The sequence below is a fragment of the Abrus precatorius genome, unplaced genomic scaffold, assembly GCF_003935025.1.
Source record: "Abrus precatorius isolate BTA unplaced genomic scaffold, Abrus_2018 Scaffold2, whole genome shotgun sequence".
Classification (NCBI taxonomy): domain Eukaryota; kingdom Viridiplantae; phylum Streptophyta; class Magnoliopsida; order Fabales; family Fabaceae; genus Abrus; species Abrus precatorius.
The window spans coordinates 17,688,422-17,832,600 of NW_020874362.1; the positions used below are offsets into that span (position 1 = coordinate 17,688,422).

General features: G+C 30.6%; 8 protein-coding genes and 1 non-coding gene across 15 annotated transcripts; 4 read left to right on the plus strand and 5 right to left on the minus strand.

The window, feature by feature from the left end:
- The first annotated feature begins 10,799 nt into the window (after positions 1-10,799).
- LOC113860166 lies at positions 10,800-11,294 on the plus strand. Its single transcript, XM_027492833.1, has one exon. It carries the CDS (start codon positions 10,809-10,811, stop codon positions 11,292-11,294), a length of 486 nt encoding a protein of 161 aa, XP_027348634.1. The 5' UTR covers positions 10,800-10,808.
- Positions 11,295-27,357: 16,063 nt separating this feature from the next.
- Positions 27,358-34,142, plus strand: LOC113858407 (histidinol-phosphate aminotransferase, chloroplastic). Of its 3 annotated transcripts, none has more exons than XM_027491060.1 (10): positions 27,358-27,418; positions 27,586-27,846; positions 28,331-28,414; positions 28,644-28,798; positions 28,898-28,995; positions 29,476-29,584; positions 29,988-30,145; positions 32,522-32,664; positions 32,931-33,071; positions 33,731-34,142. In XM_027491060.1, the coding sequence occupies exons 2-10, from the start codon at positions 27,595-27,597 to the stop codon at positions 33,860-33,862; spliced, it is 1,272 nt and encodes a 423-aa protein (XP_027346861.1). In that variant the 5' UTR covers positions 27,358-27,418; positions 27,586-27,594; the 3' UTR covers positions 33,863-34,142. The 3 variants fall into 3 exon arrangements, with proteins under 3 accessions (XP_027346861.1, XP_027346863.1, XP_027346862.1); XM_027491062.1 differs by having other exon boundaries at positions 32,528-32,664; positions 33,731-33,937; XM_027491061.1 differs by lacking the exon at positions 27,358-27,418 and adding an exon at positions 27,431-27,494.
- A 9,232-nt stretch (positions 34,143-43,374) lies between these two features.
- LOC113857401 (glutathione reductase, cytosolic) lies at positions 43,375-60,003 on the plus strand. 4 transcript variants are annotated; one of them, XM_027489239.1, is made up of 17 exons: positions 43,375-43,508; positions 43,783-43,954; positions 44,322-44,386; positions 46,879-46,948; positions 48,514-48,585; positions 48,861-49,064; positions 49,670-49,743; positions 49,822-49,905; positions 52,356-52,443; positions 52,558-52,639; positions 53,447-53,520; positions 55,735-55,842; positions 55,969-56,033; positions 56,181-56,294; positions 56,947-57,046; positions 58,136-58,189; positions 59,667-60,003. In XM_027489239.1, exons 2-17 carry the CDS (start codon positions 43,808-43,810, stop codon positions 59,760-59,762), a joined length of 1,497 nt encoding a protein of 498 aa, XP_027345040.1. In that variant the 5' UTR covers positions 43,375-43,508; positions 43,783-43,807; the 3' UTR covers positions 59,763-60,003. The 4 variants fall into 4 exon arrangements, with proteins under 4 accessions (XP_027345040.1, XP_027345039.1, XP_027345041.1 ...); XM_027489240.1 differs by having other exon boundaries at positions 43,465-43,508; positions 43,725-43,954; XM_027489241.1 differs by having other exon boundaries at positions 43,472-43,508; positions 48,522-48,585.
- Positions 60,004-64,524: 4,521 nt separating this feature from the next.
- Positions 64,525-64,631, minus strand: LOC113860488. Its single transcript, XR_003503940.1, has one exon. It is a non-coding gene; the product is annotated as a small nucleolar RNA R71 (small nucleolar RNA).
- A 4,296-nt stretch (positions 64,632-68,927) lies between these two features.
- Positions 68,928-70,397, minus strand: LOC113859547. Its single transcript, XM_027492291.1, has 3 exons — positions 70,183-70,397; positions 69,417-69,780; positions 68,928-69,260 (listed from the first exon to the last, which is right to left on the minus strand). Exons 1-3 carry the CDS (start codon positions 70,395-70,397, stop codon positions 68,928-68,930), a joined length of 912 nt encoding a protein of 303 aa, XP_027348092.1.
- A 4,247-nt stretch (positions 70,398-74,644) lies between these two features.
- On the minus strand, positions 74,645-91,964 carry LOC113857984 (mRNA-decapping enzyme subunit 2). 2 transcript variants are annotated; one of them, XM_027490352.1, is made up of 9 exons: positions 91,889-91,964; positions 91,684-91,799; positions 90,934-91,085; positions 90,119-90,246; positions 83,244-83,339; positions 82,878-83,030; positions 75,773-75,876; positions 75,618-75,685; positions 74,646-75,275 (listed from the first exon to the last, which is right to left on the minus strand). In XM_027490352.1, exons 2-9 carry the CDS (start codon positions 91,761-91,763, stop codon positions 75,094-75,096), a joined length of 963 nt encoding a protein of 320 aa, XP_027346153.1. In that variant the 5' UTR covers positions 91,764-91,799; positions 91,889-91,964; the 3' UTR covers positions 74,646-75,093. The 2 variants fall into 2 exon arrangements, with proteins under 2 accessions (XP_027346151.1, XP_027346153.1); XM_027490350.1 differs by having other exon boundaries at positions 74,645-75,275; positions 91,684-91,908.
- Positions 91,965-98,925: 6,961 nt separating this feature from the next.
- Positions 98,926-101,620, minus strand: LOC113858572 (CASP-like protein 5A2). Its single transcript, XM_027491268.1, has 3 exons — positions 101,269-101,620; positions 100,431-100,563; positions 98,926-99,826 (listed from the first exon to the last, which is right to left on the minus strand). Exons 1-3 carry the CDS (start codon positions 101,490-101,492, stop codon positions 99,635-99,637), a joined length of 549 nt encoding a protein of 182 aa, XP_027347069.1. The 5' UTR covers positions 101,493-101,620; the 3' UTR covers positions 98,926-99,634.
- Positions 101,621-104,924: 3,304 nt separating this feature from the next.
- Positions 104,925-107,916, plus strand: LOC113858046. Its single transcript, XM_027490462.1, has 3 exons — positions 104,925-105,090; positions 105,462-105,825; positions 107,482-107,916. The coding sequence occupies exons 1-3, from the start codon at positions 104,958-104,960 to the stop codon at positions 107,756-107,758; spliced, it is 774 nt and encodes a 257-aa protein (XP_027346263.1). The 5' UTR covers positions 104,925-104,957; the 3' UTR covers positions 107,759-107,916.
- Positions 107,917-123,531: 15,615 nt separating this feature from the next.
- On the minus strand, positions 123,532-126,678 carry LOC113858713 (GATA transcription factor 8-like). Its single transcript, XM_027491449.1, has 2 exons — positions 126,383-126,678; positions 123,532-124,867 (listed from the first exon to the last, which is right to left on the minus strand). Exons 1-2 carry the CDS (start codon positions 126,587-126,589, stop codon positions 124,079-124,081), a joined length of 996 nt encoding a protein of 331 aa, XP_027347250.1. The 5' UTR covers positions 126,590-126,678; the 3' UTR covers positions 123,532-124,078.
- Positions 126,679-144,179: the final 17,501 nt, after the last annotated feature.

Genomic DNA, 144,179 nt, shown 5'->3' on the forward strand with positions numbered 1-144,179 from the left:
TAGGTGAACATTGTCCATTATAGAGGTATTATGAATTAGGCATAAAAGAGAAAACGTTCAATAAGAAATGTTTCTAAAAAGACAAAATCAGCAAAGATATTAATTGAAAAATGACCATATGATAAACTCATTTGTTCTTGAAGTTGATCAAGAAGAGCATAAAGGCCGTTAAGGTAAAGGGGAGCTAGAGCTCACACCTTTTGACAGAAGAGATGCAAAAATGAAAATAGAAGGACTGACAAACTCCCAACGAAAACTTAAGGAAATATACCGACTTAACCAAAAAATAACAAAAGATGCACCTTTGAGGCAAAGAGAATAGGAAGACCAAATTTAAATTCACCACCGGCATTGTAATCTCCATAAAACTAGCTCATGCAAAAGTGTATTTATGAAAGTTCGTTTCTTTGGCTGAGGAAGGAGATTACCAATCCCTCTAACCTTTTTAGAACCCTTAGAATGAGTGCAACATTGGTGAAGAAAACTCTAGAATAATGGGCACTCTTACTTGTAGGACCTTTCAACTCTAAAGCCAAATTGGTGATATGACTGAGTACCAGGGTATCAAAAAGTCCATGATACCAAAGTTAGGAAGGTTCAATAGAATAAGAATATCCTTAAATGTAGGACTAAACTCAACCCATGCAATAATAAATGTATGAGTTGAGGCATTCCACTGTTGAATTAATAGCTCAAAGTCATTGGAATGGTGCACAACTAAGACCAAGAAACTCTTGAATAGTTGTTGCAATCCTTGCCTTCTCCAAAATAGCAATAAAGGGAGGGATCATTCAAGAATACATGTTCAGCCCAACCCCTATGAGAAAAGCACGAGAAACAAAACATAAAGAAGCCCAAGGAAATTCTTGACAAAGTGTGAACGAAGTAAAGAGAGACCTATGGTAGAAGAAAATATTTAGGCTAAACCACAACAAAGGAAAACCTAAGAATTTGATGCAAGTGTACCTAATAGACCTGCAAAGAAGAAGCCACCACCTAGAGATAGAGGAGGATCAAAATCATGTTCTAGGAAAGGTATGTCCAGCACCCTAAAGCATTCAGTGGATCAAACCGAGCGAATGGAAGTTGAGGAGTAATGCTTAAAGTAACTGTTGTTTACAATCTAACACTAGCAAGTGCACTAGGATTGCAGTAAGTAATGAGTAATTTTTAAGAACAGAATATCGTCTCCACAGGGAATTTAGATTTCAAGTATCAATTCACAGAATTACAACTATATGAGCCATACAAATTTTGAATGAGATTTGTAATTTGTAATAGCAATAAACCGGAACAATACGAAGAATTAACTTGCAGTAAAAATAGAGTATAAAAGTTGTAATGGATTGAGATAGGAATGAAGAATAGTTAGGAATTTACTTCACAAGAATGTCAATATTAATTCAATTATGCCTCTGAACATTCAAGAACTTGGTTAATTGACAATCAGTTTTGCATATTAATAGCTAAAGGTTAATCCCTTAACTCATTGACTCTAACAAGTAACTAAACCACCATAATCCCTTAGGTGAAGTTCAATTTCATGTTGCATTAAGACTTAGAACATTACGATTGCAGAATTAAGTGTACTTATCCCTAAGAAACCCCTAATTCTGGTTGTTAATTCAGATCAGAGAATCAAATCCAATTCCTATTGGCAAATGTTCCTCTAAGGTTAATCAAATGAATTCCCATTCAAAGATTAGATAAAGTGCAGAATTAACAACTCAATTAATCCAAATACTTGAATTTCAAAAGCAAGAATCCAATCAATAGAGTTCCATAAACTCCTAACTACAAAGAATTACACAAACATGAAAGCAGAGAAAGAGAAAGAAGAAGAAGCAGAGAAGAAGAAACTCAGAATCGCCATGGCAGCAAGCTCCACTCCAGTGTCTCTTCGTGAAGCTCCGAGATTTGACTCCCCAATCCTCTCTCTCTCACTCTCTCCAACGAGAATCTAACTAACAAAACTGAAAATGAACAGAATCCCTGAAAATCTGAGCATTTCTGGTATTTATAGAATTTTCCAAATTTGAGTGTTATCACTTTCCTCAAAAATAGTAGCTACGCAGAAGGTTGATTGGTTGCGCGTTAACACTTTTATGAGAAAAAGTGGCCACGCGCAACTTTGCTGAATTGAGAGCTCTCTGGAACTATCACTCTTGCTGATAAAAGTGTTGACGCAGAGGTCAAGTGGTTGCGCGTGATCACTTTTATGAATAAAAATGACTATGCGCAACTCGCCAAGTTGAAGGCTCTTTGGAACGATCACTTTTGATGATAAGAGTGGTAACGCAGAGCATCATGATATTTTGCCTCTCTGGAACGCTCACTTTTAATTATAAAACTGATAACGCAGAGCATGCTGAGTCTGAGGCTTCTCTGGAACTCTCACTTTTCCTGGCAAAAGTGGTAATGCCCAGGCTTTACTTCTTCTTTGAGCTCTGGAGTAATCACTTTCACTGACAATAGTGATCACGCCTAGCCTGCATTTCCTTGTTCTTATGTTTTGGAGTCCATACTTGCTACTTTCCTCTTCCTTTTCATCAAGTCTCTATTTCCATGAACCTTGCTCGAATTATTCCTTCAAAAACAAGATCATAAACTTAATTTCTAAGCTGAAATTTCACAATTTCTAAAATAACTATAAATTGAAAGAAAACTTCAAATTATTCTCTTTTTCTGAGTTTTTCTTCTTTCTTCATATATTTTTTTTTATCAAATGAGTTAGAATTATGCTAAAATATCAGTAAAAATATGGGTTCATCAGTAACCGAATTAGGATTGGAGGACAACTCATAAGAACCCGTTTCTGAGGACAGCTCAAAAATTTGAAAGGAAAATAAGTTATGAAAAATAAAGAAGAAGAAAGAAGCCTAAAAGAAAATGCTTAAACAAAGTAAAGGGAATTTAATGGAGCCAAAAAATGTTCCATCCTATGCCTAACAAGAGCAATGCGCAAAAGAAATTACGCGTGAAATAAGAAAAAATCAAAAACTCTTGAGTGAAATTTTATCTCAGCATTCAATGAGAAGATCAAGGCATTAAATAAAAGGACTATGTGCCCAAGAATTTTTTTTCTTTTTTTAAAAGCAAGAAGCATGCTCAAGTAAGTAGAATGTCCGTAAAAATAATTCGTGAGCACATGGCGGCAATTGGTTGGAATGACAACCCAAGATTTTATCTAGATCAAAACTGAGACCCAGCCTATTCAATTAACAATTGTTGAAGTCTAACTACAAAACTAAAGCATAGAAATGTCCAAATAAAAAGGACAAAGTGCACAGATCCTGAGTAAACATGCAATTGAAGCCATACAAACTAAAACATTGTAGGCAATAGCGCAAATCCACAAAGAAGAGAAAAGTAAAACATAATCGAAGGTGTTTATCAAGAGAGAAATGACTTAAGGCTCTTAAAGGGTTAAGAGCATGAAGCCTTGTGCAAGAATTAGAGCATTAGCTCTAACAATATGAAGCAAAATGGATGTTCAGTCACTTGAGGAGGAATGTCCACTTCACCTGTAGAATAACATGTTTTCGTAAAACCTTAAAAAGGCATCACACTTACCCTTGACCAAAAGTACCTCTCTCTTGTATTTACATAATAAATGTGAAGTTTGTCTATATTCATGAATTATAACTATAAATAGGATCACCCATGTATAAAGAAACCAAGCAAATACATGCCTCCAAGTAATAGCATTACTTATTGGTTTGTGTTTCTCGTTCTTTCTTCCCTTTATACTTCTTAAGCTTATGAATCCTTTTCTTTAAATTTTATTTTGAAACAATATAAAAATTTGAAAATGAACAAAAAAGGAAAGAAAAGAAGTATTTTTTCCAAAATCAACATGACTTCTCACTAGATACTCCAAAACACAAACCAAAGCTTCTTCAAATTTAAAGAGATAGAAGTAAATGAACTTATGAACTAGATGAGACAACATAAGGCACAAATTTGAAATTAAGCATGCAATGATAAGAGAAGAATCAAAGACCCCATTTTCTCAAAGCTCAAGTGGAAGCAATCAAAGTAGCAATCCCTCGTTGAAAGAGTCACAAGTGACAAAAATAAGATGGAGTTAATGAAGTAGAGACATAAAAAAACGTGATGTAACATTTCTAAAAGGGAAGCCAAAAGAGAAAAAGAGAAAAGGAAAGATAGATAGTAAAAAACATAAAAAGTAAAAGGTGATTATTAAACCACATATCTCTTAACAAGCTTCACATAGGAAACGATAGCCTTAAAGAGTTGTTGAGAGAGAAACAACATAGATCTTAACTTATCAAGAAGAGAGAGAAGAGGCTAAAAACGAGTCTGACAAATTGTAATTAGGTGCCTTGATACTGAAATATTCAAGATATGCAATCCCAAGCTTCCTTCATTGGTAGCACCTGTAGCCACAGTTTGTTTGGTGAAAAGCATGAAACTTCTTTCTTTTCAACCTTGTTCATGACGAAGAGAATGCAAACCTCATGTCATCCACCAAAATGACACATTTGAGTTTAGAGTGGTGACACTTGCTGTTATCCTTGGCTTTTTTTACTTAAATAATATAATTTTAAAAATAATTTCTCAATTTAGTATATTTTTAAAACTCATTTCTTTTCTAGCATTTTTTTATGTCATATTGTATCTTACACATGCATGGACGATAACAACAAAAATGAATAGATAGTTAAAGATTGATATGTAATTGCTGATAAATCAACAAAATATAAGTGAAAATTAATTAAATAATAAATTAAAATTAGTATTACATATAGTTGTCATGTCTTTCTATTGCAGCAATGTCAACACAAAAGGGAAGATACTAATTTGAAATGAACGACTGGGGAGAAACGAAGTCACAGGTGTAAATTTAGGTAGTTGTTGATTTTGAGAAGTGACAACTCTACAACTCTATCGTAGCAGATGTGGTGATTTGAGAAAATTTGCTCCAAAAATTTGTGTTTATTGTGTAATATTGTGAGAGTAATAATAATTTTATGAAATATTTAAGTTTTCTTGTATGAAAGATAAATTAAAACAACAATTTTATATATTTTTTTAAGGGTGTTTAGGTGGTGGTGGTAAATTGGAAGTGTATTTTTGTGACTATTAGAGATCAATGAAGATTGTAAATAAATTATGTTGTATTTTTTTTTAAATTCTTTTTTAAATATATAACATTTATTGAGTAATTTTAAATAAAAATGAGCTGAAATTGTAATTTATTATTTATTTTAATTGTTAAATATATGATTTTGGTATATGTTAATTGTTAGTATATAAAATTTGAATCGCTAGACTCAAATTTAATAATTAGTTATTTATGAAAAAAAAAAGGTAATTACAGTAAATTTGAAAGATTCGTTATTTATTCAAAATTTTCAATAATTTCATTTTTGTTAATGATTAATTAATAGTGAAATTAAATTATTAAAAATAAAATAAATAAAATAGATTTAAATGTAGGTGAATTAAATTTAGTAGGTTCTAATTCATAATATTTCTAAGTGACATAATATAAAATAAACATACGTTAGTTATTAGGAAATTATAATTTACAAATAATAAAGATTATAGTTGACATAAATATAGTATAGAAATAATTTATAAATAGGAAGATTATATTAGGAATTAATATAAAGAATATATATTTTAAGATAAAAATGTACAGGAAAGATAGTTCACAATAATTTGAGTTGACATAATTTTAAGTAAATAATTAATATTGGACTTTAATTTTTGAGTTATTAGAATTAGGATTTTATAAATATAAAATTAAATAAAAATAATTAAAACAATTAATTGAGTTAATAGTTGATATAAAGTGCATAAAAATTGAAATTAAAATTAAAATTATTTGACTTATTAAAATTAGGAATTAAAAAAATAATAGTGATATAATTAAAATTAAAATCTTAATTTTAGTATTACAAGTTTCTAAAAATAATTTAGAATAATTTTTTTTATTAAAGTTTCTTATAAATTTAATGCAATTATATAATAGAGTTGAATTGTTAGACAGAATTTTAGTAGACGAAATTAGGAAGGTAGAAATTAAATTTTAAATATGATAATTGTTTATGAAAATAAGAATTTTAATTTTAGTTGACTTAATTATGCATAAATAATAAAATTTGATTGTAGTTTTGGTTTTTAATAAACAAATTTGTTATAATAAGTATAATTGATATAACGTTGATATATTTTGGAATTATATGACATTAGAATAAATAGGAATTATAAAAATAATAATAATTCTTAATGAATTTAGATTTCAAGTTTAGTATTAGTAGTTACTAAAAATAATTTATAAAAATATTTGTTTATAAAAGTTCCATATAAATTTAATATAATTATATAAAAAAATGAAGAATTGTACGTATTTTATTTAAACTATCATGTTAAATGTTAGAATATAATATTTAATAATTGCAGTTATTGATAATTTTATATTAATTTAACATCTTAATATTAATTATAGTTTATATTTATTTTACAAAATCTTTTTTAGATGACTTCATCTTTGTCACAAGTTATGGTTATTAATATGGGGTCAAAGGATTCATCTTTATTATGTTTTTAAAATATACATGTATCAAAACATATTTGGAATGCTTGAGATCATCTAATTTTAAAGGTGAAGAAGAGTTAGTTCATACCAACCATCCTAGAGAGTGTTCTAGCAAAGATTCTTCTTCATTTGGAGCTTACTAGCTTTGCTAGAGTTGCCCAACTGACCAACTTTCTACTAAATAGACATTTGACCATTGCATTGGTTGAAAGATGGAAGCTTAAAACACACATTCCACATGCCACTATAGATAATTGGTCATAGATATTTTACAAACTTCACACGCAACTTTGTTAGTTTTGACTCTATTATGAAATAACTTTGATTTATTTTCATTGTAAAATATTTAATAGTCATATTAATATCGTCTTAGATTCAAACACTTGCCCAACATCAACATGAAAATCAAAATTTTTCATTTTTTGATCATGTTCCTAATTTATATAAGGATAGTATGACCTTGCATTCCAAAAAGGAGTTTCAACCATACTTGCATTATAACCATACAATAAAGTTATTTTCTTTTATTTATCAATTAGCAAAAATTAATCTTCTCATCTTTATAAATATCTCTTTCTTGAAGATTGTCCACTATATTAAACATTGAATCAAAATCTTCTTCCAAATCAGTATTAAGTGAACTATCAATGGAATTTTTCATTCATTTTTGTCATCATTAACGTCTTCATCCTCATATTCACTTTTTACATTCCCATTAAATTTGTTGTTAGGTAAACATATATTTTATGAAATTAAATAAAATTTTTAATAAAAGTAACCATAAATATATACCCGCTTCCAATTGAGGTTGATCATCATCACTAATATTATCATGTCCAAATGATAAATTTAAGTTGACTCTTTGTAATCGAATAGAAGGACTTTTACCAAATGCAATATCTGAATATAACTCAATTGTATTTCTTTGATTTTAATGTAAATAAGCACTTAACATGCAATCAACATTTTCATCATCATATACATCCATTGTATTGTTTAGTAATTAAATCTACTAAAAATTGTGAAATCAACCTAGATATAACCTGATTGGTATGACAATTTTAGTCTTGTATGAATCTTTCCTTTCAACATGTCAACTTATCTCACGTTCAATCTTAATCATCTTTTCATTTCCTTTAAAGGTAATACCTTCATTACTTGAAAAAATCCAACCACTCCAATGTACAATATCACAAATTTAGTCATTCTACACCAACAAATTTATCCTAAATTATTTATCTATTATCATAAACCATTCATTTCACATCCAACATATGTATAATATAGAAAAATTTAATTATCTGATTCATGTCATCAATAATTAATCTCTAACTATTATTAATAAAATACTAAACTCTTACTTTAGTCCCTGAGAGAATTTGAGTTTAACATTTTAGTCCCTGAGACATTTAAAATATTATATTAGTCCCCAACTTTCTTCTCTGTCGTTCATTTTAGTCTCTGACATCAGATCCCGTTAAGAAAATGTGACGGAAGGCCGAGTTGTTACGTTAAATGTTACGTCAGAATCTCACCTGATAAAAATGACATTGTTTTAGGAAGTTGTTATGGCACCTCTGATAGTGAAACGATCTAACTATGATCCAAGCTCTTTTTGCCACAATTCCTCATTTGTGTTGAAGAAGAACCCTACCCTAAGTACACACAGAACCTTGCCCAAATTCTTATTCATAGTTATATTTGGGGTGTAAAATACTTATAGATTAAAGTTCGTTGTAGTGGAAGGAGGGACAACAGATGGAGAATTTAGTAAAAATATTTTTTCTTAATTCATTGAGTCATTTTCTTATTTTGGAGATGACAAACCATTTTTCTGCTATTGAAACTTAGGTTCAGAAATTAGTGAAAAAGTTAAAGAATAATTCTCTTAATACTTAGTAAAATTTTACCTTCTTACTAAACACAATATAGATAACAGAATAATAATTTTAAATTTTAGTGTCATTAATTTATTAGTTAATTTAGTTCAATCAATTTAAACATTTTTTATTACAACATTTCTTAATTTATCAATTAATGATAATAATAAAATTATAATTATAAATATTAAAATCATCAACCTTTGATTCATGCACTTAAAATAAAAATTTCAGAAACTAAAAAGAATTCAGCTGACACACCTTTTTAGCTTATTGGGTATTGAGGCCAGAAGACAAAAATATCGTACTTTGACTAATGATTGAAGTATCAGCTCTTTTACTGATGATACTTTGCTGTGAATGCCACGTGACCAGATCCTAGTCGTTCAAGTTGTTGCGTACATGCAGGAGTGAACGATATAGTGACCACGTGTTAAGCTCTGACCACATATCAGATTGAACAAGGCGATACTACGTTAAAAAAATAAAATAAAAATTGTCATCGCTCATAACAATAACGAGACACTGTATGATGTGGGGATAAAAAACCCTAAACAAGAAATTAGTTTTTAAAATATGGCAAATTGAATATTTTTTTAAAATTATATTATTTAATTAAAAAATCCTCACCTTTGCAATTGTGCTACCGTCATAGAAAAAAAATCAAAAAAGTAAAAGAGGTTGAACAAACTGTTAGGAGATCAATTATTAATTTTAAAAATAATTAAATATTTTTAATGATTTTTTTATAAATATTAATTTATAAATATTAAAATATTTTTAAAATAATGACGTGATAACGGTGAAATGTACTCTTATGTTATATAATTATCACTTTGACAATTAACGGTAGAAATTAATTTTGAATATTTTTTAATAATATTTTTTTAAAAAAAATCACTCTAAATGACGCTATTTTAATAAGGATAAAAACAATATTATATAAATAACTTAACTAGTGGGAATTGTAGCTTTCTTGATGAACACATAAATGGTTCTCTCATATTTGTTCGTTTCTCCTCTAAAAAAAATCTTCAGTATTGGCACTGAATGATTAAGGAGCAGAAGCCGTTCACTTTAATAGATGAGGCAAAGCATGCAGACAAAATGTTGAACTGGTTGGTGAGAACTAGTTATATTTTGGTTGGTCATGTGCACAGTGCGTTTTGTCATCCCTCATTAACTGTGGGAGGCTAAATCAGGAGCCATGTTCCGATAGCAAAATCCAATGGCCACAATTGTTGAGCGTAGAAAAGAAGCCTAAAACCCATTTCGTTTCTAAACAAATTGGTTGGCACATTAGACAAACACCGTTTACTTGGTTTATACTCTTAAACTTACAATGCCTCATTTGAACTGTTTGTTTCTTGCGCATCCCAATTTGTGCACTCTGCGTAACGTGTCACTGAAGATCACCATCAAACTGAAAAAGTGGTGACAACTGGCCCTGTGGAGCCCCCATCACACAAGTGATGTAACACAGCCTATAGAGATTGAACGAGTTGTCTAAGACTCCTAGTGGCGCCATATCCCTTTCATGCCTTAAATAGTCAACACCACTACTTGGAAATTAACTAGCATAGAAATCACTTCCTCCTATCAATCCGGCGATAATAAGCATCCCTTAGCTGCCCTTAAAGGTGTAGGCTACTTATCTACGTTATAGAAATCATCACATCACATCTTGAGACCTTTAGTTACATTTATTTGATCAACCTTTAATCATTAAGGAAGGACAAATATGGTACCCTCTTACATAATTATGGAAAAATAATTTTCTGGGTTTGTCATTTTCTCACTTTCACTTCACTTTCTTTAATAGATATTGTGTCAATTATTGTTTTCATAACAAATTAAGCAGTGGAATGAGTGGGTTGTATTGGCTTTGGTCATGTTTAGGCACGCATGACCCTGCCCTACCTACTAGTGGCCAAGATCTTCCTTGAAAATGCAAATTGAGCATAGAGAGAGAGTGTGCGCTTTACAAGTTTCAACAAATTATTGAATTTCAATAGATTTTAATTTAAAAATTGTACTAAAAGTAGCATGGACAGTTTAATTTTATCTTAATAATCTGTACCAATCTTAAATATAAATCTTTATTATAGGACCTATCAAGATAAAGTTTTAATTATAATTGAAAATACACCTAAATTCTCTGGTTTAAATAATGTATTAATAACTTTCTTCTAGACATCATTCTTAGTTTGTAGGGAATAAGAAAGTGTATGATTTTTTAGCAGTTGAACTAAAACCCTCTTAAAAACAACTTCTAGGCCCACCCTCCCAAACCTAACCCAAAGACACGCAATTTTTTGCATCTCTCTAATATTGTATACAAAGTGGTGATTAGCCAAACCATGGATACAGAGGAGTTCAGCTTCCCAAGAATCACTGATACTTGTGCACACAACATTGATTCTCCACCTCTTTGGAATCTGTCACCAGCAGCCTCTCCTAATCCCTACCAAGAAAAGAAAGGAGAAGAAAGTGAGTGCATGGGTGCAAAACTAGCAGCTGAGGCCCGGAGAAAGAGCTTTTCATATGTTGAAAATTGTAGGAAAAGAATTGGACTATGCAATGATTATGAGGAGGAGTTGGACAGAATGGACTTGTTGTGGGAGGATTTCAATGAGGAGTTGTCTACAACAACAGGATCTGCTACCTCTTCTTCAAGGGAAGTGGTTGAATTTAGATGTGCTCCCCCATTAACTGTTGCCAAGACCAATAATAGTGCATTAATTCCTACCAAGAACAAGCCTGGTATGGTGGTCATTGTCAAGGTCATGAAGAAGCTCTTCTCCATCAACAATTCCCAAGGGAAATCTAGAAAAAGAGGGAGGTAATTGTGTAATTATTTGTCAATCAGGCAATTGAGATTCTGGTTAAGATTGATTTATGAAGATTGATTTTTCTTAGTTAGAAAGGGTTTTAACTTTTAATCCATCATGAGGAGCCAAGTGGGCTAATTGTGCCTCTTCACATCCTAATGTCTGTGTAAATAGTGAATATAAATTATAAAGAATATTTCTTCGATTCAGTGTTACAAGTCGCATGTGTTCCTCTATACACATTACACTTTTTGTTCTGACTAGTTTGGCTTCCCATCTTTAAGAATTGCCTGAAAACCAAGCTAAGTTCAGGTTATTGACCATATTTAGAAACCCTTTAGACAAAGCTCACCCTTTTTTATTGTTTGGGTACATAAAGGTCACCGTTAAATTGCAGATTGTAATTTCTATCATTCCTTGTACTACCTTCAAAACTGAATAAATTACTGTCAATAGCATCCCACAATTTTGGATTGATAATAAATGCTTTTATAAAGTTTATCTTCATATAATCTGAAATTGGAAAGATGTTTCTTCCGTTTGAGCTGCACTTTAGGATAGGAAAGGCTATTTTCAAAGAGAAAGATGAGATAGGCAAATTAAAAATAATTTTGTATGTAGAACACAACAATGAGGTACTATTTCTAGCATTGATAAAGGAGTAAAGCACTAAATTCTTTAATTGTAAAGGTAAACGCTTCTAAAGCTTGCAGCAAGTTAGAGCCTGAAAAGCCACTCTCTTTCAAATCTTAAAGTTAAGATTCAAATAACTCATTTACCTTGGCACATAGTTCAAATGGCTCTTTTTGGTTTGACACCATGATCACGTCTTCTTCGCCACGTGAGCTTCCCGTCTTGCGGTGTGCTTTGAGTAACTTTTTTGAAAAATATTTAAGGGCGTTTGGTTTTATAAAAATTAATAAATTTAAGATATTTTTAGTCTCAATTTTTAGAACTAAGTTTCAGCATAAAAAAATTAAAAAAAATATATTAAAAAACAAGTTTATTATATTGAAGTTATAAAAAATATATATATATATATATATATATATATTAAATTTTACTATTTTTAGATACTTAAATTAACTACTATAAAAATTGAAGTTAATATTTTTTAATATAAAAAATTTTATTTTTAACATTTTATAATTAAAATAGCAAAGCTAATAAAAATGTTTTCGCTGTTTTCTATACAAGTATTAAAATAAAAACAATGTATCAGTGAAAATAGAAAGTATTTTTTAAACAAATGGTCCGTTATTTTTCTATAATTTCTTAACAAAACATTATTTTTTTTATTGTTTTGTTATTAATTAATTACGGAACACAATCTTTGTGTTTTTGGATGTTACTTTTTTTGTTTTTCATTTGTAATAAAAACTCAACTAATGAGTTAGGTATAAGAATGGCGCTTATACGCATTTAGGTAGATATATTATAATTCATATTCTTGAGTTACTTCTGCAATGCTACTTGATAAAATAAGTGCTTCCATGCTCCATATTATATTAACTATTGATAAAGTAATAAAATAATTCATTGATCAAGATTATTTACCTATAACATAATGCAACACAGGTAACTTCGTAAGTTTTTAAAATGTAAATGAGTTCTTGAAAAGTTTTAAATTTATGTTAAAATAAATTTAATATTTATGTTTAATATCATAATTATCCTTTATCATTTTGTTTTAGTCGTTCTTCATATTTTTAAATGATAAACATTACATAAAATTATGAGTTATTCAAATTTAGGTATTATTATTTAAATGGTAAAGTAAAATTAATTTAAAATTATGAATGTAAATATACTAAAAAAATTTTTACCTGAACAAAAAGATATCATGTGTTTCAATTTTTTAAAATAAATTATATTCGACAATATTCTCTAATAAAACTTGTGTGTAACCTTTAACAAACACTTCATATAGATACATTGGTCAACAGTGTTTCTTATGAAATTATATGACATTATAGTATTATAGAATTTAAGATACTATTGTCTGGAAGCTTGCTTCAACTTATATATTGATTTTTTTAACTTATACACTAAATTTTCTTTTTCTGTGGTTAAGAAACCATTTGATTGGTACATATAAATTTTTTCTTCTAAGTTACTTAATAAGTTCATATTTTGATATATTTTATGACTTATATTTATACACTTAAACCCTATTTCATATATATTTACACTAATTATATTTTTAATTGTTACAGTTTAGCTGAAAGTTATCATTAGTGTATTATGGAGATATTTTAGATAAAAATTAGATACTTTTAGTCCTTGACAGTGTTATGTGAAGTTGAGTTTGAATTTTGAATTTAAAATTTAAACATAGATTTGAAGCGATTCTGATTGTGGATAAAACCGATTTGAAAAGATAGAGTTCAACTGACTGGAAACTCATGACACAGCCTATATAAAGAGACCTTATGCTCCACACTAGAGACACTTCCACTTCTCTACACACCTTTTTCCCCTTCTTAGTTCTATCCAAACTCATCTTTGAGAGTCATTAGAGACCATTGGCAGGACAACGAGCTTCCCCTTGGGGTCCAAGCAAGTGATTGAACGCCCTTCTGAGAACGATAACTTTCTTCATTTTTTACCTTTCTTGGTTTCTTTTGTTTGAGTTTTTCTTTGTGGTTATGAGTTTATTTATCATGTTCTTCGTGGTTTATTTTGTTATGAGTAACTAAACCCACAGCTAGGGTTATGATGGATCCTACTGCAAACTTTGTATGATTTTTACTTTAATGTTTGGTATTAGTTTTCCTTTAATGTTTGGTTCTTATTCTATTGGATTATATTGTGTATGTTAAAATTTGGTCACCCTTAACATTCCATAATTAGTTGCATTATAGGTGATCGTACCACATATAATTAACAGAACTATAGGATAAAACGAGACAAGGAGATTATGTTAATCACACTTAATTCATTTCTTTCAATCGTTATTAAATTAACAAACTCATAGGGTCTTCATACTTTCTCGACCAACTATCTTGCATGATCATTGAAGGTGTTTGTTCAGGGAAAAGAATATTGACATTACATAATCATTGTGTGTTAATAGAACTAATTATGAGTGGTTGGCAAGTATTTGAATATCAATATCAGGATTAAATTAATTAGAACATAAAGAAGTATAGTAGGTGAACCCATAAGTCCTAGGCTCATCTCATCTGATCTCTCTCATACATTGTATTACTGTTCTTTTAATTTATTGTTAACATTAAGCTCTGATTTTGGTATTTTACAATCTCGTTACGTTTAAACAATCGAATCAAGCTATTCTTGGTACTTGAAAATAATCTCTGTGGGACGATAACTTGGGAACCCTTTTCAAAAACCCTTTATTACTTTTTCATGGGTACACTTGCCCATGAACATCACCATTTAGAAAGACAGTTTTTGCATCTATTTGGTGAAGCTTTAGGTCATAATGAGTCACAAAAGCCATAACAATTTTTAAAGAGTCATTCTTTGAAATTAGAAAGAATGTCTCTTTATAGTCAATGTCATCCTTTTTAGTGTAACTTTTAGTAACAAGTCTAGCCTTACACCTTTCAATGTTGCCTTTTGAGTCTCATTTTGTCTTAAAGACTCATTTACAATTGACTTATTTTGAACCTTCAAGCAATTTGACTAGTTCCCACACCTTGTTATCATCTATTGATTTTAACTCTTCTTTCATGACATTCAATCACTATTTCAGAATTGTTACATTCTATGGCTTGCTAAAATGAGACTAGATCCTCTCATCATTACTTAAGTCGCATTCATATTCAAGTGAGTAAACTATGTAATAATCTAAAATAATGTGTATTTTCTGTCTTGCAAACCTCTTTAATGTTATCTCTTATGGTTCATCTACCATTTGCTCATTTGTGACTTGTACATCATTAGTTGGCTCATTATTTATATGTTGTTCTTGTGGTTTGGAATATTGTTGTCTTGGTATGTTATGTAACTATGATACAACAAGATGAACAACAAATTGAGAACAGATACAAGGTATAGAAGTTTTCATGTGTGTCTCTTTAATTTTCACCTTTCATGATTCATTACTCCCACTAAATTGACCATTTTCAATGAACCGAACATTACCAGACTCAACATTCTCACATTGAGGTTAAGACAATAGAATCTGTACCCCTTTGATTTCTCAGGATAGCTGAGACGTCCCTACTTTTAATAGGTATTTCTCAATGTCATCCCATTTCTCATGGTGAGAAAGGGATACAAAATATTTTTCAACTACTTTATCCCAAATAAAGTACACACCAACATACTTAATATATATAAATCGATAAAGTTATGCCATAAGGCATAAGGTTCAAAGTGCATAACATAATATTACATACCATCTAAATTGTTCCCAAATTATTAAACTATTAAACATTACAGGGTAACATAATAGTTAGGGAAGCATACAAAACAAAATACATAAATAAGATAGACTTCTTCTCTCCTCTTGACTCCTTCCTCAATCATCCAATCCATTCAGAGGAGGATCAAGATCAATGCCAAGGTATGCAGCTAGAGCCGGCAAAATGGGCTGGCCCGATAGATTGGGCCAAAAAAACTAATTAAATGGGCGAGTTTAAGCTATAAAAAATAAGATCCAAAATTACCTTAGGCTATTTTAGCCCGGTCCAAATAAGCCCGATACTCGATAGGGCTTTAACTGGGTTAGCTCATGCAGGTTCGGGCAGCCCATATATATATATATATATATATATATATGATTAAATTCTGAGTTTTAAGGAGTTTGGAAGGGAATATATTTTAGTTTTAAAACCCTAAAATATATGTTAATGGAAAGAAGATTATTACTCTTGATGATTCTAAGCTTTCTCAAGAAGTTTCATGTTCTTAAATTTTGATATTTAAATCTTTGATGGACTTTTTTAATCTTTGTGAACTTGTTTTATATTTTTGTGGACTTTTTATGTGTATGAACTTTTTGTTGTAAGAAATTTGTTTAATTATGAACTTATTTATATTTTTGTGGACTTACTGTGTGTATAAAATAAAAAATTGGCTGTTACAAAAGCAATAGAAAAAAAGAAATAGTGGCTTTTTACATTTTAAAAAAAATCAAATAAATGGTCTAATATAAAAATTAGACAAAAAAAAGAGTGATTTATTAAGTTCTTGCAAAAATAGCTTAAAATGGCCTGCTACAAACACTAAAAACAACAATAAAAACAATGATTTATTGTTATAAAACAGTAAAAAAAATGGCATGTTACAAAAATAAGAAAAAAAAAATTTATTCGAGTTGTCAGGCCGGCCCATAAAAGCCCGTAGCCCGTATAAAGGCTTAGGCAATAAAAATATATGCCCATTTTTACCTTGGCTAATTAAGTTCGACCCGTTTGAGCCCGTTACCCATATCGGGCCCAGCTAGGCCGCCCGTTTTGACATCTTTATATGCAACTGCATAGTAGAGAGGATAAGGTACCTCCACTCTAACTTCTCTATGTATAATAGTAGGATTAACATAAGGGTTATTAACAATAATCATAGTTGATATAATAAAACCATAGGAAATGATAGTTTGATTAGAGTCATTGGAACTTCATTCCCCAGCTCCTGTACTAAAGGTCAAGGTGCGCGTAGGGGTGATTGGTGCACTTCCACTCATTCTGTAGCCATATATATATATATATATACTAGACATCACAGAAAAAGATAAGGGTGAGTACAAACATTCATAAACAATCTAATGATAGGCAATACTCATGTTTAAATGAATAAAACATCATTCAGGCATCAACAATACCAAGCATCAACAATATTTATGCTTAAATGAATGAAACAACATTCAAGCATCAATCAGTACCAAGCTTCAACAATACACATATTTAAATGAACAAAATAACATTCAAGCATCAAACAATACTTAAGCTTAAATGAACAAAACAACATTCAAGTATCGAGAAACAATCATTCAATGTCTTTTGTTTGTGAGTTGTCAATAGAGTAATTAATTAATTATCCAATATTTTATTTTCATGTTAAGATTGAGAGTTTTGTGTCGCAATCCAGCTAGTGTCATAAGTACATCTTTTCCTTTTACCGGAGACAGAACATAAGTGCATAATTTTCATTTTATGATCACTACTAGTAGCCTGCACTCAAACTAATCTTAGTATGCTCTAATATCTGTCAGGATAGGCTAGACTTGGCCCCTTGTAAGTCTTGGGCATTCTCCTATCTCCTGTGGTCAGACCAACACTATTTGCTTCTCGCCTAAATTGTGGCATATTCAACCTTTTTCACAATCACAAAAATAAACACAGCAATTTCATAGCCATTAATTGTCCAACAAGTACATTATAACATCTCTATTTTAAGAAAACAATCAATCACATGGACATGACTAACAATAAGAAATTTCCAGATTTCATGAAGCAAATAACACAACACACATCTTGATTGAACTTATAAGGGAGGAACTTAGGGTCTATTGATTTTCTCATTCAATCCTTTATGTTATTTTTCTGTTTAACTCTAAGTTTGATTTCCTTATGATCATCAATCATTCATACAAATACTATTAATACCCAATGATCATGCAATACTAATATTCTTTTCTCTAAATTAATATCCTCAATAATCATGTAAGACATCAATTAAAGAAAGTATAAAGCACCTATGAACTTGTTAATTTAATAATAATTAAAAGAGAAAGATTGGTTTGATCCTTTGTCTCATTTTATTCTATAAATCTATTAACTAATCGAGGTACGGTCGCCTGACGATATAATTAATTAGGATTATAATTATGTGTAATAGGATAAAAGCTAAATAGAAACCAAACATAGATTCAAACTTCAAAATCTCATAAATTCATGAACAATAGTTTCTATAATCCTAGCTATAGACTTAGTTACTCACACTAAAGAGAAGAACTAAAATAATCGTAAACAGAGTTATAGAGAAAAGCAAACTAGAAAGAGATGATTTCTTGGTCTTCAAGTACGGTCACTCAAAGCTCCAAGTCCCATCAAGGTATGTTAATGATCCTGTGCAAGAGAGACAAGATGAAAGGTGTATCGAAAAGAAAAAAAAAGATGTCTAACTTGGTGCTTGAAGTCTCTCTTTAATAGAGTTTGAAAACCCTAAAAGTTCTTCATTAATTGGACTCGAAACACTCACGTGCTTGCTGACTGCTACGAAGTCCTAATTTTTCATCAATTTGGGCCTAAAATGCACCCCAAAATGCACTTGTGGCCTCTTTATACTAAACTGCATAATTAATATAGAAATCAATGTAAAATCCAAATAAAATAAAGGCCAAACATAAATACATGGATTGTAAAAAAGGGTTTAATTACAAACTTATCAACAAGTCTAAACATCATGAAATCACCAAGGTTTACTTCCTTTAAATGTCTACTATAATATAAAATTACAATCAAAATTCAAACACTTTCAGAGAATTCATTAAACTTCAATTTATCTCTGTTGTTCTCAGATTAATTCACTAAACAGCCAACACATTAGAAAATTCATAATAAATTCATTTCTCATCCAAAACATATTAAATGAGTGAGGTTATTCTCCTTAACATGTCTAATTTCATGTAAAAAAACTTTCAAAATCAAACTATTCATAAACATCAATTTATGCTTTAATTTCTCAGTACATGTCATAGAATAGCATAATTTAACAATAACATATTAGAAAAATCATAAACTATTCAATTCATCACCAAAACTCATGAAATCAATGACATTCTTTCACCTTAGTTATCTAGTTTCACAGAAAAATATAAGTAAAAATTTATAACTTTCATATTCCAGAATAAGTCCTAAACATTATTTGTCACTCACAATAACATCTCAGAATCAGTTAAATAAAAAAATTATAACTATTTTATTTTAAGTCAAATTTATCAAACTAGTGAGAATATTTCCCTTATAGTGTCTATTTTCATACAAAAATACTAATAAAATAACACCACTTATAAATTTTAAAATGAAAATAGGTTTCTCAGTAACATGCACAAAATATTACTGTCATACAACACCTTGAGAAAATCATAAGTAATTTATTTTAACTCCAAATTGATCAAACTTTATAATCATAGTTTCCTTATGAATTTTAATTTCATACAAAAATATAAATAAAATACAATCATACTTGAATTCTAAGACGAAAATGATTTAAAGTATGTTGTTATTAGGAAAACATTTACACATAACAGAATATTCAAAAATTCATAGCTATTTTATTTCAATTCCAAATCAAGTGAGACCAGTGAGCCTAGATCCATTAGAAGTCTATTTTCATACAAAAATATCAATAAAATAACGCTACAAAGATATAGTAAGCTGAAAATAAAACAAATTATACTGCTCTCATAATACCAATTTCATGCAACAAAAATTTAGAAAACCCATAACTAATTAAATATAAATCCAAATAAAGTAAACCAGGGGGAAAATTCTCAAAATTTAACTATATTCATGAATAAAATACTAAAAAAATATTTTCAAAGATTTTCTCATATTTTACATTATTTATACTTTAATCTTTATATTTTACATTAATTGTAAAAAGGTTCTTGTATCCAATTTTGGTAAGTTTCAAATTGTCTAGTATGTCTCCCATGTGTTCAAGGTCATTAACTTATATTCAAATATGGGCCAAATCATTTTCATGGCCCTACCACACATGTGGTTAAGTGTCTTGCATTTTCAAGGTATTTTTGGTCCAAGTCCATGACATTTTTTCATTTTTAGGTTCAATCTTTCAAATTTATTTTTCAAAGTTTGTTCTCATCATTTGTCCATGTAGTCCATAGGTCCAAATATGTCCAAAAGTTCAAGGGTTTTCATCATGGTCACTTTCTATTTTTAATCCATTTCTTTTTAGAAGTTTCTTTCATACATCTTCAAAAATACTTTAGAAATTCATTTTGACTCCAAAATAATTTCAATCAAAAAGAAGATCATGAATCCAACTTAGATACCATAGAAATAAGTCACCAAATCATAGATTCACATGAAACATTCAAGATTTTCATGCAACCAACCACATAACAAGCAAAGTCATCATCAAATATGACACACTTTGTGGTCATAGTGATTTTCATGCATTTACTTGTTTCAATCAAACTTTTAATCATGGATTCATCAACACATTCATATTCAACACAACCAAAAAGGATCAAGGTTCCCCTTTGACTCAAAATCATTTAAACAAAGTATTCCCTTTGATTATGAAAATTACCTTCTGTTCAGATGGCAAGTGTATCCATCGAGAAGTAATAAAGGGTTATTAAATTAAGTTCCCAAAATATCGTTCCACAAGGATTGATTTACAGTTACTAAGAATTTCCTAATTTAATTGCTTGACCTTCAAAGATACGAGATTAATTAAAACAAGAATTTATTAAATCAATTATAAAACTAAGAGCAAGGGATATAATGCACGTCTTGGTTAAACTTATCGGAGAGGAACCTACGACATATGGGTTTTCTCATTCAATCCTTTATGTTATTCTTCTGTTTAACTCTAAATTTGATTTCCTTGTGATTACCAATCATTCATACGAATACTATTAATACCCAATAGTCATACAATATTAATATTCTTTTCTCTAAATCAACATCCCCAATGGTCATGCAAGACATTAATTTAAGAAAGCTTAAGAAGTCTACGGACTTGTTAATTTAATAACGATTAAGAGAGAAAGATTGGTTTGGTCCACCTAATCCTTTGTCTCGTTTTATCCTATAGATCTATTAATTAACCGAGGTACGGTCGCCTGACAATATAATTAATTAGGATTAAGAAAGAAGCGCAATAGGATAAAATAATCACAAAACAGAAATCAAATTTAGATTCAAACATCAAAATTTCATAAATTCATAAACAATAGTTTCCATAGCCCTTGCTATGGACTTAGTTACTCATGCTAAAGAAAAGAACTAAAACAATCATAAACAAAGCCATAATCCAAAGAAATAACAAACTAGAGTATGAGATGTGTTCCCGGTCTTCAAGTAGGATCGCTTGAAGCTCCAAATCTCGCCAAGCATGTGCCAAGGATCTCGTGCAAGAGAGACGAGATGAGAAGTGTATCTGAAAGCCAAAGACTAGATGTGAAAACTGTTGTCCCCAATGGTGCCTCAGGTCTTCCCTTTAATAGGGTTTGAAAACCCTAAAAACTCTTCATAATTGGGCTTCCCGCAAATGAGCACGATCGTGCAAGGCCTTGAACATGATCGTGCATGGGCTCGCAGCACCCTCGTGCTTGTTGAAAGGGTCTGGGCATGCTAACTGCTGCGAAACTCTAATCTTTCATCAATTTGGGCCCAATATCTACTTGCGACCTCTTTATACCAAACTGCACAATTAATATATAAATTAGTGTAAAATCCAAATAAAATAAAGGTCAAATATGAATATATGGGCTGTAAAATAAGGCCTAATTACAGACTTATCACCTTCCCTCTTACTTGGTGTTTTTGGGTTGATCTTGCCTTGATCTTTAGGTGTTCCTTCTCCTCTTCCCTTTTTGCTTCCTTTCTCCTCTTGGAAATGAGTTTCCTTCTCCCTTGGTCTCCTCCTTACTCACTTAACAATGATCTCTAAGAAGAAAAATTGGAAACTTTATGGATTTGTGGGGTATCTTGGTGTTTTTGGTGGAGTTTAAAGGCTTGATTCAAGACTTTAATGGTGGGATATTGGATTATCTAACCTTATGAGATTCAAGTGAAGTGTTTGGGATGGACTTGGATGTGTTAAGAGAGAATTAAGATTAAGAAGAATGGAGAATTACTTAGGCTTGCATGAAAAATGAGTGAAAGTTCTTCCTTTTTGCATGCATGTCTTTAAATAGAAATTTTGGATTCATGTTGGCCTTCCCCCAAGACATCACACAGCTGCACACTTCTCTCATGAGTGTTGAGATTCAATTTTGGTATCTTTTTGGCTTATTTCACAAGCCTACACATGTGCATATTTACAAAAGTCTAAATTACCTTTTCATGATAGTTTTTGTACTTCTAGTTGGGTTTTAACTGTCCTAGTTCCATTCCAACCATTTCAATTACTTTTGAAACCTATTTAGTTCAAATCTAATTGTCATGATCATGGTTCAATTAGACCCATTGAATGGGATTTAATTCAATCATTCACTCAAATTACTCATCATTAGCCTTATCTCCTTAATGATTATTTTGTTGACTTGGCTTGACTTCATTGGCTCTTGTGGAATATACTCATCCAGCTGGGATTAAATCATAATTAACCTTATCCCTTAATCATGATTAGTCTCACATGGGCTCTAATGGGTCACATAACTCGTTACTACTATTCCTAGCCTACTTTCCTTCATTTACACTTGATTTTTGGAAATCTTTTTAGGTGATTTTGGGTAATTTCTATACTTTCTCTTTAATCCCCATACTTGTGCATCCAAAACCTCTACATATAGGCTATCCACCATTAAAATTTTAGAATTTATCCCTTTCATTTGCTTGTCTAAAATGGCCTCCATTCTAGACGTTTCTAGGGGTATTTTAGTCAAATTTTACAATTTTATTTATTCTCTATTCTTAGATCTTTCTATACCTTTTATAATTCATATAAAACTATTCTATATAGTCTAAAATTGTTAAATAAAATTGTTGAATTTTTATTTTCTTTTTATATTACCTGATTATTTACCGATCAAACTCCTTTGGTAAAATTTGCTAAAAGAAATCATAGTTCTCAAGTCTCTATGTATTGCGTACTTCTCCTATCACCCTTTTAGATTTTACGTACACTGTCTTAATGGGGCAACAGTTACTCTGAAGTGGTTAGGAGCAGGGGCCTCTTTGGTTAATAACAAAATGGGTCAAGCCTACCTTCTATGGCTCAACCCAATAACAATAACTATAAAATCATATCCAAAAATAACTATAAAGTTATTATAAATAAGTCCAATAACAATAATTATTTATAATATGAATTAAACAACATAGTTCAATATTTTGACATCAAATTAATCTGAAATTAAATTAATATTATAACAAAAATTGATTTATGTTAGTCCAACATAAAATATCCAACAATATATTCATATAAAATTAATAGTAATAATCGTTTCATGTGTTAAAAAAATAGAATAGTCTTTTGATTTACAAGGCACTGTAGAAATTACTTATAAAAATAACAAGTCATTGAAATTATCAATTACTGTGTTTCATCTAAAAAGTAGGAACAAAATTAACATTCGACTCATTTTCTTTTAAATGAAAAGGGTAACATAATTTACAGTAGGTGGCGTCCGAGGAGAATTTGAGGGCCCAAACACCATTGACAATGAAATTGACGTGGCATTGACCACCAAATATCTTTGATTGCATTTTGGCAGAAACTCTAGCACAAACCTTGTAACACCCTTAATTTATTTGACTTGCTTTTGGAAAATAGAAATTTTGGTGTAAGATTTCTTGTTGTAGCAAGAAATGTCTCGCTATAGAGAGAAAGAGCATTCTGGACTAGACCCTCTAAAGCTCTCTTGCTGTAGCGAAGGAGTCTTGCTATAGTGAAAAGTGGTTAAAGATGACCCAACAACATTCTTACTGTAGCTAGGATTCTCGCTGTAGCTAGAATGACAGACAATAAAGGAAAAATAGTATGATTTTTTTACTATAGCGAGAAAATCACGAGTTTGAGGGGTATTTAAAGAACTTTTGTCCTAGAAACTTCATTTTTGAAGCCAAATACCTTCTCTCTCGTTTCTCTTTGTTCTCTCACCTTCCCTTCCCAAAGAAAACTCTCCCAAACTCTGAATTTCTTCCAGATTTGAGTTTGAACACTTATTCCTTCCGAGCCCAAGAAAAATCGTTATCCTTGGTGGTATCCTTGATTATAACATTACGTTTCCTCTAAATCTCACAAAAAACGTAGTCTCAGAGACTTATTTTTAAATAAAGAGAGTTGATCTCGAACTCTAAGTTTTATTTATGTAATTTAACTTAGAAAACTCAAACTACTTGTTTCGAAATAGAAAAGTTATAAGCTTTTCTTGAAATTATAGTGTTAAAAAGGGATTTTAGAGAGAGAATCCCATTTTGAATCCTAACTCCAGTACTCTTATTTTGAGTAATAGAACCCTAATGATTCTCAAGATTATAGCATTAAGAATGGAATTTGGACATGAGAAATCGATAACTTATTTCAGAAATTATATAAATAGTAAAAATTATGAGTAACTAAGTTTTTGAGGAGTTTTAAGATTTTACTATTATTTAGGTATGTGCAAATAATATTGAATTATTATTCTGCATGATATATGTATTAGAAGATACTAAACTTTAGGATAGACAATTTTAGTAATATCGAGAAAGTGCGTATATTAAATTGTATGCCTGGGATAAGTCCAAAGGTGTTCGACTTTCGACACATTGTATTAATTTGTGTGGTGTAAAATTATTTGATGATTTTCTATGTTAGATTGATATAGTACAATAAATATGAATGCTTGTTTGATGACTGATGTATGTTGAAATTAGTAGATTTATGTTATTAATAAAAGTGTTTGACCGTTCTTGAATGAAGAACAAGTGAATAATACGACATGATTGTGAAATTGTGAGATGTGTGATTATAATACATAAGTCACAACAAATTGATAGATGTGATTATGATACAAGTATTGTGATACATCGAATGGTGTACTTATAATACATGTATTATAACGCATTGATTTATATTATTATAACTCACTTATTATGACATGTTAATATGTGAAAAGTATATGAAAATAAAAGAGAATTATATGAGAAATGTTGAAAATATGTATAGATAGTCACAAAAATACACTGAGAGTGTGGAAGACAGAGACAGTTCTGGAAATCTGAGAGAAATGAGAGTGGTGGATGTTTTTTTATAAATTGCATAATTAATGAAAATAGAGTGAAAAGATACCACAGACCTTACACTCATTTTCTGACCTAAACTCATAACCACACTTTTGCTAAAAGTGGTTGGGTTAGCACACGTTGTATTCGTGTGCAGCGGCTAACTAACAACTATCTATGCTATGAAGTCTTCAAGTGATCCTAAAGGCAATGATTATGAAAGTATGATGAATGTGAAGTAGCATAGAAATTGTGTGATTATAATATATAAATTATAACATATTGATTGGTGTTGTTATGATATATGTGTTGTGATACATCAACTAGTGTGATTAAGATACATGTATTGTGATATATTGATTGTGTGATATAATACATGTATTATGACACATAGATCAGTGTAGAAATGTATGTTATAAATTTTATAAATGTAATTGACTTGGTATATGTACTCTGCCACGACAATCGTTGTATGTTATGTGTGTTATTATTAACCAATATACACACACATACACACACACACACACACACACATATATATATATATATATATTGAAATATGTTAGATAATATTTTCAATTTCATGTAAATTATTTTGTCAAATAAGAGATTTAGTAGAGTGAAAAATATTCACTCTTACTAATTATTTCAGGAGACAAAATTGAAGATGATAAAAGGAAGATTAGTCCATTCTAAGTATCATAGCCCAATGATATTGGGAAGAAAGACTACTCTGTAGAATTTAAATTATTTAAAATTGTAATATTTTAATAAGCTTTTAGTTTAAATTGATAGAGTTATGTAATTTTTATGTCTATTTTTTATAATTATAATACTTTGATATTTTATTGTAAAAGGTAATTTAGAGTATATTTGTACTATTAATAGTTTGCTATTTTAATTGTAACTTACATTCATTTAGATAGAAAATGTACTCTACTGAAAGGAAAGGCATTGTCAAATATTTCCAAACTTATATATATATATATATATATATATATATATATATATTATGGATTAAATAAATTTTTAAGATTAAAATTTTAATTTTACTCTATTTATAAATTTATAATTTTAAAAATATTTACTTTGAAACTTTAATATCTACGAGTTTTCATAAAATGAATAATAGTATTCAATCATAAGGCTATAAATAACAAGAAAAAATCTCAATTCATTTTCAATTTTATTGCAAACTATTATTTACTCTAAATAAAGAAGAATAAGGTTGTCACAAACCTTAAAACCAACCTTAAGAGTCCAATTGCCCTCACTATTATTGTTTTCATCTTCTTCATTATCATTTTATTTGAAGAATTTTGTCAAACATATGTCTATTAGACAAGACCTATTTAGTGTTGGGAGTGTGGATGTGGAGGTAAAGCTTGACACATTTTGAGGTATAGTAAAAAAAGGAAGTGATTCTTTCAAAGCTTGAGGACTTTGAGTTTGGTGTGACATTATTAAACTTGTGGATTGGAAATAAAAGGGAGTTTATGCTTCTTGGTAATATAGGACAATTATGTTAATATACTTATTTGTAAATATTTAAAATATATTTAAAGACTGGTATATAAATATTTTTTAAATAATAAAATAACTTGATAGTGATACATTAAATTTTCATTATTTTAGCTCATCATTTAATAAAAAAAAAGTTTAATAGTTTTAAATTAGACTTGACCCAATAAATTAACTTACTTAACCTATTAAACATAGTAATTCGAACCGAATACTTTTAATTCCCAAGTTTACCGTATTTTTTCACCAAAATGCTAACTAATGACAAGTCAAGGTAGATTGACTTACAAGTTTATTTTTAATTTTTAAAAATTAAAAAATAATTATTTAATATTAATTTTTATTAATATAAAAATATTTTTTAAATAATTTTTTATTAATTTTTGTAATATTTTTATTAAAATGAACTTACCATTAATTTATTAATTTTTTTTATTTTTTATTTTTGGTTTTTGGCAGCTTACTCGTTATTCCACCAATTCACCTTAAACGGTATGTAGTCCATTGTTTACCTGGACAAATATTAAATAAAAAGCTTCTTTTTTTTTTTTTTTCCTTTCCCTCGCTTTCTCTCTATTTTATTTGTGTGTATTATATATTATTTTTATTTGTCTTTCTTTCTGCACTGTTTATCTGTAGGGTTATGGCTTCATGATTTTATTTTATTTTTAAATAAAATTTCAGTTTTGATTCCAAATTGTTGCGGCTCCAACAACCTTTCCCATTTCCTTTCAGTGCAGGGTACACACAACCTCGCATTCCTTTAACCTCGTACCTCGCTATTCTTCTTCCCTTTGTTCTGGGACATTCACGTTCTGTTGTTTCTTCTTTGTCTGAAATGCTATTCTAATTGGGTCACTTTGAATACATTCATTTTAATTTTCTCTCTAAATTTTAATTTTATGCAGGTCTTCTTAATGGGTGTCATTGATTTTTACAATTCTGCTGGTTTGTGTTTGGTTAAGTCCAACTTCAATCTGAGGCAGCAATTGGGGTTGACACAAAGATCCTTTTGTTCATTTGAGGGGAATCAGACGGGGTGTGTGGCAATGGCTTCTACAATTCCTGTAGAGCAAGTCAACAATGGTCCTCTGCATGTCACAGGTGACTCCTTCATCAGAGACCATCTAAGGAAGTTGTCACCTTATCAGCCCATTTTGCCTTTTGAGGTTTGTGTCATCAAAGTCAACTCTTATTGATTTTGTTCGGTTCTTGGGACTGTTCCAACTATGCTTACTTTTCCTGAAGTATTAGTGTTATGAATTTTGTCTTGTGTTCCACATCTACTGTTGCCTCTTTAAAGGATGCTTCTGCAATTGTTACTTTAAAGTTGAAAACTGATATTTGTTTCTTCAGTTAACCTCTTGGCTTTGTTGGATCTTGGTTTATTCTTATTCTTTTTAAAATTGTGTTTATTTTCTGTGTGATTGGTTGGTCACTTGCATGCACACTGCAAACATATTACAAGCTTTTAAACTTAGTTTTGTCTCTCTGCATATCATCATGAGGCAGGGACTTTGGCATTAGACATTAACTTTTATAACATTTTCCGTAGAGCCTGGCCCCTGAACTTTCTGTGGTTATTGTTGTGGGGGGGAAATTGTGCCACTGGAATGCAATTTTAGTTACAAAAGAAGAGGCTTTCTGCTGCAGGTTTTATCAGCTCGTCTTGGACGTAAGCCTGAGGATATTGTCAAGTTGGATGCGAATGAAAATCCTTATGGTCCCCCTCCAGAGGCAAGTTCTGATTCTTTTTATTGCTGTTCATATTTTTACATCCTCTTGAGTGAAAACAAAAAAATATTATCTGGTAATATATTGTGAAACATTGATGTGGAGATTGTAGTATTATCTTTCAGTTTTTAATTTTTCAAATCTTATAAAGCTATGTTCAAGTGTGTGCCAAGATCATACTGAGTGTTTAGACCTTTTACTACTCATGAGTTGACAATCGTTGGTATTACAGGTCATGGAAGCCCTAGGATCAATACAATTCCCATATGTCTATCCTGATCCAGAGAGCCGCAGATTGCGTGCAGCTCTTGCCCAAGATTCAGGCCTTGAAGCTGAATATATTCTTGCTGGATGTGGTGCAGATGAGCTTATTGATTTGATCATGCGGTTAGAATCAACACCTTTTCTGTTTTAGATAAGGCTCATTCTTTTTATGTTAGTTTTGCATCATAGCTATGACAATCACCCATTCTTTATATTCTGCAGTTGTGTGCTTGATCCTGGAGACAAGATTGTGGACTGCCCTCCAACCTTCACAATGTATGAATTTGATGCTGCAGTTAATGGAGCACTTGTCATCAAAGGTGAGAATAACGTTAGCTAAAGATAGCTTTTAAATTTATTGTTTTTAAAATATTTTGATCTTTTTTATATTTGTCAGATGAGAAACAGGCATTGTTAAACTGATCTAACCTTGATAGTAAAGTCGTTTCTTGTGATTGTCATTATAGACTTTAGCTCTCCTGACTTTTCAGATCAGATGAAAATTGTTATCATGATGATGTGAATCCCTTTTATACTTGTCAAATGGAAAACAAAAGGCTCTAAACGAAATAACTTTTACCACTGTGTATTGTGGCTCATATCTCATGATTATAGATACGTTGTTGTTTTGTTAGACTTGTCTACTAAAATGATCATGGGTTTTTTGACTGGTTCATCCTTTTAATTTTTTATGGTTCTTTTTGTCATCTCTGCAGTCTTTGGGTTTCTTACTGTGTTTTGGGATTTTCTTACTATGCCTTGTCAGATGTGCATAACTATCTGCATTATGTAAACTGTAGTTCCAAGGAGGCCAGACTTCAGCTTGAATGTGGAACAAATTGCAGAGGTTGTTAAACAAGAGAAGCCTAAATGCATATTTTTGACATCTCCAAATAATCCAGATGGGAGGTAACTGTCAAGTGTCCTTTCTTACTCTGGAGTGAATAGTTAGAACATTAGGGGCCTGAATTTAGTACTAGTGTTTTCTTTCCACTAATATGTTCCTCATATCTTTCCCTTTAAAACGGGAGTTCCTTGTGAACTCTTCCATTTCCAATTTTAATTGTGCTTTTGTGCAGTTAGAATATTGTTACAGATTTATGTGACTTGTGCATGAAGCTAATGGTTCCCTAGTATTATAGAATGCAAAGTTAGTTTCCTCTCTGAAATTGTACTGCAATGAAGGCAGTATTCCTGTATATTGTATTAACATGTCAGGATTAATATGACTGGTGGCTGTTGTTATATCATAAATTTGGTAGAAATTTGAGTTTCCCTTCTGTTAACTTTTGATCAAATGATTTTATGGCAGCGTAATTGATGATGAAGTTCTCTTAAAGATACTTGAGCTTCCCATACTGGTGGTGCTGGATGAAGCATACATTGAGTTTTCAGCAATTGAATCAAGGATGAGCTGGGTGAAGAAACACGAGAATTTGATTGTTCTTCGAACATTTAGCAAAAGAGCTGGTATGCTTATACTTTTCTTTTTCCCTGTTACTCTAGTAAACCTTGAAGATTAACTGAGAGCTTGTCTTGTTCCCTTGTCATAATAGTATTTGTTTTTTGTTTCCTTTTTGTGAGAATTTCCTTATAATATTTGACCAAACTCTAGTGAAATTATTTTTTTCAAAAATCTCTATTTCAGCCATATACAGGCATTTTAGTTGAGCATTTGAGATTATTGTATTGAATTTTATTTTATGGTATGCACTATATAATCCCTTCTCAATCTATTTAGTTTAGATTAATCTTGACTTAAATTGAATGCTTGAGTGAAGGTTTTATTTACTAGGATTACTAGGGATGGTGAGGGACTACTAGTGAACTGAAAAATGATTGGCATGTAACCCCATTTTGATTCAATTGCTGATTTAAATAAAACTTTCAAATTATAAAATTAATTCAAAATTTTGATCACAATTTTATCCTCATTCTCATACTTCTCTCTCTTCAACTATTCTATATATACATACATGTGCCGGTAATCAAAATACAATACAATAATATTATAAGATATGTATTTAAAATATTATAATTTATGATAAAATTTATATTTTGTGTGAAAAAAGTAAATTAAATTATATTATAATTAATTTATTTATGAACAAAATATCTATCTCTTAATGCTTTTTTTTTATTCAATAATTTAATTTTATTTTTTTATGCAAGAGAGAAGATAGTCCGTTAATCGCTTTAAATCTATTTCATTTCATTTATAATTAATGTATAATTTGTGAGTTTTTTAATGTATTATCAATATGAATTTTTTATACTATCAACCAATTAAAATACAAGATAGATACGACTTTTAAAATAAGTACAAAAATTAATAATTTTTTCTGATATAGTAATATGTGATTAAATGACAATATAAAAATATTTACATATTAATAAAACAATAACAACAACAATAACCAAATCTTATCTTACTAGGTGAGATTTGTTACATGGAGCACACAACGCCATTGAACTCGGTCAAAAACTAATAAATTGTATTAATAGTAAAAGATATTTACATTATTAATACAATTTAATTAAATTAACAATATATTAGTTTAAGATATTTTAAAATAATTATGATTAAATTTTTTTTCATAACAATTCTATTATGAACTATTATTAAAAAAATTAATTTTATCAATTTGCACACAGCACGAGACTTAAATCTTGAATCATACTATTTGAGAATATTGGGTCAATGAACCTACATGGTGAGATTGATAAGGAGTAGCTACTTGATCAAGCATCTCCCAAAGTTTAGTGTAATGGGATTGAATAATTCAATTCTAAGCTGAACACTAGCATTTATGAATGTATAATAATAATAAACTAAACCTTGTGTTTGATGACTAATAAGTTCAGATGCTGTTGTAAGTTTTATTTACTAGGGATTAGATCAGAATGTAGGTTAATCACAATATTTCCCTATTTACTTATGTTATTTAATTACAAGATTCTCAACACTCCCTCAAACTAAAGTATATAAAGTATGTGCAACAAGCTTATTATTTATATAACTAATTTAAGGTATCATCATAGTTGAAGTCATCCAATTTGTCAAAAGACAATGGAGCATTGATATAGTTGAAAAAAAATTGTATGCTTGGCCTTAAGGCGGCCATTGAAGCTAGAACTAGGCATGGATCAGCTTGCAGGAGAGAGAAACAAGTCTAGAAACCAATGAACCAAGGACAGAATGGGATGGACAGATCTGCCAAAGACTTGCCAGGAGACACAATGTATAGTACTGCAATGAATGCCATGAACAGTGCTGCAATGAACAATGCACTTGCATAGTGACAAAACTTGGGAAAGAGTAGGAAAATAGGGTCCAAAAATAGGAATACAACCAAGAATAGTGAGAGACTGGAAAGAAGAGATGAAACACGGTTTTTAGAATAATTTGCACCAATGGGCAGTGGACTCGCAAGGTATTCATGGATTATGTTTGCCTCTCATTAGGCCTATTTAGATAAAAAAGAACGAGAGAACATGTAAATGAATCTGTGTGTGTTGACTATATAGCGGAGGCTCTTATTTGTAATTTAGTTAAATACAGTTGATATCAGTTACCTAATCATACTATCCGTAATTGCATTCTTTTGCTATTTACACAAGTTACATAATAACAAGATTCTCTCTACAAAATTGAATTATCTATTTAAAAAAATTTCAATTTGTGGATTAGATCATGCTGTTTCATATATTTGTTGAATTATTATGTATGAAATCCTATTACTGATTCATCATATCATGTGGTTAGCTGCTTATAACTTGGGTTGGAGTTCCTTGACCTAATGTGAACCGTTAAATTCTTAATTTTCAAATGGACTACTGTCTCAGGTTTAGCTGGACTTCGTGTGGGATATGGAGCTTTTCCTTCGAGTATAATTGAATATCTTTGGAGAGCGAAGCAACCATATAATGTATCTGTTGCTGCTGAAGTTTCTGCATGTGCAGCATTGCAAAATCCTATCTACCTAGAGGTTTTACTTTTGTATTTTTACATATATGATATAACATATGTATGTTAATTGGTTATCCACTAATACATTATGATTATTGAAAGTTGTTATATGAAAGAGATCAATAGTTCATAACACAATTGTGTCTAGCACTGTGACATACATACATGTACAGGGAATAATTATAGGAAACACAAAATACTGAAGTACCATTACATGTTTTATACATTCGTCACATGCCATTATTCTCAACACTAGCGAGATCTAATGTCAGTCTTAACATACAGAATGTTAAAAATGCTCTGCTGAAAGAAAGAGGGAGGCTTTATGACCTTTTGAAGGAATTTCCATTCCTCCGGCCATTTCCAAGCCATTCTAATTTCATTCTTTGTGAGGTTACCTCTGGAGTGGATGCAAAGAAGCTAAAGGTTCCTTTCCATATCTTATTCACATCAGCTTTTTCTTTATTTCTTTACTCTTTATTTTCTTATTAATGTTTGGGATAGTTATTGTTTTTTGCCAATTTGACACTCTTCCAGTTTGGTATTTGAGTTGACAGACATCTTTCCTGTCCCCCTAAATTTTCATTTGAGTAGCTGGTATCCTAATGATAATTAAGCACATTAGAAAAAGTGGTCATCGTGTTGAGGAAAATAGTTATTTACTTGCGCTATGTTATTACCATACTTGTGTTCGTTTAATTCTGTCGTGAGAAGCGGCTATAGAAAAGTTGGTTTTAGAAATATGCTTGGATACAGTGCATCAGATTATCAGTTAGCACTAGCACTGCCATAGAAACTAAAAATATTCTTGGGCATTTTATCTTTTTGCTCTCCATTTCATACATTGAGAGTGTAGTTCGAGGAAAGGGTTTGCTTGACCCAATTTTTCATGTGATCATGAGTCATGATAACACTTTGTCACATCGCATGCATAGAGAATGAAAGAGTGTGTCAGAATGTGTTGCTTGTAAAAAATTCTATAGAACCTTGTATTTCAACTTTCTATCAAAGCAGTGAACCAAAGTTGTGTCTGTGATTTCCTAGTTCTTTGTTGCCAACTTGATACATTGGTTTTATGTATACAGGAGGACTTAGCACAAATGGGTGTGATGATTCGTCATTACAACAATAAAGAGCTGAAAGGGTACGTTCGTGTATCTGTTGGGAAGCCTGAACACACAGATGCACTTATCAAGTGTCTCAAGAGATTGTCGTAGGTGGAAAATTTGAATCCAATATATTAAAACACGTAATGAGGAAATGTAACTGCTGAACTTCTATTACCTAATCTTACCTAAGGAGGGAAGGTGAACGTAGCTGAAGTGATATATATATTGTTGGCTTGAAATGGACCATCATCAATATCATGTTTCCTCAATTCCTCAATTTCATTTATGCCAAGAGATGATTAGTTATTGAGAATAGACATTAGTGTTAGAGAGGGCTTATATGTAGAGTAAAAGAATAATCTCAAATCATACAAGTTTTTTTCATCATGTAAAAAGAAAATGTTATTAGAATCAAGGCAATTATTCACAAGTCGAGTTGAGGTATATGATAATAATTAAATTATTTATGATGCAAGAACAAGGAGGAGGTGGAGAAGGAGGAGCTAACAAGCTCATACTTAACGTGAAGTAATTGGTTTAGTGTTTTTAAAATTATTTTTATTTGAAAACATGAATAAGTTGGTTGGATTCATCGAGTTTATCCAATATATAAACGTCCATAGACAACAAAGCATTTTAGATAAATTGAAAAAAATTCAACTGTCAATTTAAAAATTTATCTACAAATGTCCAAATTATCTAAATTTTCAGAAAACATACAAGATGATAAAAGATAATTCAATAGTTTGACTGATAAATCTAACATTTTAAGAAAATTTATTAATAATTTTCAATGAAAATTTGTTTAAATAAAAGCTCAATCTTTTATAATTCTTTTTGTACATTTTTAGTTTGCCTTTTTAAATTTAATTTTTAAAAATATTATCCATGCATATTTTATGAGGGAATTTTTTTTACTTTTTTCTTCACTAGAGTTCTCAATTATTTGATAATTAGGGATAATTCATCTAAGGAATCTTCTAAATTAAACTTAAATGATTTGTTTGATTTATTTACTTTGAGTATTCTATAACTATTTTTTTATGGACTTTTTCTTTACTTGCTTTGAAAAAAAAATTGTTTATCCCCTCTTTTTCTCACTTATTTGAGTTTTGTTGAGTTTATGAATTCTTAACAACTAAGTGTTAGAAATTTTATACTTTTAATAATATAAGGTGGACTACATATTATTTATAACATTTAGATGAGTTATTTACATTTATATGGACTTAGTCTAAGTTATCTAATTTTAGTAAGTCCTTTAGAATACTAATAAAAGGTAATATGGATTTAATAAGTGAAAACCGAATTTAGGCCCATTAAAAGATAATTGATGAATCCATATTTTTACTGATATTTTAGCATAATTCTAACTCATTTAATAAGGAAAATATATGAAGAGAGCAGAAAAACTCAGAAAAAGAGAATGATTGAAAGTTTTATTTTAATTTGTAGTTATTTTCGCATTTGTAGAATTTATGCTTAGTTCTTAAGGAATTTATCTTGTTTTGAAGGAATAAGCTGAGCAAAAGTCATGGAAATGGAGAATCAATGGGAAGGAAGAGGAAGAATGGCAATGTTGGACTCCAAAATACAAGAATTATGGGTTGCAGTCTGGGCGTGATCACTATTGTTAGTGAAAGTGATCATTCCAGAGCCTAAAGGAGAAGAAGAGCCTTGCGTAATCACTTTTATTTACAAGAGTGAGCGTTGCCAGTGTGCGTTATCACTTTCGCCAGCGAAAGTGAACGTTCCAGAGAAGACTCTATTCCTGAGGAGCTGCGCGTTGTCACTTTCGCCAGCGAAAGTGAGCGTTCCAGAGGCACTTGTATCAGGACAGCTTGCGCGTGGTTACTATTACTCACGAAAGTGATCACGCGCAGCCCTTGACCTCCTGCGTTGCCACTATTCTGAATAAAAGTGAATGTTCCAGAGAAGCCTTCAACTCTGCAAGTTGCGCGTGGTTACTCTTGCTCTTGAAAGTGAACACGCGCACTACATAAAGCTTCTGCGTGGTTACTCTTGTGAAGAAAAGTGACAACACGCATAACTGGGGTTTCTATATATACATGATTGAAGCGCGAAAACAGGGATTCGGTTCATTTTTCAGTTTTTTTAGTTAGTTCCTGGTTAGAGGAAGTGAGAGAGAGGTGTGGGGATTCAGATCTTGGAGCTTCACAAAGAGGAATTGGAGTGGAGCAAGCTTCCATGGCGTTTCTGAGTTTCTTCTTTTCTTCTTCTCTTTCTTTTTCTTCTTCTGCTACCATGGCTGTGTAATTCGTTCATAGTTAGGGATTGTAGATCTGAAATGAACATGTTGAATTGATTTGGATCTGAATTTCAAGCTTTGGAATAGATTGAGTGATTGATTCTGAACTTCACGTGTGAATTGAATGAAAATTTGATTAACTAAATCCAGAAGAACCTTTGTCAATGGAAATTGAATTTGTTCTTCAGATCTGAACCAATCACCGAGATTTTAGTTTTCTTAGGAATAAGGAACTTTGATCTTGCAATCTTTTGGTTTCTTACACTTAAAGCAACATTGAGATCTAAGGAATTAGAATGGTTTAATTGAATGTTAGGTTCACTGAGTTAAGGAATTAACCTCTGAATAGTATAAAGTGAAACTGATTGTCATTCTTTCCAATTGCTTGTTAATTCAGAACTTTATTGATTAAACATTGGAGTTTTGGTGAAGCAATTCCCTAGCTATGGTTTCTCCCTCTGTTATCACATAACTGTGTGTTCATTGTCTTGTTTTCTGCAAGTTCATTTTACTTTTAATTGTTCCAGTTTGCTGCTGTTATATGTTACAAATCTCATTCCAAAATTCGTATGGCTCAAATGGTTATAATTCTGTGAAGTGGTACTTGAAACCTAAATTCCCTGTGGAGACGATATTTGGATCTTAAATTTACTCATCACTTGCTGCAATCCTAGTGCACTTGCTAGTATAGATTGCCAACAATAATAATAAGAACCCTAATAGATTTAAAATAGAAAGTGTGATCATGGTCCCCAACCCATTAAGTAAGAACAATTTGCTCTCTTCCCATCCAAAGAGAAAACATCATGCCTCAATAGAGGAATATATTGATTTAGTTGATGAAGTCTATTGCACCAAAGGTTCTTGCTCATCATTGTGCTAAAGGTTTATATCCATGGCATCTATCTCGTAGATCTTTATGGATCCAAGTATTCCTAAAACCTTTTCTTCTCTCAGTTATCTAGCATAATATAGTATTTGATTTGTGTGGAACTCTATTAGGATTAATAGAAATGCCCAATACGTGGCATCAGAGCCATAAGAACTCTACTAGGTTAATAAAAATTATATTGTTAGTGACAATGCATGACTATGTTTTACTGTATGCAAGATTGTGCTTGATTGTAAGGATGCAAGGTCGTGCTTAATGGAAGCAAGGTCATGCTTATTAGATGCAAGGTTGTGCTTTGCTTCTGATGATTGTGATTTTGACATATAATAGACCTTTTTGTTTGCATTTGTCTCGTAATTTTCATTAATGTAGTTGACACAATATGTTGCCAAAGTGATCTTTGTTATATAAATTGATTTGATTAAAATTACGTGGATGTTAGTAAGAGATTATCTATGCAAATTGTGCTCAGCCCAAAGCAGGACGCAATTTGACCAAAGAATAACATGTCTATGATGATAAATATGTGACAATTATAAGCTTATTTTCATGTGAGTAATAATTGGTCCAAAGAAAGGCTATTATATGAAAGAACTTACTGTCAATATTTGATCATTGCATTGAGAGTACCACTTACAAATTGATTTCTATAAGGCTATTATATGAAAGAACTTATTGTCAATATTTGATCATTGTATTAAGAGTACCACTTACAAATTGATTTCTATGTGCAAAGGCTAAGAGTCAATGCTTGTGTTCGACATCTTGTAATGGATCTATTATATCAATTGTTTGCTTGAATTGTATTAATTTGTATTGTCATGTAATTAATTTATTTTTCTCTCTTCAAGTGTCTATTACTAATCCTATAAATGTTTCTGCTCAATTAAACATTATTCCAATGTTGAATGAGATGAGTGTTAAGGTTTGGAATGAAATTGTATAAATAATTCTAGGTTGTACATATTTAGATCTTACACTTCGAAGTGAGAAACCCACATCTACTCCAGAAAATGCTAATGTAGCAAAAATAAAGAAATGAGAATGCTTTCACCGAATGTGTTTAATGATCATGAAGCGATCCATTCTAGAAGCATTTCAAAGTTCTATTTCTGAGAGTGAAAGTATATTTCGTCAAGAATGAGAAAGTTGAAGCAAATAGTTTGTTGTCTAAACTTGTCTCTGTAAGTTACAAAGGCAAAGGAACCATAAGGGAATACATCATAGAAATGTCTAATGTTGCTTCAAAAGGCACTAAAGTTAGAGTTGTTTAATGACTTATCTGTGTATTTGATTTTAATTTCTTTTTTTACACAATTTGGACAATTTAAGGTGAGCTATAACAGTTAAAAGGACAAATGGCCCTTAAATGAGTTGATATCTTATTGTGTATGAGAAGAGAAATATGACAAAGAGAGAGAAAATATAATACTCATTTGGCTTCTAGCTCTCAAAATAAGAAAAGGAAAGTAACTAAAGATATTGCATAAAGGTTTTCTCAGCAATAAAATAAAATAAAAGGAACAGTAGAGAAACTACCTACTTCTATGAGATAAGAAGCCAAGACACATGAAGAAAGAGTGTCATGTCACAAAGCTGAGAGAACACTAACTAGCAAGTGTGTTAGGTAGTTGTAGCAAGTACTAAAATTTAGAATTTAGTTTGAGTCCTAAGTATCGTCCTCAGGAATTAGTTCTATCAATTACCACTTTACAAAACAATAACTAGTTGAGCCAAACGAATATTGAAGATGCTTTGAATCATTTGAGAACAAAAGCAATAAAGTGTAAAAATCAGAAAATTACAGTAAAACAGAGCTACAAATTTAGAAATGAAATTATGTGTGAATGAAGTTATGAATAATTTCACCTCTTTATCAATTGCAAAACTAAATGAGATCTAAACTATAAGTTCTTTAATTGATTGATGATCAATTTCACTAGATTAATCAAAGTTCAATTCATTGACTCAATGATCCTAATATTCAAGTAACTACCCTAAGTCCTTAGGTGTAAATCAATCAAATATTGCATTAGGCATGAGAAATCAAGAGATTACAAAATCACAAATTCTTATCCCTGAGATATCCATAACCTTGACTTTCAATTCAGATATGAGAAATTAACTTAATTTTCATTGATGAAAATCCTCTAGGTTCAATTCAATTTACAATATCAAAATCGGATCCATCAATCCTTAATAAAAAGAAATCAGAACATGTTCCTAAAAAAAAGAGAGAAAGAAAAAGTAGAAGAGGAGTTGCAAAATTTCTTCATAAATTCAATTCTCAGCTTGATTCCTCAAGGTTTAGAACTTGGAAGTCACCCCTAATCTCTCTCTCTAACTCTCATAAGGTGTAGAAATGAAAAAAATGAGAAAAGATTTTAAAAGATCTGAGTTTCTAGCTTTTTATAATTTTCTCGCCCCTTCCAACCCGTTTACACTTTGAATGGTTAAAGTATACACGTAGAAGGTCTTCTGAAACTTTCCTGGGTTGAGGTGAGCACTTTGAACGCTTAAGGTAAACACTTGAAGTGATTTTGCAAAACTTTGTCTTACGCGTTAACACTTTGAATATTTAAAGTGTTAACGTGCAAGCTTCCTTCAGTCAGAACTCTTTGAAGTGAATACTTTGAATGCTGAAAGTGGTAAAGCTTAGTTGTTTATGGTGCACGTGTTAACTTTGAGTGTTTAAAGTGTTAACGCGCATGCCTTTATGGGGAATTAAGTTTGCCCATGATAACTCTAAGCACTTAAAGTGTTAACGCGCAACCTTCCTTGTATTTTTTCTGCAGAGTGTTCACTTTGAACACTCAAAGTGTTAACGTGCAATGTCTTCTTAAATTTTCACCTCTAAAGTGTTCACCTTAAACACTTAAAGTGTATACTTGCACTCCATTCTTGCTAAAAACACTCCAGAGTTTTCACTTTATGCGCCTAAAGTGATAATGTAACACCCCAAATTTTGTAATAATATTTTAATTATTAATATAAGCATGTGTATTATTATTTGAATGTGCATTTTGATTTATGATTAATGGTGTGAATAAGTACAGGTATATATGTATGTTGTAATTTAAATGCGAATGTTGACTTGTGGTTAGGCTGGATTGGTTGGAAATATAGGCTAAGGTTGGACTGCAGGGGCATTCTTATTGTAGCGAGAGGATTCTTGCTGTAACTATAAGGGTGCAGGTGATGAAGGGGCCACTGTTGTGTTCTCGATGTAGCGAGAAGGCAACAGAGAGGGGTAATTTTTTGGGCTAGTGAGACTAAGCAGAAATAAGGTGCGGTTTTATTTGATATTTTTACTGTAGCGAGAAATGTCTTGCTGTAGTGAGAATATCTCGACTCTTAAGCTATTTGAGGGGTTCAGGATTTGGAAAATGCATTTTTTCCACTCTTCTTTCACCTCTTCTTCGATCCTCTCAATCCTTAATCCTATTTCACCAATTAAATTACCTCCAAGGCCGTTTGCACCCTATATTGAAGATTATGTTCGTGTTTTGGACATTTGAAGGTAAGTTTTATGAGTTAGGTTTTCATTTTCACCCTCTCTTAGTTCTCCTTTGTTTCTCACAGAGTCTTCCATATATTTAGGAAGAAAATCCGTATAGGGGTAGTTTTACCATTGATTTCGTAGTGGGTCATCATTCTGAGGTAAGGGGAACTCTACCCTATCTTTTTGTGTTGGAATTTGTTTATATTGTTATGTAATGGAATGCGATTGAGATAGAACATAGGAAAAATGTGTGTTTTTAATGGAAATGATTTATATGATGCAACTAAAAAATTGTGTCAAGTGACTCAAAGTCTATGGTATGCAAACTAAAGAAATTCATATGTGGCCTCAAACAAGCTTCTTGTCAATAGTATCACAAGTTTTATCAAGTTATTACCTTGTATGGTTTTGAGGAAAATATATTTAATGATTATGTTTAGCATAAGTTTATATGTCGATGATATAATGCTTGCTAGCAACAATATAGACTTATTGCATGAAATTAAGAAATTTTTGACAAAGAGTTTTGAAATGAAAGATCTTGGTTAAGCCTTTTTTGTATTAGGTATCAAGATGCTAAGAGACTATTCTCATGGTTTCCTAAGGTTATCACAAGAGAACTATATCGATAATGTTTTAGATAGATTCGACATGAAAGATAGTAAGTTAGGAGATACCCTTACAATTATAGGAGATGAATGCAGTCTCAAATTGTAACAATTTCATTTTTTATTATTAAATAATTATTTTATTATTATTGCATATTCTAAATAAGAAGATTTTTTTAAAATTTTTGGAAGTTGTAGAAGGTCTCGCTCAAGCGAGACTGAGTATTTTGAACCAAGCATTTCAGAGCATTCTTACTTAGACGAGATGAGTCTCACTTAGGCGAGAATGAATATATCGCCTTAACTATCCTCTAACCCAGGCCAGAAGATATCTTGCTCAGGCAAGAAGCTATAAGGGAAAGTGGGAGCTCTTTGGACCATATCTTGTCTAGGTGAGATTATCAAAAACATGTATAAATTTTCTATTTGGTGTTCTCATTCATGCGGGAATATGTTTCACTCAAGCGAGAGTACATCTCGCTTGAGCAATAATTCATGAACCAAAAAGGGTATTTAAGCAAATTCAGTGTTCGAAATTTGCATTAAAGGCTAAGAAAACTTTTCTATCTCTGCCCTCACTTTCTTTCCTCAAAGAAAACTCTCTTGAACCCTCAATCCCTTCCGAATCTGAGCTTGGAGTGTTGTTCCATTCAACCTCAAGAAGAACTCTATCACATCAATGAAATCTGGTCCAAGCCCGCTACGTTTAAAAAATGAGCTAGATTTTCTAACTTGACCTGTTTAAGAGTAGGTTTGCAAGCTAATGGGCTAGCCTGCCAAAAACAAAATAAAAGATAAAAAAATTAGTGAGTCATTAGATTAATGGGCTAGCCAGCAAAAATTAACCAAAAAAAATAATAAATAAAAAATATTTTTACATTATTAAAATTTAATATTTTATTAATATTTAATTATTTTTTATTTTTAAAGAATAAAATTTGAGCCCGACAGCCAACTTGTTATTGGCTCACATTTTAGTGAGCTAAAATGGGGCAAGTTTGTGGATTCATAGCATTCAACCTGGTTTATCAATTTTATAGGCCAGCTCGTTGGGCTAGGCTCATTTTGACACCCTATCAAGAAAAATACTTCGAGATAAGGAAAAAAGAGAATATTAAAGTTTGATATTGAAGAAAATAAAAATTTAATCTTTAAAAGTACATGTGAAGATATACTGACTTTAATCATCTTTATTCATAATCATTCATATTTTATTAGAAGATTTATTCTATGTCAAACCTCTAATTTATAATTATCATATTGCATATAACATTTCATTAAATTAAAACATAGAGCTCATAATATAAAAATCACAATACTACTATCATAATAAGAACTATTTATATCTAAGAGCTAAATATCTCATATCTAATTTATAAAACTCACACATTCACACTTTAGTCATATATATTACTCTTATATTAATATTTTAAAAAAATATTTTTAAAAAATATTAAATAAAATCTTACAATTAAATTATTTATTTAATATTATATAAATTTATATTTACCATTAAGAACATCATTTTATTTTTATAAAAAAATAAATATTTTATTTATTAAAATAAATAATTATAAAAAAATATTTTTATAAGATGAAAAATTTTATTACATATATTAATAATTTTTTCTTCAATCTTATCATTGTATTTAATAGTCAAAAGAATAATTTTATCCTCTATATTTATATTTATACTTTAGAAATATATATATATATATATATATATATATTTTATAATTAAAAAATTATTTAAACATTAATATTATTTCTATTTAATAAAATATTAACTCCATGCAGTGAAGTAATTTTTAAAATTTTTATTTTCATATTTTTTAATATAATTTTAATAACATTAATTTTTTTTAAAATTGTGATACATTTTTAGTATATTTATTTAAATATTAAATTCTTAAAAAATATTTTTTATAAATAATTATTTTTTATTAAAATTAAAATAATAATAATAGAAGTAGTAATAATAATTTTAGTAATATTATTTCTAAATCTAATTTTAAATATTAAAGTACTAAAAATTTATAAAAAATAACACTTTATTACATTTTATATACAAAATATGACGAATGATATTGTTAATAAAAATATTATTTTTAAATATTTAAATTTATCTTTCTCACAGCAAAAATAATTTTTTGGTAGATATAAAAATGGATATATTCCATTTTCATGATAAAAATAATTATACCTGAAAAAAAAAATGCTACACAGCCACTGTTATGTTGGAGAAACACATTGTAGGCTTAGGTTATATATTAAATTAAAGAAAAAAAATTGGGTCGTGGACTGATCAACGGCCGCCCCTCTCCTTCTGTCTGACATCTGGGGCTTAAAATTGATGCTGCATCATCGCGTATGTCATATGCACCTTCTCTCTCTCTCTCTCTAACATATATATACTCTCTGTAGTCAAGTTCTTTTTAGTTTCTTCATACATAAACCTAGTTACTCCTATTACGACCACGCAGGTGATTTTCCATTTTCTTTTCCCGGGAAAGTAATCGAAGAAAACAAATCCAGAATACACCGAAAACTGAAACAATTTTTTTATGCTTTTATAATTCTTACGTCGTCTTTTTCTACTGCGTGCTTGAACTGTCAAACGCAGTAATCTTGATTTTTTTTGTGTGGCGAGTTTTTGGTTTGTTGGATGCGTGCTGAATTTTTCCATATTTTCTCGGCAGACAAACATTACTCGCAGTGTTTGATTTTTTGACAATAGTGGTGCTGTTGTTGATGTAGATTTAGTTCTATTTATTCGATAGCAATGGCTAGGAAGATGCTTATCGATGGTGAAGCTGAGTTGGGCAAAGGTGTAGAAGAAGGGACGAATTTTGACTTTGACTTGTTTATTATTGGGGCTGGAAGTGGTGGAGTTCGTGGCGCCAGGTTTTCTGCGAATTTTGGAGCCAAGGTGTGTAACTTGTTGTTTTTGCTTAACAGTTAACATCTAATATTATAGTGTTAATGATGATTAATCTGTGAAAACAGTTTTGTCGATGAAGATCTCTGCTATTGAAGCTTTTTTCTAGATTTTTTGGAGGGTGGTGGGATTATTGTAAATGTTTGAAAAGCTTTTCAAGACCCTTTTTGAGAATCACATACCACTAGGATAAAAAATCACAAGTGTGGCTTTTTTAGTGCCAAAATACAAAAATGAACAATCTCTTGAACTTTTATCAATATTTAAGGTAATCTTGTGTACTCTAGTGTTATTCTCGTACGTATTTTACTGGTTTATGTGTTGCGTTCTGATAATATTCTGCAACCTGTGTCTAAAGGTGGGGATTTGTGAGCTTCCATTTCATCCAATTAGCTCAGAAACAGTTGGAGGAGTCGGTGGAACGTAAGTAATAAACTTGACACCTCTTCCCATTGCATAGATAACTTTCTTCTATTTAATTTTCTATCGTTTTGTTTCTTTCACAGGCATAATTAGTATTTGAGTTCTCTAACTTTTTTATTTTATGTTAGTCCTCTAACTTTTTTTTTTTTTTTATTTGATCCTCAAATAAAGTTAGAAAACCAAACTAAAAATGAAACAAAAAAAAGATAGAGGGCTAAACTGAAATAGAACATAAAGGACAAAACCAAACAAAAAATAAATTAGAGGATCAAATCCAAACTAAAAATAGAGTTCGGAGATTAAATCGAAATAATTAGAGGACCGAGGTATTAATTTAGTCTCTTTCGAATGATGGAAGAAGTTTAGATCCCACTCTCCACTTGTATATGGGTTACATACTTTTCTTTCTTGATATGCTTTATACTACTTTACCAAGTTTTTGTGATTGATATTCAGATAATGACTGGGTTGTCAAAGTTTTTTTTTTTTTTTTTTTTTTTTTTGTGACAATAGCTCTAAAGCAAGTATATCAAGCTTTGCCTATGTCAACAGTTACTTGCAAGTTTGTTACTGTAATTGGTTGCCACTAGTTGTTTTTCTAATAAATTAAAATTCTATTTTGGTGTGACTTTCTGTCAAACCTTTATGTAATATGTATTATGCATTTTCAAAGGAATTTCTGTATGTGATCAGGTCCCAAATTTTGTTTTTATTTTTATTGTTTTCTGTTTTTTGGATTGTCTTTTGCCTATATCATACATTCACATCACTGTTTTATAGCTACTGGTTCTATTCATTATTATTTTTGAGAGTTTTTTCTTGTTTTATATTTTAATAAATTTTTCCCCATCTATGCTAAATTAATTCCAAGTGTGCTTAGATGTTCGGCCTTTCAGCTTGATTGTGAAGATTATACTAGCATTTAATACTATATAAAGCTTAAAATTCGGAATCAGCTGCATACATTAGTAAAGAAAAAAAAAGAATATCATATTTAGATCCTCTTTTACAATTTTATCTATCTAGGGGAACTTTCTTCCTTATTACAGCTATATTCATCCATGTAACTGTACACTTATTCATCTCTAGCTGAAGCCAGTCCATCTTACAGTTGTAGTTCTATTTTATTTTGAATTGTCTCCAGTCCACACTGTTGAAATCAATTTTGGGGAACTATCTTGATTGTTAGATACTAAAACCATCCCTAACACCTTTCATGTACTTTCACCTAACAAGAAACAATTCATGCCAACACAATTTTTATGGAAAGAAACTATTTTCAATATTTTATTCAGTTCTTATTATGACAGTTAGATTGGATTTTTAATTTGGCTGAGGGATGATGGTAAGATGTAACAGTTTAACTTGTGAGCTTTAGAAATTAAAAATGAGCAAGCACATTATAAATTTATAATGTAATTTTTATTGCTTATGAAAATCCCTGAAATTGGAAAATAAAAAATATAGAAGCAAGTTATTTATGCCATATGCACTACAACTACACACACACACACTTGATATTATATCACTTTCTCCAACTGACTGCATACTGTGATAGGAACCAGGAAAAAGGGCCTAGGCCCAATTAAATAAAATGTGTCAGTTGGTTGTAATTGTGGGAGTGTGTGTAGCATATGGAGGGATATACGAGGAGAGATTTGGGATACAGGGAGGCAGCATTGAAATAGTTTGATGTAAAGTTGTTTAGCTTGGCAGAGAATGCATAGACCATTACTCTGAAGGAGTCATAGGCTTTGGGCTGGTTAGGGTTTATCTCTACTGGAATAATGGTTCTGTAATTTGCATTTTAATTAGTAAAATCCTCTATTTCTTGGGATATACTTGAGAGTTCTATCATAGTGCTGTGAATCGCATTTGTTTTTTGTATCAAAGTCTTCCCTAAAAGAATTTTGAGAAACAATTACAAAAATCTTGCTTTGAATGGTTTTATTGAAATTTTTTATTTTTTATTTTAACGGAGCACAATGGTATTGATTGATTCATGTAGCTCATTCCACGTAGTCAGATGTTGTTTTGGGTAGTACGTTAAATATTCATGCACATATTCTTGGGAAACTTACTATCACTATCTCTTTATGCTACAACTCCGAGATATATATGATCTAGATCAATAATTCCAAGTCTTTTTTCTCTTTTGTTTTATTTCAGTGTGGTGGTATGCTAATTTATTTGCATTTCTATGAACATAATGTAGTGATAATATAGTAATGATCCATTGCTGATGCAAACATGGTGCACATAAATTTCTTTCTCGTGCTGTCTGCTGTTTTTATGCTAAATGTTTTAATTTAATTTTGGTGAACTTCCATGATAATTGTGTGATAGACTGACTTCTACTTTATAAGAATGATATAATATAGTTCTTGTTTTGTACTTCATCCTTTTCTTTCACTTCTCAATGTTTGATGACAACACTTCAACTACCAAATAGTTCATGAAAATGCTTATATATTTTTTTCCATATTTCAAAGGTGTGTTATTCGTGGTTGTGTTCCTAAAAAGATTTTGGTCTATGGAGCATCTTTTGGAGGTGACCTTGAGGTAAGGATATGATCCTAAATCAACTGCTTAGTTAAAAATATGGATTAGTTACTGCATATATATTGTGATTGTTGTACCTTTCCTGCTTTGTTATATTATTTGATTTGATGTGTCTGGCTGAAATGGAATGGATGCATCTTTGAGGGTGTCTTGTTGCACACAAATTTGTGTATAGCTTGTCTTTGGTGTTCTGTTTCTGCCGAAGGAAACATTAGAGAGCAACCATCTCTGATATGCAAATGGACAGGGCAACCTTGCTGCATTGTAGTTTCCTTTGTTTTGTTTTCATTTATTCAAATTTACTTATGCTCTCTTTAATATTTTGCTTTTTTCCTATAAAAAAAAAATCATCAGTCATCACATTTTTTATTGTTTTCTGCTTACCGAGCTATTATGTAATGCAATATAAAGAGATAGATAGATAGATATAATTATTTTTGTTCACATCCCTAAAAGAGATTAATTTAAGACCCGATTGTTTAAACTTAGAAAAATGTGTTTTTAAATTAAAAATATTTAAAAATTTAATGATAATTGGATAAATTTTTCAAATAAGCAGACATGAAAGAAAAATAATTTAGTGCCTTAGAAAGCTAGGAACAATAGTTCAAAAAATAGTTTTGTCAACCTCATCAGCCCTTAGGGTTGAATTGAAACATTTAAATGTAGTATGTTTTTATTGGAAGTGGAAGTATTTATTATACTTCTGTATTTTTGTTTTTATAATTTTTTTTTTCATTTTTGATAAAAGCTTACTACATTTGGATGCTTAAACTTAACCTTTAGAGTTGAGGTTAACAAAACTGTTAAAAAAACTAAGAAATGTAGAAATGTTTTTGTTTTTAAAGCTCATTTCAATGAATCCTTGTTATATTAAAATGTCTGGACATGTGCCACGTTTCAGCCTTGAGGACCTATTAGATTTATATTTTATCTGATCTGATATGATGTAGTTACTGATGTACAGTAGAATTGTGATACATACCAGAGTGACGATATGGAGAATAGAGAGAATTAAAGAAGGAAACATACTACACTTTGTATTTGTATTATTTGCGATAAAGAAAAATTACAGTGAGAGAAACGTCCTTTGTCCAGAGCCTAGCTCCTATAGAAGGATAAGGAATCTCCTATCCTAATAGAAATTATCTAACCAAAAGAGAAAATGAACCCTCAGCCCCACGTACTCTCATCATTCCAAATAACAGAGAATTACTCTCTCTCCACTAACCACCTTCCCACTTTTAGGCAACCACCTTCCCACTATTCAGGCCACATCCTTCTTCTTCTTGCGGACATAAACTTTCCAAGCCTTAGGATTAGTTCCCACTTCATGGACTAGAGTCTCCTTGGGCCCAATTCCCTTATGGGCTCCATCAAATTGGTTCAACTTCTTGTCAAACATGTTATGCAAATGCAATTCAATATTGTAGTTCGTAATATAATGTATCGGTTTTTCTGTATATTTTTGTTCTTTCTAGTTAATTATTATTATTATATAATAATAATAATATTATTAGTTTTCCTGAGATCATCATCTGTAATAAATATGATTGCTTTTGAAGGATGCCAGGAATTATGGGTGGGAATTGAGTGAGAAAATTGACTTCAATTGGAAGAAGCTCTTGCAAAAGAAGGTATTTCAAAATTTTCTTTTTGTGTTTAATATGTAAAGCATTGTTATTTCTGCTATCAAAATCAAATTAGTATCACTTTTAAGAACTTTTAGGCCTTGGAGATGTAGTTTGGAATTGAATTGCCTTTGGTTTTCTAGATCTTGCTTTGTTTATAAACTCTAGATGTCTGCGCTCCTGATTGTCTACTTTTACTGAAGCTGAAAGCAGTTTATTAGTATTAATAATCCAGTTTATTTGTCAGTTCTTCAAATAATCTGGGTTTTGTCAAACTGTAGACAGATGAAATAAACAGATTAAATGGAATTTACAAGCGGTTGTTATCCAATGCTGGGGTTAAATTATTTGAAGGCGAGGGAAAGATAGTTGGTCCAAATGAAGTTGAGGTGACACAATTGGATGGCACTAAACTATCCTATTCAGCGAAGCACATATTGATTGCAACTGGCAGCAGGGCCCAACGTCCAAATATTCCAGGACAGGTCAATTTGCTTGTTTTAAATCTTATTGCAATTTTGCAATTTTTATAGAATGAAAGAAAACAAAGTTTGACCAAAAAATTTATAGAAAAAGTGTAAATTTTCAAACAAATAATTTTAGCATTAATATTGAGTCCAGTGAGTGATCAAAATGAGAAATTTGAAAAGTGATACATTCACTCATTCATTTCATGCAGCATTCAATACTTGAATTCTGTTTGTGATTATGTCTTTTGTTTATTAAATCACTTCCTTTGTTACTGGTTCTTCTGTTATCATCACATTACTGACTAGAGTTAAAACTGCTTATTTTGGTGACATAACTTAGCAATAATTGAATCATTTTCTACGATAACTCAGGAAGTCATCATTAAACGCCGAATATACCTTTGTATTTTCTTTTGAATGCTTGACCATGGGAACAATTTATTTGCATGGAATGTTGAAATTTAGACTCTGGATTTTCAACTGTTAAAACTGTCCTGCACTCAGTCTTGAGAAATGCTTTTGATATGTTATTCACATTCTTTTTCCTAATTAAAATTTATCCATATAAAATTTTTGAATGTATGTGATATGAATCTTGTTGCTGTTGTCTCATTGTGCAGGAGTTGGGTATAACATCTGATGAGGCACTAAGTTTAGAGGAGTTTCCTAAACGTGCTGTGATTCTTGGAGGAGGGTGTGTCTTTGTTTTCTTATGTGTTACTGGTGTGACTACTTATTATCTCATGGTGATTACTTTATATTTTGTTTTCAGCTATATTGCAGTTGAGTTTGCATCTATATGGCGAGGGATGGGTTCCACTGTCCATCTAGTTTTCAGAAAGGAACTTCCACTGAGGTATGGCTTTGACATACATCTTTCATGTTTAAGTGCTGAGTTCATAAATGGATCTTCTGGCTATGACTTCTTTTTGCCTTTCTTGCTTTGAAGTTTCAACATTAGCAAATCAATTTAGACATGTATTTAACAGTTGTAGAAACCTTTTTTCCTAAACCTGAACATTGTTTGGAACTCATTGGACACAAAAGTGCCATTGTTACTTAATATTGGTTACATAGGCATTAAGGGACACTTAAGCATGAAGAGGGGCATAGTTATTTATTTCAGATTGCGGCATGTAGTGGCCAACGCTAAAAATGCTATAGTGGGATAGCGCTTAGCGGTATGATTGCTAATTAAATAATTTATATACGGATTAAATAATTTACACAATATATATAAATGCCAAAATCCATGACATATTCATAATAAAAAATAAAAAGCCACAGCTCTTCAGCAAAACATACAAGTAAATAACAATAAAAGTAAAAAATTGCCCAAAACACTGCTTTTTTTAGGAAAAAAGTGAATTTTCTTTGAAAAGTTTCACTCTAGTGCCGCTATAGTGGCGCTATGACCACTATTTAAAACTGCTCCGCTATTCATTTCAAATTGTATAGCAGGGCCGCTATGCTCCACTATTCCGCTATAGCACTGCTATAGCCTGCTATTGATATATGAAGAGGGGTTAGACAATACTAATTTTATCATCCTATGTGGTAGATGGCAATGCTTAAACCTTGAGTTAATTTCAAACTGAATTCTTACATAATAGAACTAGGGAGCTTTTATATTAGCAGAGTTTTTCATTTGTCGAATTAGTAGTGTTATGTGCCTAAATGGTAAGTTTCATAGTGTACACACTTTTGAGAGAGCAACCTTTCCTATTCCATAGTTGGGATTGGTTTGTGGAATAATTTTTTATTTCTGGTAATCACATGTTTTGAGATTTTCACTAGAAGTATTTCATTTTGTCAAAATATTCCTAAATATGTTTAAAAAATTCCTGCCCTGGAAATGTTATATTCTTGTAATTCATTTAGAGACATGATTCCCAGGAAGAATCTTGGATACATGAAATATTTCCAGAGTACCCCTCTTTCCTACCCAAGCTAAATAGAAAATTCATGAACATATGCAATGAAGTACATGGTTGTAAAAATTGGAAGGTGGCACTTTAGGTTGCACAATTCTGTATTTAATTCCCGTGGGTGTTTGAGAGAATATGCATAATCATGTAGATGTTTTATAGTTTTGATATACAAAGACAGGCTCTTCAATGGACTTCTCTCCTCCCGAAACACTACTACTACCCATTTTAATTCATCAAACTGTAAGTGTAAATCATTTTAGTCCTAAACTTTACAAAAATCTCATTTTAATGCTTGAATTTATAAAATGATATTCATTTTAGTCCATTAAAACTAGACAATAATGAAAAATGAAGTAGAAAAGGACTGGAATGAGTGAAATTTAAAAAATTAAGGACTAAAGTGAGATTTTTGTGAAGTTAGGAACCAAAGTGATTGACACTTGCAGTTTCACGGACTAAAATGGGTATTTTCTCCAATTTATAGTGTATCCACCCGCTCAAATGCCCTCATCATTACATTTTTCCCTCTCCCGTAACAGAATAGAGAATACTGGTCTCATTCCCTCCTCTTTGCTGCCATGTGTGCAACAATGGAGCGAGCCCCTTGTGACTAACCCCCTTTCTAAACCATTTTGGTTCAGTGGGACTTTAGCCTAATGGCCTTCACCCTAGCTCTTTTAAAATAAACCTTAAGTAATAGGATATTTATCAGGCATTTCTTTAATATGGTTTTTGGCAATAGAAATTCAACACTTTAACATTAATAGTCATCACAATCTATAGGAAACAGTGCAATTCAAATTCATCTCTTCAATAAGTATTTGAATTTTGAAATCAATGGTCATCATGGTCTATATCTAAAATTTATAGGGACGTGTCACTCTGATTTGATGAGATTTATGATCTCTGTTGGAATATTTGTAGTAGTTAGTATGTCATTGGGTATTATTGGAGTTGGATACTGTTGGAAAGATTAGTCTCATAGGAAATAGTGTAAAGCTTCATTATTGTTCTTGTAAATTTTAAAACGTATTTATTCTTTGGTGTATATAAATGCTTTCATTCAAGTAACTCATGAAACATGTCTAATTTCTGCATTATTAATTTTTTGCAAAATATCTGTAAGATCCAAATCAACTCCAGTCCACTTCATGGTTAGGATTTATTTCAGTAGCATTCTTCTAATGTTGAAAGTGCTAGTTTATTTGGTATCATATGTGTAGTTATAGTTGCCAGAAATCATGAGGGCACGGGGGGAATTAATAGAACCTTTGCTATACCATGTATTATTTGCATTATTCCTTAGTTCTTGTTGATGTCTTTTTCTGCTCTCTGTAGCCTACATTACTTCCTGCTGACTAAAATTCTGTTGCAGAGGTTTTGATGATGAAATGAGAGCTGTAGTTGCAAGAAATCTTGAAGGAAGGGGAATTAATTTGCATCCAAGGACCAATTTGACACAGGTATTTCCTTTATGGGTTTGCAACTCACTGTGATCATTCATTAAACTGTAAAACTTCTTTTTCATTTCTTTTAGTTGGACTCTTAGCTAATGGTAATAAATATCATTATTTTAGTTGATCAAAACAGAGGATGGCATTAAAGTTATTACAGATCATGGTGAGGAGCTCATTGCTGATGTTGTACTATTTGCCACTGGTAAGACACCTATAACATAAACTTCTAAAATGGTTAATCTTTAAAATGCTTATGGCTAAAATATAGAATTTACAACCCTAAATTCCTTCAGGCTCAGCTTGTATTTTTATTGTGGCTTCAAATAATGAAACACTCTGTAACAGTATGAAGTGGTGTCTTTTTGTATGGATTATCCATCGAATTTGTTAATCCATGATAGCTTGATCAGTTCATGATAAATGAATCTTTACACACTAATAGTGAGGTCGGCAAAAACTAAATTCTCTGAGAGATATTATTTATTGCTAACTTTCTTTTAATAATTTCCTCTAAAGTTTTTATGGGTCTCCATACTCCTTTTCACCATCCTAAAACTTATGTCATCTACTCTCTTCACTGATGCTTCTATATAGTCTTTATATTTTAAAAAATAATTTGTTCTTGTCTCCTACTATCACTGTTAAATGATGATTTGGTTAATTCAGATGTTGCCACATGTCAATTTTATGCCATGTGTTGCTTTTATGTGAAGCTACATTAGTAAGAGGGACGACCAAAACCAACAAATTTTGAAAATGCAAGGAGTCAAGGACTAAAACAAAAATAAAATTTATAAAGGCCAAAATAAAAATTTAATTTATTTTGAGGGATTAAAAACTTATTTAAGCCTCAAAAGTTACAAAGAAGCAATGAATAATGTATGAAGTTTTTTTTATTTTTTAGTTTTTGGGTGGCAGCAGAATGCTTCCTGCATCTTTTATCTCGTGGAACCTTGCTTGCGTTTTTTTAAAAAATTGTATCTTCTGAAGTGTTCTTTTGTTGCTGCAGGTAGGGCTCCTAATTCTAAGAGGTTAAATTTAGATGCTGTAGGTGTTGAACTTGACAACACTGGAGCAATAAAGGTTCTCAGCTCTCTCTTTTAATCATTTGTTTCCATGAATTCTAATAAAATGAGTTGTTTCTCATTTTCAGGATTTGAATGATATGTGGATCAATTGTGATTCTATAATACTAAATAGTGATATTAGATATGATGTATGACTGTTTTTTACTGGAATATCAACGTGCAAATGCCGTAGTTTGGTTTTCATGTTGACTAGTGTGCTGAGTTATATTAGAAAGCTCTGGTGAATTTATAAAGTATAATGGAATTTATATATTTAATCCTCCAAAGCCCTTGTATGTTTACATGCCTTTGAAAAGGTGAAGGAAAATACTACCTTTTGGAAAAAAGTTTGTTTAATGAAGCACTCTTATTAGATACTACCTTTTTCTTGAAAATCCATATGCATCCTACTACCCTCTTTCCCTTTGGTAGTTTGACCAATTTCCAAGTTTGATTCTTCTGAAGAGACTCCATCTCTTCTTCACCCATGGCAGCAATCAACTAAGAATCCTCCCTATAGCTAGTTGGTTCAAGTAACTCCACCTCCTTTGCTACATGCAAAGCATATGCTACCATGTCCTCAAAGTCATATTTTTGAGGTGCAATGTTAGAATCCTTAAGCAAACCAGCAGCATTTGATTCTTTCTTTGAATCACGCTTATCTCCACTTGTTCATCAGTATTCTCCTTATGTTTACCTGAAACACCAGGAAACTCCAATACTGGGTGAAGCATAGAAATTTCATCAAGAAACATCCTTACTAAACTATTTTCTTTTCAGTTGGGACCAAATTCTATATTGTCACCTCATGAACAAAGCTCGAAAACAACCCCATTTTAGCTCTGGGTTCGAACTTATCCTCATTCTCATGATAATAAGCAAGATATCTAAAAACTTTCTAAATAGAATAATTAGCATATATTATACCATTCCTCAAAAGGGTTTCATTGTCTAAAGCAATAGTTGGGAGACTTGTTTACCAAATAATAGGTTGTGTTAATTGCCTTTGCCGAGAAGCTTCTACTTAGGCCAGGATTATAGAGCATCCCCAAATGAGGATGTTGGAAAGGATAGTCTCAAATTGGAGGAGGTGAGGACGAGTCTTCATGGGAGGGAACTTAAAAAAAATGAATTAATGGATGAAGGCCAAGTCCCTTTCCCGTTAGAACTAAAGCTTCATCATAATAAGGTGTGCCACGCCTAATTGTATGCTTTGTTTTTATGATATGGATTCCAAAGAGGATTTAGGCAACATCCACTGTTACGGCCCAAAATAGTCAGGAAGGCATTATGGCCCAGCAACCGTATAAGAGGCCCACCATTTGGAGGGTGTATAAGAGGAGAAAGGAAATAATGGGTAATGAGCTGGCAGAGAGAGAAGGTAATAGGGAAAGTTAGTTATGACGATCCTTACAGGGGCAGAGGCGGTAAGGAGAGTGTATCGAAGAATATTTTTATAGTTAGATATGGATAGAGAGCAATAGCTCTCTATAGGAGTCACGCTCTGGGCAGCAGCGGTTGTATTCCCCTACTGATATTTCAATCCATTCAATAATATACACTCAGTTTTTCCTCATATCTCTTCATTATTTACTTTTAACTGTTCTCTGTTGGGTTTAATTTGTAACACTCGCATAAGCATTTAGTCAAACCTAAAATTGAATATTCTCAAGGTCTTATACTACACATAAGTTACACAAGCTTAGAATGCTCAACTGGTTAACAATAACAGCAAACTAGAGAGAGAGTGGTACAGAGTTAGGGAGAGAGGAAGAACATGGGGAGGGGGTTGACTGTCAGGGAGAGTGTGCCAAGTGTTTGGGAGAAAGTTGGTTACACAGCATTAGGGAACCCATCTCTACAAATATATATACTTTTTCCAGGAAGGATCACGTGACCCAACTGGTTCAAGCAGCACTTGTGGCATGTTTTTGGAGTCAATATGTTGGAGTGATGATCCACAATAAGTCAACCATGGTAGCAGTCCAGGCAGGCAAGTGAGATGTGACTCACTAGGAAAGAGAAAAGTGTTGAATCACATGCTCCAACAAGTTGGAGTGTGATTTTGGCAACATTTTTATCAATGTCTGAAGTAATAAATTGATCTTAGTTTAGGTTATGTCATCTGAAATGCTTTTATCAATGATTGGATATTGAATTGGACAATTGTATAAGAGCTAGGTAATGACTATGGCACTCAGTTCTAAATGTTCTGCATCCTTGTGTTTAGGTGGATGAGTATTCACGGACCAACATACCTAGCATATGGGCTGTGGGTGATGTAACAAACCGAATGAATCTTACTCCAGTTGCCTTGATGGAAGCATCATGCTTTGCTGTAAGTGTTCAGATATTGAGTGGATAAGTAAACCTGTTTATCATTTCAATGTGGTAGGGAAGATTCAGCAGTTGAATGGTCTAAATGATGTTGTTTAACATTTTACTTTATTTAAAATATATGCAGAAAACAGTATTTGGTGGGCAACCAAGCAAGCCAGACTATAGGGATGTCCCCTGTGCAGTGTTCAGGTATAGTTGAATTTTGTGTTATAAAACTTGACAGCAATTAGCTATTTTGAACATAACATATGGTGTATCCCCTTTCCTCTTCTCAATTTTATCTTTCATTGTTTTGTTAGAATAATATATTGCACATTCTTTTCTGTGTTTCTTCAGCATTCCGCCACTTTCTGTAGTTGGTCTCAGTGAGGAGGAGGCAATAGAGCAAACCAATGGTGATCTGTTGGTTTTCACATCGACTTTTAATCCAATGAAAAATACTATCTCTGGGTAAGTGTAGTGATTTGGAATTTTCAACCCTTAACCTTTGTTGCAAACCAATGACTTGCAAAATTCATGATAAATTGAACCAGAGAACAATAATTTCTATTGAAAATGTTGTTTGATACATATATTTTAAAACCCTTTGGCATCTACTCTAGTTACATTATGTGCTGGTCTGGTGTATCCACTTACCTTTGAATTTGTATATTTACTCCATCACAAATCTACCTCCACCTTTGGTCTCATAAGCCAGTCTCATGCTTAGGTAAAAAGGAGGAGCCAAAGGAGGGTAGTGTTGGGCCTTTGGTAGCCAACATACTCGTTGAAACATTTTACATGGGTTACTCAAAATGATATTGTGCTAGGACTAGTTAATTAATAAATAATATTTTTGGGAATATGGTTTTTGACTAAGTTCAATAGCATCGTGTGATTCATGTAGCCAACCTCAAATGGAATAATGCTTGGTTGTCGTCGCTGTACTCCATTACAAATCTATTTTGGGAGTTAAGAATCAAAATGTTATGGTTAACTTGGATTTATGTTAGTCTTTGTTATTACTATAAGCTCTGCAATTCTTAGTTGGAACCAGTGTTTGTTATGTTTGCAGTGTGTTTCTTTTCTATATTATTGTCAGTTGCTGATTTTTTTCAAATAGGCGACAAGAAAAAACTGTTATGAAGATTGTTGTTGATGCTGAGACAGATAAGGTTCTTGGAGCTTCTATGTGTGGACCTGATGCACCTGAAATTATACAGGTATCCTAACGGTTTCACCGTCATCCAGCTATGAAATGCCAATATAGTGTATTTTTGTCACTATATTGTCTTTTGTTTAGAAGCCTTTGTACTTTTGTTTTCGTACACTGTTCTTGTTGCAAGATCAAGAAAATATTTTATTATTATATCTTTAGAATATCTCAGATGATCTCTTGGGAGTGGCATCAATCTTCCATGATTTTTTTCCTTAATGAATTTGGTTTAGAAGTCCTAGTAATAGTATTAATTGGGGTTATTGCATTGTATTTTGTAACACATCATTAGACAACATTATCCATTTTATATTTTATTATTCAAAGTTTGTGTTCTCCTTTCCTCATTCTCTACTTAAATACCTATGATTTGGTACCGTGCTATGTGATTTATCACTCACTATTCTGCTACCAAAGACCCTTTTTCAAGGTATATTATTAGATTCATGGTAGTTAGAATTGCAAAAATCATATGATTATTATCCTTTGTTTGAAACAATTTCCAAAGCAATCTATAAAAATCACATGAAGACTTGTTTTTTACCTTAAACCACATGTTGAATCATGCTAATCATTCCAGTCTCAGATAAATTGCAAACTGAGCTTTTCGATTCAAATTCTGAATCACAAATCTGAGAAGCTTTGTATTATTAATTTTTATACGCTCCTTGTTGTATCTTGGCTTTTCTGTTCGAGAAGAATGGAAGATATATGATCCTTGTTTCCTCTTTTTTCTCTCAAAATTTCTTTTCCTTAATTAATGAAAAGGGACTTTCAGAATTCTGGAATTGATTGCTCTATCCCTATCCTCAAATTAACAGAAACTATATAGATAGTTGTAATATTGATGATATGGATACATATTTCTGTATGCATCTCATATTAGTGTCATGTGCTTCTGTTCTCTTAAATTTGGGGTTGGCCTAACTCGATCACAAAAACTAGTTCATAAGTTGAGGATTGTCTTGACCTTTATAAACTCTACTTTAACCATATATGTAGTCAACATGGCATCTCAACATGGTCCATGGGTTATATTGTTCATTGGTTTTGCTTCTTTTCCTCTATTAATTATATTAATATTGTTGATCAACAGGGTATTGCTGTTGCTTTGAAGTGTGGAGCTACCAAGGCACAGTTTGACAGCACGGTAAGTTCACAGCTTTCTTTATTGTGTACTTCTCTTCTGCCTCCTGAGGGCAATGATATAATGGCATCTAGAATTAGCTTAACATTTCTGATATTTGCTCAAGAATGTTGTCTACATTTAAGTAGTGTTGGAAAATGTAGTGTAGGAAGGTATATGATACAAATAGTGTTTCGAAACATATGATTGTGAATTACTGAGATGAAGTAAAAAGATTTTTAACAGAAGAGGACACATGAGATAAAGAAACTTGTGAATTATGATATTCAACAATTAAAAGTACAAATTGGAAAGAGAAACAAACAATCGTTGACTGAACACCACAAGATTTACAGCTTATAATCATGACCGGCAGCTACAATATGCAGAGATAAAAAGGGTTCTAGACTACTGAGTCGGTCTCAAAGAATATTAGAGATAACAGGAGAGCCAATTTTTTTCTCCGTTATGCAATGTTTTCTTTAATTTGCACTGAGCAAGGGAGGATAGGAGGTGGGCATGGGTCTTGTGGAATTTTAACAATCGTTTCAATTTAAATAACCTTTGTGGTGGTTGCATTGTGATTACTATAATTGCGAACAATTGCAGAATTTTACTGCAATTGCATTTGCAATGCGGTTGTGGAGACCTCCTAACTGCAATATTGTGGCTCCAAATGCTGTTGTAGACAGCAACTTATTTTTGCTCACACCAAAACAATTTCAATTTGAGTGAACAAGAATATTGTTGATTATCCCAATAATTTAACTGGTAAAAAATGCATTATAACAAGTCGTCGTCATTGTGAAATCGTAATTTCTTGATGAAGAAATAGTTGTTATTGTTTGATAATTGAAGGATCCTGTGCAAAACTATAAATCCATTTTTTTAAGCATCATAGAGCTATAAGTTTTTTAATGGTTTAAATTTAATTAATATCATGTTTTTCTGTTAAATGTGAAGACTAAAAATGAATTAAATTTTTATCGAGAATATAATAAAGAAGCGTGACTTTTTTGGGGATTAATTAGTTATTTAAGCTACATATTTTATAATTTACTAGGGGTCATTTTACAAAGTTAAGCAAGCATCGTTCCACAATTTTGTAGATGGTTAGGATAGAACTACCGTGCCATTAATTCTTGTATCTATACTTTCCTTCGCTTTAATTATTTTTTATTTGATTTTCGAATCTTAGTGTATAATTTTTACACCGTCATTTAATGATATACCTATACATCATTAAAAAGGTTTAACTATGATTGAGTACTAGAAACTTCTATTGATATGACAACATATTAGAAGCTAATACTCGAGGAAAACTAAGCTGCTTGGTCGTCCCTTTATATTACAATAAGTTTTCTCATTCATTGAAGTTTAAAAATTTAAAATATTAGGTCAAAATGAAACCTCAATATTTTGATGATTTCTTTACATCATTGCAAGATGTTCTCTCATTTTCTGTCTTTGTGACCCTTTCCTTTCTCTCTCTTACATCTAGGTGGGAATACACCCATCGGCTGCAGAAGAGTTTGTAACCATGCGGTCAGTGACAAGGCGTGTAACGGGAGGTGCCAAACCCAAGACAAATTTGTAAAAGTGTTTTAAATGAAAATAATATCAGTTTGATGGCAGTGTAAAGTTGCAAATCATTACTTCTTCCATACATATAGACCACAAAAACGTCTGTTTTCTCTTTCCCAATAAAATGATTTTTTACTTTTTGCGAATCTCATTTTATTATTATTTCCATTTCCATACTGAACTGCGCGATTCGTTGCCATATTGCGTATGAACGAATGATCTGGACTGGTATATACATATGATTCATTCTAAGTCGTTCCTTGGTTAAGGTTGCCTTCAGCTTAGATTTTATACCGACTTTTGAGATGCTATTTTGTAAGCTATTTCATTGATAGTTTTTTTTTTTTTTGGTCTCCATATTCTAGTTTCTCTCTAAACTTCAGTCATTATTTCTTTTCTTTTTTTTTTTTTTTTTTTTTTTGCTTTTAGTTGTCTATTATTTGTAATTTCTATTTTTCTTCCTTTTGTTTTTAGTTCATTTCTATTGTATTTAGTCTTTATTTTGTGTTTTTATTTAGTTTCTATATATTGTATACTATAAAACAAATAAGAAACTAAAAACAGACAAAATAGAGTGGAAAGAGTAGGGACTAAAAACAAAACACAATGCCTAAAATTGAAAAAAATAGGTACTTAAAACAATGTGAAAAAATAGAAACTGAAATTATTTAAGCCAAGTTAAATGTGATTTTAATTTGTTTTTTTTTTAGTTTTAATTAAATTTTGTCGTCTTAATCTTTCAAAATTTTAAGTCATTTAGATCAATATTTCATTCAATAATTAACATAAATGTATTAAAAGGTGTGACATTAGTCAATAAAAAATGCACAAAGTGCATGAATTTATACAAATTGGTGGTTATTATTTGTTATCTTATTATTAATTATTAGATAAAATTTTAGAGTGAAATTTAATTTATATAAATGAAAAAAATAAAAAACTTGATGTATATGATTTAAACTAAATAAATTAAAATTACATATAGGTTAAAATTTTAATACTACAAGTGTAATTAAGTCCCACTAATATTGAACTATTTCTGGTTTCTATGCTAGAAATTTCGGTAGTAATATTTGTAACTTGGTCGAATTTAAAACAATGGTGAATGATAACTTCATTAAAATGGTATTGGGAGACATTTATAGAAATAAGATATAAATAAGGTTATGAGTTTTCCTGAAAAATATTTTTTAATTTAATCAATATTTTGAAATCATTTTCCTGACCTCGTAGCTCTATTGTTTTCTGGATCCTTTGTAGCTCTAACAGTACATATACACTTCTTTTATTTATTTACAAAAGGGGCAAAAGCCCACAAATTATACAATGAGCATAGGAAAGAAAGTTCTAAAAGCATCTTCCCTTAAAATGGAAATAATGAAAATTTTGTTTCACCACCTTGCATGAATGAAAATTTTGAGTGTTTGCGTGTAGGTGATTTAGGGAAGTCATGTGCTGGAATGTTCAAGCTGGACTTGAAATGTGTATGTGTGCGTTTCTATTTTGAACCATTAATAAAACTGTATTGTGTTAGCTGTACCCCTATCATCAGAAAAACTAAATTCTATTTCTATACGTTTATGACTTGAGTAGAATTTGTAAGAAATGTTATAAGACCGACAATGAGTATTTAAAGAATAAAATTGTGTTTTTGTATTTTTCCTGCCACAAATAATGATTTTATTTTTCCCATTCTATCAAGTCTGAGTTTAGATCTCTTATATGTACTAAAATGAAAATCTGATACCTCTTTTAAGGGTCTTATCTATATTTACTCACAAAAGGGGACCAAATGCATAGGTAGGTGCAGCCATGCGCAAATATGAACATAACATGCATACATAGATTTATATATGTGAATCAAAAGTTTAGAAACACCAGTATCTAAACCAAACCCAAAAAATATCCCCCTATCATAAGTATTCCAAAATAAATAAAAGGAAACTATCCTATGAGCAATTTACAATCTATGACTCAAAATGAAATTACATAAATATTTCAACGGAAGGGAATCTTTACTAGGATCAAACTCCATTCCATCAAAAGAGAGAGACTCATTTCCTGCCTGACGTGAAGGAGGAGGAGCTAAATCGTCATCACTATCTATCCATTCAATAGTAGGAGGAGGCGAGCGCGATGCGAGTTGAGGTAGTGGTGGTGACAAACGCTGCATGGAGGGTCCCACAAGGTGGAGGAGGAAGTCTCACAGGGTGGCATGGTATAGGTCAGATAGAAGATTTAACAACAACAATGTTCTTCCATTTAGGTTCATAAGAGTTAGGAGGGTGGTGTTTAGTTTGAAGGGTTTGGTAGAGAAGTAAGTTAGGAGAAAGGGAGGTGTTGTTCTATCTCTCGTAAAGAAATGAAGATCTCGGCCAAAAGACTGTCGTTCTAGTAGGGCTTCTAACCCTCGTCAATCAGTATGAAGCTCATACATCCTCATTTCCTCTCACTGTCCAGTACCCAAATCTTTACTTAATCGATGAACATTTGAAATATATATATACAAGCAAACAAGAAAAGAGGCCAAGGAAGGAAAGGAAAACAAAGCAGAATGGTGAGTCTAAGACAATAAGAATCATTCACATAACATTCACAATAACATGTAAGAACCAAACTAAAGAGAAATTTTGTTCCATCAACAAAGCAGTATTATATCAAAACACTATTAGAGTACATCATACACTCGCAAGAATTTAAATAAACTTATGAAATTTATGCATGCCACTCATATTCTATACTCCCTCTAATTTCTGTCATTCCTCCAGTCAAGGCAGTCGGAAGTCTTCATTCCCTACTATTGTGAGCACAATATCTTTATCAATTCAATTTTTAATCTTCAAGAATGAGCTTGTCAAGATCCTCAGTAATGGGTGTCCACAAGGGCTTGTTGGCTGATAAATATGTAATTAGGTCCTCTTTTACAGCCCATATATTCATATTTGACCTTTATTTTATTTGGATTTTACACTAATTTATTTATTAATTATGCAGTTTGGTATAAAGATGCCGCAAGTATAGTTTGGGTGTGTTTTGGACCCAAATTGATAGAAAATTAGAGCTTCGCAGCAATCAGCACACTCAGACCCTTTCAACAAGCACGAGGGTGCTTCGAGCCCATGCACGATCGTGCTTAAGGCCTTGCACGGCCGTGATCATCTACGAAAAACCTAATTATCAAGAGTCTTTAGAGTTTTCAAACCCTTCTAAAAGGAAATATCAGGCATCGTAAAAAAAGGACCGTTTTTGACACCTAGTCTTTGACACTTCTCATCTCGTCTCTCTTGCACGGGATCCTTGGCATATGTTTAGCGAGACTTGGAGCTTTAATCGATTGTACTTAAATACTAAGAACACATCTCATACTCTAGTTTGCTATTTCTTTTGATTATAGTTTTGTTTATGATTGTTTTAGTTCTTTTCTTTAGCATGAGTAACTAAGTCCATAGCTAGGGCTATGGGAACTATTGTTCATGAATTTATGAAATTTTGATATTTGAATCTAAATTTGATTTCCGTTTTGTGATTAGATTTCATCCTATTGCGCTTCTTTTTTAATCCTAATTAATTATATCGTCAGGCGACTGTACCTCGGTTAATTAATAGATCTATAGGGTAAAACGAGACAAAAGATTAGATGGACCAAACCAATCTTTCTCTTCTAATCGTTATTAAATTAACAAGTTCATAGGTTCCTTAAGCTTTCTTAAATTGATATCTTGCATGATCATTGAGGATGTTAATTTAGAGAAAAGAATATTAATATTGCATGACCATTGGGTATTAATAGTATTGGTATGAATGATTGGTAATCACAAGGAAATCAGATTTAGAGTTAAACAGAAAAATAACATAAAGAATTGAATGAGAAAACCCATATGCCCTAGGTTCCTCTCCGATACATTTAACCAAGACGTGTATTGTATTCCTTGCTCTTAGTTTTATAATTGATTTTATAAATTCTTGTTTTAATTAGTCTCATATCTTTGAAGCTTAAACAATTGAATTAAGAAATTCTTAGTAATTGAAAAACAATCATTGTGGGACGATATTTCGGGAACTTAATTTAAGAACCTTTTATTACTTCTCGATAGGTACACTTGCCCTCCAAACAAGTTTTTGACGCCGTTGCCAGGGATTACTTTTTCAATATTAAGAAAATCTCAAATTTAATTGATTTGAGCAATTTGTGTTTTATTTTATTTTAATTTTGTTTTTTTATTATTAAATTTTTCTTTTATATTTTATAATTTGTTTTTATTTTATTTTAATTTTTTTTATTTCACAATTTCTTTTAATGTATGCTCACTCGTTCTAAGTGCTCTACAGTTTGTTTATTTGATCCGGAGATTTAAAGAACAGTTCGTAAACAAAGAAAAGAAGTGAGAGCGCAAAGAATGGCAGAGGGAAGGAGATCAAGTCAAGATTACATACTCACTGCTAGAGGCACTCCTAGAAGCATCGCGTCCCTTAATGTGGAGACAAATCATTTTGAATTAAAACCAGAACTCATAACCATGGTCCAGAACTCCATACAATTTGGAGGCATGCCTAAAGAAGACCCCAATCTCCATCTAACAAAGTTCCTCCGATTGACAGATACTATCAAATATAATGGAGTCTCCAATGATGCTATTCGACTCCGTCTTTTCCTATTCTCAGTATCTAAAAAGGTGAATGCTTGGTTCGCCTCACTTCCAGCCAACTCCATCACAACTTGGGAATACCTCACTCAACAATTCTTGAGAAAATACTTTCCTCCATCAAAGTCCTCAAAACTCATGACAGAGATATGTTGCTTCCAACAATATGAAGCAGAATCCTTGTTGGAGGCATGGGAGCGATTTGGAAAGCTTTTGAGGAGATGTCCTCATCATGATTTTTCGACGTGGAGACAAGTGCAAATCTTTTATAGTGGCCTATCAATCACCACCAAGGCTATGATTGATGCCGCAGCAGGAGGGTCTCTCATAAGAAAATATCCAGATGATGCATACAAGCTAATTGATGTCGTAGCAACGACATCCCTCATAAGTAAATTTTCTTTCAAAAACTCTCTAATTAGAAAAAAAAAATAATGAAATGATATAAGGTTCATAGAGTAAAATTTCATTAATTCATAAGTACTTTAGAAAAACAAAGATTCTAAAATTTTTATCAACAAAAAAAAATAGTAGTTTTACAACTATTTCAAAATAATGCTATAGAACTGAAAATATCCATTATATAACTCAAAATAACTAAGTCGTATAGCAGTTCTCATCCATCAATGCGCTGTGAGCCTAGTACTACTCGTCCTAGTTTCCTGAAAATGTTGTGTAAGAGTGAGTCTCTACCCTACCACTCATACATAACATGTATTCATCATAAAACACATCTTATCACGATTAAAGAAAACATCATGGTATTACGTATCACAATGTCATATAAAGCAAGTTCTCATCTCAACACATAAACACATTATATTTCACAGATTTCACAATTTCTTTTTCTTTTACCTGCGTTTACCGCGCCCTATGGCCATAGTTATTCGATGCCTCTATCCCGAGGTCTTACACATCTATGTAAATAGTCGTCAAATGACCCAATGCAATACGGAAACAATGTATGAAATAAACAGCCTGTTAGCAAAGGTAATGGTCAGGAGTCAAGTTGAGAAACGAGTGTGTGGCCATATAATGCATTTGTACACAATATTTCGTGCACAACCCTGAATGTCACTCACCATTCTGCATTTTTCCAAGATATCTCATATCGTCTCCATCTTCCACTCCCCTAGTGTATCTCTGTAACAATTTGCATCATATCATTTTCCATCTCATACTCTTTTGAGTATAATCACATGTTCACATATGTCATTTCTCATGTTCACACATATTTTTCATTATATTTTCACATAATTTTCATTATATACATCAAACCATGGCATATTCACAATACAAATCATTTTTACATGAACCACAATATATTCAAACATGAAGCATCCATCTCTTTGTATATTTCATATCACAAAATCATAAAATCATATCAATCATCCTCAATATACCTTATCATGCACGATTTGAACATAATAACACATTTTCACCATGTATTCATCATAATACTACATAAACAACCAATTATTCTCACTTTTCACCGATTATTTTTCATAAAACAAGAATTATTCCACATATAATCACATATATAACAAGATCTATGAGAATACAAGTAATAAACATAGCAAAATGATAAAGTAGAGCCCCTCTTACCTCAAAATAGAGCTTTTATAAAGATTTAATCGAAGATTTAACTCTAGAACGGAATTTTTCCTAAGAACACTATAAACATCTATAAGAAAAAGAAGAAGAGCAGAAACAAACAGTAAATCTAACTTCAAACTTAGAGAAATTTACTTGAAATCCTTTAGAACGGACGTAGAATCACAGATCTGAAGAGAAATCTAAGTTTATGAGGGTTTACTATGAGAGAAAATGGTGAGATATAGCCTTAGAACCTTGGATAGGAGTGAAGAAATAAAAATTTCGTGTGAAACTCCCTTTTTATAAAAAAATTTTGAAACACTGTTCACCGCCTTACTGTTCACGCACGAAAACACTGTTCGCGTTCACTGTCCACACTGAAAATACTATGTACGCGTACTGTACACGAACTATATGCGTACGTGACATTAGCATAACATCATTGATGACATCATCAATTTTTTTTAAAAACAATATAAATTTCATCCAAATCTATTCCAATTATACTTTAATAAATCTTATTTTATTTAAATCAAAGTGCAGGATGTTACAACAACACTCCTCTCCTTTGAGAAATTTCGTCCTCGAAATTTGACAAACCTGAATTGAACAATCATGGTATGTCTGCCTCATGTCTTCTTCTCGCTCCCATGTGGCGTTGCCTTTGTCAATACTACTCCAAGTTACCTTGACCAAAGGAATTGTTTTATTTCGAAGCCGTTTGATTTTTTGTTCAGTAATCTGGAAAGGTATGGCTTCAAAAGTTAAGTTGTCTTTCACAGCCAGTTGATCCGAGTTGATTATGTGCAATGGGTTTGGAATATATTTCCAAAGTTGAGAAACATGGAAAACATTGTGAAGGTTAGATAAATTTGGGGGCAAAGCTATCTAGTAAGCTGAAATCCCTATCTTTTTAAGTATTTAGTAAGGGCTAATAAATTTTGGGTTGAGTTTTTGAGGTTTCAAAATTCTTCCAATTCTCGTTGTTGGGATTACGCAGAGAAACACATGATCTCCCTCTTCAAATTCTAGAGGTTTTCTTCGCTTGTCATAATAACTCTTCTGTCGGTCTTGAGAGAATTTCATCTCGATGAGTAAGTTTACACTCGTTTCAAACCAACACAATGGTATTCGGCATTTCCTTCCATAGAGAGCTTCGTAGGGTGCCATCTCAATGCTTAAGTGGTAACTATTTTTATAAGTAAATTCGACTAAAGGCAAATCCCAATTCCATTGGCCTCCCTGTTCCAAAATGCAAGTCCGTAGCAAGTCCTCCAAAGTTTGGATGGTTCTTTCTGATTGTCCGTCCATTTGAGGATGATATGCCGAACTAAGTCGTAACTTCGTCCCTAAAGCTTGATGTAAACTTTCCCAAAATCTTGACGTGAAACAAGGATCCCTGTCAGATACAATACTTTTGGGTACACCATGCAATCGCACAATCTCCTTGACGTAAATTTGAGCCAACTTTTCCAATACTTACTAGAATAAAACGAGCAGATTTAGTAAGGCGATCCACAATGACCCAAATGGCATCTTAACCCGCAATCGTCCTTGGAAATCCAGATACAAAGTCCATGGCTATATCATCCCATTTCCATTCAGGGACAGTTAAAGATTGCAACTGACCAGCTAGTCTCTAATGTTCCACCTTGGCCTTTTGGAATATCAAGCACGAGGCTACAAATTCTGCAACTGTCTTCTTCATTCGTGGCCACCAAAAGGCCTTCCTTAAGTCTTGGTACATCTTAGTAGTAGCACCTGGGTGGATGTTGAGCTTACTCTTGTGAGCCTCTTCTAATACCAAACGTCTCAAGTCACTCATAGCAGGGATGTAAATTTGGCCCTTGTACTTAGCCAGGCCTCCTTTTTCTTAGTGGAGGTTAGATTCCTTCCTAGACTACTTTGTGAGTTGTTCTTTCAGGAATTCATCATGTTTCTGGGTCATTTGAACCTGGTTTAGAAATTCATTAGAAATCTTGATCATCCCAAGTATCAGACTATTCGTTTGGACTTGAAAAGTCAAATTCAGATTTCTAAAGGATTCTATTAGTTCTAGTTCTTTAACCATCAGAGAGGACGCATGTAATGTTTTCCGACTGAGAGCATCTGCCACTACATTAGCCTTTCCTAGGTGATAATGTAGCTCAAAGTCATAATCTTTCAATAATTCCATCCATCTTCGTTGGCGCATATTCAACTCTTTTCATCAAAGACGTACTTCAAACTTTTATGGTTGCTAAAGACTTCAAAGTGAGCTCCATAAAGATGATATCTCCAAATTTTAAGTGCAAAAACAATGGCAGCCAACTCTAAGTCATGAGTGGGGTAATTCCTTTCATGAGGTGGCAACTGTCGTGATGCATAAGCTACCACTTTCCTCTCCAGCATCAATGCACATCATAAGCCTTGATGAGAAGCATCGCAATACACTTCAAATTTCCTACAAAGGTTAGGTAAAATCAAGATTGGCACAGAAGTCAACCTATTCTTCAGTTCACCGAAACTGGCTGCACATTTCTGGTCCCATTCAAATGGTTGGTTCTTATGAGTCAGGCAAAGGAACAACTATCTTCGAGAATCCTTCAATAAAACGGTGATAATAACCAGCAAGTCCTAGCAAACTTTGTACCTCGATAACCATTTTGGGTGGCTCCCACTACAACACAGCTTTTACCTTCGAGGGGTCCACAGCGATACCATCTTTGGAAATCACATGCCCTAGAAATTGTACCCTTTCTAACAAAACTCGCATTTCGTAAATTTAGCATAAAGTTGCTTGTGACGTAAAGTCTCTAACACAATCTTCAAGTGCTCAACATGCTCCTCATGGTCACGAGAGTAAATAAGGATGTCATCTATGAAAACGACCACAAATTCGTCCAAGTAGGTGTGGAAAACACGATTCATGTAATCTATAAATACTGTAGGAGTATTTGTCACCCTTCTAATTGTTTCTTCAATTCAGCAAGTTCGATAGGAGACATTCTGTAGGGTGTCATGGAGATAGGGCCAGTGCCAGGCATTAGGTCTGTAGAGAATTCAATTTCTCTTACAGGGGGCAAGCCTGGAATATCATATGGAAATACATCACAAAAATCACAAACAATTGGTATCTTGTCCAGAGAAGGGTCATCCTTGTCGTTTTCAGAGGCAACAATCATGAAAATCTGAGTAGCATCTCTTTTGGTTCTGCCCACAGTTGGGATCTCTGAGTCACCTAGATTTCTACTCTCGATCCTGCCATCACTAGGAGGACTGGAAATTAAAGTCTATTTTTGGCAATCTATTAAGACCTAGTTGACTGAAAGCCAATTCATTCCTAAAATAATATCTATTTCAAAAAGAGGCAAACATATGAGATTAACAAGGAAAACTTGAATGTCGATGTGGAGTGGGCAATCCAAGCAAATGTGGTTTGTAAGTACAGGACTATTGGTAGGAGTAGAAACAAGAATATCACATTTCATCAGGGAGGTGGGCAAATATAATTGTTTCACACAAGAATCAGAAATAAAAGAGTGGGTTGCGCCGAAGTCATACAACACATTCAAAGGAGTTCCGTGCATGAAGCACTTACCATGTATCAAGTCAACTGATTGAGTAGTCTCCGCAGCATTCATAGTAAACACCCTACCTTTCGTATTTGGCCATCCATTGAGGTTACGACTACCAATACTGCTTTGACCATCCTCATTCCCTTCACTTCGGTTTTGGTTCCTGCCATTGTTTCCAGGAAGTCTTCCCCCGTTCAGCGGGCAGTAACAACTGAGATGACCTCGTTGTTGGCACCTAAAGCACACCACAGGATCACGGGAACACATCCTTTTTAGGTGTGGTCCGTTACAATTGTGGCATCGAATACTTGAACGATTCATGCTTCCCACACTGAATCCTTGATTCCCTGAGAAATTGTTTCCTCCAAAACAGCTGGGATTAAAGTAAGGCTTATGCCTTTCTTGACTCTCTTTTCCTCTAAAGTTAGAAGTACTTGCTTGAAACTATGGCCCGGTATTTTTCCATGATGTTTGACGTACCTTGGTGTCATCCTCAAATTTGCAACATCTGTCTACTAGTGTTGGAAAATAGGTCACCTGCTGACAACTAATAGCTTGCTTGATGTCGGGTCTAAGCCCGCTTTCAAATTTAGAACATCAGGACCTGTCATCGGCCTGTGTGAAATACAGACAGTACCTTGACAGCTCATTGAACTTTGCAGCATATTCGTCGATACTCATTCTCCCTTGTCGTAGGTTAAGAAACTCTTTCTCTCTCTTCCTCCTTATGTCCTCTGGAAAATACTTTTCCAAAAAGCAACGACAAAAAATTGGCCATCCAATATGGGTTGTTTCCACTTCTAATTGTTGACGCACTATATACGTGACCTTTTCTTCATCAGTGCATGCCATCGCCTCAAAAATCTTCTCTAGTTCTTCTATCCAGAGTTGGGCACCATCAGGATTGAATCCACCATGCAACTAAGAAGGCTTATTTTTGCGAAATTCAGTCCATTATTCTCTCAAATAGGGCATCGATGGTATCATCCCTTTGTCGCCTAGCCATGAGATTCTGAAATTTAAAGTAGATACGTTAAATTAAAAGAATATCTCATGTCAGACACAGCAAGGTAAAGGACAGTCCATTATACAAGCTAAAAGAGTTCTCAAACTATCTTAGCTGCACAAAATCGGGTAATTAGGCCACACCTATAGCCAAATAGACCAAACTCTTCTGATACCACTTTAGTTATGATGTCCTAATATCATAATTTCAGGTACAATGAACGTATATCTAAGGACATGGTATTCAATCGTAACACCTCTCACACATATAGGCATATAATAATTAGCACACACGATTTAGATAATTAATAAAGGCAGAGGACCGACAGTAAAAATATGAGTAATATTACACAAGATATAAATGTTTAAAGATGTCTCCACATTACTTTTTGGACAAGTTCAACAACCACATATAGTCGTCAACACAACATAACTAAAGAGTTAACTGAAAGTCTACAACATTAGCAATACCTGTGGCACATCATTAAGATAAGTTTGCAAAAAGAGTAAAAGGACTAGCATACCTATGTCCCTTCCCAAAACAGCCACATCATACAAAAGAAAACACATATACGTATACATATAAAACACTACATTAGTCCAGAGAAGTGTATTCCTCTGAAGGGTCAGAGTCCGCTGAAGTGGATAGTGTAGCATCTGGGTCAGAAGGTAGACTTGGCAGGTCTTTATCTACATCTTCCAGCCAACCAAGAGTAGATAGGAGTATAAGGGAGAGTGGAGAAGGCATAGGGAGAGAGGGACTGCGGTAAGAAGAACTAGCTTCATTAATGGGAGAAAGTCTACATGGTGGAGTAGGTGGACGAGGTCTGATAGTGGACTCGATGACTGGAATATCTATGTACTCAGGTTCCACAGGAGGAGGAGATGAAGGTCGAGGTACGTTAGCATCAAGGGCCACGTCTGGGAGAGGTGCAGTAACATGGACATCAGTATCCATAGGGGTAGGTACAGTCCTAAGGGTGATGAGGAGAAAAGGTATGAAGGTAGCATATAGTGGCAGAGGGAAAATAATCTCTACAGGTAGATCCATGGTACAGTGAGGTTCCCAACCTGCCTCAGATAATGAATCAAGAGTCATGCGGGCAAACCCTTGGTAGACAGTATGCTGGGTAGTGTCATCATATATTCACAGGTCGTCCACTGTTAGGAGAATTGTCATCTTGACCATCTCAGATCCCATCTGCACACAATATATATAGCATACCAAACAAGCAACACCACAACAAGGGAGAGAAACAAAAACAGAAAAGGGTGAATCCATGTAATTCAGCCAATTCACACAAAGTTATACAGATAGGTCCTATACGTTAAACATATATGTGGATGTACATAAGTATAAATATAGAACATTCAAGAGTAAGGTGCCAAGATCGTTTATTATATGAATGAAATGATGCATGATGTAGGTTAATTATGAAGTCCTCTCTTTAATTAATAGTAATATTTATGCAATGTATAGGAATCCCACATTTGTTCTTCCACTTACTATCACTTTTCAACCTCAAGGCGATCAGAGAACACCATTCCCTACTATCACATCTAGCACATTTCTTTTTGACAACATATATATAATTCACACACCTCAAAAGTATCATTCAGGAATAGGCCTACTACGATCCTGGTAACGGATGTTCATGTCATGTTTGGCAAGGGTTTGTTGATGACGTGACCCGGTCACAGTGAGCTACTTTGCACCATTGGTGAAATCCCCTTGGTCATTCTTAACCCTTATCTTTCAACGTTCAATCTAAAATTATTTAATTATACCTTGATTTTACCATTCTCAGAGTACTATTTTTTTCTTTTGTCATACAATTATTTCACACAATCTATTCAATCCACAATATTCACGTGCAATATAAAAGCAATGTTATTCAATAGGTATAACAAAAAACATCATATTCGGCACAGTCTTTACCACATGCAAAGAAAAAAAAAGTCATTCTACATCAATATCATTTGCACTTAATCTTAATTAAATAGATGCAGTTCATGTCTAGCACAGTCAGTCCCGAAATCACCACATGCAAAGGTAAGACAAGGCGGTTCAACTCTTATTAAATCCCTATTTCTACTTCCACGTCTCATACACCATCATTTATGGTATCACACTAAGGAAAGAAGAACTTTACAACTGCATGCAAACTAAGTTATAACAATTTTATGAATGCAACAAACTCCCCCTTACTCAGTAATGGCAAATCTTGTGAGGGATGAAAAGATTAGAGGCTTTGGGACAATATGATTTTGCTTGATAAGGTCCTCAGTGTTCCTTTTCAATGGATGGTGGACAGGAAGCAAGATAGTGAGGGAGGTAGTGAGTAGTGGGTACCTAAGTCTGGACTAAGCGGCTAAAATGGAGAAAATTGAAGATCATCTCCCTTTCTTTTTTCTTTTTTTTTTACGATAGAAAAATTGGTAGATGGTGTCTCTCTCCCTTTCTTATGTTTTCAAAAGCCATTAATTTCTGCATGATTAACAGGGGAAGTTTCTCACCATAATGGTGAGTTGAAATCTCGGCCGCTTTGATCTCTCCTAGTGCTGAAGTGGAGTGTTTTGCAGCAGCCAGCAAAGTGGATGGAGGGTGTGTTACAATGGATGAAAAGATGGCCATTTAATACGAAATCTAGATGTCATTATGTCGCCAAATCAATTCTAAAAATTCTCCCAGTCTTCCTAAAATCTACATATGTACTCTAGCCATGCTATTCTATAAATTGAGTATTAATGTGAGTGGGGAGTACACATGTTACTTCTGGAAATTGCCACTGCATTCCTTTTTCATGCAATTCGGAAATGAATTAGGAGTTTCTTATGTTGCAACTCGTCATAGACAAATAAGGAGGCAAACGGTTTGTCAAAGTTTCAGTTCAATGTTTGGTAAGTGGAGTGGGTGTACATGGAACTCCAATAACCACACCACTATATTTTACTGCATGCATGGTACAAGAAAAAGAAAATAAAAAAAAATTCTACTTACAATTCCCACACACACACACACGCACAGATATATATATATATATATATATATATATATATATATATATATAAACCGAAGTTAAGAATGAAAAAAGTAAAGATGAAGTTCACAATATATGCATATATATGAACTTATTGTAAGCACGTTAAAATTTTCTTAAGTATTGGTGAGAATATCTAAGCCAATAATAAACACAAAAAAAAAATTGGGATGTTACATGATGTGTATATGATGAAATTTTATGTTGTTTCATTCTATAGTATAATATATGTATTATGTTTCATCATGAATGATGTATTTAAATGTTTATTTTATGATGGTGTTGAAATTATATGGAAATGTTGTAGGCACACACGTCGAGCAGTAGGCAAATATGTCGAATGGTAAGCAAAGCACTGAGCTATAAGTTTCTTCTAGACTTACTAATATTTTAATGCCAATGGAGCTGAGTTGTTATTATTGATGTTGATATTGTTATTATGGTTATCATCATCGAAATTGTTGGCACTCAATGAGTTAATAAAAGGGTTATACTGCTGAGTAAGGTGTTAAAGAATTGCTAAATAATGATTATATGAACAATTATATTCACATCTTTCTAATATAACCATGATTGTTATTTAGTAAACTCACCTTTGCTATTTTGTCTATGTTAGTATGTCTTATAATAATCGTATTATGATACGTGAACAAATGTGATAGATACTATAACTATTTCTCATGCTGAAAAGTCTGACTGAAAAAGACATGAAATTAAAAGATTTGTAAAGATTATAACTTTATTTTGTTAGTTTAGATCTAAATAATCAATCTAAACTATTTAATTCTAGTTTTCAATGATGTAACTATTATTATTCAAAAACTTGTATCTTGAACTTTTCACAAAACAACTATTGTATAAAAATATATTTATGTAAACTTTTGAGCTATATGAAATTATCTTCAGAACATTGCTATCCTATTGATTGAGATGTTAAAGTTCAAATTTTGAAGATTTATATTCCCTTTTCTATGTGTACATTATCCTATAAGTAAATAATTAAATTAAGAATAGTAATGCAGATCCTCTATAAAAAAAAATCGTGACATTTATCAAAATATTACTAATATATTATTACTGTAATTGTCAATGTACTTAAAACCAAAAAAAGAAAAAAAAAACTATATATTAATTCCTTAACTAATAATTGTAAGACCTAAAAAACATTTACAGAATCACGTGAAACCTGAGATGGTAATATCTATCGACCACTTCCACAACTGGCATGAAGTACCGTTCAGATCAGTTTCAATGAGATGTGGGGAATAACGTAACTTTTACATTGGACTTCTACAGATGATAGCACACTAACTGAGTACTATTTAGGTACAAATACTTCCTGTACATAGTGTACATTTTACTCAACCACACGACTTGAGAAACATCATGTACAGCAACCTAATTAGAATGGAGAAAGAATACTACTAACTTTGACATACGAATGAGACGGGGGGGGGAATTGATTCAATCATGGGAAACTTTACAGGATGGTTGCTGAACTTTCAAGAAAAGGAAGCTTCCATTGCTTGTATAATTGAGGCAGTATCAAATTTGAAATTCCTAAAGCTCCTGCCAGGTCCCACATCAATAATATGAGAATCAGATTCGGGTTTTGTTGACTGGCTGTCCACCACTATGGAGCTACTTCCGGTAGAACTGTGTTTTGCCTTCCATACGGAAATTCCTTAACAAAAGTAAGGGATTGTTAGCAAATCATTACAAATTTAAGAATGTACAGTTTGGAAAATCTACAAGGATCGAAATAAGAATGCTTTGCAGTACTAAATTTCAAACATTATTCCAAGCTGTAGTAGCAAAGCAATCTGCAAAATATCGTAGCTAACTAAATCCAATACTAACATTTCACTTCTCCATTCTCAACCTTAAACCCTAAACTCTGAATAAACTCATGTCCAAAAACAGCCAAGAGATAAGTAACTGAACTTCAACCCTATGACCTCGGCAGTTAAACAAAAACATCAATGATGCTTGTAACCAACAAGAAATTGGGTAAAATAGAACTTACCTTTAAGAGGCAAATCAGGCCTTGGAGCCATAGCAGGTTGGTGTGAAGAAATCCACGATTTCAAAGATCTGCATTAAAGTAGTCAATCCTTTTTAATTTCAACAAACCATGGAACATTCACAAAAACTATCAAAATCATATCCAGTTGTACTCACGCCAGAAAAGGGGCCACCATATAAAGCTTAAGACCAGTGATCCCACGAGATATCACTTCATCACTTGCTGGTTGAAGTTCATCAAGCCGGTGCCATGCAATTTCCTGCACAGATAAAAATTTCTCAGCATTCTTAATACTTATCACCAACAGTTGTCAATCAAAAACAATTTTATCATGACTTTGACTTAAAACAAAGAAATACAATCAACTTGAAAATTCTTGGCAACAACACTTTCAATTAGAGGTGCAAGGAACAAACTATACAGATCCAAATTTCAGTAACAAAGATTCAAATTACTGGCAACACTTGCCCACCCACACCAAAAAGGATGAAATAACAAAGCATTATATAGAATGTACATAACAACTCTATTTGATATCTCTGTTTCTGAAAAGTGAAAATTGATAACGCAATCCTAGCCTCACATCACTACTACCTTGTTGGAGTTTCCTCTAGCCTTCTTTTTTCTCCTCCACTTGCTCAACATCAGCATCACTCACTCTTCCTTCATACCCGTTTGACTTCTTTATCAAACTTTCTTGCACTTCTTTAACAAACATTCTTGCAATGAGGATAAAATTGCCCACATTTCCTTTGGAATTTCATCAAACTTATGTGCAGGCTCCAACCACCTTTTGTGTTCTAGTCAAATGGTGCTTTAACCTATAAATCCCACCATTGAACACCTCACAATATTTGTACTTAATTTTTCTTATACTCACATGAACTGAAACCAATGTTATCAGTGGCTGAAGCATGGCGATCATAATAAAATTTTTTGTATATATATATATATATATATATATATATATATATAGCAAAATGTGATACAAAACTGAAAAAAATAACTACATATTAAAGAAAGGAAGTTTTGAGAGAAAAAGAATAAAATGATTGTAAAATAGAGAATAGAAGCTGAAGTTATAACAGAAAAACAGAGAATTAAAAATAAAAATAGAGAAGAAGCTTGGAAGTGAAAAGAGAAAAATAGAATCAATAAAACAGAATAACAAGGAAAAACGAAAAAAATGGGGGAGAAAAACAGAATGGGAGAGGGAAAAATTAAATGGAGCAGAAAAACAGAGCCCAGAGAAGCAAAATGGAAAATAGATGCCAAAAAACAGGGCCCTCCACTCAGTTGCTGAAAAACAGCTGGAATGGATGTCTTCTCCAGCAAAAATAGTGAAAAAGGAGATGAAGGCTTTTGAGAAGGAAGAAAAAAGTGCGAGAGAGAACATGCGTACATACCGCTTGCTTGAAAAGAGAGGAAAAAATTTAAGCAGGCAAAAGTCCATTTTGCCCTTAAAAAAAGCCCTAAACAACACTGTAGCAAGGGCTAGATCAGACTTACACTCCCTTTCAAAGATGTGAGACAAAGAACAGAGAGAAAGAAGAGATGCGTGATTTGAGGTTTGGGCTCGCAGGTTTTCTCTTTGGACTGGGTTGGTCCATAGCCCAACTCAGTTTCTCCTGTCAAGAACGCCATTTCTGCCCTGGCTGCCGTTACCGCCAAGCGCCTAATAGCCATCATCGGGCCACTACTGAAAACCGCAATTTTTCACCATGGTCATGGCAGTTTGGTAGAAAAATGCCATCATTACCTGTCATGGTGCCATCATAACCGTTTTTTAACACTAATTGAAACACGTTTCCACCCCACATCACCCATAGGCAAGAGTACATTTCAGTATTTTCCCACTGCCACCAGACCCACTCAAACTAACCTCATTAACGCTGCCAGCAATACTATTGTTACCAGTTGTTGCCATCTTTGGAAAACAAAAAATAGAGTACACAGCAATAGGAAAGGGACGCAGCAATAGAGCACACAACACAAAGGAAAATACAACATGAAGAGTGACGAAGGAATGCAACACTGACAGAAAAAGCAGAGGGGCAAAACCAAAGAAGGATGAAGCAGCAACAACACAGAAGCAGAACACAAAACGCAGAGAGACAGGCACAAAACCACAACCCACAAACCCAAAGAATTATATTTTCAAAGGAGAATGTTAGGGGATACGGTAGAAACATGTAAACAATTTGCGAAAAGCATAGTTTTTTTTGAAAAGATATAAGAAAGCATTCTTGATATCAAGTTGAAAAAGAGTTCAATGACAGATGACAACCATAGATATGAGTAACTGAACAGATGTCATTTTGGCTATAGGAGAGAAAGTGTCACCATAGTCCAAGCCAAATATCTATGTATAACCTTTGGACACCAAATGAGTAGTAAGGCGATCAATCTTACCGTCAACACCACCGTTGACCATATAGATCCACCTACAACCAACAAGAGACTTCCTAGGAGGAAGAGGAACAAGTTCTAAAGTACCATTATTCTAAATAGCACACATTTCATCCACCCTTGCTTGTTTCCAACCAAGATGAGAGAGAGCATCACCTGTAGACTAAGGAATAGAAACAGAGGACAAGGAAGACAAACAAGTATAATGGGAAAAGAACAAACGATAGTAAGTCAAAAAAATATAATGAGGAAAGAGATTATGAATAAAGCATATATATTTATAAAGAGCAATGGGAAGTTCAGTTTCAGCAAGCAAGCTCGGAAGAGAGAGGATGAATGGCACTGGAAGCAAGTCAAAATTAGGTCCATCGAACATTGGCAATACAAAGAGAGGCTGGCAACTGTAAAACACCTGCAGAGAACACAAAGAATGGTTCTGCAAAAGCATAAGATGGTTCTGGTGTAAGATAGTTAAACTAGAGGGGGGAAGAAGTAGACTCAGAGACTGAAACAGGAGGACTAGATATAACCAAAGGAACAGATTCAAATAAAGTAACATTAGCAGAAAGAACGGAGGATGGCATTCTATTAATAAAGTAACATGCAGTAAGAACATCACTCTAAAAATGATGAGGAACTTGACTATGACACAATAGAGTACAAGCAACTTCAATAAGATGTCTATTTTTCTTGTTCAACAACCCATTTTGTCGTAGACTACAAGCACAAGAGGTCTAATGAAGGATACGTTAAGAAGCCATAAAATTTTGAAATTGATTAGATAACTATTCACAAGCGTTATCACTTTGTAAAGTACGAATTAGAACAACAAATGAAGTTTTAATTTCAAAAAAGAAAGTTTTAAAAATAGAAAATAACTCAAAATGATCTTTCATTAACCAAGTACATCTAGAATAATAATTAATAAAGGTAACAAAATATTTTGATGCTAAAGTAACTACAATACAACTTGGACTCCACACATCAGTGTAAATTAAAGAAAAAGGAAAAGTAGAACGATGATGGATACGACTACTAAAAGAACCACAAGTATGTTTTTTTAAATGACACAACTCATAGGACATAGTAAATAACTTGGAAAGTCTTGGTACTGGTTGTTGTAACTTGGTTAAACTGATATGTCCTAACTGAGCATGAATGAGAAGGAAAATCAACTGCCAAACCAACATGAGTCATGAGCAAAAGTATTTAACTAGTACAGGACATGAGACTCACATCAGGTGTCGATCAAGGAAAACAAAATTTTTAGTGAAAGATGATATAATCAAGGAAACAAGTGAGACGACTAATGGATAGTGAGTTAAAAATAGAAACATAAAGAACATAATCAATAGAGAGGGATAGATAATGATAGACAGTACCAATACCCTAAGATTGTGTTTGGGACCCATTAGCCATTGTGACAGAGAATAAATAATCAATTGTAAAAATAGTGACAATAAAATAGATTTATTACTAGTAATGTGGTCAGTAGCCCCAGAATCAAAGACCCATGGGCTAAGGAAGGAAGAGTGAGAAACATCAACAAAAGAATTACCCGCATGCACAACAAAGGCAATGGAACTAGAGGCCTCACACTCCTCCAACCATCGAAGAAATTCACTGTAACAATGAAGGAACAAGTGTTGGTGGTCCAGTCGAAGGTGCAAGGTCAAAAGGTGTGGATTGGACAACATTCGTTGCTCTTAGAGGGCAACCATAAGGCAAGGCAAAACACTAGTCAATTGTGTGGCCCTCCTTGTAACATTGGTCACACTTAAAGCGAGAACGAGATTTGTTTGGTTTGCGAGAATGAGTACAATCACTACTTTGTAAGACTAAGGCAAAGGAGTTTGACAAAGTAGAAGCAAAAGATACATTTATAGAAATAGATGGGGCTTTAGCTGGTATCAATAACAAGGTAGACCATGCAAAATCTATAGTGGGTATAGTAGGCGACCCTAAAATTTGATCGCAAATAACAGAATACTCTGCAAGCAAACCATACAAAGCAAGTAACATAAAAAGTTGTAGACCATTTTCACAATCCTTACTTGTTGAGTAGCAAGCGGCAAGACTTCATTCAAGTCAAGGAAAATGTGGGTCACTTGACCCAAATATCCAGTAGTGGAGCCATCAAATCATTGAGGAGCAAAAACATTCATAAGATTTTGACAAACCCCATAAAGGCACTCAGTGTCATTGGTATACACAAGTCTTTAGCCTGAATCCAAACAGACTCACATCTCATGAGGGCAAAAAATTTGCTTCATAGAAGGATAAATAGTAGATTTAATGACGCTACAAAGCGGAGCATCAATTTTATTCCATTTAGGTTGTTCAATTGCATCCATGGAGTCATCCTTAGTATTGAGATGATCAACATAACCTTGACCTTCGAGCCAAAGTTTGACGTCGAAAGCCCATATGGCGTAATTACTCCCATCCAGCTTTTCCAATGAAAAGGGGCAGTCACATAGTTGCTGAAAATAGGAATGTATGCTTTCAAAGGGGTAGAGGCAGCCATGGGCCAGTGTGAAACATACAAGGGCAAGAAATGCAAAAAGAAAAAAGGAATCCACAACCTGGGCAAAGAATAAAGGATAAATCAGAGTACAACAGCCTACGGTGGCCAGAAACAGTGCCAAATACATTGCACACTGACAGTGGTGCAGCAAGGAGAGATAACCGAAGAGAAGGCACACATGGGACCTTTGGTTGGCCCAAAACTTCAGGGACAGCCTGAACTGAGCATGACAAACCAGATCTAAGGGTGGTCGCCAGGAAAAAAAAAATGTCTCTAAAATGTAGCCAGAACAGTATGCACAGCGGTTCAATGTCCAAACAGCCAAAAACTGTCAAAAACTATGAATACGAACAATTTTTGGGAAAAAATTGTATCAACAAGCAGTGGGCCCACAGGGTAATCATGGATTAGGGTTATCCTACATTAGGCTCTAAATATCATGTTGAGAAAAAAAAAAAAAAAAAAAAAAAAAAACAAGAAACAGAGGATGAATCCATGTCTTTTAACTACACAATAGAACATATATCTAAAGTAGGGATCATAAGAATATAGAGTTACGTAGTTACAGTAATTACAAAGATATTAATTTCTCTATTTACAGGATTACTATAATTAAATAATTCCAACACAGTAAAAACACGTAAACAATTTGAGAAAAGCATAGTTAGTTGAAAAGACCTAAAAAGATAGGGTTATTTTAAAAAGTTAGGTCCACAACACGACCTGCTTCAAACACAAGTTTAACACATTTGGAGATGCTGCTTCAACGTGACACTCCAAGCCACTTCAGCAAGGAAAACACACCAATGCAACACGTGATTTTGACAATACTGGTGCAGCATTACTGACTAATTGGAATGTATTTAAGATAATAAATATTTAGATTCACAAGGTATTTTATCCTTAAACTTAGAACCCTTATTAGGTGTTTAATTGATTTAGTTTTTATTTAAATCCACACATAAAGAATAAACAGTAAACCGTTTGAAGCAAAAGACAATGAATGATATTGTCTTTGTGATGACCAATTCTAAATTGACAAGAAGAAACAAGTAAAGCAAATGAGTATGATGAGGAAGATCTTTCTTTTGATGATGATTGGATAGTGGAGAATGCTAAAAAATTCATATTTGGACATGGATTTGGATCAATGCAGATGATTATTTGGGCTTGGCATCTCTGAATGATTTGGAGATTCCTAATTTAGATGAGCTTGAGATCGTTGAAGGTGGGAGATGTTATGGAAGATGACAAAAATGAAGACAACAAGAAAAAGGATTATTGTGATTGGAACTTAAATGATTTGTTAGTTGTTTATAGTTGGAGTGTTTGCCTATTTTCTTTTATGTTTTAGTTATATTATGTGTTGCTTTTGTTTAGTCAAAAACTTGTGACTTTTGAGTTGTTTAAGACCTTATGAATCTTTTATGTTTGTTACATGTTTGGTGTGATTTAAGGGTTTCTTTATCTATGCTATTTTTATTCAAATAAATATGTATTTAAATAAAATTCAGCATTTTGGTTGACTCTTAAGAGTTGTATTACAATCCACTGATCCTCCTACGACCCAAGCCCCCTTTCCGTTCCAACCTTGAAACTCAAAATTGACACAACACAAAATTTGGCAATTCTCTACAATATCTATCAGGCTGGAGCAGAATAGCTACATTTTGGTCTAGTGGTGTTCAACTTGCTTGGGGCTGCTTTGGGGTGTTTCCATTTCACTTGAAATATGCAGATAGATTGGTTTTATATGTTGCTTTCTTAGCACTTGAAACCTCTGTTTTTCTTTCTGTTTCTCTATTTTCGAAATTGAGTTAAAATCATGATTTTACAACTTCTCTCCACTCTATTTAATTTCTTATTTGACCCTAAACTACTACATAAGATAATAGAGTTCTGTAATTATTAAAGATAACTTAATAGAACTTGTAAAAATACCAAAAGAAACTTCTGATTTTATTGACAAAACCCAAATTCCTGAATCAGTTCCAGGGCGGTAGTGATTTAGAATTAGGTGAAAGAATTACAATTGATTACCACCGGTGGTTATTCAAGAGAATTCCACTATCCAAGTCTTCCCAATTACCTATGACAAGAACATAACTCCACTAATCCATCATATATGACTATTTATAACAGTAACTAATACAAAATTATAGCTGTCATAACCACCAAAATTGGTTAGTTAGTGGGTTTCCTGCCTATTCCCTTCCACTTCTTTCAATTGTACACTCTCCTGAACCTATCATAACTTCAATGGTAATAACAGGAGTATGATGATAGGAATATTAAATAAAAACATCATAAAAAGAATTACATACACTGATTTCCTTTTTGGTAAGTGGAGCAAATGATGTGTCATCTTTCACACCAGCAATAATGTAAAGCCTCACTCTCTGTTGTCCAAAAATAACTTCCAGGTATTCATCCTTGCTAAGAAGTTTTGAAACATCAAAACCTGTTTCTTCCATGACCTGCATTCACCACAAACAAAAGCAGGGAAAAAAACTAAGTCAAGACTCCTAGTAAGATAAGAATCAGCTAATTCATATTACCTAGATATTTCAATCAATATCAATTTTGTGTGTAGGTATTTATCTTTCCAAGGCGTACAGTCCAAAAGCACATAGAAAAAGTGTTATTCATGACAAGATTAAGAAAGTGAAGCTCTAAAGAAGCATGCATACTTCTCTAATGGCACATGCATGATCTTCTTCATCTTTGCTCTTTTTGCCACGTGGGAAGCTCCAACTCGAACCTTTCCATCCCTTCACTAGTATGCACTGTCAACAGCAGGCATGTAAATAAATATGGATCAACATAGCAATAAACAACTCAAAGAAATATTTTAAGTCCCAAGGAGAAGCACTGGACAACTACTTGCTCAAAACTAGAGAATTTGATGTCAAATTGTAATATACATAAGCTTGAACATGAAACATCCCCTTTTAGAAAAATGAGCATTTGAAAGAGTTTACAGGCAACTTATATAACTTGACTTCATAAGCTCTTTTGGCTTATTTAAACAAGTTTCTTAGTATAACATATCAAAATAAGTCCATTTGAACTTATTCCAATAAAATTTATGGCCAAATTTATGACATAAACCCTTATGTAAACATAGCTTATTGAATAAAACCATAATTAAGCTGTGTAACTAATGTTAAAATCATGATTAAAATCGCAAGATTGTACGATTTTACGATCTGAAACCTCCCTTGCAATCTTGATCGGATTTGGGATCGTAAATCTGTAAGATCGAATGAGATCCCAATCTTCTCTCTTAGGACCGTAGGATCGGCGATCCGATCAGATCCGATCATGGGCGCGAGTTTCTGGGTCAGTTTCTGGACTTGGATTTCTAGGTTGGGCTTTTGCAGGTTGGGTTTCTAGGTCGGGTTTTTGTGACCCAGTTTTTAAAAACAGTTCTAGGGTAATTTTTTCCCCAATTTTTTTCCATTCTCTCATCTTCTCTCTTCTGTGCGACACCCATTCTCATATCTTCTCTATTGTGAACCGTGCTTCTCGTGCAACCATTGGACAACACGCAATCTCTCATCTTCTCTCTGTTTGGATTCTGATTTTGCAACTTTTACAATGTGTGTTTCAGGCTGGTCTGGTTGGTGTTTGCTGTTCTGGTTTGCTATTATGGTTCGCTGCTCTGTTTCACAATTCTCCATGGGTGTGGGTGGTTCTATGTGGGGGTGTCTGTCTCAGTTATGTGCGGGTGGATCTGCATGGGTCTCGGTTCTTCATTTCCCCTATGTTTTTACTCTTTCATTGCTGCATGGCAGATAATATTAGGAAGTTAGTGGCTATGGAAAAGGAGGGGATTCAATCAAGTGGAGCTGTAAGGAGTAGTATTGTTGGTGGAAATGGAAGTTTAAGATCAAAATTAAACAATATCGATGGAACAAGAAATGATGTAGCGTGGAACCATGGCATTTCTGTTTTTGGAGATGTTAAAAGAATCAAATGCAAAATTGTGAGAAAGAAATATATTAGAGGAGTTTATTGTTTCAAACATCATTTAGCAGGAATAAAGCAAAATGTTAGAACTTGTATGGCGGTCCCTGATGATGTTCGAAAACAAATGTGGGACATTGTTGTTAAATTGCAAGAAAAATTCATTAAAAAAAAAAACACACACACAGCAAGAGCTTGAAGAAAAGGGAAAAGAAGGTGATGTTGATGAATTTGAAAATGTGGGCAAAAGAAAAATACAAGATAATGTTGAGAGTCCAACAACTCTTTTTAAGAAAAGAAGAGTGACCACCCAATCTACTATTAATTCAATTTTTAAGCAAGGTTTGAGAGAAGATGCATGTTTAGAAATTACTTCATTTTTTTACAATAATACAATTTCTTTCAATATTGTGAAAAGTGAAGAATTTAAAAAGATATGTGAGTGGATTGCTCGATATGGTATTGGATTTAAGCCACCATCCTATTCCTACCATGAGATTCGGATAAAATATTTAAAGCAAAAAGTTGAGAAGACCAACAACATTTTAGAAAAGCACAAAGCTACATGGAAAAAACTGGATGCACCATAATGACTGATGGATGAATCGACAAAAAGAGGACTATACTTAATTTTTTGGTAAATAATCTTACAAGAACTGTATTTTTTAAGTCTATTGATGCATCTAACATATGCAAAACAGCAAACAATTTTTAAGATGATAGATGATATTGTTGGAGAAGCAAATGTAGTACAAATTGTAACAAATAATACTGCAAATTATAAGACAACAGGAGAAATGTTGATGGAGAAGAGGAAAAGGCTTTATTAGACACTTTATGCTGCACATTGCATTGATTTTATGTTGAAGGATTTTGAGAAAAAGATATCATTACATAAAGAAACTATTGCAAACAGGAAAAAAGTCACAACTTACATCTATTCTAGAACTGGTCTTATATCTTTGTTGCATAGCTTTACTCAAAGTATAGATTTAATTAAACGTAAAACTACATGTTTTGCAACTTCTTACTTAACTTTAGAATGCTTGAATGATAATAAAAGATCATTTTTGAGAATGTTTACATCCAAAGAATGAAAGGATAGTAAGTTTGGCAAAACGAAAGATAGAATGGTTGTAGAAAATCTAGTCATAAATAAAAAGTTTTACAAAGATATTCTAAATTGTTTAAAAGGTGTTTATCCCTTAATTAGAGTGTTGCATCTGGTGGATTCAAAAGACAAGCCAACCATAGGTTTCATTTATGAGGAAATGAATCGAGCCAAGGAAAAAATTCAAACCAACTTCAATGATGTTAAAAATTGGTATATTAGACTATTTTATTTTGATAATTTATAGCTTTGGTTTAAAAACTCTTTTTTGTTTTTAAAAACTCTTTTTTGTTTTTCATTCTTTAATCTCTAATTTCATATCACTATGGGAGATAATTGATGAAAGATGAGACAACCAATTGCATAGACCTTTACGTGCTGTAGGCTACTACCATAACCCAATTTTGCATTATACTTCGGATTTTGAAGTTAAACGTTGATTATATGAGTGGTTAGAAAGAATGGTAAAAAACATGGATGAAGTGAATAAGATCAATGGTCAACTAAAGTATTTTAAAGCGAAAAAAAGATATTGTGATACAAAATTAGTAATTACTAGAATGAAAGTGAAAATTCCAGCACAATGGTGAGAATCTTATTTTGGAAAACATCAAGAGTTACAAAGATTTGTCATTCATGTATTGAACTTGACATGTAACTCATTTGGTTATGAGCGTAATTAGAGTGCTTTTAAAATAGTAAGTTATTTCTTAAAACTACCAAGTGGACTACTTTAATTATTGTGTTAAATTATTAGTTAATATTGTTGATATTTAGGTTCACACCAACAACAAAAAATCATTTAAAGCAAAAAATGATAAATGATGTTGTATTTGTCATGACAAACTCAAAATTAGGCAATAGTATCAAGAGGAGAAAAGAGCCTAACTTTGAAATGATAATTGGATTGTAGAGGAGGAGAATGAGCTAATATCAAATATGAATTTAGATGAGAATTTAATTCAAGATAAAGAAACAAGTAGTAGTGTTGATAGTGCAAGTACACCTATGGATGATTTGAACCTTCCACATGCTGATGATAATGATGAGGCTAATGTGGATGATATTGATAAAGATAACTATTTAGAAGATGATTATCCTGATTGGAGTTTGCAAAATTTATTGTAATAGATTAGTACTAGTTTGACTAATTATGTGTTGTATTAGATCTAAAATCTATGTCTTTTAAGTTATATTTAATTAAATTATGTGATTTAGATGTTAATTTCCTTATGTATATTTTATATATATATATATATATATATATATATATATATATATATGTTTTAAGTATAATTTTACATGTTTAGTAGGATCTTACGATCTATTTTACAATCCCAAGATTTATGATTTTTGATCCCCTCCCAATCCTAGGTAAAATCCCGATCTTGACAACATTGTGCGTAACTAAACACACCAAAGTTGATAATTTAAAATTTGAAGTTAAGAAGCTATTTGGTTTAGTCCCTAAAAATTTTTTGTCAAGATCTAGTCTCTAACAAATTGAACAAGTATTAGGTTGACTAACAAAGCTTCAACTCAGTGCTATCATATGACAAACATATGATAGAACTTTATCCTCATCAATACAAAGTATTTAAAAATATTTTAAAATAAAAGCTTAAATAAATTTAGTCCCTATGAAAGTTGTTGCATTAGGAATTAGTCTCCAAAATAGGTTTGTAGAATTCAGACCCTAATAAAGTAAGCAGATAAAAATTGGTTTTTCTTTATAACAACAATCAAGCCTTATCCCACTAGGTAAGGATGACTACATAGATCACACAATGACATTGAGTTCAAGTCAAAACCCAAATTTTCAAAAATATTATTAATCTAAAGGTCTCTTTTAATAACTTTCTCTCGCTAAGATTTTTTTGGATCTCCCTCTATCATTTTTTACCATACTAAAAGTCATGTCATCCAATTTTCTCACTAGTGCATCCAATAGTCTTCTCTATACGTAACCAAACCACCTTAACCGGTTTTTAGTCATCTTTTCTACTATAAGTGCTACTCCAATATTCTCACATATACTATCATTTTATATCTTGCCCGTCTAAAGGTCTTTGTCTTTAGATTAAAGTAAATGAGAATAAATAAGAAACATAATTTTAAAAAAAATTCTTATGTTGATGAGAATAAGGGTATAATGAATGCTTCACATGTGACACTACAAAATTGAAATTCTGTTAGCTAACTCAATAATAAATAAACATAGATTAAAACCAAGAATTAATTTTTTAATCGCTTAATTTCTCTTGGGACTAAAGCTTACAAAATCTTTTAAGGACTAATTCCAACAGCAACTTCTAGAAGGGAGTAAAATTTTATTTTAAATATTATATGCCGATTAGGATAAGTGTTTGCCTTTAGATGGCCCTGTTATATCTCTAGCTGATATCCTGTTTTCCAAATAAGCTAATCAAGTTGAGTAATGAAACCAAATGTATATCTGGTTTTGCTTATTTTAGTAAATTAATCTTTCATTCATTTTAGCTTGCAGAAAGAGCTCTCAAAAAATAAGCGATTATTTCACTAAATAAAGCTTTAGCAACCATGCTACTGGTTAAGAATTGACTGCATGTACAATATGATGGGATCATGGAAAGAACTACTTCATCTCCCCTAAGCAGTAGGGTCCTAAATTACTTTGCTTCCTTATGATTTAGAAAAGGTTATGGCTTTTGCCCTCCTTCTCATAGAAACTGGTTCAGATATTGAAAAAAGACTCCTTAAAATAAGAAACTCCAGTACAGTTCAGGTATTAAAGAAACCTAGTTCTCTCCCAATGTCAAAAGGCCCCAATCTCCTCTCAATTAATAAGATCCCCCCTCTCTCAACCTGTCCTCTTATTTTTAAGTAATCTTCCAGAATTCTTCTCTGTCCCAGGTCCCAGCCAAGCAAAACACAAATATAAAAAACTAGCTAGCTGTGTGTTTGAATTGAATTATTTTGGTTGATTATTTTGAAAACAAATACTTGTCAATCTTGTTTGGTAACTTTTAGAAAATCAGCTCTTATAATCTTTGATTACTTTTTTATTAAGGAAACAACTTATTTTAGATAAGAAAAATTTTGAAGCTTATTATTAAAAATATTAACTTTTTTTAATTTATTTATCAATTTATTATCCTTAATTATTAATTATTTTAAATACAAAACTAACTATTACACATAACTTCATATCCTTTTCTAATTTTACCCTGAAAATAGTTATTCTTTTATTCAATCCAAACAGAATAGATTATTTTTTAAAATTAATTTTTGCTTAACACATCCAAACATAAAACTTAGGCTTAATTGCAATTTTGGTCCTTTTAGTTTGACACTTATTCAACTTTAGTCCTCCAATTTCTTACTGCAGATTTTGGTTCCCTTAGTTTGGTACTTGTTTAATGTTGGTCCTTCAACTTGTAATGGCACAATTTTAGTCCCACTAGTTTTGAAACTTCTGCAATTCTGGTTCCCCTATTTTTAGAACAAAGAAATTGCATCCATTAACTCGTCATTCAAATTTTAACAGAGTAATGAAGTAGATGTTAATTATACTGATGTATCTGAAATCATTTGACTAACCTTGCTGAAATACTGTCCCATGATAATGTGCACTGATGTGGAGTCAGTATTTTGCTCTATAATTTTCATGTTCAAATGCCCTTTGTTTATTTGTATCGCTCTCAGATCCCCTAATGAATTTCTCTCAAAATTTTCTTCTTTATACATAGCGCATAAACTCATAAACATATTTAACAACAAAATATAATGGAGACTTTAATATAATAAACAACCAGTTCATCACTTAGTTAAAATTTGAATAGCAGGTTAATAAATGCAAAATTTAAAAAAATAATACGGAGACTAAAATTGTGTAATTAAAAGTTAGGGGACAAAAGTCAAAACAAATGATAAACTAGAGGGACCATAATCAAACAAGTGTCAAACCAGAGGGACCAAAATTGTAATTAATCCTAAAACTTATTTGTATAATCAATTATCATAATAATCAATTATTAGAATAATTTATTTTTTCAGATAATCCAAAACACACTAACTCCTGAAACACTAATTACACCTCTAACTAACTATGGACTTACCTATCACCTTCACCATTCTTTTATTCAAAATTTACATTTGAAAGTGTCTAATCATTTTAATGGCAACCAGCCGGCAACATTCATCCTCCTTACAGCCATCTTTGGCACATAAATAATTTGGAATTGACCAGTCACCAGACTTTAACCATGTGCTTCATAGTTCATATTCATACACACTGACTAACTATTGTAACTAAACATCAAAACAAAGGAAGAAATGAGAACAAAGTAACATAAATTAGTTTAAAGCAAAAAAAATATTAATTCAGGGCCATAGTTATACCATAGAGGTAAGCCCCAAGCACTAGAAAACAAGGTGCGCAAACAGATTTGCCTTACTTCAAAAGAAAAAAATTGGTACAGCTAAGAGCATTTACTCTTGGCTTACCCTTTCATACGTTTCATCAAGAATTATTGCCCCTGTTACAGGTACTCGAACCTTGTAGGAAGTGAAGTCCTTGAAAATATCGTCTATATGGGCCACATAAGGCTTCAAAACATCACAACTATTGAACACTGCTAAACATTAAGGAAAATGGTGTCTAATATACAAATTGATGCAGATAGAGAGATTATCAGATTACCACAATAAAAACAAACTGCCATGATGCCTAGCTTTATTTTTTGTAATGCCTAATCAACTAAGCCTTATAACGTCTAATAAAGAGTAAATCATAAAAGGGATAGCCCCCTCTCACCTGGTCAAAAGATGAAATTGGAGACCAACATGATTCCAATATCACATTGCGTTAATATTTGTCAGTGAGTCACCATGCACAAGCATGAGCACAGTTAACAAGCTGAGCATAAACCCAATATTCATTGATGAACTCAAGCAACAATGCATAGGATTTTATGAAGAAAATAATAAGGCGAGGAGGTAAGGTTTTCCTGATGCAGATCGGATCCTGTCAACATCTTTTTGTGCCATGTACCTAATCCTACCTAGAAAGCAGGAAAGGGCTTGGTTGTTTTAGGAATGTATTTACTATGGATAATCCATGTCCTCTGCTCACATTCTCTCATTTCACATAGTTTGCCATGTGATTTTCCCTTGTTTAATGAAAAGTATGAAAGAATGGTGTGCATGAAACTATGAAAGAATTGTTCATAAATTATTAGTCAAAAGGTATAAAGTGAAAACTTATATTTTGCTACTGTAAACTGAAAGGACTGAAAACAGAAAAGATATAGTAAGGATACATAAAGAAGTGAACTCCTTCAGATTTAATGATTTCAGAGATGGATTATTTTCTACAGAATTATCCTCATAATACCAATGTGCATACTCCACAAGAAACAAGATCCTTTCAAATGACTGAAGATCTTCCTGTGGCACATTTAGCACAAATCGGCTGCAATATAAAAACATGAAAGGGATTTTCGTGAGAAAAACTAACTAAACACAGGAACACACAATTCTACGCACAAATCAAGCGAATAGTATTAATGGCAAATAACTTCTGTGTGTTACAGAATTGGAAGACACAGAATCACAGAACATAGAACAGAATATAATAAAAACATATCACACTGTACATGTAAGTCAAATCATTTCAAAAATCTCGACTGATATTAGAAAAAAGAGAAAAAAAAAAAAAAACAAATGGTTACACTAGCAAAAAGAATTACCCTTTGAGTAATCCACAAATAGGCAGTTGCAAAACTGAAAATGTAATAGTTCTTTTCCAGCAGAACCTTCTCTTTCAAAAGTTGCATAGCAGTATAGCAAGCAATAATTTTACAAATCAGCAAAGGAAAAAACCATCATCTACTGCTTGAAGCTTAGTTTACGATAGCCATTATCTTACAACCCAAATTTACAGTGACAGCAGAAATGTTTCTAATGTGGATAGAAAAACAGAAATTAAGAACAATTTAAGAGTCAAAGAAAAAGAAAAGAAGGGAAAAGGGTGTTAACAGAGAAGCGAGAAAAGAGAAAGAGAGAGGGACCTGCAGAGATCGTCAAGGAGTTCTTGAGGTGGAAGACCGTTCTTAGAGGAAGCACTCGGAGAACGGTGATGATTAGCCATGCCTGCGAAAGCCTTTCCAGTGTCGATTCTCAAACCCTAAAGCCAAACAAACCTTAGAAATAAAATTATTGATAATAATCTCAAAAGGGAAAAGCTTCTTCCACAATCTTCTATCAGCTGCTTACAGTAAACAGCGTTCGGCTCTCCCTCGAACCGGATCTTGCTCGCCTTAGATATAGGGCCCTTTCTAATTACAATTATGACTTTCTCAACATTTTAACTTCTTATATATTCTTTTAACCAAATGCTTCAATTCAATTTTAAAATTAACCGCGAGCTTTTTGAATCTCCTGCTTTTTTATTATATCAGGTTTTTATTATAAGTAATAATTTAGTTAGTTTTTTTATGTAATTGATTTTTGTATTTATTAAAAATAAATTAAATTAAATTAAATTAGTTTTTTATATACTCTACGGATATTATAAATTAAAAATTTTAAATAAATAGTTATAAAATATTACAGGACTATTTTTATATTTAATATATTTTAAAATAAAATATTATAATTATTAAAAATAAAAATTATTATATTAAATAAATTGTCAAAATTTTAAATTAACATTGAATTATAAAATAAATATGATATAAAAAACTACTTTATACGATTTAAAAGTAGAGAAATCTTATTTAAGAATATGTTAAAAAAACACTCGTTTGTAAGAATTCTTCCAAAATCACTCTCGTTCTAAAATTATTATTCGCAAATTATATATAGGAGTTGCTTGCTTATGTTATACAATTATTTTAAAATTTAAATAATATAATTTAATTATTAAATTTATTATTATATTAAAAATATTAAATTTTAATTTAAGATTAAATTCAAAAAATAAATATTTAATATAAAAGAAATCCTACGACATAATAAAAAAGGAAATATTATTTCTTAAAAAATTCTTATTTACAGTAACTTTAAAGGATGTATCATGTATGGTACGAAATTCTTTTAAGTTTTTTAAAAATTTTAAGTTAGAAATGTTAATTTTTCATGTTTACTATAGCAAAATTTTAAAATATTTTTAAAATTATTATTTAATTAAGTTTTTCAAAAAAAATACCCTAAGGAGAGGAGTGTAAATTTTTAGTTTTTCATAGGAACAGAAATTTTTTTATAATATAAAAATACAGTTATATCCATTAGCAAAAAAAAAAATTACATCCCTTAATATTTTTAAACATAAATTTAATTTATGTCATATTTTATTTTGTGATTGTCTATTAAAAAATTTTATTATTAAATATTTATTATAATCAAAAATTAAGTATCAAAACGTCATCTTAGATCATTATAATTATTTTTTTTCTTTTTACATACAAATTTATATTATAATTATTTTATGTTATTTTCATTGTTATAAAAAAATAATTTATTTTAATAAATTTATTAATTTTCGTTGAGAGTGTAAAAATATTTAAAAATAAGCATTAATATTCTTTAAAAATAATATTTGAATATTTTTATATTGTTTTTAGATATGAAAATTAATAAAAGAAATATTACTTAGAGTCATAATATATTAGATAATATAGAATCTTAGATTATAAGAAGTGAGAATCTATTCCTATAATATTGATTAATGAATTTAATATTTTAGAAAAGTAGAGTTTTCAAATTAATTAATGATATTAGTTATTTATATATGTTTGATTTCTTTGCTATTTTAGAATTTAGAATTAGTATCATTAACGATTATGCCATTATAAAAAAATAAAATAAAAATTAAATTTTGATTGTTGAGATGTCTCTATTTTAATATATTTATACTGAATTCAACAAACAATTATCATAGAAGCATCATCACACATAAAATTAATCTCAAAAAAGAATATCAAACAATTGTACACTAAGTATGGAAATAATTATAAATTTCTTCAAATAATTTATACATACATAGTAAGGAATAAAACACTCAATCTCCCAACGTTTTTCTACTACACCCTTGAAAATAGATATGTCTCCCCTTACCTTAAAGTGTATACGGATTTTTCTTACCAACGTCTTCTTTCCACCACTTTTCAAATCATGATCCTAACCAAATAATCACACATAATCATAATCAATGTTAAGATGCATTAATCACCCAACCCTCTACTAGTAAGTTGAAATTATCATTTTCTAATTTTTGCAAAAAAAAAATGGCTTACGGGTCTTACAATTATTTTCTATGATGTAAATGGAATACTATAAGCCTAAAGGAGATTAAAAACAATTATTTTCCGCTCATAATGCTCTTGGGACAGCACTTCTAAACCAAAGGTTTGAACCCCAAATGCATTTTTAACAAAACAAAAAGCACCAAAATTATTTATTATAAAACATAGAAGGATTAAGTTAATTAAAACATAATTTAGAAACAAATTTTTTGGACAAAATCTCACCCTCATGCCACTGTTCCAGCACCCAAAAAGAGGGAAAAAAAATTAATCGGTTCAAAGTGTTCAAAATGATAAAAATAGGTGGAATATTAAAAAAATTTAATGAACTTACTTGGAAATTTAAGGGATTAAGACCAAAGATGATCAAAGTTCCTTGGGAGAAAGAAAATGGGCTTACAGAAGTGAAGGGAAGAAGTGGGAAGCTTTAGAGACTAATCCTTATCTTAAATAGTGAAAATAATAATATAATATTAGAATTTTTACTAATTTTTTTGTAATTAATTGAAACAATTAGATAAAAATTGAAAATTTAAAAATAATCATGAAATATATTAAACATAATTATAAAATAATTTTTGACACTATTGATCCTTTAGTTGGTATCCAAAATTTTTACATGCAATTTCTGCTTGAGCATATAACTAATTTACTTAAAATTAATCAGAAAATCCAAAAATACTCATTAATTACAAAAAAAAATTATTTTTATATTCCAAATAATATTTATAAATAAAATATAAATTTTTTATAATTTTTATTATTATTATTATTTTTAAAATAAAATATTATTTTTAACTTTATACAGCAATTTTAACCAATACAAATTGACACTTTTTGAAACTTAAAAAATTCAAAATTAAAAATTACCAAAATTTTCTTAAAACTATACCTCCCAAAAAAAATTAAGAACTATATTTTAACTTAGAACTATATTAATAAATTAATTGTTTAACAAAAACGAAAATGTTACAATCATTACTTAAAAATATTTGACCATTGCAATATACAATAATCACAAAATTAGTCATCCTGCATCATTGAATTAAATTCACATCCAACAAATTAAATCAGTCATCTGCATGTCACAAATTTATCCTAAGTCATTAAACTTTCACATCGAACAAACATATAAATTATAATGTACATATATAAATATATATATACACACACACATACATGTAACATTCTTATTTTTATATTTATTATTTTAGTGTTGAATGTTGGTTATATGTGTGAAGTTATTTAAATTTTAGAGAGTTTAAATGATGTAAGTTGCAGGATATCTCGCTGTGGCGAGAAAGAGCGTCCAGAATCAGGCTCTTTGAAGCTCTCTGGCTGTAGCAAGGATGCTCTTGCTATAGCTAGAATGACAGACAGCAAAAAAAAAATTTGTTTGATTTTTTCGCTACAATGAGAGAAGGGCTTACTATAGCGAGAGATAACTCGCTGTAGCGAGAATATTGTGAGTTAAGAGATATTTAAGGGTTTTCAACTTAGAAAACTTGGATTACAATCCAAGTTTTCAACCTCTCCCCTATTCTCTCTAGTCTCTAACCCTCTCTTTTTAGAAATTTCTACTAAACTTCGACTTTCCTTCAAATCTAGGTTTGGAAGTTCACCCAATCAACTCCAAGTAAGTTCTTGGAGCTTAGTTTCTCATTTTTGTTTGTTTTCTATGTTTCTCCCTTCTCAAAATGCTAGTTTTTGTGATATCTAGGAAATGCTAAGACCTTTCACTTAAAACCCCTCATAAACTTTCCTCAAAACTTAGTTTCAAGGTAAGTAGGGCTCTATTTTTCCATTTTAAGCATAATAAATATTTTATACCCATTAGAGTACTTTGTGTATGTGTTCTTATATGATTTTTATGATTGAATGATATTGGATTATATGATTTTATGTTGTATCTGTATGCATGGTCTAACCAGTGACTATTTACCTAGTTGTGTAAGACCTCAAGCACTACTGGAGGCATTGTATATCTGTGATCACAATGCACTGAGAGTGCATATATGAAAGAGAGAAATATAATAACTTGTGATGGAATATATGCATATGTGATACCTTGTTTTGAGATTGATATTATTATGTTCCTTTATGTTCCATGATTATGATTGTGTTGTGATGTTAGTCTTTAAAATAGTATTGTTTAAATGATAAGATATATATTTATCCTTACTAAATATTTCAGAAAACTAGGATGACGAGACCTCAGAAAAGAATTAGGCTAATAGACAGTTATGCACATAATAGACTAAACTATGTATTTAATGAGTGTCAGAGAACATGCTATTTTAAGTTTGCTGTCCATGTTGATGATGTACCTAAGAATATTATTATGTTAGAGATGGACCTATTTTATAGTATTCTCTTTGATTTTCCTACAAGTAAAATACACCATACTCTATGCATTTATATCTATAGAGGCACGGTTAGGACTCAAGTACACTTCACATATCTATTTACATATCATGACCATGACCATCTTGGAAGACCGACCCGAGTTATCGCTGAACATGTTAGAGGTGTTGAGGTTACAACTAATTCAGGAGATTTATATCTCGAATTAGATGATGACCTCAATTCTGAGGATTTAGAGGAGATAGAGAGATGACACAAAGATGACTAGTACTGAGTCCTCAGTGTTATGATGTCTTTTGAGATTGTTTTGGGACTGTATCTATTCTGGTTATGTAATTATTATTTGAGTCTTATGTATTTTGACAAACAGTTTGTAAATTATTGTATTTAACATATATAAATGCGGATTTGTACCCATATTTGTAAAATTATTTCCAGTTGATTATGATTTTTATTGCATTGTTACTTAATTAATATTGTAGGATTGGTAAATTTTATATCTAACTTTATTCACAAAGAAATATTTTATTTACCTGTAATTACAATGCTTGTCATATACCTAAAAATTCATATTTTATATCAAGTTTGTACAAATAAAACAAACAATCATTATAAAATTCAGTAATTACTCTCAAACTATCATTAATAAAAATTCACTTATTTAACATCTATTCACATGTACAAAATCAAAATCTAAACGTATCAAAGCATTACAAATTTAATTACTTAATATAATTTCTTATTTGTCATTACACATTTTTACATTTAAAATTTTATTAAGTATTTAATATTTTATGATCTCTATTTTATTTCAAACTAAAATACTTTTTAATTATAATTTATTTAAATTATTTATGATTATTTATTAAATAATTTTAAATTTATTATATCATTCTATTTTTATAAATTTTTTATTTCAATATAAAATTTAAATTTTTAAAGACCAAGTAAAAAAATTCATAAATTATAAATAAAATTAAAACCCTACATACTGGATTAAATAATTTCCATCATTTCTACCTTTTTTCTTTTACAGTTTTATTTATTTTTAATAACACAAAAATAATATAATATTTTTTCTTAAAAACTAATAAAATATTTAAATAACAACAACAAAAACAGAGAAATTATCCAATATACAATAACTTATATGCATGATTAATTTTTTTACATCATTTATACATTTGTAAACTTTATAAATTTATTTTTTTAACACTATATTAATTCAATATTTAAATTACAAATACAAAATTCTAGAAATTTTATAACATTAATAACGTTATATGCTTTATTAAATTATTTAAATCATTTCTACATTTTTTTACTTTTCAAATTTATTTTTAATAACACAATACATATTTAATATTTAAATAACAACTATAAATATTTGTTACATAATATAATAAATTACTACCCTTATATGCTTGATTAAATTATTTACATAATTTCTACATTTTTTCTTTTCAAATTTATTTTTAATAAATCTTTTATAATTTATTATTTAATTGACAACTACAAAAGTACCAGAAATTATAAAAGAAAATACTACCCATAAAAAGCTTTATTAAATTATTTACATCTACATTTTTTCCAATTTTATTTAATAAAACAATAACTTTATAAATTTTAAATAATGTCTAAATTTTTTTATCAATTATAAAAAATAAATTACTGACCTTATATGCTTGAATAAATTATTTAGATTATTTCTACATTATCTATCTTATAATTATTTTTTTATAACATATAATAGTTTTTATTTTAATTAACAATTAAAAAATTTATTTTTTTAAATTAAATACTATCCTAATATGCTTTGTTTTTACAAATTTTTAAACTAATTATAATTAAATATTGAAATTTAAACAAAAAAAATAAAAAAATTTACTAAACTATATAAGCTTCTTTTTGCCTTATGTTGTGATTTTAACAACATATTTATGGAATATATATAGCCTAAGTAATTTAAATAAAAGAGTGCATCTTCAGTCATTAATCAACATATAAAACATTTTCTCGTGACACATGTCAAGTAATCAACAGTATCACTTTCTCATGACACATGTTAGATAATCAACAATATCACTTCTTACCAGTCGATATTGTCAACGCACTTTAACTAACGTTTGTAGCTCATGTGTAAGCAATATAGGTTTGTTCCTCGTCACGTGTTAAGATCTAAACCTATATCGGACGATAGTGTATTAAAATAATAATAATAAAAATATAATACCATCCATACAGGTGTGATATTGTCAATAATATGGCAAAAAAAAAAAAACCACTAGACAAACCTATTTTAGGAAATAGCTTTTAAAATTGTATTATTTAGTTGGGAGTTCATTTTTATTTTTAAAATTCTTAATTTCAATATCTACGTTAATGTAAATTGAAAGTTTCAATAATGATTAATCCAAATAACAATTAATTTTAATATTTCTTTTAGTTTTTGAATTAATATATTTAATAAATGCTCGAATGGCTCAGTGGCTTAGAGCGTGCAATTGTTAATTGTTAACCACACGGTTGAGGTTCATGCGCTTCCTCTGGTGCAATTATTGAATTAATCAATATGACCTAATTAAATATAAATCACCCGTTACCAATATTGGTTTTAAATTCCTTTTTTACCCTTCCTGTCATAACATTTCTTTATATAAAGGCTTAGCTCTTGCAATAAAATGAGTAATATAATACTTTATACATTGCCATCGTACCCTTTAATCTTGTTTGCCTCTTTTGGAGTTCTTACAACCTTGCAACATCCCATGTAGCGTCATGAATGCTGGCTACCATTGCACATTGCTGTTAGTGCTACATTCATTTTTTATATTCGACTTCCTTCTTTTTGTCCTCCTTTCCTTCTTTTCCTCTTGGTCCTGTGCTAGACAACTGTAGTGGGTGAATGTGCATCAATTGTATAATCTTTAAATTTGACTCAATGCATAACTGAAAGTAGGCATGCTTATTTAGGATCTTGTCAATCTCACGAGTCCAACTGCTAGAATTGTACAATTTCATGTCTCTAGGTAGAGAAATGGAGTTTATTTGCTCTGGGTGCTAGACTAGAGTAAATTCATCCACATCATGCTCAGTCTGAATTATTGGTATGTTGCATAAGGTAACTCCCACTTCCTAACTTCATGTGGTCCCAGGTAGACATTTTACATGGAAAATTACTGTTCATCATTTGAAAAATTATAAACATTACAGCTAAAGTTTTAAAGCTCATGCCTTGAATTGTAGAAGGATCAAAAAGGCCCATGAATAAAATTTGCAACAATCAGGGCCATCAATCCTCAAAGTTTATGCCATACATAAATAGCTGAAAACCTTCCTTGCTGCTCTGCTTCTATTTGGAGGCCAGCGTCCAGAAATTTAAAATAAATGAGGGTGAAGCAGCAAACCAACTCATAAATGCCATGGCTGTTGCTGTCTCAAACCGGCTGCAATGGTTCTGCGCACAATCATTCAGATCATTGCCAATGAGGACTGTGATACCAGCTGAAGCACAGGCTGCAGAAAATGTAAGTGTTGAGGTAATCTGCAAGTAGAATTCACAGGAGAAAAACTTAGTCTCATAGAAAATTAAATTTCAAGAAAGTAACCGTATGCATGCCTCTGCATTCTTCTTATGCATTACAGCACAGTACACTTTTTTTTTATTTGAAGCAGTACGCTATACTGATAAAACAAATGAATGAATGAACAAATATTCCCAATAATAGGGTAACTGAAACTATTGACTCCTGCATCATACCACTTACCATAACTAAGAATAATGTTAAAAATACTAAATGATCAGTTCCATAGCTAAAATGAATTTTGCCTATGCATATATAAGTCTTTAGCCAATCATACGGTCAGGTACAAGTCTTACATTTATATTTCCTTAACATGATGCTTGTCCCTGGTTGAAGACAGACAACTATCAAGTATATGATTGTATTTTTAAAGCATGATGACATAACTTTTTCACTACAAAGTACAGCCACCATGGTTACATTTTTCTTGGATGAGCTCAAAGAGAGTTTTTTTTTTTTTTCCTTTTTTTTTCTCCAGAGTGGTCAACATGAGAGTGGCGAGGATAACATGAATTTTAAAAGATTAATTACACAAGTTAACAAAGTTCAACAGCAATGTCTTACCCCATCACCAATAGAGAATAAGCTGACAATTCTAGAATTTCGGTAGCCACGTCTTACTAAAATGGCATATATATCAGCAATTCCCAAAGAGAGGCTCCACAAGCTTTGCAGACTGACAGCAGCAACTAGGTAGCTGGTACAGCAAATATAACAAAACCTGTTATGCTATGTTGAAAATGAAGACTATGAGAACGGAGCCATCACCAAACCCTAATGATCATCTTTGCATAATTACAGTAGAGATACAAATAAAGATTTAAGGAGGTGGAGTTGCCTACAATATGGAACATGACTTTCTACCGTTCATACCACAGTCTTCATATGCTCTCAAATCTTCTTTTCATTACATGTCTAAGATTTAGACTCCTAATTCATACTCTGTACAAAATCTTCTCTTCTCACACAAAATTTATTACTCCCCAATAGAATAGAGAGGCAAATGCAAGTTGATATTCAGATGGAAAACTTGCACGTAAATACTAATAAAACATTTAGTCTAACTTTATATTACCAGCCAACGGATTGCTAAAATCACAGTCTCTAACACTCTTCCATTTATTAGTTGAAATTCATTGAAAAATATAAAATCGTGACTGCAACTCAGCAAATTATGAGTATTTTGAATAAATTTCACATGATTTTGTGATTTTCAATAAACTGAACGCATTTCTCTATCTAATTAGACTATATTATTTGTAACTGGAAAAAACGATAAGAGAATCCAATCGATTTAAAGAACAACAACAAGAACGAGGGCTTATGGCAGAATTTCCCAATTCTTGGGCAAAGTAGGAATGAAATGGCCCGAAGTAGATTTGAAAAGGGAAATTGAAGATACCGGAAAGCAGTGACGGAAGGGAAATCGGAGGTGGTGGCCATGACAGAGAGGGAAACGAGAGCGAAGGAGAACTGAAGGAGGCGCAAGAGGAAACCGCCGAGGGTGCCAGGCATGCCCTGCGTGTCTTTCAAGCTGTGTCTGGGCATAGCAATTGCATTTGCATGCTCAGTCATGGGTGGTGCTTCGATTGGATGAACCGAAGGGTGAACCATCGACATGGACATGGCAAATTGCCTAAGAGACAACGATAATGCCCTCTTCTCCTTTTCAGCGCTTTTACAATCTTTTTCTTTACTTTACTCTATCAATCGCTGCTACTGGTAACGTGTGAGTAGTTTCTCCCATTATCGGTGACTTTTTTACAAAATTATATATATATATATATATATATATATATATATATATATATATATATATGATAAATCGGTCCTTCTAGGATATATGGTCTTCATTTTTTCTTTTGTGTTATCTTTTAAATACAATTATTATTTTTTAATTGGATAAGATAGTTGTATTTAATATAATCATGAGTTACTGATGTATACACTTATAATTTTCTAAATATACTTAAAGAAACTGAAGTTAAATTTTGTTTAAGAATATATAATAAAAATTAATAAATTATTATTATTTAATAAAATTAAGAATCTTATTAATTAGTTAAGAAATTAATAATTAATTTTTTTTAAAATCACATTAAAATATTAGCAATTATGGGTAGGATAGAGAAAAAGATCTGCGGCTACGAGACAGAAGGTACATATTTCACATTAAACCCACACTCACTGGTGCACACCTGAAAAATACTAAAATTGCTTTACCTTACTTGTAGGAGGATCAAACCCACTCTTAATTGTTCTATGGAACTTTTGCCATCAATTGTGAATTTTTGTTCATCCACAATTCTGTTTAGCAATATGCTTTATGGATTTGTGTATTTTCATTTGAGACTTATGTACTTTATATTTATTTTTCTTTTTTTTTTTAAGGATTTTAATGTTATTTGTAATTTAATGTTAAATCAGTAAATTAACCTGTAAACTCATGGGTATCTACAGGATTGGGGTCAATTTTTATTTTAAATAATGCTATTCATTCTTTGATCTGATTAGTATATTTAAAAAAAATTAAAGTAAATAACATTATTTATCCATTAAATCCTTTGATTTTAAATACAAAATACCATTTTAAGTATATATAGAATGATTTTACATACATGTTTCAAAATAAAAATTATTTAACTTGGTTAGTATATATAATGTGTGACACGTGTAGAGAGAGGAGGAAGGTGGAAAGATGCCACTTACGGTCTTATCACAGGTAGGGGAACAACCAAATAAAATTTATATATGGTCTTTATTTTTTTTTTATATCTTTTAAATAAAATTATTCTTATTTACTTAGATAAGATTTATATTTAATATGATCGTGAGTCAATTTTCTAAAAGTATTTAAAAAACTGAAGTTAAATTTTATCTGTTTTTACATGTGTCTAAAACTATACAATAAAAATTAATAAATAAATATTATTTATTAAAATTTATAATCTTATTAACTAGTTAAAAAAATTAATAAATAATATTTCATTAAAAATTACATTAAAAATATTTTCAATGACGAAAGTGATTTTTTAAATGTTTTGAATGAAAAATTCAGTAATTAATATTACTAATCCATTAAATTCTTTAATTTTAAACAAAATTTTCTTGTTAACTTTGAATTTAAGCATTTATAAATAATTTTTTTATATATAAAAAGTAGACATTTAGAACTCATTTGATAAAACATGAGTAGATAAGGCAACGATAGAATGGACAGATAAACAAATATACAATGCGACCAAAGAAGGATAGACTCTCACTATATTATATATTTGATGTACATTAGGATAAAAATTAAATTTTTATTTAATTTTTTATTCAATATATATATATATATATATATTAAAATAAAAATTTTATGTACATATAATATTAAAATTTGATATTAAATTAAAATAGTTTACAATTAAAATTTATTTTTAGGAAGAAATTATAATCAGAACAAAATATTATAAATTTTTAAAATATTTAATTTTTAAAAAAATTACTTTCTCTCTTTATATATATATATTTAAATGAAATAAATATATATATATATATATATATTAAAAAATTACTTTCTCTCTTTATATATATATATATATTTAAATAATAATATATATATATATATATAATATTTATTTCATTTAGATATAAATTTATCACTATAGTTCTAAATAAAAAATAAAATTTAATTAATACATATTGATAGTGTAAAGTAGTTGTACAGTATCATGTAGTCATGAATTAAAAATCAGTAAAAATTATTAATATTTATAATAATTAAATTAAAATTTATATTTTCTATATATTCAAATTGGTTGAGATAATCAAATATTTACATAAAAATTGAATTCTAAGAAGTATTGAAATATAATTTATTGAATTTAATATTTTCTCTGTTTATATATAAAATAAAGTAATTAAGTGTTTTTTTCTCTCTTAAAATGAGAACATTAATATAATATTTATTTATATAAATTTTTTATATTTAGGGGTGTATTAGATTAAGATTTTAAAAGACTTTTTTAGTTGAAAAAAGTTCTGTAGATTTTAAAAAACTTTACAAGATTTTTATGATTTTTAATTTAAAATTAACTAATTTATTGAAAAAAAAAACTATTTAATTTTCTTTTTCAATTATTTTCTCCTCTATTCCGGTTAGAATATAAAAATCATGCATCTACCTAATAAACTTTCATTTTTTTTTTCGTAGAATCCCTCGTTTCCGCTTACACAGTCATTGTAATTTGCATTGATATTTAAAATCTTCTCTAAGTATTTAAATTCAAGACCATAATTAGAATAATTCTTATTAGTTGATGTATGTGCTTATGGTGTGTGTGTGTGTGTATATATATATATATATATATATATATATATATATAGTTAGTTAGTTAGTAAATAAAATTACTATTAATATTTAATAATATTAGTTATAATATAATATAATAAAAAAATAGTAGCTAAAATGATTTTTTATAGTAAAGAAATTAAAAATTAAAAAATTTATATTTTAAAATTAAATTATTAATTAATAAATTTATTTAATAAATTATTTTACTATTAAGTTTAAATAATGTTAATTATTATATATTCAAAGATTTTATAATTAGTTTTAAAGTCTTTAATTTTAATGTCGATCAGTAGTAATCTGTCTACGAGTCTGCAAAATATAATTATTTTAACTAATGTCTAATACAATGAAGAAAGTATACTCACATGAAATAAAATTATAAAAACTAAAATTAAAATAAAATTGATCTATAAAGACTGAATCCTAAATTTAAAAAAACGAAAAACTAAAATTTTAATATATAAAAACAAAACCAAAGTCAAAATAAATTATATGGAACAAAGATATATTTAAACCAACGAATTATTTATCTGATTATATTACGATTGCTTGATGTTACATAACATAAGTTCCAAGTCTAAAGAGGTAGCATAGCCCTTAATTTGGTGGCTTTTGGCTAACCCATTCTCACCCTCTCCTGTCCTTGTCATGTCATCACTTATTCTCCCTGCTCTAAGTCATATATATATATATATTGGGATGCTTTTTTGAGTGAGGAGAGACGCAGTTGGACAAGAGAGACCCTTCACGAAATGCTGTCCTCAATCGTTACAAACACCACAAAAATCTCATCTTTCAACGTTAGTTTTAAGAAACCACCATCTTTTCCATCCAATGTTTCACCTTGCTCTCATGAATTCTCTCTCCTTTCCCTTTCTTTATCAGGTACTTCTTTGCATAATTGCTTGTTGTGCAGGTTTCAGAAGAGTTCATATTATTATTATTATTATAGATAAAGCAGAACTACTGCTATTTTTAACATCAGAGAATGGTTATGCCATTTTGCAAAATTGCTTGGAAACACCCCTACTCTTTCACCTGATGTTATTCAAACCCTTCTAAAGTTTACCATTGACAACAAATGTGGAGCATCATACATAATATGTGAAATAAGTTATTCAGTTTTCCATTTTTACTTCATAGGTTTTGATTACACCTGATACAAAGCATTCTAGGGTCTGCATGCTCTCCACTTGTTATACATACTAAGAGATGTCAACTTTACTAGGAGATAAAACTCTGGTGTTTGAATTTAGGAATTTGCAGGGCTAGTCAAGTTGTTGATTTGTTTCCAACCGTGTCCCCTGAAGTTATTGTCCGTGAGGCAAAATTAGAGGACTATTGGGGAGTGGCAGAGACTCACTGCAACTGCTTCTTCCCTGAATATTCATTTCCATTAGATTTTGCGTTGCGGATAGATAGATTAGTGGTGGCTATGTTAGCAGCTATGTTAGCTGGATTCTTTAGGCCAAGAGATTGCAGAAGAATATGTTTGGTGGCTGCTATTGGCAGCTCAATTGATGGCAAATTCAACCTCAACAAGGGATATGTGGCTGGTATATTAACAGTAGACAATGTTGCAGACTTTCTACCGAGAAAGGGGCCGCGGCGACATAGAAGGTGAGTGCAGTGGAACACTCAAAACTTGGATTAGTAATTCAGAGTTATCTGTCTTTAGGCCCAAAGATAACAATGGCCTAGTGTTGATAAGGTTTTTAGAAAGTAATTTTGGGAGAAGAAAACAAAGAGATAAAACAAATAAAATCTTTTTGGTAAGCTAAAATTAACTTATGGACCTCATGTTATAGAGAAGTTTATTGATAAAGCCTCCAAAATGGTAGAAGAGTATAAGAGCATGTTTGATTTTATTTTTAAAAACTAAAAACTGTTTTTAAAAAGGAAATCTAACATACTCCAAGTTTAATTGTTTTATCTCCTCATTTTCTTCTTTTATAAGTGCTTTTGCATAAGCTTATCCAAACTGGGCAGTGTTGTCAACTTTTGAGGTTTAAGTGTGTCTTCATGCTTCACCATCTTCCTTCAGATTCTGACTTCTAATTAAATTGTTTGTATTATGTCTGGATGATAGATTTTATAAAACAAAACAACTGATGGAAGAATTTTGTTATGAACTGGAAGAAATGCTTACAGCAAACCAGAGCAGAAGCTCCTAAGAGAAAACATAATTTCTCTCTCAAACACAAAAAGCAAAATGCATAACTAACTCCCATTATTCTCCCAAATTCCCTACTCCCCTAACCAACTTATCAGCTCAGCATTCTCCTCACTCTCTAATCTTACATCATTTAAGCCCACATTCTGGTCCAGTACTCTATCACTGGACCTTGACTTCTATATAAATTATTCTTGTTATTTGTACCTAGTAGGATAAGCCTATTGTTGTTTGTTGTTTTATGTTTATACCTTGACTAGTAAAATCACTACCTCAATATACAAAATTCTAATTTGGAAATGGATACTGATGCATAAGTTCATAGTTTTGCCATGAAATAAAAGATGATACATTTCGTCAATAAAAGTTTCAAAATGATGTTTATATCCACTTTAAATCAAATTGGATTTTGTACTTTTTCCTTGTCGGCACATTATGCTCAAGTATTAAACTTCAGAACAGTATTGTACTATATATGTTTATTAACCATTTAGAACGTGACCTATTTCGTATAGGAATCTCCTAATAAAATGGACTTTTATTGGAAGGGAAGAGAGCTGTTTGCTCCTTGAAGAGGCATAAAGCATTTTAGGGAAATGAACTTTGTTATATACTTGTGCAGCATGTTACTGACCAAACTTTTAAGCAGCTATGGCCTTTATAGCAGCCATAGAATTTCTTGCCAAGATTCAGAATGAACAAATCTTGTGTGTTTCAGCATTGCTGAATGAATTCCTCCCAGGAATGAGAGCACTAAATCATTTTTGTAGGCTCTTGCATCTTTTAGAAGATATGAATACTAGCAACACACTCTTTAACACAATTTCTTTAAAACACTTTTTATTATGGACTAAAATTTATTAAAAACTGCAAAAGTACGAGAAAAAAATATTAATTTAATAATGAAAAAAAGTGAGACCAATATAATTTTTGTAATTTTCAATAAATTTTAATCAATATTAGGGAGTGTATTGCCAGCATTCATGCCTATTAGAATAACCTTTCTTTGTCTCCTTAATGATTAACTTCCATTTTATTAAAAGCCATTATGATTTTACCATTTGACTCCTTAATGACAGTAAAATAAAATATTTTTGTTGTAGGACTGGAATTGCATACATATCAAACGTGGCAGTTAGGGAAAATTTTCGGAGGAAGGGAATAGCAAAACAATTGATAGCAAAGGCAGAATCTCAGGCCAGAAATTGGGGCTGTCGTGCTATTGCATTGCATTGTGATTTGGACAATCCTATGGCCACAATGTTATACCAAGGCCAAGGTTACAAATGTATTAAGGTGCCAGAAGGAGCAAAGTGGCCTCAGCCAAAGACCTCACCAGATATCAGATTCAACTTCATGATGAAACTTCTCAAAAACTAAGAAGCTTCTATTTAGACATTTCAGGAGGAAGTATTATATACTGTACAACATATTATTATTATAAAAATAGCATAAGAAGTGTTTGAAGGGAACTCTGTTATTTGAATTTGTATATAATGTAAATACATGAATTACATAGAAATTGCATGTTTGAATTCGTCCTTTCAAGGCTAGAACACTGTGGAGCTTCACAAATAATGTCTGGAAAATAAAATGAAAAGATAAAATTAAAGCAAGAAATATACAAAGAAAGAATTTTTGTTACTATGAGCTTATGACAACAATCCTTTAGATAGGCCTTATGACCCATCTAACAAGTGTCAGTTTTTAAAGTTAAATCAATCGTGATTAGAGATAAAAATAGGCCAAACTATTTGACAAGAGTTTCTAGCCTAACTTTTCTAAAGCTTAGTTCAATCTAGCCTATTTAATTAATAGTCTTAATTTAGACTTTTTAAAAAAATTAATTAATTAGATAGGATAGACTTGAGCTTAAGAAAAAGTCTATCAAGTTTATTACAATGACCTGTTTAAAACTTATAAAATTTATAATAATATATTAAATAAATTAAATCTTGAAATAAATAAAATCTTAAATTAAAAATTTTAATCCTTTTTATTAGAGTTGAAGAATGTCTCTAATACATATTCTCTAAGAGTAAGAGCCTTATTTGTTAGAGTTTTTTTCATATATACATTGATTTACATTTGCATTGTTTCAATTACGTTTATTGCTTATTCATCTTATCTAGTAATGGAAATAGGCTACGCTAGGTTAGGCTTTGCATAAATAGGCCTGACTTGTTTAATAATTTTGAAATCTGAGCTTAGTTTATTACTTGTCATAAGCTTTTTATTGAGCCTAACCTTACATTTTTAAAAGTCTAATTTGGCCTATTAGTCTTTTTAATAACCTACTTAGTATTGAGACATTCAATAAGTCATTAAGTTTTCTTGTAAATAAGCTATTAAACTATCTACATAGATATGTCTTTTTAAAAGTCATAAAAATAATATTTAAATAAACTATTTAAGCTGAAGATGATTGACATTCATCTCCCACTTGAGGGGGAGTGTTAGTGACGTCTACATAATTTTTTCCTAATTCTTTGGTAAATTTTATTGGTCAATTATATATTTCCTAATATAGAACTACATAATTATAGACTTGGATGTAAGTAGGAGTTATAGGAATTAAATTGATTGTTTCTTCTTTTAAAAGATCACAAAAGATGTTTTATGAATTTGTATTTATAAAGTATATTGTAACTTAATTTTTCAAGAAATAGAGACACTCTTTCTATAGTTAGATTGAAATTTTTTATACTTCTAATATCTTCCTTTCTTAGTAAGTATATATTAATAAAATAATAGATTTATGTTTTTCTAATCTTCTTAAACTTTATTAATATACATTTGATGACGTGTTATGATTATTATGGATATACAATATCTTGTAATTACTTGTTTTTTTTTTTTTTTTACTTTTATCCAAAATGAATTGAAGTTGATCTTTATGAATGATGCACGTAGCAAATTTGACTGAGTTACACTATTAGAATTTTGGGATTTTTTTGCAAAAATTTCTGAAAAATTTGTAGAAAAACATATTTCATGCAAATTTTGCTCTAAATTTATTGTTGTAGGAAAAATTTTTGTGAGTAATTATTTCTGTAAAAAATAAAATCTTTAGGTAATTTTTCTACAAATTTTAATAGAAATAAATTTATAGATAATTTTCTGCAAAAATAATTTGCAATAGAATATCTAAAAAATATATACAAATAAATCTGCAGAAAAATCCTAACAAAAATTTACAGAAAAATTTGTATGTAAATTTTTTTATAAAAAAATTGTAAGAAAAATCCTCAAAAAAATTTGCAAGTATTTTTATTGTTTTTAAGGAACATGCAAGAAAGTCTATAAGGAAATTTCTTACAAATTTATGAAAAAAATTTCCTACGAAAATAAGAAAAATTTGTAGAAAAATTTATAAAGAGAAAATATTTTATACAACTAATTTTACAAATAAATTTGTAAGAAAATTTTGTAACTTTATTTTGTTGTCATTAAATTAATATAAATCCAAATTAATTCACAAAAAATAGATAAAATATTTAAAACAAATTCTTAATAATTTTCTATCAAAATTTGATAAACCATTAAACTACTAAAATTTAAAACAGATGACCACAATATTTACTTTTGTATATGTGATAAATCCAGATTTTACTATGTTTTCACGTAATTTTCTATGTTGATTTTGATAGCAAAATGTAATTTAGAAGGTGAAAACTACACAAAAATATATAAATGTTCAATAAAGTGAATTTTTGTCTTTAATAACTCAAATTGTGTGAATTTAATAGAATTCTAATGTAATTTTGTAATTAATAAAGAGGTGAAATCATTCTTCACTCCATTCACATATTATTCCATTACCAAATTTGTCATTCTATTTTGCTGTGATTTTATGATTTTTACACTTTATTGCTTTTGTTCTCAAATTATTCAAAACATCTCCAATATTTATTTGGCTCAACTAGTTATTGATTTGTGAAATGGTAATTGATAAAATTAATCCCTGAGGACAATACTTGAGACTCAAATGAATTCTAAATTTTATTACTTACTACAATTACCTAGTACACTTGCTAGTTAGTGTTTTCTCAGCTTTGTGACAAGTTTTTTGTGTCGTTGTTAGAGATTATTTATTTTCAATATCATTAGTGGTAGAGAGATAGCTAGATTGAACATTTCTTTTTGTTGTCTTTCTAATTTTTCTGCATAAATTTTTTTCTTACATTTTGTGTAGTTTTTTGCACTATTTTCTGCATAATTTTGTTTTGCATCTTTCAGCATAATTGTAAATTTCATTTTGCATAATTCTCTGTTGATTTCTGCATGAGTTGTTTTGCATTTTTCTGCATGACTGTTTAATTTATTCTGCATTTCGTAGTTTTCTGCATCATTTTGTTCTGCATTTTGCTGCATAATTCTATTTTGCATTTTTTTTCATAATTGTAAATTTCATTCTACATAAATTTCTATGTTTTCTGCATGTTATGTTTTGATTTGAATTTTCTTTCTTTCTTTTTGTATACAAGGAAAAACCAAAAGTAAAGTTGCTCTGTTGTTTAATGGCAACCAACATGTATCAGAATTTCTATCAAAGCCAAGTTACAAGAATAGGAGCTCATGAAGTAGATGCTTTTGAAGATTTATTTAATAATTTTCAAGCTAGAGTTGCCCAAACTAACCCTTTGGTGTGATTTTTACAATGAAAACCATGTGAATGAAATCTATGATGTGGTTGCACCAGAATTTCAAGAACAAATCAATTATTAAGGAAATTTTCAAAGATCTCAACCTATCTTCCTCCTACATATCAATATCAAGCTAACATGAGTCAGCCATATTATGATTGGAATCAACAAATGTCTGCTGCAATAACACCATTCTCCAGTCCTCAATTTTCACAGCTTTTCTTTCAAGCATCATATTCTTAACCTCAAAAAGAATAACAACCTTCACAGACTCTTCCAAAAAGAATGAAGGAACCCGAAAAAAATTTGCTCCAATTCATGAAAGTTACTCAGTCAAGTTTAAAGAATTAAGAGGCATTCATGAAAAAGATGGAGGCAACAAAAGGATTGCAAGGGAGAGCAGTTAACTATTTTAAAGAAAGAAGAACCAAAGGACAGCGGCAAGACGCAACTAGAAAGAAGAACCAAAAAGCGGTCATTTGAATATGCATCTAAGTCAATAGATGAAGTTAAATACAAGAAGCTTCCATTTCCTCAAAGAGAGCAGAATTCTAAGCAAGAAAAATAGAATGATGATTTTACTATAAAAGAAGTCCTTGCTGCAATTACATATCAAGCTAATGAAGAGGAGGGAAAAAAGCTTAATGAGTGTATCAAACTACTAGAAGTCCCTCCACATTTATTTCTTTTAGGTTCTCAATTAAATGAAGACTTGCAAATTGGTGAGAAAAAGCGGAAACATTTAAAGATAGAGCAAGAGCTGTTATAATCAAAATCATCTCCTAAAGCCAAAGATCAATAGGTGTCAAGCTAATGACGTTAAAATAGTGTTTTGTGAGAGACAACTCACTTCTTTCTCTTTTAATTTTTCTGATTTTTGGTTTTTCATTTTCATTTTTATGCATAATCTGAGTTTCTGGTTGTAAGTAATTGGTTTTGGCAATAAAAGTATCAACATACAAGGGAGTTTCCTGATATATCTTGCTGTAGTTCGCTGGAACTTCCATTATCAGAATTAAAAGTGGTCACATAGAGGCTATACTTGGCAATTTTGAAAAGAGAGTTTTGCTAGAACATTCACTATGAACACTTTGCATGAAAAAGAGAGTTATTTCTTTCTTTACCTCTTGATTCATGTGCTGAATTGTATCATATTTCCTGTATAACTAAACAAAAAAAAAACATAAAAATATGTATATGTTCATAATTATTTGTGTATTCAGTTCCTTTTTCCATTTTGTGATGAATAGTTTAGATTCATTTTTCCATTTTCCTGTTTTTGATTTCTGAGTAAATAAATTGTTTGTGTACTTCATATGATTGCCAAACTTCATTTTTTAAAAAAAATAAGTTTTTACCATTTTGTGCATATGGATTTGTAAAGTGGATTGTGAACATAATTGATTGATATAATCACCTTTATTCCAATGGTAAGAATTTGAGCTTTGTAGAATACATTCTTTCATGTGTGATTAATGATAATTTTGTTGCACCCTCTAGAACTTGCTTTGTTTCTTGATTGAATATGCAATTTTACACTTCTCACATATATGATGGAGGCCTTCTTTGATTATTCCTAGTTAGCCTAAATGAACCTCTCTTTATGCTTGAATGTCCTTGTTCACTCCTTTGAGCTTAATATCCCTTCCTTGATTTTCCCTCATTACAAGCCTTGATGAAAAACCATTATAATCATCCGAAGGAAAAGAGGCATATTGAGTTTATGCAAAGATGAGTTTAAAACTAAGTTTGAGGTGACATCTAGATTTTATTTGCTTGACGACAAGCAAAGTACTAAGTTTGGGGTAGAGAATAGCAAAGCTATCTGAGTTATGGTTTCAAAAGGAAAGAAATCAAAAGCAAAGTTATGTGTTCAAAAGAAAATGTGCAGCAAAGTATTGCAAAAAAAAAGAAAATTAATGAAAGGAATGAAAAGAAAATAGTGAATGAAAGCAAGAAAAGAATAATTAGAATTTCACTGCATTAATGAACATTGTTTTTTATTTGAAATAGTTATATTTGCCGAATAAATAAAAGCATGATTGAGCAAAATGTTTCTTTTCTTTTTGGAATTACCTACACTGTTTCCCATTTTGTTCAACACTTACCTGAATAAAGTCTTCTTGATGTGTGATTGAATGTATTATGCATATGAGATTAAGAATACGGGCAATCATATGGTAGAGTGAAGTAAAGTTGATGATCTTGAGGGTAAACACTCACCTTAAATACTTATGAGTGAGAAGGAAACATTTTCTTGTGAGTGATGATGATATCTTTCATTGATGTTTCAGTATGTCTACATTTAGTATAAAAAGATATAAATAAAAAAATATAATCACATGTTATATCAAATGCAATACTTAAAACTATCATAATTATTACAATGAAATATTATCATAATCATCACTACTATCTTTACTACTATGTTGGGGTGATAACCGTGGATGAGAGCTAGATGCAGAAAATCCTAAATATTGCATTAAAGCCGCAAATTACTTTTTAGTGTCACTTAACTCTTTTCTCATTTCTCTAGTTTTGCTCAATTCTATTTTTATCTCTAATTTCTCTTGCTCTTGCCTTTGTAGTGACTCATTTAGAGCTTGAACTTGACTTCTAATTGCATTAACATACTCTAAATTTGTTGGTTGACTTGAAGATGTAACTAAAGTCTTGCTTATAGATCCAAGACTAACGATTTTTCCTTTCTTTTTTATACCAACCAAGTCTACTTATATATCAATATCAGGTGGCATGCCTATCAAATTTTCACTGCCACCGCCATTATCCCCTCCTAAAGATGAAAGTCGAGAAGATAATTCAAGCTTCCTTTATTCAAAATTTTCTTGCATGAAATTAGAATGAAAATAAATAAATTTAAGTTAACAAATAACTTTAATGGTCAATAAACACATAATCAATGAGTGCGAACATCATAGTAAAGCATATGTTAAAATAAATTATAGTGACATGAGACTTACATGAACAGGTTTTCCATAAGGACCCACCTAATATGATCCTTTCTTCTATGGGTGCAAAAAAAAAATTCAATCAGTGATGGATTCATCCCCTTTTCTTTCTTCTATAATTGATAAAAAAAATTAGTACTGCTAATTTTATAAATCAAATAAATATAATAGTATAATAACTATACCATTTTCTTCCAGTGCATACGATGAAGGATTGATCCATCGGTGTGAAGAGAAGTATCGGCCATGAACTCATAATTTCTTTTATTTATCTTAGATCTTTCTTAAAACTTGAGGACTCTCAATGTGCCTTTAGTTGTGTCTATATAGGTTCTCCAATCCAACTTGGTTTATCACCTAAATCTTTTGAATTTCTTACATTATTTGAGTCATTTTTTATGAGCCTCTTTTTTCAAAATCACGTCTTACCATATCTTCATATTGAGGCAGCCATGTAAACTTTGACTACAATAATTTTTAAAAAAAAATCATATTGTAGCAATAGCAATTAATCAATGTTGTGAAAATAAATGAAGTTTGATTAAAAATTATATTGTAACAATAATAATAGCTTATTCCTGATCAATGATCAATTTTGGTTCATTTCTTGAGCGGGGTAACTTAGTCCAGTCCCATAGTTAAGTTCCTCCAAGTTAGGCTTTTTTATTGTTTGTATAAGTAGACATCAGAAGAAGGATATTATTTTTTTTTTCATTTTTATATCTTATGGTTGAGTGGGATAGATAATTTGTTGCAATCAGTTTCTTTTCCTTTCTTTCATTATTTAGATTTTAGATAACTAATTCATTTTTCATAATTTATAAATACTTAAGAATTACTCTGGATCCATTGTTCGGAACTATAGTTTTCACATCCCTAAAGGTTGTCTCTAATTATTTTTATTCTAAACTTTTCATTTTAAAAATAAAAATACAAGTTAACACACCAAAATTTGTTGTGAATTATTGCAAGATACCAAGCTCATTATCTACTAAAACCAACCTGATAAACTCAATATGCAACAATTTATCATTTCTTATTATCTAAATATCAAAGTATACTTAAATATAATGGACAATGGACAAGAATGATATGAAATAAATGTAACAAATATAATATTCTATTTTTGTACAATCAAAAGTAGTGAGTTCAACACAATAGATAAACCATTAAGTCCAATATATTTAGGGCCTGTTTATTTAAGCATTAAAATGAAAATAAGAGTGATTCTATGATGGGATAGAACCTTTTAGAGCTTTTATATCATAAATGCAATTTTTAGCTAAAGAGGAAAAGGAAAAGCACTAAAATAGCCTTTTAAAAGGTTTTGAATATTTGAAAAAAATTACATAATTATTGAAAAAAATAAAATGTGTATTTTAATTAAAACTAATTTTCTTAAAAAAAATTAAAACAAATGGGCCAACAAAATATTATTTGCATATTACATAAGATAACATATATTTAAGACAAGTAAATTCACAACTGAAAATAAAATAAACAATAACAAGACTGAATATATGTACCTGATCACTGCGTATATCCAAATTAACAAAATAATGGCTTACATGAACTGGTTTAGTATTAGGTGCATGCACATAAACAAAGAATTTTCCTTCATGACCCTACAGCCAAAAAAGAGGAGATCATATTCTAGGTAAATGCTCACCATAAGATGAACATGAATTAGAAGCACAAATGCTATGATTCTTAAAGGCAATCTAATCTACTCTTTAAGATTCTTAAAAATGGTAAATAAAATAAGAAGAAAAAAGGAAAACAAAAATCATTCTTCTCCATGACACTATGATTGAAAAATAATTCATTTGAAAATGAAGTGATGAATATAAAATCTGAAATTATAGTATAGTTGTTTTCTTATCACCATAGCAAAAGAATCTAATGGAAGACTCAGAAACCCATGGCTTGTATCATTCACTACTTCAAGTTTGTTATCTATTGTTCCTACTGTTATTAATTTTTTCCTATTATTCCTCCTATCTCACCAATCTAATAGACCTCTTACAATGCACATTCTAATAGAAATCTATGCTCTATTCCACTCCTATTCTCTTTTTTCTTTTCCTATCCCTCTGTTTATTTACTATTTTTCTCAATTTCTCCATCCTTTTTTTGGTCCCCCCTCACCTCTGATCTTAACCTTTACATACTTCTCTTTCTTCTCTTTCTACTTTGCAAGGTGAAATAACAAATATAAGACATTATTGAATAGTTAAATTTGGAAGAGATTTTTAACAACATATGCTGACAAAAACACCTCAGAAATTCTTCCACAACCATAGATTTTCAGCAGCATTCAACAACAAATAATAATAATAATAATTCATTCAATATACAAAGACAAAAGTTGAGCTGAAATTATAGAGTAGGGTTTTGGAAACCATAGAATAGAGTTTAAAGGTTTCTAAAAGCTAAAAGCATTACAAGAAAAAGTAAAGCGACGAGAAAGAGGGAGAGACCTGCATTCCAATTCTAGCATAGAGCTGTAAGAAATTGAGGAACTGTGAAACTTTGTGAGAACATTAGGAGGGTGAGCAGGAGGGTGAACGGGAGTGAAAAGGGTGAAGGTAAGAGAAAATTACTCACAATTAGCTTTTAATTAAAAATTAACTTTTAATCTTTTTATAAAAATTGGCTTAATTGTTTTTTTGTTCATATAAATATTGCACATTTTGTAATAAGTTCTTATAAAAATTTTTGTTAGGATTTAGTCCTCGGCGTCAACTCTCTTTTATTAAATACTGTGTTGACTGAAGAGTTAGCTCAGTGCTTCCACGTGACATGTTATGTCATTTAATTATATAATATTTTATTATTTAAAAATAAGTCCTTGAACATATTTTCAATATTTACAAAAATTTATCCTAATACATATGTCTTTTCTTATACATTATCTTCTTGATTAGACTATTTGCTTAAACAAACTATCTTATAGTTATTATACTTTTCTTTGATGTTCTATCCTTATATTAGTTTTCAAATGGTTTGATATTCATTAATTGCTTAGATGATTTGTCTTTGAATTGTTTTATAGATGATAGGAATCTTTTTTATCCATAAAAATTAAACCTTTCCATCTTCAAGAAATTAATTTTAACAATCTCCCTTTTTTTTTAATGATGAAAACATATTTTATTTTTTGATATATATAGTTAACAAATTATTAATATATCAAAGTAAAAAGATAAGTCTTTGAAGAGTATACTAGAGCAAATAGGTTGTTATTATATGAAAACATCATAGTACTTCAAGTTAATTAAATTATTAATGTATCAGAATAGATATTCATATATCCACATTAATTTATAGCATCGTAATATTATAAAAAATAAAGTTAAAAATACATGTAAATGATGCAAATAAGAGTTAAAGACTTGTGGCACAAAACCAAAAATATCAAAGTTTCAGTCCGGATGATATTATATTAAAAATATTTGGACATTATAAGAGATTACAATACAAAGAGTATAATTAATTCCCTTTTGTTATAATTAAAAGTAAATATTGTCCTAAAATTTAAAGACTTTCTCCTAAAACTATGTCACCATTGTCTAATTAAGACAGGAGACTCCAACTTTAGAATTTTAAAAGAGAAGTCTTCAATGATAATCTATTTTTAGCTAACGAGTTGTTATATGTAACATCCTAATTTTTATTTATTGCTTTTATTTTTAAAATGAAAGAATTTCTAGAAAAAGTGAAATAAAAAAAGTGTTTTTAGCTTAAGTAAGAATTTCTAGCTCAAATGAGAATGGATAACGATTGTTCATCTATATTCTTGCTCAAGTAAGAATGGGTGACAAAAATAGGAGCTCTTTTGTAGATTTTCGCTCAAGTAAGAATTTTCTCACTTAAGCAAAAATATCAGCAAATGTGTAGCATAACATCCTTACTAAAATTCCAATAATTTTCTTTAATATTATATAGTATCTTGAAATAAACTTGAAAAAGGTAAGCAAATTCTGAAACTTGGTCAAGGTATAAGTCTCATTCATAATGAAGTAAAAATACATTTTTCATAACTTGAATTTATAATTAGAAATGAAAACTAAGATCTTATGTAAAATATATATTATACATACAATACTATTTACAATAAATTAAATGTTCAACTAAGATTGAGTATAAATTTAAATTTAAATCAATTAATTACTAAATATTCCAAATATAGCTTAATCAATTCTTACAATAAGGTTTATCAATAAATATAAATTCTAAATAAAAATTCAATTAATACTATTACATTTCTCCAAATAAATTTATCCTGACAGAACAATTCTTTTTCTACAATCCCTTGCAAGTATAATCCTAGATTGGATTCGTTTTTGTTAAGATCTTCTTTTACCTGAAAGTGTTTGTAAAGGTGAGCTTCCTTCGCCCATTAAACTCTCATTTTAACAACATAATTTCAATAACACAGAAAATATTTCTAGTACATTAAAGATCATATTAGAATTTATTTATAAAATCATTTTAATCAAATAGGGAACATTCACACACATCATTCATCACTCAATCAAATAGAAATCCATTTTTTTATTCATCAGCATAATCGATTTCTTTCTTTATCCATAGATTATTTAATTTTTCAACTCATGTCACTTTAATCATTTCAATTCAGAATTATTCATCAAATAAGAGTACTTCTAGGTACTCATGGGCTCCCAAATCGCTGCCAACATACTGTTTTTAGTTATGATAGACTTACGCCAGCATGGATAGTCGCTATCTGTCGCCGCACCCAGATACAACGTGTGCTTTATTAGGCATTCATAACGAAGGTATAGTCAGAAGATCAATCAGGAAATGAGCGTGAGGCCTATAAATGCTTTCGTTGTCAATCGTGTATACTTAAGCTATTAGCATTCATCACCCTTATTTCTCCTAAATATCTCAAATCACCTTCGGACTGTATATCCTCAGTGTATCTCTGAACTATCCATGCGGTAACTCAAATGTGGCACATCACAATTATATTATTCCAATACACATGTTACAATTACAGTAATTAATGTATTACAACATATGTGATATAATCTCACCCATTGATGTATTACAACACATATACTATAGTCGCGTCAATCAGTGTCTTTGTGACACATATATTAGTTACTTCCTTTTTTCTCTTTTCTTATACTCTTTCATCAATTCACATAGATCTCATTGATAACTTTCACTATCCATCAAGTTTCCTTCATCTCTTTTACCCTATTCATTTCATTAACTCATATCATAGTACATGAATTCCTACTTCATCTAGTTCACACATATGTAACACAATATCTTTTATCATATAAAGATAGTCAATCCATTTATATCAATGTCACCCAATACTCAACTTCTCAATCAAACATACAATGATAAAACAAGAAAGCACATCATCACAAAACCAATACAAAAACCAAAGGTCGGATACCTTCAGACTCGGACCAGTTGCGCATTTCATAAGTATTATGCCAGATATCACACTCTTTCAGTCTTAACAAAAATTGTCTAACCTGAGGTTTCATCTTTTCCTAGCAAACTTATTATTTTCAATACAAATTCACACCCTAAAATGTTCATTCATAATCATTACTAATAAAGTTGTGGAACTTTTCAAAATGGGTACATATATGTTTTACACATCCATAAATCCATTTCTTTTTATATTATACCTTCAAAATAAATATTTCAAATTTCTTAAGTTGAATATACAGTTAAAACTTTGGGTTTAAGGTTAGTTCCCCTTATCTAGAAATAGATCTTTGAGGATAAGTTCTTCATGAGCTCTAGAGAGAAGCTCCACATCTTGACTGAGAATACTACCTAAAGACTAGAGTTCTTCCTAATATTGCAAGGTAAAATACTATTTTAAAGAGAGAAAACAAAGAAATAGAAATGAAATTCAAGAGCTGAGCTCCAAAGACTTACTTGGTTTCAAGTGAAATATACATTGGAGCTCAGATTCAAGAGAGATCCAAAGTTATTGAAGGCTTTCTCTGGGAAGGGAGAGAAAGAAATCAGAAGGGGAGAAGTGGTTTTGGTGAGAAATGAAATTTCTCAACATTGAATCCCTTAAATACTCTTCAAAGTCGCGTGTTCTCGCTTAAGTGAATGAGCTCTTGCTTGAGCGAGCACATTCTCGCTTGAGCGAGAAAACTAGATAATGATTTTTTTTTTATATATTCTCGCCTGAGCAAAAATGGGTCCAGAGGGCTCCTTGTTTTTCCTGCGACTCCTCGCCTGAGCGAGTTTCATCTCACCCAGGTGAGTTGTTTCTTGCCTGAATGAGACCCTTTCTTGCCTGGGCAAGAAGATAGTTGGGGTGATTTGATCTTCTCTTGCTTGAGCGAGAATGTTCCAAAAAGCCCAATTCCAAAAATATCTGTCTCGCTTGTGTGAGAAACTCTGCACCGAACTTCCTATTTTTTTTTTCAAAAACAAAGGAATAAAAATGAGGGTGTTAGATGTAGCAGATTTTGTCTGGTTTTCTTGTTCAAGCGAGAATGGCCTTACTCTAATAAAAGTCCTAAAGAAAAAGGGGTATATAAGTAACTTCAATGTTTTGAAACTTAGATTATAAGTGTCAAGACCCTTTTTTATAAGGGACCGAGAATATTATTTCTACACCGCTTACTTATTTAAGATAGATAAATAATAAAAAATATAAGTATAAAATTCATTTTTTATTCAAAATAAATAAAGTTCATTACAACAAATATCCAACAGAACAACATAATATTACATTTAGTTTATAATACTCAAAATACACAAAAATTATACTACATAACTCCCTCTATATGAGGTCTCAAAATATAAGGAAAAAAACTTTAATATAAAATTACTCGACTCTAGCCTTCTAACACTTCTCCACTAGTCCTTCAGCCTGTGAAGTAGATGCAATATATGTTACATCTGCTCAGGTACCACGGTATGATCATCGTAATACACACGCACACAACACATAGACAAAAATGCAAAGGTGAGCTTACAAAATAAAAAAAATCACACACACACACACACACACACACACACACACACACATATATATATATATATATATATATATATATATATATATTACTCATAGCAATAATCTCATGTATCTCAGCCCATCTAATGCACAATATGAAAACGGCTCCAACTGATATTCAGCTTAAGTAATCCACAAGAAACTGAGTCAGTCTGGAAGCGACCCATTCTGGTGGTGTCTGGATCCAGACAGCACAACACAACACAGTTCAGCATGCTCTATCCTTACACATTACCCACCTAAACGTGTAACTCGACTCTATAATGAAGTAAGACATATATTTCAGTATGATGCAACATAGGAAACATCATATTCTCAACAACTCAGCTAAAATAATTCAAAATTTTTCAGTCAAATCTCAGCATTTTAAATCAATTAACAGCAGATACAGTATTTTAAATCAAAAAGTTCCATAATTTTTATCTTGACTGAGTTAGTTTGCTATATTTGAAACAATACAATAAAAGCTGAAAGAGATTTTGCATAATGATATATACCGTTAAGAATTTAATTAAATACATTCTACCCTGTCATTTTATCATCAATTGCCACATCAGTAAAAATCATTGACGCTTTAATTTTAAAGTTATATCTATTGTGCATTCAAATTGGTTGATAGTATAAAAGTTTTTATACCAACAATACATCTTAACATTAAACTTATACTATAAAATATATCTTAATTTTACGATTTAGCAACTCATAATCTTAAGATTTATACATGTTCTTAACATATTGGATTGACTCAATTTTATCCCACATATTAGGTCTTCATCAGGTTGAGTTTGAGTTTAAATAATTAACCCCTATTAAAGTTTTGAGGTGGATAGAGACAAAAATAAATATATTTTAACCCGTCCTATGAGCACTCCTTCACCATTTACCATCACTGTGCAATGTTTTGTGTAGAAAAAATAACCATAAAAAAAAAGGTTTTGCTGTTTTAACTTTTACGGGAAGGAGCATGTACTTTAGGATTGCTGAAAAAATTTCCGTGAAAAGCTATTAAAAACCTGTTTGTGTACCATTAGAACACAATTTGGAGTTTTGGGAAGTTCTCCTGAGAAAAATTGTCTTGGGTTCAAATTGTATCACCGTTTGCTTATAGATCTAAACACAAACAAACACTAAATGAATAATTATGCATGCATTTTCTTTTCAAAAAGAAGAACGAGATACTTGTATTCTTCTCTACGTACCCTCTTTCGATAAATGGCTAGAAAATATTACATTAATTGGAATAGTAATGTTAGACAAAAGAGGTTGGTGACGAATTGACCCAAGACTTGCATAGACGTAATAATAAGAGGGCCGGTTCAGAAGCCCTAAACATGTTACTAATTGGAGTACACAAAAATACAAAAGATGTTGGAGAGAGGAGAGGTATTAATCCTTTTGAAGTCTTTATCAAAGTAGTTATGATAGGCATAACTTAAAACTTGGGAGATGGTTTGACATTTTTTAAAGAAATTTTGCCATCAGCCAGAAGTTCAAGTAGCTGAAATGATTGGTGCAATCGATTGAATTTAACAGCAAAGTATCATTTAATTTATTGTCGGTTGTAAAGTTGAGTGAGATCATGACATGTTGCCAAATCCTCAGAACGAGTCTCTCAAAGTCATAATTAGATTAATATAGGAGCATTAACCTTACCTTTCAAGGCATGAATGCGTTCAATCAATTATAATCATTTCTTCTCCCACTGCTTCGCTTTCTTTTCCTTTCTCTTTTCTTGGTGGGTTTTGTAGGTTTGCACTGAGGCAGGTAATTTACATAATGTAAGATAACTACCAATTAATTTTTGTTGTTGCTTATTCTGGCCTACAGATTTTTCCTTTTCCTTTTTCTATTTCGGCATTATGATTAACCTCAAATCCATGTACTCATTAGAAAAAAGATTTTACAAAACTTGCAAACCTTTTATCATAATGAGTATATCCTTAAAATTCATCCCTAAAATTATAGTTAAAATGTCAAATTTTCATCCCAATTCTTAAAAATTACAAATATCAATCATATTATTCCTCCTTTTCAAGAATTAAAGTGTCTAGTTTTATTAAGTGATATAGCTGATATTTGATATTGTTGAGTCATGGTGAAATTTTTATATCGTCAAAGACTAGATACCCTTCTAAAAATTGTCAAGCAATTCCTTTGTGGAACAATTGAACACAGGAAACCGATTGATACAGCTGCAGGTGCTGGCACCAAACTTGCCAATATTGCAAATATTGGCCTAAGTACGGCTTTGGAAATGTACAGCAACTTTGGCGGCAAACCAATATTGCTCCAGAGCAATTTTGCAATATTGACAACCTTGGAAGAATCTAAGAATAGATAAAGATATTGTCCTAAATACTAATACCTGCAAACTGTATCAGCTATTGCTCAAAAACTTAACTGGCATATAGGCATTGCAGTGTCCAGACATTAGGAGAGGAAATGGGCAAGACAAAACAATAAATAAAGCAAATTCCAAAAGTTCCTTTCCTCACTTAACTCAAAATTTTCCACAAATAAACTGCAAAAAGAATTGGGGCAGAGAGGGTAATTTAGAAACATAAATAAAAAATGATAAAAAATAAGAAAAGTAAACATCCATGCCTCCTGAGTACTGCTACACTTACCAGACCTAAAAGGCTAACACTCTACCCCCCCTACTTGACTTGCATATATCTCTATCCCTTGTTCTTCAGTTCTCCATACAATCCTCATCTAAATATAACTAACTACAATATGATCATATTCTATTTCTCCTATTCCCCCCATTTGAGCCCTGTACAAAAATCCAATGAAAAATAAGAAATAACACAAGACTAAGATTTTAAACTGCAGTTGCCTTGCAATTATCAAAATTGTGGACAAATATGGCTGATGCAGTCTGCAGTCACAATTGCAATCACAATGTGGTTGCAGAAAAACCTCTAAAATCTTAATATTGCGGTTGATGACCGAAATTGAAAACCTTGCCTAGGACACGACTGTAGAGAGAGGACAAAGAAAGGGAACCAGAGAAATCTCCAACTAGGACCATTCCTCTCTCCCCTCCTCAAATGTATTCCACGGTAAGGCTGCTGTTAGCGTTTGGAATAAGTTCCGGTGTATCAGCATCGGCATCGGCAGCAAAGGCAGCATTGTTGCCGGTCTTAGTTCTCATTTCAAGGACCTTCTTATGGGAATTGGAGTGCATGGCAGCGCAAAATGTTGGACTCGCCGCAGGACGGTATTCAGGGAATAGCCTGCCTGACTTGTAACGCACGCCACATGCATTGCAGAGTGTTTTTGGCCCCATTGGCCCTGCCCTCCACTGCGGCGTCTTGGTTATCTCACAGTGCAAACACTTCCTAACTGCTTGGGAATGCAGGTTCTGGTCTCCACCTGATGGAAACGACACTTCGGTTTTCTTTTTCTTCTTATGCTCTGCAGAAGCCTGCTTTGGAATCTTGATCACAGGATGAGACTCTGCGAAATTCTCAGAATCCGAAGAGGCCTTAGAAGTGGCGGAATTAAGGTGCGTGTTCTCGCCAACAGAGGAAGCAGGGGAGATGAGGTGCATCACAGGATGAGGGTTGAATGTTGCAGGGCGTGGACGCTTGCTCCGTGCACGTCCGCATGGCACTGGGATGTAAATCTCCGGGCTGCGAGGTGCACCCTTCTCGCCGGAGCAGAAACTGCTGCTTTCGAGGACGGAGACAGGGCTTGATGTCTGGAATTGAGCATTGGCTGTGTCTTCCTTGGTGCTGCACGGTGCCTCCACTCTGTTCATCGTGAGGTTCCCATCTGAGAATGAGTCCTCAACGAAATTGGACAGCCATTCCAACTGCACAATGTCTTCATACTGAAAATACCCACACATTGAACCAACATGGTTAGCTTTTGAATTCATATATTTGAATACACTCTTCAAGCTAAAAATTTAAAAAAAATTCAATTTTTAATGTATTTTTAATGCTATTTGGCTTTTCGGATATTTTAGGAGGTAATTAAAAAACTTCTGTGAAGGTTATTTGGCTTTATTTGATCACATAAACAGTTATTGAAATTTATTTTATTATAAAATGTATTAAAATAAATTCTTATAATAACTTTTATTGAAATTTAACAGTTTAATTAAATGATCTGAAGGGTTTAATAACACCCTCGACTTTCTCTGTCTCTCTATCTCCTCATTCTGTACTCAACCCAGTGGCTCAATAAATACTAATTATGAACCGACAGAGAATTCAAACAAAACCCAACCCCATTGGTAATATTGCAGCTCTTGAAATCGACTAAATAACAAACTTATTCATAGTACATACATATATATATATATTAATTACATTGAATGTCTTAAAAATACTTATTAAAAATTTATTATAAGAATTATTAATTAGATTATTTACATACCCAAGTTCGTCGTGAAGCATGAATTGCTACTACCTAGAGTGACGACTACTTTTGTCAATGTTCATTATGGCGTCACATGCTAAGTCACGTGACATTCAATAATGATGATCATCATAATTTAGGCAGCGCAACCCCACCGATGAAATGGAGGACATCACCCTTGTTTGTCACCGACACAGTCAGGTGTCTTGCGAAATGACTAATTTGCCCCTTTTTATAATTTTTGAAAATTTCTATTAACCCGCAAAGCAATGTCCCAAATAATAATTTAAATTTAGATTTGTCAGGGTCAAATACCAAAAATGCTCCTGTCTACTAAGAATATCACGCCTGTTGTAAGTTATGACGGTGGAAACTAAATATAAAAAGGAATTTAAAATGGAAAATGTTATATAAATATTAAATAATTTTTTATCTTTTAGTTTCAAAAATTATTTTTAAAATATATAAAAATAAAACAAAACGGTCAAAGAAATCAATCAATGAAAATAATAATAAAAACTCTGCTAACGTAACTATGCATTAATGACATTTAATACTACACATTTTCATTAATATTTTTTATTTGTAGTTCTACAGAACTGATAATAAAAAGTAAATGACAAATGAAAATAATTATATGCATTAATTATTTGATTAAATCAAATGGAACTGTTTGAAAACTGGATGGCCCTGGGCTGGAATATTTGAAAATTTGTAACGCCAAATTCCATTTTAATAATATTATTAAAAAATAAAATTGGACTGAAAAGAAAGAACAAAGTTGAACTGAAGACATCAACTTAACAAAGAGCCAGTAGAACCGATATTTTCATGCAACCAATTCCGCAAACTAGAAAAAAAGACACCATGGGCGTTGATATAATCACTTAGAGCTTCACGGAATTCACGTGAAGGCCAAAGAAAAAAACAACCTTGCGTGTACACGTGGACAAATGAGACGTTACAGTGTTCGGTAACTTACCGGAACGGCGAGCTCCGCCGAGAGGTCCGGCACGGTGTTGACGGGAAAAACCGAGTCGGAGTCGCTGGACCAGAAGTTCGCCGGAGGAGGGACCGGCGCGGCGGAGGAGGTGGAGGCGTCGGCGGTGGTGACGGGGTCTTCGGTGGGGAATTCGAGGAGGTCGTCGATGTGGTCAAAGAAGTCGTCTATGATGTTTGGCCCGACCATTGTTTTCCTGAGAAAATGGAAAGGGAAATTGAGGAGTGAGTGAGAAAATGGAAGAGAAAATAGAAGGAGAAGAAGCTTTATATTTTGGTTGGTTTGAATAAATATGAATGGTATCGAAATGTGTTATAAGTAGCAGCAACCATGCCAGGGACCCACCAAAGAAGCAGGGTGTCCACCGTGAAGGTGAAATGCATGTTAGCATTTGTCAATAAAGTTCTTTGCTTTTTTTATATTTTGTAATTTTTTTATAATAACTCATTTAAAAATTATACCCATAATATATGTTAATTAATTTATTATATAAAAAAATTTACATTAATAATACATAGAAATTAAACCCAGAAAAAGCTAATATAGTAGAATGGGTTTTCTTAGTTCTAGTATTTTTATTTGTTTTCCTGTTCTTTATTAAATGAAATCCTAAATTAAAGTTCATGCCATGTGGGCTTTCTAAAATTTTAGAAATTAATTTAGCTTTTTCAGGTATTGAAAAGAAATCAGAAAGGACATTTAATAAGGTAAAGTAAATTTTTCGTAATTTAATTTTATTTAACTATTTTTCATCAAATTTCAAACAGCGTTAGTACAACATTTAAGAGAATTAATTTTTCCTCAGCAATTGTTACTATTGGAAATTTTAGAAAATGATACATATTAAAATATATAATTAATTTTTTCATTTATATTTAAAGTAAATAAATGCTAATTAATGACGTTAAAGTATTAATTTAAAAAAAATATTTATTAAAATATTATTAATAAGAATTCTTCTACAATTTTTAATAATTTAACATAATATTAAATAATTTTTTACTTTTAATTTCTTAATAAGAATCCTATAGCTTAAGATACTGATTACCGCCGAAACATTTTAAATATAATAATTATAAAATCTTATTGATCAGCTTCTGTATGGTCTTTTTTTTCAAAATTTAAAAAATATATAATTTTTAGTAAAATTATGAAAATATAATTTTTTTTAAAATTGTGGTTGACAATTGTTGGCTAAAAAATGTAAATAGTGACTTTTGATGTATTTTTTAAATATTTAATTATTTTAAAAAAAATTATCATTGACAACTTTATTTTTTTTTAATTTTAATATTTTTGAAAAGTTACTTTTAATGACTTTTAAAATTTATCACTTTTTAAAATTTTTTTATCTCTTAATTTTTTTACCTATTCCATAGTTATATAATTTTAAAAAAAAATCATATATATATATATATATATAATTTTATAAAAATCATACATAAAAAATTAATCCGTACTGATCAACTCATTTTTAATAATATTGATCACGTAATTAATAATAAAAATATATTAAGATTATAATGAAAGCACGTTAACTATATCCTTGTTAAAGAAAAGTACTTTAATTTTTTTAACTTAATATTAATATTTTTGATTGATATTATCTTAAACATTTAATTAAATAAAATCAATTTTTTTGTTAAACGAAAGATATATGAAAAAAAGAAGGAAATACTTGATCCAAAATAATCAATTCTGTCTTTTTCTTTGAAAAAACACTTGCGAGATTCAAAATAAGAATGAAATAGTTTTGAAAAGCTGAGAGTGCAGTTAACACTTGGGCACATGTTAGCGACAACTGGTCCCGAATATAGCAGTTACTATTTGTTCCATTTTGTCTTTGAAGTCAGAAAATTGAAAACCCAGAACTTGATTCTCTTTAATTTTCATCATCCTTTCTTAAAAAGTAATGTTTATATTTTTGAAAAAGATAATAATATCCATAAAGGATTGAAGATTAGGTCATTTCCATGGAAATATATGAAAATAAAACTATTACAGTAAAGAAAGTTAGGTGATGCTCCGCGTTCATTGCTAGCTGTCTTTTACTATCCACACTGTCGTCACGTTGAAGGCTTCTCTCTACTTTCTCTGTTATCTGATTAGTGATTACAAAACAACACGGGTCCCATCCACACAACAATGCCCTGCACACCATTCACGGATTTTCACCGCTACAAAACAGTCTTCAATTCCATCAATCCTATGCATGCCTGCGTCCATAACAACTGTTCCTCTTCTTCTTCTTCTTACTCGGTTTTAAAAATGGGTTACCAGTCTTCAACGATAATTAAATTAGTGATGTACGTTAGCATATATGTTCGTTACAGTGTAAGATTAAGTTAAAAAATATACAATTTGTTTAATTGTATATCCTAAATTTAGTTAAAAAATATTATTATAAAAATTTAACAAAAATAATGTAAAAATATATTTATAATATAAAATAAATTTAGACTATTTTTTTTTTCTAACTTAATCGAGCGTCAAATATTTTAATTTTAAAATTTTAAAAATATCACATTAATATTTAATTTTTATTTTTGTCAAATATTTTAATATTTAAATTAAATTATCATTAATAAATAATAAAAAAACACTACTAGAAAAGCGCTGACTACAGATGGATATCCGTCCGTAATACAGAGACCTCTCTCTGTCTCTCTTTTGAGGAGCTTCAGTTTTTCGGCTTTTGTGAGTGATTGGAGCATCCATTTGAAAGATAATTTGCATAATTATATTCCTGGTACGATACTCTAACTTTTAATCAGTTTAATTTTTTTATTTTTGATGTATTTTAGAGACTTAAAATTTCTAAGAAAGAATTGTAGAATTGGAGATTGTATGACTAGGGGAAGGGCGTAGAGGTCCTTCTACAAACCTAATTATTATGTGTTGTTGGATTGTTTGTGTTTACAGAGTTTGTAGAATATGCATGTTGTGGAGTTATAAGGGGATGTGCTCTAGAACGATTTAGGATTGTAATGTGTATATTTTTTATGCATTGATTAATAAATTATTATATAATATATAGATTATGTGTAAAGAAAATTTAAATTTTTGTATTAAGTCCGTGTAAACAAATGTAAGGAAATATTAATATATTAGGGAAGATTCTGCTAAAATTTACATTAGAAATTTGTTGTATTAAGTGTAAACAAATATAGAAAAATATTCATATATTAGGGGAAATTTTACCAAAATTTACATTAAAAATTTGTTGTATTAAGTGTAAACAAATATAGGAAAATATTCATAAATTAGGAGAGATTCTGCCAAAATTTACATTAGAAATTTGTTTTATTAAGTGTAAATAAATATAAGAAAATATTCATATATTAGGGGATATTCTACCGAAATTTACATTAAAAATTTGTTTCAATATAAAATAAAAGGTTGATATAATATTGTGTATTTGTGTATTTGGTCTCTAAACATGTATTATATTTGTTTCAGATATGGCAGGTAAATGTAAGAAAGGTGGTACTCAGGGTCCTAATCGTGGCAACACTGCTTCACCCACCACTCCCACTTCCACTTCCACACCAGCTACTATGCAGACTTCGCAGGATAGGGGACAAGAACAGTTTATCATGGTGCCCAATCCTGGGTATGTTGCTCCTCCCCCTTCACTATCGACTACACATGCCACACAACCTCCTTCTACATAGGGCACAAGTGACGGATCCACTGCTGTCCCAACTGTAAGTGGGCAGCAATCATCACAGACCTAGGCATCATCTAGATCGCTTCTAACTTTAAGATGGGATGGGTCTACTTGGTAAGTTAAATTTAAAATATGAATAATAACTCTATTTGTTTTAAAAAGTTATAATAATTGTATTATTTTATTGTGTGTTAAGTTGGATTCCACCACAGAAGGGTCTCCACTAGGTGACAAATACCATTAAGAAGATGTTTGATGCGCCTTACATAAGTTTTGCAAAGGTGCCTAAAAATACAAAGATGGAATGGTTCAAAGATTGGAAGGTAATAACATTTAATTAATTCCAGCTAAGTGTAATTAGATATTGTTTTTTGTAATTCTTCTAATGAAATTGTATTTATGTAGAGCAACTTCTCCATTCCCCCCAGGATGAAAAGATGATTTTCAAGGCATGAAAGAGTCGCACTGCAAAGCGACTAAGACAGATATACACTGAGGCCCGTCAGGATCCATTATCTGCTAATTGGATAGCACCCAACTTCCTTTATGTCTTGCAGGAGTATTGGGGTACGGATGAGTTTAAAAATCTCTCCATAAAGAACAAGACAAACGGGCATCCTTAAAAGGAGGATCATTGCATACTGGTGGTTCTAAGACTTTGGTTGGCACTAAAGCAAACTTGGTATGTGATTTTTAATTTTGTTTTAAAATTTATTTTATTCAATCTATAATTGATGAGTGAGACGGTGATTTGATTGAAATTGTAGGAAAAGTCACTGAAGAGACCACCTATACATGGAGAGGTGTTCAAGGAGACACATACTCGCAAGGGAGACAAAACCTTGTGGGTTGATACACGATCTCAGGCCACATATGTAAGTTATCCTTATTGACATTATATGTTATTATTAATGATTTATTATATAGTTTTCAAGACTAATATATAATTATCTGCATTGAATTATAGGATGACTATGTTCAAAGGCTTGAGGAGGCATCTTCTCAAGATCCAGAGTTAGTTGATGATGATCCTATATGGTCAAAGACGGTGGGTGACCTTTATAAAGGCTGTATTTACGGCATGGAGAGTCATCGGAGATGCCCCTTCTCTTGTACCTGAGGAAGTGGAGGACATGGTCCGCACTCAGGTCCATGCCCTCAAAGAACTGCATAAGCAAAATGAAGAGATGTGGAAGAGTAAGGAAAGTGCATGGAGGAAGAAGAAGTGAGCGAAGAAAATGAAGAAGAAAATAGAGAAGAAGGTGGCATCGAGGATGCAGAGGGAGGTGCAGATGCAGCAACAGCATATGCAGATGCATGCATACTTTGAGCTCATGAGAGCAAGCACCTCTACACCTCTTCCTCCTCCCCCACCAGCTCCAACACCACCAATCTTCAGCTTCATGCGTCATTTTTCCTTTGACTCCTCCTCTACTGATGACGATACTTTTTCGGAAGATGATCACGCCGATTATTAGTGATATACAATATTATTTTATTTTTTATATTGTTTTTCTAGATGTTTACTTCTTCTTTTGTAATGAAATTTTAATTTTACATTTTATAAATAACTTTTAATTTTAAATATATAATTTTGTAATTTTTATTATGTTTATAAATTGTAATAATTAGGAACAGCGAAAAATAATTATGTTTATAAAAAAATGAAACAATTTTTTTAAAATTTCATAAATAAATTACAAACAGATTTTTCTGTCTATAAATTACAAACAGATTTATATATTTTTGACAATTTACATCCATGTAACTTAAAATGTAGTATTTGTATATTTCTACGATGTTAAAGTATTACTTTAGCACTTCAATTTCTACATATTTATTCTTTTACATCTTCTAGTAGCTCCTAAATTGATTATAACATTATTATATGATAAATTTTGTATACAAAAATAACAATTACATAAAATGTTATGCTATCACATCCACTAATTCTTTGTTGACATAGGTAATAATGAAAGTCTTTAATAAAAATTTATACTTAGAATATAATTGGATCTATAACATATTCTTATTCTATAAATATAACATGAACTAAAGCTTTGTTTGAAAGTTTGTAGGGGCAAGGAAAAGGAAAGAGAAAGAAAGAGGAAGGGTTTGAAGGGGCAAGGAGGGGAAGGAGATTAAGTCTCTTTCTTGTTTGGATGTTAAATATGGAAAAGGGAGGGTGATAGAGGATTAATAATGTAAATGATATTATTGTATTTTATATATTTTATTTTTTCAAAAAACATAAAAATTAAATATTTTTCTTCTTCTAAAAATTAATATTTTTAAAAATTAATATATTTTGAAACTATCACTCTAAAAATATATTTTAAAAATTATATTTCTATTTTTTATAATTTTTAAAAAATATCACTTTAAAAATTAATATATTTTGAACAAAAATTAATTTATTACTATTTTTTTAATTATTTTAAAAATTACACAAATTATATATTTTTTTCTCTCTAAAAATTAATATTTTAAAAATTAATATTTCTATTTTTTTATATTATTCTCACTCTAAAAATTAATATTTTTAAAAAAATATTTTATTTTTTGAAAATTAACATCACATTTTTAAAAAATATTTATTTTTTCTATTTCATTTGTTTAATAATTAATATGAAGAAAAATATTCTAATAGATTAAAAATTTTCCTAAAATGAGAAAATTCACAAAATTAAAGTTAGGAGAGTTTTTGAGCGTTTAGAAAAGTTTCCTAATCCTTCCTCTCTCACTTAATTAACTCCTAAACAATAATTAAACCTCCTTAACCTCTCCTTTCTTCTCTTAAACTCAACTCCCAAACAAACTCTAAGAGAAGTAAATGGAGTTCATGATACTTTTGTTTCACGACTTCATTAAGATTAGAATTCAATATTTTTTTTTGATTTTTTCTAATTTTTTTAGTATGTAATGAACAGTTAAGGGGGAGAGAAAAGAGGTAACTACCTCAATGGATTTTTAATTAATTTAATTTAATTTAATTTTTAAAAATATTAAATAATATAAATTTATTTAAAACTTATACACTTTTAAAATATTAAAAGTTACTATAGTAAATATAATTCATAAACATATAATTTTATTTAATTTTAATTAGGAAATAAATTAACATTATTTAATATGATTTACAAAATTTAAAATTTGATCATTGAAATTTGATTTGATCATCATTAAAATACAAATATTCTACTGAATTTAATATTAATTAATAAAACTATGATTTAATTAAAAACTTTATTAAAAATAAGAGTGTTTATTATATTAAAATTATTAAATATAATAAATGTATTTATTTTTACTAAAATATTATTATCATTTAGATACTTAAACTCAGTCTTACGAATTAAATAAAGTTTTGATACTCTAATATTTATAAATTAATAATTTTTTAAATGAATCTTCTAAAAATTATTTTTCTTTTTTATATTGTGATTATGATCTTTTTGTTAGTAATTAGTTACTTTTCTCCATTATTTACCTATAAATTATCAATTTTTAAGTAAGTCTTCTAAAATTATTTTTCTTTTTTATATTGTGATTATGATTTTTTAAAGTAATTCATTTTTTTTTCATAAAATTAATATGATAGGAAGTTAACACGGAAGATGATGTGACATTTATATTTTATAACTTTAATATAATTTCTTTAAAAATAAGAACAAATCATGTGGGTAAACTTAAATGTGATGTAATCAAATAACAAAATGCTAATAGAAGAACCAAATTAAAATAAAAAATAACTTTCAGTGAACTAAAAGAAAAAAATTTAAAATTTAAATAAGAAAATGTAAAATCACAACCTTATTTAAGTCTATAATTATAAAAATGTAAAATATATTTTATTTAAATAATAAATAAATAAATAAATTTAATCTATCAACTTTTAAATTTGGCGTTAGTAAAATTAATTTTGTTTCGGTCACCATTAAAATTGGAAAACATTTTAATATATAATTTAATGTTAATTAAATAAATTTTAGTATTAATTAATGAAATTATAAAAAATACAAAGAATTTTATTTGAATAACTAATTAAAAATAAATTAATATTGATTTGATTTGATTTTATATGAAACCTCATGACATGTGTTACACTATAAGAAATACATGTCGCTTCATGGGAATATATAGTATAATGTAGCTTTATAAAAATAAAGATTAAGGTCTCAAATATAGATAAGAATGAGTAAAAATTAAGCTTGTTCAAAATCATTGACCCACAGAGGATTCGTTTCATTAACTTGATAAACACTTAGGGTTAGGTAAAAGTTAGAGACATCTGAAAAAAGTTGTGGAAAGTTTTTAATATAATTTATGACTTTTTTTAAATTATTATTGCCTTATTTTAACAAAAGTTTTGATATAAGTATCAAAATAAATAAGTTCTTTTTAACTTTTTATATGATGTATTCTTTATGATCAAAATACTTCTATTAAACGATAATATGAAGAACAAAATGTAATGTCATTAACCACACGTGACATAAAAAAAATTCAATTAACATGCTTATATGTTAAAGATTTTAAAAATGATTGAAAGAAAAAATGATAGTTGAATTATTTAAGTTAAATCATTTGAAATATTATACAATACCTTAATAATTAGACTTTGTAAAAATATTATTTGAAAAATTATTTTAAATATTCAGAGTACAACTAAGATAATATCTACAAAATTAATAAATGTGTTTAGAGAAGTATACAAAATTCAAGTTTTTAATGTTCAAACATATTGAAATATACATTAATAACTTCCTTATACAATCCAAGTTTTAAAGAATAAGTAATTTTAGACTTGAAAAACTTAAGTATTCTTTTTGAACAAGTCGCTTTAAGATTCTCATATTTTTAATTTTTGTTCATGAAAAAACTTCAATGTTATCTTAATAGATTATAACGATGAGCAAATATAACTTCTCTCAATTATACTAAATATATAGGAAACAAATACAAAGTGAAATAATTTCAAATTTTTTTAATAAAACTTAAATCTATGGAATGTCAAATAACAAACAGAGAGAAGATTACATGAAAGTTTTGATACATATAGAACACTTTTTCAAGTCAATGTGTTTAGATAAGGTAACCCTCCTTGTTTTGCAATTGAAGAAAAACTACCTCATGCAATTATTATTTTTTCATTTCAAGAACATGGAGAATCGGTTTTAAAAAGGAAAGAAAGGTGGGTCATGTAATTAGAAGTACTTGAATCGATAATCCATGGTATATACATATTTAAACTGCAATTAAAGGCTAAAAACACTTGTTTGTGCCACTAAACCACTAAGAGTATTAGACAAAGAATTAGATTTCAAAAACCTTGAGTTGCTAAACTTGTTTTTTTGTTCAAGGAGGCTTTTTTTGCCTCATAAGTTGCAAAGAAAGTCTAGGTTTTTTAGGGACTGATTTGCTGCCTTTTAAATGGCTAGTCTACCATGAATTTTGTAGCAAGTTTCTTGGGTGTGACATGGTTTATTGTAGTTGTCATACAAGAGATTTAAAGAGTTCTTATGGTTAGTGGAATTTTTAAGGGAAACAATCACTACAATAGAAACGAGTTTTTAGAGCGCTAACTTAGACAGCGGTTAATATTGAATTATTCTCTAATATACACTTCTGAGAGCGATTAATAAAAAATCGCTCTCTAATATATACTTCTAAGCTCTAATCTATACTTTTGAGAGTAGTTCTTTATTAATCGCTCTCTAATGTATACCTCTGAGAGCAGTTAATAGAGAACCGCTCTCTAAAGTCTTTTTCTCTATCTTATAAATGAAGCACGCTCTCAAATCTCTTTGTCTTGCTAACAAAGTTGATCACTTTTATATTTGTAAGTTCTCTTCATCTTCTTCATCTTTCATGCGCTCATGAAGTTGTTCTCTGTGTCTTTCACTATAGGTTCTCTTCATCTTCTCTACGTTAACAAAGTTAGTTTTTTTTACATTTGTTTCTACCTTTCTTATTGTTCTCTCTTTATTTCTTTTTTCCTCTATTAACCGTGAACCATCCCACTAATCTATTCTCGTTTCTTTGCTTAATAGTGTTGCAAATGTGGACTATTTGGTTAATACAAAGTACAAACTCAACAAGTTTCAATTTTGATTTGTGATAAAAATAAAGAAATTTTAAACATAATAATAAAATAATTTTGGTTTGAAATAGAAAACTTACAAATTTTTTTTTTCAAATTTTATATTTGTAGCATACTTTAAATGACATTTACTTTGTGAAAGCAGTTCCACATAGAATTGCTCTCTAATATCAATATTTGAAAGTGGTTGTTTAACCGCTCTCTTAAGTGCAAAATATTAGATAGCGCAAGATTTTCGAACAATTCTAAACACTTTCTAAATTAAAATAGAATTGCTTTCACATCTCTGTTTTGACATAGTGAATTTCTACAATAAATGAATTATTTCAAAATACATGTTTTATTTATTTTATATATATATATATATAGCGGGTTATAATTTATTACTTTATTGACTGTTTAGTTGAATACAAAAAATTTTAGACTTACACTAGTATATATATATATATATATATAAAATAAGTAAAATCCCATCATAGAAGTATGGAACAATGGTAAATATGAAGAATGAGACGTGTTAGGACAGAAAGGCAACATGAACTAGTTTTGCTGTGCTGTGAGTTCGATATTTGTGTCTTAACTACGGTTAATTTACAGAGTTATGGGTGGTTGTTGAGGTAGGGGAGGATGACGAAGTGACAATACTAGTTAGGGTGTGTTATATATGTATCTGACGTCCTTTGTATTTTACAAATTTTTTTTAATGACAAATTAACATTGGGTAATTTTTTTTTCTTTTTTAAAGACTAGAAACTAAGAAAAATCAAAGGACTACATATAGTTATAAGAATTAAACATATATATTAAGTAATGCTTATCATCTTTTTTACTTTTATTAGATAAAATATTCATGCATTGTAAGTAGGGGTGTTCATGAATTGGATTTCCATAAAATCAATTTAAATCTATTTAAAATCCAATTAAACTGATTTTAGAAAAATTAAAATGAATCTATTTATAATCCAATTCATATGAATTAGATTATAAACCAATTCATTTTAATTTTTTTAAAATCGATTTAAGTTTAGTTTTAAAATTTGGACTTAGTTTAAAACTATGAATTGGATTATAAATAGATTCATTTTAATCTTTTTAAAATCGATTTAAGTTTAGTTTTAAAATTTGAACTTAGTTTAAAACTAGTTTAAAACTGTTTTTACATATATCAAAAATATACTATAACTATTTTTAATTAGTATTAAATTATTATTTTAAAAAATATTTACATTTTATAATAAATAATATAACATTATATATATATGTTAAAAATTAACATTTATTAAAGATAAAATATGAATACAAAAAGTACTCTAACATATTACATTAATAATACATGTCACGAAAATATTTGAATATATTTTAATTTATTAATAATATGTTTTATTTTTATATTTTATTAAAGTAATAAATATTTAGATATATTCTACTTTTTATCGTCTATCCATCATACAAATTAATTATGTGAATTAAATTTTAAACTATTTTATTTTATTTTTTTAATTTGTTCAAAAATAGTTTTAAAATTTAAATTTAGTTTAAAATCAATTTTAAATTAAGTTTTTTTTAAAACTAGTTTTAAATTTAATTTTACGTTGAATTAGTTTTAAATCTAATTTTAAATTTAATTTTTAAAGCAAAATTAATTTTCAATATATTTGTGAATTATATTTTTAAAGTAAAACTAATTTATTGTACAAAATGTTGCATTAAATTAGTGTATTTCAAAAAACTTTAACAATATTTATTAATATATTATATTTTATAGAAGTATATAAAACATTTATTATTATTTTTAACTTATTTTTAATAAATGAAGTATATAGTAAAAATTTAAATTAAAACCTATAAAAATAAAATTAATAATATAAATAATAATAAAATTTTTTATGTTATAATATTTTAAAAAATAAAAAATAAACATAAATATAAAAATAATAGTAGTAATTAATTTAAAAATATTTGTTATATTTTAATATCTTTAATTATTTTAAATATTTAATTTTAATTATAAGAATTAAGATTAATAAAAAAATATTAGTAGTAAAATGTAGTTATAATAAAATTTTGTACATTATTTTAATGTCATAATTTAATAAATAAAAATATAAGGTTGATTCATATATATGGATTTGGATAACTAAAAAAAATTCAGTTTTAGAAAATAGATTTAAATTCTAAACTAGTTACACAAATATAATTAATAAAAAACCAGTTTAATATGGTTCTAAATTTTTAAATCTAATTTGACATTAGTTATGGATTAGATTTGTAAAATTAGATTTTTTGAACACCCCTAGTTGCAGGGGATTTATATAAAATATACATAAAAATATAAATTAAACATAAAATATATGTTAAAATAATTTTTTAAATAATTTATAATTTATTAAATAATTTATTTAAGATAATGATTTAAATATATGTGTATTTTTCATAGATTGTTGGATGAATTATCTCTTTTTTCGAGGTTTTGATAAAAAAAATTTGTAATAGCTTATTAAATGTTTTGTGTCAGACTTACATTTTTAATGTAGTTTGTATAATTTTCATCCTGTCCAATAATTTTTCAATATCTCTTATTATATCTGATAATGTAACATATAACTAATTTTACATGATACAATAATGTTATCAATATTATTTGAAATTTTATAATATTTTCTAGATTTTTAATCATGTTAATAATGTATTATTGATGATATCAAGGGTGAATCTAATAATCAACCTTTATATTATAAAAAATTAAAATTAATAAAAAATAATGTATAAATTAATTCCTCTATTATTATTATTACAACTTGAGTTACACTCTTTGAACCATTCATTCAATTGCCTTAAAATTTACTCTCTCTTTTTTTAAAAAAAAGTGTAGAAAGGGAAGAGAGAAGAATGGGTGCTGCTCCACTCCACCCTTTATTTCTTTAACTAATTAACTTGGGTTGCACTCTTAATTTGAATCCCTTTCTTCTATTGGACTTATAAAAAAGATAAACAATGATTGCTTCAGAGAGGCCAATTGAATTTCGGAGTCGCTATATAAACGTTAAGATAGCAGCCTCAAGTTCGTTGAAAAACAACGCGGATTTGTATGCTGCATTTGGAACATGCATCAGATGAGTGCAGTTCAAGTAACTCATCACTCGATGCGTCAATAATGCTTCTAATCTATATGATCTACCTGCTTTTGGACTATATGAGTATATATGTTTATTCTAAAATGGTAGATATAATTTATAATTTATAATTTTAATTATTATTAAAAAGAAAAGCGTACTTTCATCCGGAGAGTACCTACACCTGATTCAAACAAAGTTATAAAATTGAGACTCAATTCCCTTCTTTAGGCCCAATATGGTAGGAACCAAATTTATAAAACGACTAAACCCTCACTTTAGTCATTGAGAGAATTTGAGTCTAACATTTTAGTCTCTAAGACATTTAAAATATCACGTTATTCTTCAACTTCTTTCTCTGTCATTCATTTTAATCCTTGACGTCAGATCTTAAGAAACCGTGACAGAAGACTGAGTTGTCACGTTAAGTGCTAGATTAGAATTTCACTTGGTAGAAACGATGTCGTTTTTGAAAACTGTCGTGACACCTTTGATAGTGAAATGGTGTCGTTGTGATCTAAGCCTTTTTTACCATAATTCCTCATTTGTGTCTAAGAAGAACCCTACCCTAAATGCACACAGAACCTCACCCAAATTCTTGTTTGTCATTTGAAGTTCGTTGTAGTGGAAGAAGGGTCAAAAGATGGAGAATTCGGTAAAAATATATTTTTTTTAATTTATTGAGTCATTTTTTTGTTTTGGAGATGATGAACCATCTATCTGCTACTGAAACCCAGGTTTAGAAATTAGTGAAACAGTTAAAGAGCAATTCTCTTGATACTAAGCAGAACTCTGCCTTCTTGCTCAACACAATACGAATAATAGAATAGTGATTTCAAATTTTGGTGCCATTAGCTTATTAGTTGATTTACTTCAATCAATTGATACTACAATCCAGGAAAATTCTGTTACAACACTCCTTAACTTATCAATAAATGATAACAACAAAACTGCAATTGCAAATGCTAGGGCCATTGAACATTTGATTCATGTCCTTAAGACTGGGAGTCCAGATTGGTTTAACTTTCGGTAATTTTTTTCTTTCATTCTTTTTTTCCTCTTTTCTTCTTTCTTCCTCCTTCTCTCCCTCTTCTCATTACCATTTTTAGTATCTTGATTAACTGCCATTATTTTTCTTTCCTTTGTAACCACTTCTTAATCATTGTTTCTAATTTTACTATGCTTAATTTAGGACCGTTTCTGTCATTCTATTCAGTATGATGGTTACATGTTACTGTATGGATATTTTAGCTTAGATTCCAAATACTTTGATTTCATACTAAGTATAAGTATTGGACCCTACCCTTTCCTTATTTTGATGGTGAATTATTTTTTTGCATGAGGACCATAAGTAGAACGTGTTGTGAGGAAGGTGTTGAGGTTCATCCTAGAAATCTTCTTAATTAACATTTCTACGTGTTAGTCTTTATGGTTCACAAACTCTCACCCCCCCAACTTATATACCTTCAATTACCTTGTTTCCCTTTTTGTCAAAAAAAAATAAAATTATTAAACAAGTGTAACATAGAGGGAGAAAAATGTATATCCTAGTTCATTGCAGTGGTACACGAGTAATCATTCCTTTTTACTATAAATTATTTCTATTTCAATTATTGTGATAAATACTTTATGGTACCTTCTTTTTAGGCTTAATGAATTAAATAATACTTTTAAAAAAAATAATATCAAAATAAAATAAAATTAAAACTTATTCCCTGTCTGGGATAAAAGTTTGTCACGTAAGTAGATATTTCGTATATAAATCAGATGAAATCATTTTTTTTTATTTTAAATTTAATCATTTCGTCTTAAGGAGGGATGAAACACTCCACATGTTGACATGTGTCACTGAATTCGTATAAAAGAGAGACGAAACAATTGACACATGTCAAAATATTAGTAATTCAGATCAATTCAAGACGAAAGCATAGGATCTCAACACGTATTTGCATCTTAATGATTTCGTCAATATACGAGACAAAGTGTGTTATTATTTCACCTATGTATGAGACGAAACTTTTTTTTTTACCTGCTGGTCAACTCCCCACTACATACCACACCTTATCGTAACGCCATTCGCACCCATACCTCTCTCTCCCAACCTTGCGGATCTGAGCTTCACTCGTTTTTTACCGCTGTGTATTCTTCCTTTAAGCTCTGATTCAATAATTGGTATTTTTTTCTTTTATTCTTTGCAATTTTGTATTAAGGGTATTTAACTATTTAGCTTAATATGGAAATGTTTGACCCTGAACATGATTTATTCTAAGGTTGAAATGGGAAATTGTTGATCATAGGGACTATGTTTTCTGAGTTTTGTTGCTTTGCAGGTTGCAGGTTATAGTAAATTGGTGTTGTATACTCTCTTTGTCTGAAATTAGAATGACCTAATGCTTAATGTTAGTAATAAAATTTTCATGCCCATTAGTCGGTTGATGAAATGCATGCTTTTGGTTTGAATGGATATTATGGTTTCTTATAGCATTCCATGATTAGCTAGTTTGAAATAGCCGAGTCTGGTAAGGATAACGTTAGATGGTTAGGTGTTTCTTTGGTCTTTGCTATATAATATGCATGCATTGATAACATGTGTTCTTTCTTCTTTTTCATATAGAGTGTTGCAGATGGCTCCTTTTGCAATTGCAACATCCCTTTCTTCTCACCTCAGTCACCTCTCAAAACCCCCAAGCTTGAAGCTTCCAATTCGCTGCTCTATGGTTGCGTCTTCTCCTTCCTCAATTTCCACTCAATCAAAAGCTATTAATTTTGATTTGAAGACATATCGCCCTCCATACAAAAGCATGATGCAGTGGGTAGTTGACCAGCGGGCAAAAAGAGTTTTGTCTCAAATGTGGGCGAAATAATAATACCTTTCGTCTTATATATGGACGAAATTATTAAGATGCAAACATGTGTCGTTATCCTATGCTTTCGTCTTGATTTGATACGAATTATTGATATTTTGACATGTGTTGATTGTTTCGTCTCTTTTTTATACGAATTTAGTGACACGTGTCGTGTCAACATGTGAAGTGTTTCGTCTCTCTTTTAGAAGAAATTATTAAATTTAAAATAAAAAAATAATTTTATCTGATTTATATACGAAATACCTGTTTACATGGCAAACTTTTGCCCCAAACAAGGAATAAGTTTTAATTTTATTTTATTTTGGTAATTATTTTAAAAAAAAATATTATTTAATTCATTAACCCTTCTTTTTATCTGATACAAATAAATTAGAAATCCTTTATTTATTGGCTTCCCCAGCAACCGCAAGTCAAATCCCTAAAACCACATTAATAGGGATATAATTGTTACCATTCGTTTTTGAATTATCTCCCTACATTAGACACTCGTAACTGTAGCTTTATAGATTGGTGTGAATAGACTTACTAATCATTTATACAAATATTGTCTGTAACATCCTCAATTTCTTATTTAAAATAAGTAAATTTTTATAGCAAAAGAGAAAAATAGAAGAATTTTTTTCTATTTTATAGATTTAAGTATATAAAATTGAAAATTTTATAAGATTTTAAAGTATTTAAAATTTTCAAAGGAATAAATTCAAGACTTTAAAGTAATAAATAAAATTTAAATTTACATTTAGTAAATTATTTGGTTCACATTGTATACATATAAGTTTAGAATATCATTAAGAACATCTCCAAATAATTTATTATAACAAAATTCACCAAAACATTATAAATTCTAAAATTTGACATTAAAGAAATATTTACATGATCTGGTCAACATGAAATGTAACTAGGATAAAATATTATAATTTTTCAAACCATTCTAGTCCTTACACAGCAGTCTTCCTTCCAATATTACTGGATTGTGATCCTAGAACGGACCAGCCATCTTTATCTCTTTACTTTCATTACTTGAAAATATTAGTAAGAGTGAGTATCTCCTGCCCTACCAAATCTCTTTATTTGACATAAAATTTATATAGTACAGAAAATATTGGCTAATACATTTCTAATGCACATCAATTAATAAAAATACTCAAAACACACAAATTATTATCAGAGCAGAGCACACATATAATAAATCAATCATTTTTGTAATTATTTATGACATACATTTTCTACACTAATCTGTATGTCATAATGCATGTATTCTATTACATCAATCAATATGTCACAATACATGTGTCTTAATCGCACCCATCAATGTATTATAACACATATATTATAATAACATTAATAGATATGTTACAATGCATACATTATAATCATACAATCTCTATACTACTTCATGTTCATCACAATTTCACATTCATTACACTTTCATATTCATCGCTCTTGGGATCCCTTGAGGACTTCATAACATAGATAGCTGCTGGTTAGCCACAGCAACACGGATGCACACGTTGCCGACCTGACCCCTTTTAGCAAAGGTGTAGTACGAGGTTTAGGTCATGAAATGAGTGTGAGGCTTGTGGTGTCTTTTCTCTCTATTTTCATTAATTTTTGCATAATCATGGAAAAATATTCACTACCCTTATTTTTCCCATATTTCTCAATCATCCCATCTTTCACACTCAGTGTATCTCTGTGACTGTCTATACTTATTCTATTTCTCTTAATTTCTTAGCATTTTGTAACATCCTATATTTATTTAAATAATTTCTTCTATATAAATATAGAAGTATCCCCAATTAATTAAGTAAAAGAAGTAAAAAATAAATAAGTTTATAAGAAGTCCTTTTCCAAATCATCCTTCACAGTAAATTTATCAAAGTGCTTCACTTCCAAATAATTTTTTTTATCAATATATATAATTACATAGAGTAAATAATTTTGAATAGAACTTATTCAATAATATCTTTACAATTCTCCTTTAAATAAATTCAACTCTGCAAAGCAGTTTCCTTCCTACCATTCC

Bases quoted from the DNA above. Each gene is read 5' to 3' on its own strand.
- LOC113860166 (XM_027492833.1), top strand. From the start codon at position 10,809: ATGGATACAGAGGAGTTCAGCTTCCCAAGAATCACTGATACTTGTGCA.
- LOC113858407 (XM_027491060.1), top strand. From the start codon at position 27,595: ATGGGTGTCATTGATTTTTACAATTCTGCTGGTTTGTGTTTGGTTAAG. The intron at 28,799-28,897 runs GTTAGAATCAAC...TATATTCTGCAG, and splicing joins CTTATTGATTTGATCATGCG to TTGTGTGCTTGATCCTGGAG. The intron at 33,072-33,730 runs GTTCCTTTCCAT...TTATGTATACAG, and splicing joins TGGATGCAAAGAAGCTAAAG to GAGGACTTAGCACAAATGGG.
- LOC113859547 (XM_027492291.1), bottom strand. From the start codon at position 70,397: ATGGCATGCACTGATGAAGAAAAGGTCACGTATATAGTGCGTCAACAA. The intron at 69,781-70,182 runs GTACTGTCTGTA...GGTGTGCTTTAG, and splicing joins AAGTTCAATGAGCTGTCAAG to GTGCCAACAACGAGGTCATC. The intron at 69,261-69,416 runs GTACTTACAAAC...TGCCAAAAATAG, and splicing joins CTACTCCTACCAATAGTCCT to ACTTTAATTTCCAGTCCTCC.
- LOC113858713 (XM_027491449.1), bottom strand. From the start codon at position 126,589: ATGGTCGGGCCAAACATCATAGACGACTTCTTTGACCACATCGACGAC. The intron at 124,868-126,382 runs GTAAGTTACCGA...GGGTATTTTCAG, and splicing joins CGGCGGAGCTCGCCGTTCCG to TATGAAGACATTGTGCAGTT.
- LOC113858046 (XM_027490462.1), top strand. From the start codon at position 104,958: ATGCTGTCCTCAATCGTTACAAACACCACAAAAATCTCATCTTTCAAC. The intron at 105,091-105,461 runs GTACTTCTTTGC...GTTTGAATTTAG, and splicing joins CCTTTCCCTTTCTTTATCAG to GAATTTGCAGGGCTAGTCAA. The intron at 105,826-107,481 runs GTGAGTGCAGTG...TTTTTGTTGTAG, and splicing joins GGGCCGCGGCGACATAGAAG to GACTGGAATTGCATACATAT.
- LOC113857984 (XM_027490350.1), bottom strand. From the start codon at position 91,763: ATGGCTAATCATCACCGTTCTCCGAGTGCTTCCTCTAAGAACGGTCTT. The intron at 83,031-83,243 runs GTATGCATGCTT...TGGTGAATGCAG, and splicing joins ATGCATGTGCCATTAGAGAA to GTCATGGAAGAAACAGGTTT. The intron at 75,877-82,877 runs GTATGTAATTCT...TTATCTGTGCAG, and splicing joins TTACCAAAAAGGAAATCAGT to GAAATTGCATGGCACCGGCT.
- LOC113857401 (XM_027489238.1), top strand. From the start codon at position 43,808: ATGGCTAGGAAGATGCTTATCGATGGTGAAGCTGAGTTGGGCAAAGGT. The intron at 46,949-48,513 runs GTAAGGATATGA...TTGCTTTTGAAG, and splicing joins CTTTTGGAGGTGACCTTGAG to GATGCCAGGAATTATGGGTG. The intron at 49,065-49,669 runs GTCAATTTGCTT...CTCATTGTGCAG, and splicing joins GTCCAAATATTCCAGGACAG to GAGTTGGGTATAACATCTGA.
- LOC113858572 (XM_027491268.1), bottom strand. From the start codon at position 101,492: ATGTCCATGTCGATGGTTCACCCTTCGGTTCATCCAATCGAAGCACCA. The intron at 100,564-101,268 runs GTATCTTCAATT...TTGCTGTACCAG, and splicing joins CCTTCCGTCACTGCTTTCCG to CTACCTAGTTGCTGCTGTCA. The intron at 99,827-100,430 runs GTAAGACATTGC...TTCTACTTGCAG, and splicing joins TATTCTCTATTGGTGATGGG to ATTACCTCAACACTTACATT.